The sequence below is a fragment of the Megalops cyprinoides genome, chromosome 2 (assembly GCF_013368585.1).
Source record: "Megalops cyprinoides isolate fMegCyp1 chromosome 2, fMegCyp1.pri, whole genome shotgun sequence".
Classification (NCBI taxonomy): Eukaryota; Metazoa; Chordata; class Actinopteri; order Elopiformes; family Megalopidae; genus Megalops; species Megalops cyprinoides.
The window spans coordinates 22,839,722-22,983,900 of NC_050584.1; the positions used below are offsets into that span (position 1 = coordinate 22,839,722).

General features: G+C 40.2%; 1 protein-coding gene across 1 annotated transcript; it reads right to left on the reverse strand.

Moving 5' to 3' along the window:
• Positions 1-45,585: 45,585 nt before the first annotated feature.
• On the reverse strand, positions 45,586-109,196 carry LOC118772461 (cadherin-2-like). The gene is made up of 16 exons (XM_036520817.1): positions 108,925-109,196; positions 105,962-106,070; positions 67,669-67,889; positions 62,897-63,073; positions 61,972-62,127; positions 60,656-60,800; positions 59,954-60,126; positions 58,611-58,748; positions 57,573-57,758; positions 56,961-57,214; positions 56,427-56,569; positions 54,832-55,065; positions 54,048-54,281; positions 53,508-53,647; positions 50,706-50,870; positions 45,586-46,505 (listed from the first exon to the last, which is right to left on the reverse strand). Exons 1-16 carry the CDS (start codon positions 108,970-108,972, stop codon positions 46,299-46,301), a joined length of 2,730 nt encoding a protein of 909 aa, XP_036376710.1. The 5' UTR covers positions 108,973-109,196; the 3' UTR covers positions 45,586-46,298.
• Positions 109,197-144,179: the final 34,983 nt, after the last annotated feature.

The following is a 144,179-nucleotide window of genomic DNA, read 5'->3' on the forward strand; positions in this document are numbered from 1 at the left end:
GAAATCGGCGTCTAATCTGTAGGTGCCTTCACCAGTTTGATGCCACATTATGCAAAGGGAATCATTGTCTTTAACTATTCCTCTCTCTCTCAAGTCTGTGGCTGAATGCTTTAGGAGTTTCTACACTAAATTAATCTTTGAGGCAATGTTGATGCCGCTAAGTTCTCCACTAGATTCTGGGGGGAGGGACTGCAGAACAATCAAGCCAATAAAGAAATAATCATTTTGCAGTTAAATGATACTGTGATCACATGATGCACTCAAAGACAGTGTGACATACTTAGACATGCAGAAATTAACTGCATCAGTTACCCTGCCAACGTGCTTATTATAGTTTATCGTACATTTTAGCTTTTATACATTTTTTACATTAATAGTATTGAAGAACAGTTAACTGCGATGTAATGGATATTCACCGATATCTTCACATTTCAGAAAATATTCATCCATTTGCCTGAAGCACTATTAAAACCTTACCCTCTACTATATTTATAAACTTGAATCCCAAGTCCACTCTTTCAACCCCACCTTGATAAGGAAAAATGTAGGGATTTTTGTTGCACCTTTCTATCTATGGGCATGCAAGGGAGTTTATTTTCTTTGGAGACCGTTTGATATGTAAATCTATTCAGTTTTGTTACCACAAGTTAAAAGGTAACTAACGTCACGTGATGATTGTAACAGAGATTATAGTGTATGCACAACAGCTCAGTTTATTAGTGCAAACCAAAACCTATGTTCTGCAATTTGCCAGCTAACTAGCTTTACTGAGACTGTATGCTCTTACTATAATCAGTGCTCCAAGTTGTAGCTGCAAGTAAGATCACAGAAAACATTTTAACCAAATGTCATTAACTAAAAAAAAAAAACATAAAATGGCCACCTCATTGCTTTAATAATGATAGGTCAATTTTTTTCTTGGTGAACTGGATATTATAATATGCAATATTTCTTTAACAACATTTCTAGTAAACAAGATGACTCTTAAATAAGAGATAGCTTTTATCTGTTTGAAATGGAGGAGGGAGTAGATACGTACTCCACTGCAGAGTGCTACATCTGGTGCTTCAAAGCAAATTTCAACAGAAAATATTCGCTTGTGCTCTAATGCCAGGTACCACTGTTCCAAATGTTTGCAGCCTAAACTCTAACACTGGAAATGTGCAGCGTGTGCTAATTAGTTTCCGCGTATCGTATCCAGGGCGGACGGAGTTGAACGCTTGCCAATAACCATGCGTAATCCAAGAGAATGGCTTGTTAGCAGGTAAAGCATGCCCTTCTGAAGCGCTCCGTTGTTTAGATTTCTATCAGAAGGTTTCAAGGCCGCATAAACCAGCAGCACCTGGAGGTTACAGTTTTGATCACATCAGCAAATTAGTAGGAAGGCACTGGCTTTGAAACAAATGCTTAATAAACATCTTCTGACAGAAAGATGCAACAAAGAGGGCCATGTGCTATGACTCAAACAAGATGGCTGAACTTCAGAAGGTATTTGATTTTTTGATTTGAGTTTTCCATCCCATGCTGTTTCACAAAGAAACATGTATCCAAGGTTGTCTGAGGAATGAGGTCACCCATTTAATTGGTGTTTTTGATTTTCCATGACACGTCTAACATAATTTTATTTTGTTATCCCTGCCTTGCTTGTGACAGTCTCTCATGGTCATCATCATCTTACTGTGTACATTGTGTGGATAAAATAGCTGTTATGACATATGGTGTGCAACTGAAAAATCCCAGTTGCACCACTTTTTTGGTAATGCATGTACATATCCAAGAGAAAAACAACTGAGGAAGCCTGAGGGTGCAGCATGGAAAGACTGTGGCTGCAGATGCTAACTTTTTGCATAGGCCTACTGCACAGTGAAGACTGTACTGAGTAATATAGCATGCGGGGGTATGAACTCTGAAATATGACAAAACTCTCCCCACCTTGTTGATGTCACATCTATTTCTGTCAATATTTGGTCATTCTAAGGCAAGTTTTTAAAACAGAGCTGATTTAATTACATATCTGTATAATGGAAAGAATGTACAAAGTATGTACAAGTCTTTTTGTTAGCCTGTAGACAAGCCCCCTATGTCTGTTGGAAAATGGGTTTAAAGGTTAGGTTTGAGATTGGAGTTGGGGCTGTTATTGGGGTTGGTCAGGGTTTCAGTCCAGTTGTTGAAATGTTAACACAACAGAAGTCAGCATACAGTAGGTGCATTAAAGACTATGACATTCACACACAAGTCTCCTCTCCTGAGGCCAATAAATACTCAGTAGAGTATACATTCTTCCGCTACCATCTGTTTATCTAAATCACAAGGGCAGTTAGAGGCACACCACAGTACACACAAAAAAAAAAAAAAAAAAAAACGTAACCAAGGACATCAAACTGAAGACAATCCATTTAAGAACATGAATGTTTGCTAATTTGCAGCAGCAAAACATTTCAATGTCATTTGAAAGTAATATTTTACCTTCATAAATAAACGCTGCTGAAGGATAAAGAACAGTGTTTAAAACCTGAATATGATTTCCATATAATGAATGAAATATGTATCCTCATTGAAGGAGCAGAACTAAAGCTTTTGCTTGGGGAAACTGTTTTAACATTACCTTGACAATGTACATCCTACAGCAACAGTGCTCCTGACAGTTTTTATGCACATTGCGTCAAGTTAAGGACTTATTATTGTCATTCAGCTAGGAACAACAGAACCCTTGCTGGAAAACGTTTTCTTGATGTTTATTTCCTGAAGGTAAAAAAAAAAGCTAGGTACAACTGCACACATTTTAATTTGCTCCCCCAGTTTAAAACTTCTCATTTCAAGTAATTTTCAATGAAATATAATAATCCATAAAAAGGTGGCAGTTAAAATGTTCATTTTCAACTAACTGGAACATTGACTAAAGATAACAGTTTCTTTAACGGGCTCCAGTCCTGTTTAGGATTTTAGGTAAATGGCATTGTTTTGACTCCTTCACTCATGCAGAAAACATCAGGGAATTCTGTAACATACTATTATAGCACAGCATAAACATCACAGAACATAACAATTGAAGAAATGTGAGTTATTCCTCAAGGCTTAAATTTCTATCCATCATTTTCTTCTGCTGCTGTGCCAGACCAAAATAGTTATGTGTGGTTTTAAAAGGACAACAACTATTATGATACTATGATTAAATGTAAGTAATTAATGGATAATTATTGATTGAATAATTAATTTCCATGTTGGAAAGTGTAACATTCATTCACATTGATAGCCACAAAAGTCCTTTTCAGATTCAAATGTATTATTATTATTATTATTATTATTATCTATAAATCTCAACAGAGAATCATATAACTTTTCCAATTGCTCTACCACCATCTCCCTCACTAACTTCATTAATATCAACATCTTCACCAGTTTAGCAATTTTTCTTTTTGATTTCATATGTCCAGCAGTTTTGTATGCGACTGTGATAACCTCTCCCTGGTATGATCAGTTGAAAAACGTTTGAGTTATCTGTGTTTTCACTCAGCCAACAGTCAAAATGGTGCTCATTTTCCATTTTTCTGTTCTGCTGAAAGGACACTAATGACGTGTGCGTGTGTGTGCATGTCTGTGCGTGTGTGCGTGTGTGTGTGTGTATTTTAAGTACATGTTTGTGTCAGGGAGGGGGTGTAAATCTTTGATCCCAGTGCTTTTGTCACATCCTAATGCTCACACATTTACAGTAAACTTACTTGTGGCTTTCAGGCAACTCCCCCCTCTCTGGAAGCCTCTAGATGTACACTGACGTTATTTAGATTGAATTTGTTCACTGAAGCATTAAAGATGCTGAAGCATACTGCTGCAATACGCAGAAAGAAAACACCAACATTACTGCCACCAGGAAGGTTGGACCCAAATGGAAACCTTGCAGATACACAGCAAAAAGTAAACCTAAATTACCTGAATTATCTGTTGGTATAGCTGTGTTTTGCCGACCAAGAGAGGTGTTCTTGTAATTCGAGACAAGGGCTAAATTCATTAAAAAAGAAGAACAGCGCATCAGGCACCCCCTCTGTGCTCTTTTTGATTGTGCCCTCACATTGGATAAAAGAGAGGCATTCGCTTCTTCCAAGGGCTAGAGATTTTTACTCCAGTCCTCTTCCCCCAACCTACTGTGGAAATGCTGCTTAAAAACATTCAGACAAAATTATTTTTCTTGCAATCAATAGCAATGGAAACGTGTAAAAATGTAATTTTTGCCAATGTAAAGTCAATAAATATTCCTTAGGCTAAAGAGGCTCAATGAAATTACAGAAACCCACCAATGCAGTATGTTTCAAGAGAAACACTGATATCAAAAATCTGATTATACTTCTGAATAAAACATTTAAATTTCCCACACATAGCTCAGAGATCCATTTATTCAGGGAATGATTTTTTTCCTCCTTTGCAGTTAATCCACGCTTGCGTGCGAGAGAACATTTTGGGCAGCAGTGTGATGTAGTGGTTAAGGAACTCGATTTATAAGTGGAAGATTACAAACTCAAAATCCTGGTGGGACACTGCCGTTGTACTCGAGCAAGGTACTTAACCTGAATAAATGAGCTGGTAGGAATTGGATTGCATGAGAAAATGCAAGCTGTCTGCACCGGGGTAAACACGGAGGGGGAGCGGTGGATAAATTTGCTGTGGGCAGAGATGTTTCTGGAACCAATGAGGCCGTGAGCCATGATTTCTCTCCACTGCCCCACGTCACCTCGCAGGATGCCTGATTACTTTGAAATCAACCGACATCTGATCGCTGGCCCTTTCAAACCTATCTATAACATTCACTAACGTTTTGCCGCTTCATGACAGAGCCGCGGCACTGAACAGCGCGTGTTCCTTGAGCATAGCTGTGCATGTGGCCCCGTTATCCCTCAGCCTTTGATAATGTGAGGCCCTGTGTTAATTCTGTTCATCTCCCTCAACACAAAGTCTGTGCTGTTTGCTTCTCCGCCTAAAGGATTACAGTGTTGCCCGACTTTGACTCGTAAGGTTGATGCGTCTAACAGTCGAGATTATGAGTTGCTGAAGTGTACATTACTCGAGACTGACAAAGTCACAAATTTTGATCTTCCACTAAGCTGAGGCCTGTTTCCCACTAATTTGGAGAAAATGAGGGTGGGTTTGCATAAAACTGTGGTTTTTGTACAAACCTCAGCAATTTACCAAATCTTTTTTGCCAAATGCAAATCTATCTGAGCAATCTGCCACAGCAAAGTTTCTGTGTGAGTTGAGTTAGACACTGGGCTGTAATGGTTTGCATGTTTGCTGCTTGGGGACCTGAAGTACATAGCACATCTCGTGCTATGCTGCATATATGGATAGTTTAAAAATAATGCCCTCAGCTGAACCTGCTTTGCCATATGCAAAATGTATTCATGCTTTGTGACTCCAGCTCTGTATTATATTTACTTGCATGGTCTTCTTAGAGGAGCATGGGTAGTGACTTACCTCAAAGCTTCCTCCAAAGCTGTGAGGTACTATTTCATTAAATATATTCCTACAGTTGGATATTAGTGTGGGGGCGGAAACACATTATTTTGACTGACACAAACAAGAGACAGGAAATAACTTGAGAATGAAAGTTTGCAGCTTGGCCAGGTCATGAAGCTGTGGCTTCAAGCTATGTATAATTTATGGCTTTTCTAAGTGCATATCACTTGGATTGGGGGGTGGGGGGGGATGTAGAACAATGAATTGAAAAGCAGCAATGTTCAAAAAATAAATGCCCTGGAGACAACTTATTTTGAGTATCTTTTCCAGGAAAACAATCAAAGTTGTTGGATTTCTTGTTTCCTTTACTTAAAATGTGATTTTCTTTGGTTCTATTAAAAATAACAGAAAACATGAAAATTGACAACATTTTAACTTACCAGCCTGCTACCATATCTGTCTACTGAGGGAGGCAGATATTTGTACCCTGCGTAAGTCTTTTTTTTCAAGTTTAATGAAATGACAGTGCCAGATATTGGGATGTTGTTCTGAAGCTGGGGGAAATTAATTGTAGCAATACTGTTCCCCATTAACTCTCCTTACATAGCACACAACTGCCCTCACACTAAAACAAACTGTCTTTGAATTGAGTAATGCTCATTACATATAGTATTATTGATTGTGGCCAACTGTGTACAGTAATTTTAAATGAGAAATGAAACACCATTGGCTCATACATAAATTTATTTTTTACCCTGAAACATTAACCTCTGAATCTGTTCATGTTTACATACATAGACACAGATCCCTTCCCCTAAAGCGCTTCTTTAGGGAAGTACCTAGCTACCAGATATGTGAATGTACATGGTTATCCATAAGAAGAGACACTAGATCTTATTTCTCTATGGTGGGAAAAGGAAATAAAAGGCAGGGTGCATGTGAGTATGTGTGTGAGTGTTGGCGTTTGTGCGTGTGCTTGTGTAGCTGTGTGTTTACAAAGAGATTAATCACTGTTCAGACATTAACTACCCCCGCTTGATCCTGATCATGACATTTATATATTGTAACATAATTACAAAGTCCCACTTGAGAATGAGTTATACTACTAAGGTAGGCAGTCTATTTTTGCTCATTATTTCAACACATACATATGTTTTTGGTTGCAATACTGATTTTGTGTTTCTCATATACCTCATTTCTGTGAATATCTTTATTAAATTTAAAAACTTTCAGCTTCTTGGCATTCAGAAAGCAGTTCATTAAAAAAAAAAAAAAACGGGACTAAAGGCCTGATTATGCTAAAAACCCAATGGGCAGTGATTACTATAATTAATATCTACAATTATAATGCTTATGAAAATGATAGCAGTAATGAAACGATCACTTGTACAGAGCAAACTGCTACAAAGCAGCTTGCCATCAGTAGAGCCACAAGGACTGAAACAGACATAACCATCTCCACTGGCAAATTAACTGCTTCTCATGCTGTCATCCCACCGTTGCAGGTAAATTAGATTTTTTAATAATCTGTCGACTAATCACAATTTACGGATATGTGCTGGGGGACATTATATAACACCGCAAGAATGCCGCGGCCTTCTAATTGTGAAATGAAATACGCAGAGACTGTGCAAATAACATGAAGAACCATGTGCGTAATTACATTATTTGTTGATGGGTTACAGTACAGCAAGCACTGTCTAACAAGATGCCCTTGCATAGTACTTTACACATACTGTAACTGATGTAAGGTAGTTAGTGTTAGTGTTTGATTTCTTTCTTCCTAGTCAGCACTGTGTTTGGACTCAGTCGGAGGGTCAGATTTTGGCTTACTCTGATGCAGAATGCGGCAGCATTCTGTGCACACGTTGTCTTTTTAGACATTCTGGGTTGCATGCATTGCTTCCTCAAACAGCCGCGGCAATGAGCCATGGGAATGCGGACGGAGGCTTAAACGGGTCATTTCCGAACGGAACAAACGCTGCCCAGATGGTGGCTCGACGAGAAGCAGAACTCTTATGGTCCCGATACGTGCTGACAAAGACTAACCACGGCTCCCACCTCAGGCCGACGGTGCAAAGAGACTCATCGGACTGTGTGGAGAGAACCTCAATTAATTTGACCTCAGGAATGAAGGCAAATTTCACCTGTGTTTCAATAGACTGAATAGCTGACATGGGTTTTCTTATCAAACAATTATATCTACCGTGGGGTCTGCGCTTCATAATATGGTATAGGACTCGTTAACAGTAATTGCTACTCGATCATTTGAGTGATACTGCATATTTCTCACAAGGCTGTGTGAGCAAACATCATTTAGTATGATTTATGATCTAACTTTGACATGGCTGCATTGTCATTGGAAAAAAATAAAATAAATAAGACTGCCTGACTTTTGATGTCTGGGATTGAATTACTTTGCGTAGTTCTTCAATATTGACACAGTATCAGTTTGAAATGGCAAATCATTGCTCCAGTAAATTGTATTTCCTGTAAAAAACAGAAGATGATTGAGTCAGACTCTATTGTTTGCACAGCCTAATTGGTGCGTGCTATAACTCAGGAGTTTTCGTGCAGAATATTATTAGGTTGTCGACAGAGCTGACATATGATGCTCCTCAGTTATCCTGACTACTTTGTAAATTTTGCGGAAGCTTCAATATATTTCTGATACTCTTATTAGAGTAATACACTTTCATGAATATTTTATTTATATATTGTCTTGGAATATGGGAGCATCTTGAGGAAACAGTGTTTGCACCGTATAGGGTGCACCTCGTCACCAGGCTGTAATTCAACCATCCAGAGTAACAATCAGTCCCAATTACTCCCACAGGATGGCTATTCATACAATAACAGATCCACCACCATGTTTAACAGTTGTGAACATGAAATATGGGCTGATGGCGTCTTTGGCTTTGTCCAAACATGCACCCATCCAGACGTAAGAAAAAGAGTAAAAGATGACTCATTAGACTATATTTCACTGTTCAGAAGTCCAGATTTTGTGCTCATTACATCAGGGTATGCTTGGCCTTGGTTACAAGTGGTTTCTGAGTGGCTCTCTACTATGAATATAAGCTTTGTCAAGCTCATGATGTAATTTAGCAACTATCCTGTAAAATGTCCCTGGATCCCTGTTGGTGAGTGTCAACTTGCAACCACTGTTTTTCTTTCCTGATACAGTTTTGTACTTAAATTAAATGTATGTATGTACTGTATATGAGACTAGTTTTGTGATAAGATGAAAATAACATTCTGGGCTTGAGCAAAGTGTGTATCAGCCAAGCCGTAACAAATATAAACCCAACAAGCAAGAGATAGGATTTACTGCAATTTCTCCATCTAGCACCCACTTTCTTTACCCTGTATGCATATATTCTTTTGTTACTGATCCATGTTTTCTTATAGCATGTGGTGGGTGTTGCTCTTACAGTAAACAGAAGTGTGCATATAGAGAGACAGTCTGTGCCTCCTTTGGTGTGGAGAGTCCCTGAATGCATGTTAGCCAAAGTATGCAGTGTACTCATTCAAATATGAAGCCTTACTCAAATATAATACACAAAAGGTAAAGCAACAAATGTTTGTGTCGATTATATAGGCCTCACAAATACTTATCCATGGAGCTCTAAAAAAAATCTTTATGTAAGAAAATGATTGCCACAGAATTAATGCTAAGGATTATACACTATGTGTCACAAATGAAAAGGGGGGAACTTTAAAGCTTTCATGTGGATGATGTGCTAAGCAGACTAGCGTATCAATTTTATCAGCAAGATAAACTGTAGGGATAAGCCATAGCTGGATTTTCTCTCTCTGCATTTCACATGGCAAGAGCATTTTCATTTTTAATACAAAAATCAATTCCTCACAGCAAAACCATGTAGGCCTACTCATTACAGGCATGACCTCCCATAGGATGGAGCGTTTCAATCGAACCTTAAGTATAGATTTGTCCTTCAGCTAAGCATGATTTAAGCCTTTAATTCACCAGATATGCTGTATGTTGTGTTTGTTTTACATGTTCATCCCAGTAAGCGCATTTAAAGCAATAACAATGTCTGAATTAATAAAAGCAGTAGACACCATTAAATGTAATTTTCAATGTCCCCCCTAGGGCAGATTGTTCAGTTGCTTAGCGATGATCGTGACTTCATGGCAAATGAGGGACAGCTTTCTGGTTGGACAGGAGGCAGGAAAATAATCATTCAGTGCTGATCACCACCCTATTAGACACAAAGACTGTCTGATGTTAGAGTTAACAATTGCTTGAATTGGCCTGGCTAAATTACCTATGTCATATATCTGGAAGGTAACAGTATTGTATAATACTGGGCTTGAAGAACCAAACACTTCAATAGAACAGGGATATAAGGATAGTATACTGGGCCATGGTGGATGAAGGGTTGTATGTTATGGCTTCTGCAGATCAAACATTGCAAATTAATTATGCAGGATCTTAATGAGAAGAAATATAGTACAGCACAGCCTTCTGGCCAGCATCATTAGGTAAGTAACAGTACTTTGGATCCAAAACACAAAAAAGTACATACTGCAGTTTCTCAGGACCTCACAGAAACTCGCATTGAAAGTAAGTCTTTAGTGGCTGTAGGTCAGGAAAACAAAACAACACCAAGAGAAAAAAAAAAACATCATTGTGTCAAAACACAGGAACACACATCCATCAACGCTGACAACCGATTGGCTGAGAGAAAATAGACAAGGGGACACAGCATACACTATGGCCCGAGGGACAGCAACAAAGCAATGATAGCAGGCGGGTTCATCCAGGTCTGGACAGCACGATTAAGTCCATCCACATTCGCAAGATGTGTCAGAACTTTCTTCACAAATGAAAAAAACAAAAACAAAATAAAATCTTACTTCTGGACCGTTGGTAGAGGGGATTGAGGAAAAACTGGGGCTGGAATACAAAATTCTTAGCAATTTTTGTCCCCTCAAAGGTTTAAAAAATTGAGAGGGTTCCTGGATCACCTTGGTGTGCTTGGAGAAACTAATTCTGCAGGACTTTCTACACAGAAGTCAGGGTGAAAAAAAAGTATTAGGCGAGAAACTGAAGGTTACCAAGTGTGACTGAAACAGCTGCATATTTTATGGACTAAATGCACCCAGGCTACCCCCGTTCAAGGGGCAGCAATACATCAGAGACCAAGTTAATGCATCATGGCTCCAACCAAATACAGACTAACAGAGGAAGAGGGCTGTGGGGAGCAGGTGTGAGGCAGTCAGGAATGTGCTGTATAAACAGGCTGACGGGGAATTCAGAGCCCCCCCCCCCCACCCCCCCCAGAATAGATGAGCATAAATGAACGAAGGGACATAATTCAAGGGGGTCAAGTTCCAGGCACAGAAAAGATAACATTAAAGATTTATGATCCTGTAGGTTCAGGGGTTAGTTTCCAACTCTTCATGCAATGCATTAAATCCCATTTACTCTGTCTAACTTTTTTTTTTTTCAAAACATAAAGTTATGAAAGAAAGTCTAAGCACATTTGTAGTTTAAAGTCAAAGTCCATTTGTAGTTTTCACATAACCTTCTCACGCTATGAATTTTTGTTTTTATTTGATCAATGAAATTAAACAAAATTAAAATCATTTGTTTTCTAGGCTATCGGCTGAATTGTGGAAGCTGTAGTGTATCAGCTCATAAATTTCCAAACACTACAATGATTTATGATGATTACTCATCAAAATATATGGCGAGGCCAATGACTAGAATCTATTGCTCAATTGATTTTTGCTTTTGCTAGATTCATAGAGCAAGCAAAGAGGCAAAAAACACATCCTCTTACTCATCCGCTGTTAAGGCTATGACTCATGGCACACTGCATGTATCATTAACTGACTGCTGATTGGCTCATGGAAGAGAGCTTAAGATCTATGTATAAATCACATCTTTGAACTAAACACTCACAAATCACAAACTAGGTGCTTTTGGAGGAAAAAAAAAACAAGCATATCTTTAAGTCCCCTGGACAAATAACAGAATTAACACCTGCACTAGGCTTGTAGTATGCCATTAATGAGTCAACATTTCAGTAAACCCCCAGTCCCAGTTGTGCCGCATTCATAGCCTGAGGGAACTCAGTAACATGGTTCACGTAATTTCCTATTACCGAACAGGTCAAAGGTTGATTACATCCTTGACCTTGTCAGCACACTCAAGCTCGCATTAACATACTTTGATTATTACCTGGAACAAAGCAGCAGAGGCAGTTTTGGTTCCTGCCATATTTTGATATTTGCAAGTAGAAATTCATTTTTTAGGCAGGTATTATTATTGTTTTTCATAATACAGTCATAATCTGTGGTTGAAAAGATAATGCCCCTCTGAATTTAAAGTACACTTTCAAGAGGTTATTGCAGAGAAGGCCATTTTATTGTTTCTGATTTCCACCGTGATGTGTGGGGAATATAAAACAGAGGCTGTTGAGTAAACATTCAATAATTAAATTCATCTTACAGTAAAGAGCAGCTACCATGTACACAACACTGATTGGATATGAAGTTGGAAAATGTTGAAGGCATAGCAGCTGTCACTGGGGGTTCATGCATCTGTGAAGGAAGATGGGAGAGTTTCACATTCACTTTGCATATCCTGTAGTCACCCGCTGAACTTTCTCCAGTCGCCTTCATAGAATCAGATCTTCTCCGCAGCTTATAATGGCTTTGTATATGTAGCATCCAAAGAGATTTATTTTCTCTTAAACTGTTTCACAGCACTATTTGTTTCCTTTGAAATGACAGGGGCTGAGCTTCAGTTTAAAACAAGCATCTCCACCCTCAATGCATTTGACTTGTTTAGAAGGTGCTGCTTAGAAATTATTGTGCGTACCTTACACTGTACAAACATTTCACAAAGACAAAAAATGAACTGAACTGTGAGCCATTCACTGACTGAACGCAGAGATCGTATTACCACAATAGTTCTGGAACATCCTTAGAGCGTACTGCACCTTCATGGCCTTTATCATAAGACAGTTAATAATGAAAGTGGCAAAAAAATGCTAATATGAAGATTCTTGAGTGTTCATTTCTTGAGACAACTCTTCAAACTAAAAGCCTTCTGAAGAGGGTTTTAATATTTGCTCGAGACCCATCTAGGGCAAAAAAAAATGAACTGCATATTTTATTCTGGATAGGCCTTGCACCCCGAGTCACAGTGCTCTGTTAAAGTCGTGAATACAATTAGCTAAAATTTAACACGGATCTCTGTGCTGAATGTATGCATGGAGTGAAGGGGGGGGGTCGTTCATCAGTATTCATCGGGGCAAGAACTCATTTCTGACTCTCTTAATAATGCCCCTGGGTTGGCGATCACTTTATCAAACTGAAGTGTTTGTGTCAGGGGCAGCCCCTCTACCACTGACATGATTTTGAGGAGGGACTGAGGTAAGGGGAGGTTAGGCATCACGGTGCCAAGAGCACAGTCTGCAAATATTCGGAGCAAGGCACAGTCCTTTTCTCACTTGATTAGCAAAGAGGGCTTTATGGCACTTCAAATACATTGACTCATGTTCCACTGTCCTCTTCAGAACGCCTCCCTTGGGAGTTCCCATCTTCAGTGCACCTGGCATAAGATTCACAAATTAAGGGGAATCTGAGCGCTCAAAGACCATGCTCTAGAAGCAGTCATTTATGGATTGATTCTCATCAAATCATGCTTCAAAGCCTATATTAATGCTTTGGGAGAAAGATAATTTGATCTCATGAATAATGAAACCCAAAAGAGCATGGCAGTGGGGCTTAATTTTAGGAAGGCTCCCTGGAATTCAACGAGAGGTCACTGCCAAGTTCCTGAATAAATCAAGAGTCCCTTTCCAATCCCTGAAGAATGCACTCATTATTGCCTAGCCTTTCCCAAGTCCGCGTCTCGAAATCCCCCAAAGAGCCGTGCCTATAATTTGTTTCTAACAGTGAACCTGGGACTTTGAGTGGCTGAGAGTTTTTTTTCCGCACTCTTTTCCATTCCTGCTGCCTGTGTTCCCTCCCAAGGGCCGAGGGGAGATGAACACAGAACATCACGTCAAGAATAACAGTAACAATGACATGCTAATCTTTGCAGCAACAGTTCCTTTTCCTTCTGAATTGTTTATGTATATCTAGCTGTCTGTCTATCTGCCTATCTCTGATCGATACATTATCTGCATTATATCTATATTATGATAGATATCTATTGTTATACAAATATGTATTATTATCTATTATTGTCTATTTACATATGCTTATTGCAAATACATTATTTATCTTACTAAAAATAGAAAATTAAGATATACATATTTTTATATGTATATGTATCTATATATGTATATGTATGTATGTGTGTGTGTGTGCGTATTATTGCATATATCTTGCATTTCCATGCTCAACTATCTTTTTAGTGATCCCATTAAATACCTTAGTGATACCTTTAAAAACAGTATGATGATGTATCAAATTCATGTCAAAGCAATGCTTGACCTGCACTATTCTCCTTACAGCCCAGAAGCATTTTGGTGCAAACACTTCAGGGCCAATCTGTGTTGGTGCTGCATGACATACAATCAGATTCTCATTTGTTGGGACCAAGAGGAAAATTAACCAAGAGGAAGAGTAATAAATTACATTATGGTTGTTTAGCAGATGCTGTTATCCAGAGCATTACACATAGATTACATGCTATCCATTTATACAGCTGGATATTTACTAAGGCAGTCTGGGTAGAAAAACCTACACAAGGTTACAACAGAAGCACTCCATCAGGGAGCCACACCTTGGGATTACAAGACTTGTTTCTTTATTGTGATCAATGTTTTATTTTATCAAACAAGTTTCTTACAGCTTCTTACAGCTATACCACATTGTTGCTAGTTAGAACTGCTTTTGTGGTATTCTCTTCAGCACGAAAAGGGTTTGTGTCTTATATAGGCGCTTAGAAGAACTCACACAGATCATCTTTGTACAGCGCGGTATCGATGTCCAAACTGGTCCGTAATGAACCAGGATGCTGATTGTGTCACTGAAGCCTGCAAGTTTGGAGACAAAGTACAGGGCACAGGGGGGAAGGGGGGGCGGGGGGGGTTGGCAACATGGGGGATGCGGCATGCCTTGAATAAACAGCTGGCCGGGGGCCACATGCGGTGACTCATCTATTCCCAGCACCCACCCCCACCACCCAGCCCTTTGGCAGATACACACACGCCGTGCGCAGACATACCTTGCCTGGTAATTGCAGTTAACACTTCCACATCGACTGATGTGACCACCCCTAGGGAAGCTTGCCGCAGCCATGGCAACATCTGTTCTCCTGTGCTCTAAATCAAAACCTTGTTGATTCCGAGCGTAACGAGGTTAAGAAACGGAGTGTCGCTCACCGTTCACGTGCGAGGCATCAGTCAATAATATACATATTTCTGCTGTGATGAGCCATTTCATTTCCTTGCTCAATTAAGCCAATTATAATGGTAATTCAGCTAATTGCGCGGATGTCTTGTTTGAGAGTGCTCCAGAAGTTGCATTTGCAGATCTGCTGTTCTTCAAATTAATTTTCTGGAGGAATTACATATTTTATTGTGTGTTCATGGATTTTCAAAATGAATATCTTTTTATAAATATTGCATGCTTTGACTGATTTGCTCAGAGATACATGCAAAGAAATGGACCACACTGATGAAAACAACCCCATGTGCTAGCTACCATTCAAAGACCTGTTAACATTTATTTACATTCACATTTATTCATTTGGCAGACACTTTTATCCAAAGCAACTTACAAGTGAGGCAGAGTACAACACAAGGAAAAAAAAAACAAAAAAACATAAGGAGTCAACAATATTAGAAGTGCTGCATGACCAGGGTTCAATAGTTGGCCAGACAAGGTACAAGTTAGCTGGTAGAGATACAAGTACATTAGATTTGAATTAGATAAGATTAGATTTGAAATTTTTTAAGGGAAAACAATTTTCAGGAAGTAAGAAGTTAAGATCACAGCTAAAAGGATTACAATGGTGCATGCCCTCTGTCACAGGAAGACGCAAATAGAGATTTGCCCTCTTCAGCTTGTGGGGGTAATGAGGACAGATGCCAGACTAATTTTCTCATCACTACGTGTCTGGTTTACCGGAACGAGTATTCCAGAAACGTGAGAGAGGTTAAAGAGTACCAGAACCAGCATCCTCTTGGACTGCATCTGTGGGCAAAGTCAACAAAGGATGCAAATCGCATGTGACAACAGCACCTGTGCACGCAGATTATTATAAACATGCTGGGGATTCACAGCCTATGAAAGTGCCTTCTAAGTGGCTCAGACGAGCATCGAAGGGGCCAGAGAGAGGCAGAGAGTCAGTCTGTGTCAGAAAAAAATCATTAAAAAGTTTAGACATGAGGCAGCAGACATCTGTAAACTGGGAGAATTGCTGAGTGACTCATTGTACCTTTCAAGGCTTGACACTGAAGGTTGCCTCAGGTGACCAGAAATTGTTTGGTCCAAAAAAGTAATTAAGATAAATAAGTAAAAATCAAAAGCACTGGCATCCCAGACAGATCTTCTTAAAAATGTCACAACCCTTAAATGAAAATAAATGGTCTTCTCTTATTGTACTATTTGATATTACAATTAATTATTAATGTTTGAACAGATGTCTCTCTATTTCTCCTGACATCATTATGATCATTAAACATATTACGCATTTGCTTAACATGTTTAGATTTAGCTTTTGAATTTTTTGAATGCTACCATCGATACTATGATTTTTACTAGTCAAGGCATGAACATGCAGCACTGATGAGACAACCACAAAGGAAGAGCAGACCAACTATGTCCAGGAGACAGTGTGGGACGCTGACAAGGGATCATTTCCATGCATTTCCCTGAGACAAAGTAACTAATCCCCACCAATGACATCATGGGCTGCATCCCAATCCAAGTAGGCGTGCAAATCATAAGTGAATAAGGCCACACCTTACACAATATCACACTGGTAAATACATGAGGATGGAAAGAAAGGGTCACTCTGTCACTGTCTGTGCCTTGGGTCTGTGATGGAACAAGGGCCACTCCAAAATAATTAATAATTAAAATAAACAGAAACAAAACATAAATCCATGGAACTGGCAAAGGTCCTAGTCTCTGATGTAGAATGTGGAATCATATCATGATACAATGTAGAATATTACTTCTCTTGATGGATTACTCAGAATTTTAGGAATGTATATGGATTATTGTTGATGTGCTAAAATAATGGCATGATTGAATGTACACAGATTTAAAGAAATTCTGACTTTTGCTGTAAATTACACCAAGGATTCTCACTGAATTTAAAGGAAGTTTTATTTGTTAGATTGTTTATGTATTTACTGATTGGTTTTCCAGAGAGGTGGTGAAAAAAACAGTCTGAGAAACCACATAACATAAAGGTCACTCATATCCACTTTTCTTATAAGGAAAACATACAATATTTGTCCATTAATGTTTACATTTGTTTGGTGCTTCATTAAGGAAGAGAAATGTGCTAACCGTTATATATATATATACTAAACAAAAACCAGAAGTTTCCATATGTATTTGCTCATCCTGATCAGCTTGCTGTTGACTTAGGCCATGTACAGTAATACTCAGCATGGTGCAGATCTTTGTAATGTCTGACAAGATTGCTGTAACTCTGTGCTTAACATGACAAATCCTAACTGACACCCATCTGCTTTGTGCATTTTATTGAGGCTGACGCATTCCCATCAGTCCTGTTATCCTTCTCCTCACATTTCTGTGCCTGGACCATCCACAGAATTTCACATCGTCAAAGCAAACTTTGAGGTCTTTTTTTGCCAACAAAGAAATATTGTTGTTTTATCCACTATTATAAAATATGCCTTTCAAAAAGAGATATAACAACGGGTGCGATATATCTTTAACTTGCAGGTCAAAGGACACATTTTCGGCTCTGTTGCAGATTGAAGTATGCCTCCACGTTTATTTTAGGCAACTGTCTCATTTTCCTTGTTCTTGTTTTCTCATCATTCTTTTTTTCCCCAAGAACATTTTTATAAATACTTATGCTACAAGCTGACTAACTAACGCTATTTTTTGATCACAATTCTCTCCTTTTGGTTTCTTTGTTGCAGAAAGTATTTGTAACACTTATTCATGCTAGTAAGGCTGGCTGGCATCTTCTGCATCTCCCCATATTGACGTGAAGCGTCACTCGACCAGCACCTACTGGCTGACATGTTTTACTCAGAATGCAAACATTCAAATTCACTATCATACCCTTGTCATGTGATTATCATATTGTCATTCTAATGTTACATTGTGATCAAGTTGTCTGCCGTAGTCAGCCATAATGTTTGAGTAAATATCATGACACTTCCCTCATTGAATAGCTTTCAGTAATATCTTCAATGGATGTCTTACATTAAATGTGTATTTGACTAGATGCAATTTAAAAACTGACCAGGAAAGATACCTTTCCCTGCTAAAATATTCATGAATATTCATCTTTACTGGCTAAACTCATTTCAATGGAAATGGAATGGCATGGAATATTCATGACCTCCTTGTTAGTTAATTGTTAATTAAACCTGCTATAACAAGAAAGCCATTTGTCTCAAGCATGCATATCTTCAAAGAAAGTTTAAAGTCAGGAAAAAAAAAAACATTCTCTTTCAAGAACACCAAAAGCATATGCTCCCTTAGACTCGATGCTTTTAGCTCTCATATGTATGCTAATGAGCTTTAGCAGTGTTCTGAGGACAGTCACACGGCATCAAGCGGGTCCGTTATTTAAGCAGATAAGGTGTGTGATTATCAGAAGCACTAATCACTTCCTGGTTCATTTGTTTGAGGGCGCCCCAATTAATTCTACCTCACGCTTGCTAAATTTAGAGCAAACACTACTGTGTAGTGTCCAATTTATGTTTTCATGAGTGGAACTAGCCAGTTTTCATGGAAATGCAGGTACATGTGTGATATGGGGAGCTGTGGTAAAGGCCACTGTTTTTAATTAGACCCACCCTACTAAGCTGGTGGTGTTTACGTCTGATGGGCCTCCCCTCTGTTCTCTCAGGAGGAAAGGAAAAAGCATCAGCATGCTGCAGACTCAGAAGTAAGTAATGCTGTTCCTGTTTTTCAGAAAAGGAAAGACACACACACACACACAAACACGCACTCACACATAAGCATCCACACATATTCACTCTTACTACACACACACATACTGTATATACACAACCCCCACTCACACACTCACATACATTTTGGCTACACTGAGACATACCTACAACCCTCAAACTCAAACAGGCACGCACACAAAAGAATTTAGTGGATTGTGCAAGGCTTGGTATTTTGGATATACTGTTCTCCTCGGATACCAACAGCCGGTTGAGAGGTATCCGCATACACGCATGCACGCACACATACACACACACAGACGGGATGAAGATATTGACTCTCAGCTCAGCTGATTTTGGGGAGGTTTCTTTTCAATGTGTTCATCTGAAATGACTCGTAAATTTGCTCTGGCATGGGCACTGATACATCCCTTTTGATCAATGGTATTGCTGGGTGAGTCAGGGCACTGTCATTAGTCACCTGTTATTTGAGGTTTACTCCAACCGGTAGTTAATGGGTCATGATTTCTTAACAAATGATCAACAAATGCGTATGTATGTATGTATGAGTGAATTGTTAATGATGAAGTCAAATGTATGTTTATATTCTTATTTACATGTACATGCATACAGGTACACTAATATATACTACTACTGTTACCATCACTACTACTACAGCTAATAATAATAGAAATAATATTATCCAAAATGACAGGAGGAACAATTTTAGTTACAAGTTGAAAGTCCAGTACAAATCGTAAAATGCCAAGTTCAACTGCTTTAATAAAGATAGATATATAGACTTATACACTACAGTGAATATGACATTAGATGTGAAACTGTGTTTCTTATCCTATTTGCTGGTAGATATTCTTCCACAGAGATCCACAGAAGGAGACAGGGCAACGTGAGAAGGTTGTTTCAGATAACGAGCCATGGAAGAATCGACAAGACAGTGTCTGCAACACCTGAACAAAAGAAAAAACACAATGCTGTTATGCCCGCATAATAGAAGAGATGATAGCAGTCTACAGAGGGCTGAGGGGAAACATCTGTTGTCTTCAGTTTATACAACATAAAACAATTTCATTTGAATGGAATACTACATTGTGGAATATACATTTTTTGGAACTATATAGGTATTAGTAGTTTGGAACCTTTGACAATGTAAACTGACATTTGCATGAATCAGGCTCAAGATTTTAAGCAAAGCTAAAACATATAAGCAGATAATTTGCATGTCTAAACTCTGCAGTGAAATGAAGGCTTGGGTACCAAAGAGAATTTCACAGCAGCAAGATGTACACTTGAATATATTTTCCATTGTTAATTCATGAAAGCTTTTTAAAAGATTGCTATGTTGCGGCATGTGGTTGCCATGGTGTTATTAGAACAAAGACACGAGTTAGAGGCCTGATTTTTTTCTTCATTGTTTCTCATTAAAATGTAAACTAGCACATGGGTTTCACAGCTCTGAAGCATTTTGAAGAGCCCTTTATTTGTCATTATGTCCCCTGGATGAGACAGAACTGAGCTCGGCACTAAAGGTAGATGACCCCTGATGATGGGACTTGTCATGACTTTCTGACTCCCTGTCTCCTCCTGACAACATATTTCCTGGATGACTGTGAACTCGGAGTACAAAAGGTGGATGAGCAATCTATCCGACATGGAGCTTTCTCAGAAGAGGACAAAGAGTAACCTATGAGGAGGGTGACACACTGGCTTCAGGAAGTGAGAATGATACCCCCTTTACACACGCATGCACACACACACAACCTCACCCTGCGCATATTAAATAGCTGTGCTATTTCTGTCACCTCTTTAAATGCAGTACCACTTAAGAGAAACATTATGGTTACATGCCGTATGTCACCGTAACTGGCAGATACATTTAAAAAATGCTTTATGAAAGTTGATGATGATGTTAAAAAGCAACAAGGTTTGGATACTCTCTGCAAATTCCGTTTAAAAAATGTAGGCAGGCTTCAAAAAATGAGACACCGCTGCGTGCCACAGACACAGCAGCTTTGAACAGCGACATTAAAACATCCGCAAGCGGACGTGGAGCCCGAGGTGGGCGGAGACGCGCCTCTCATGCCACCCTAAAACTCCCATTGCACCGAATGACCGGCGCTCGTTTTACCGAGCGGTCGGGGCTAATTACGTTCCAACGGCGGTAACCCTTCTAACGAGGCGACGGAAAGCAGGAGGCTTTGTTCCCGGGAGTGGGACCCCCTCATGAAAAGATCACGCACAGATGACGGGCAGGAGAGGCTTGTGAGAGGCAGCGAGACAGCCAAGCTGTCCTGTCACATTAGACGCGTGGTTGCCCCGTCCGCAAAATCAACATGATCAAAGGCTAACCTGAAAGGATGTACTGTAGATGTTTGGGAAAATTTAAGCGGATTGGGAGACTGAATATATGCCTTCGCTCCCAGGCATGAGGGTGGGAGTTGGGGTGACTAAAATTAAAAATTAAATAAATAAAAACAAATAAAACTACCAAAAAAAGCAACACATTTTTTATCTTTGGCCTTATTTAATTGTCTTTGTTATCAAGCTTTATAGCTCATCTCTTTTGACAAGACACCACTGAGTGTTTTCATGCATGCATGATGCTGATACACCTGGCGTTGCTGTCACGCTCCTGGGAAATCAGATGGAGTATCACAGCCAAAAAATAAATAAATAAATGTTTATTTTAACCACCCAAACACACATTGAATGGCTTCTGCTGATGTCATATTACATTATATCATTCAGGTAAAAAAAAAACTGTTCATTTATTGAAATATATTTAACGCTTACAAATCTCCTCAGGTATTTTCACATTCTCCCCCTGGGCAAATGAACAACACACTTAAGGATATCCATATCTGCAGGACTTCTCAATCAGAAACAGCCTTTATTTTCATCTGACTAATCTTCTCTTTCCTGGCAAATCACCTTCATCCAAAACACTTTCATTTGGTTTCTTTCTTGTCACTAAGGAACTATATAACTTCCTTAAATGTTGCCTCCCTACCTGCTTAAAATTGAGAAAAAGAAAACCAAAAAAGAGAGAGAGAGAATCCACCCAGCTAAAACTGTAGAAGTTAATCCCTTCGGTTGGTTAGAGGGGATATGATGTCAGAATGTTAGAGTGTGGGCATTCGTAGTAATTTAAATGACAAGTTAATGACCTCCTTGTGTGACGGATTCATAGAGCAAGCTGGTAACGTACATAATTACCACATAGCACGTTACATTTGAGAGACACTAATGGTGGAGGCCAGTTTCTTTCAGGGAAGATCTTTGACACTGCACTTGCCGAGCGCTATCATTTGATTTTAAGTGGAGGCATAGTTCAGAAAATGAAGCTTATGGCTTAGGTAATGGGACTTAATAGGCAGGAATAAAAAGGGATAAAAGCAGTAATGAAGCTGAATCATCTGGTGAGGATGGTTTGTTTTAGACGCAAACAAACTCCACTGAAAATGTCAAGGGCGTGAAAATGCGTTCTGAATATCACTTTATAATGTTGTCTCATTCAGACTTCACTAAATATCATGGTGCTTGTGCAACATTGGTTATTATTTTCCAGCCTGTAGCGTTTAGCATGTGGGATGACTGTGGCGTTAATGGTACTGGCAATGCTGTTAGCTGTACTAGTGGTATGTCTGTGACTGAAAAGTATATGGACAAAAATTTGAGCAGTATTTTGTGAGTTTACAGTATACATGTATTGTCAATGAAGTTAGTTCATTCAAAAGTAATTCTGCATAAAATCTGTGCGTGTGAATGTGGCACAGAGCACTTGATATGGTTTACTTCAATGCTTCAGGGAGGTTAACTGTTGAATAAAGGTTAATGTGTTTGATTAAAGCATCGCTCTGGAATGCAAAGACAACAAAAAGGGAGCAGTGTTTCTCGACACGGCTGTGAACTGTTTGGTTTGTATGAAGTGCTGTTCAAGAATGCCCCAGATCTGCAATTGGTCTTCCATTGTGTGTGGCCACTAACTGTATCGAAATAATCATGATCTCATGAAGGAAGAATCTGGAAAGGGTCAGCGCTGCTCAGGCTCCTCCGTCATAAATCTGGAACCTCATGGCATACAGTACCTCCCTTGTGCTAATCCTAAATTGCGCAAATTGATCGGACCACTTCCTACGCTGGATAAGAATGCACAGTGCAGCTCATTTATTAAAGACAGGGCCTGCTGACTTTAAACAAATTGAAACTTTATTGGTAGAAAGGAGTAGAGACTGTGCATATAAACATATTTTGAGAGGACTCTGCATGCCAGATTTTTGTTTTGTTTTGTTTTTGTTTTTTGTTTTTTTTCTCCCTACTGGGAGAACTAGAGCTAGAAGGTCAATATCAACTTCAACGTTTGTATTTTATTCATACTTAATTGTGGTGATTTTAACATTGAGCAATGTGTTTTAAATGGTGTTTGAGGATAATCTGAAAGAAAGAAGAAGAAACAATCGCACATTGTGTATTTTCCTGTGCATATGTCAGTTTTTATATGAATGCAGACAAAGGGAGTTATTGTTTCCCTTTTGTTGGCACTCTGTGCACTGTCTCTGTGAAGTACCCTGTAAGACTGCAGTGCCCGACACCAAACATGATTAATACTCCCTGTCCAAAATGAACATATCCATAATTCTACACAATCTTTCGCTGTAGCCTGATTTTCTTTTAGCCAAGTGGCTATCTTTTTTCCCCATATTGAGTCTGCTGTTGAAAACAGGTGTCTGCTTGTCAGTCAACGTTATAAATGGAGCCTTGGTTTTTGCATCCATCTGGGAGAGAGTATTACTTGAAAGTACATGGGAACTGAGTGGGCTGCTGCTGGGAATCATTGCATTTTTTCAGTGTGTGTGTGTGTGTGTGTGTGTGTGTGTGGATACCTCTCCACCGGCTGCTGGTATCCAAGGAGAACAGTATTTCCAAAATACCAAGCCGTGCACAATCCACTAAATTGTTTTACTACATGCAGTATTTGACTGCAAACTACTGTATGTTACCAGTCCATAAGACCTATATGGCCCCTTTCTTCACATCATCTGGGTGCATGTCAGTGCTTTTTTAATGAAGGAACTCCACTTAAGTGTTCTGTGTGCTTTAATATATTCACCCTCATCATTTCCCATACTGCACCCCTCTCTTAGAAATGGATTTTTTTCCCCCATTTTTCTTTCATTTTATCTGTAATGAAATATGACTGACATGTTAATGCTTGAATATTTTATTTCAAACGTATAGAATGGCCATGTACTAGTGCATGTGAAACATGTTTGGGGATGGATTTTTTTCCCCCTTGCGCGATTAGCGCAATCTGTGACAGTCTGATTTCCATGTAGGATATTTCTAATGGCTTGAGACACTTCAGACACTTCAAACAGGTTTCCATTTCCTTGATTTTACATTTTATATTTCATTTCCTCTGGTAATTGGCAGATTGACATTTGCATTGACTTTATATGGAAGGGATGTGGTTAACTGACCTAACATATGTTGTGAAGTTACTGAAGGTTGTAATCAAGTATACAAATATTTACCCTAATATGATGCACAACTGATTGCATCTAAAAGCATCTCCCTCAGAAACTACTGACAAGGTCTTCCAGGCCTGTGGTGTTGTGACTGACGTTTCACTGCCTTACTGACTGCACTTCCTCACCTGTTTCCGAGTCATGGTTATGCTTATGAGATACAGTGTATATATATATATATATATATATATATATATATATATATATATATATATATATATATATATATATATATATATATTTAAGCAATAAGCCCCAAGAGGCCGTCGGTTACGGGTATTATACAACAGCTAAGGGGCGTTGTTAGGTAGTCCTTGGAGGCGGTGTCCTTCAAGGGGTGTTCTACAAGCGATGCCATATCTGACTTCCTTCTGTGTGAACAGCTCGTGTTATCTTAAAGCTGAGTTACTATTAATGTGGTTTCATAAAATACAGTACAATAGATGGACTTTTCCACTCGGAACGGCTTATTTGATCTCCTTTCTACACCACTTATAGTGCATGAACAATGGAATATGTGCTTTGCATTAATTTTAATATTCTAATGCAGCACAGCTTAATGGAATAGACGAACATTGGCGTGTTTGCGTTCAATTAATTTTATGTGCTATCACATTCATCAGGTTTAAATTGGGAACATCGATACTGCTCAGAAGCTCAATAGACAATTGCAAAAGATGATACAGGGAAGTATAGACTTTATCCTTAATCCCTAAGTAAATGTTTTCCAGATGAGAAGATGCATTAAATTTTACAAAATATCTGTAATGTAAATTACATATGTATAGAAAAATCTGAACCTCAGTACAGTACAGACATCATTGCGATGACATCAAAGATACACATATTGATACATATATCGATTCAGTTGATATTGAACTTTTACAAAATGTGGTATGTTTACAAAAGCAAGCCCAGGTGCAACAGAATAGCAAACATCAACTCCTCTTGTTTGTATAGTTAAGAAGACAAGGAAAAAAAAATCAATTATGAACTGTATTGACAAATCAAGGCCCTGTATTCTGCAGAGGAGCATGGCTGGGGTTTCCATCTGGTCACACGGAGAGCGAGGAACTGGGACGAAACTGATCCCATGCGATTGTCAGCCGGCATCATGTTGTCTCTCAGGCCTCGTGGGTCAGCGAGGTGATGGCGAGCTGGAGGAGATGACATTAAAGCTTAGTGAAACATGCCCACACTGTGCATTTCCCATGGGGCACCAGGGGCTCCTCTCCGGCTCAGCAAGCAGAAATCCCTGTGTGGCCGAGCGAGGTGGAATTACACAGGCCGGCTCACGTGCACAAACACACAGACATACATGTGCAGTACACACACACACACACACAGACATACAAGTATAGTACACACACACACACACACACGTACAGTACACACACTCATACGCACAGGTGCACACACATGTACAATGCACACACATGCACACACAAACATACGCAATTGCACATGACAGACACACATACATATGCATATTATACATACATTCATACATACATACATACACAGACAAACACACAAGAGTGCACAAGAGTGTGAGCACACCTACACAAATACATCTCATTTATATGTCAAAGGAACGTCAAGATGAGCAAAAAAAACACAAAGCACGTAATATGAAAAAATGACAGCGCAGTTGCATCTTCGGTCAAAGAGATAATCAGCAATTTGTTGAAGTTGCTCCATTTTTTCCACTTGTGTGCATTGCTGTCTTTTTTTTTTTTTTTTTTTTTTTGAATGCATGTCCTGTCCCTGGAATGATGGTCTCATCTCTCTCCTCTCCATTTGCATGTGGGCATATTCTAGCAATGCGCCAGAGGGATGTGAGGGAGTCATACTGATGAAGCTTCTGCCGAGGATTACCCCAAGGGACTCATGCTGCTGGGACCCATCATTGCAAAGCTCGGTGCTCTCCTGGATTCTGGCTCCACTCTCCCCCTCCCCACCCCCACTTCAATGAAACACCTCAAAATGGTACAGATGGTATAGATACCGCCCAGTCCATAAGCAGACCATGGAGTGCAGGTTTCAATAGCTGTTCAGGGAATTGAGAATTCTGTTTGTTTATAGGGGGATTAAAGTAGGCTGAGCCAAAACTAAATGGAGGAATTAAAAAAAGACCCTCTCTGGATGGATTACCAGTCATTGGGGGCTAATTCAAACTGCGAGCCACCACGGACTTGTGAGTGCTGCCAAAACATATTGGATGGTCAAACACCAATGAGTAAGCAAGTATCAGTTACCACAGTTACAATGATAATTAGCTTTCTGTGTCGTATTGCACAAGCTGCAAAGTGATAGATTTTTTTTCCAAGTAACACCAACAGCATTTTCAATTGGACTTGATGGGTGTAGTGAAGAGATAATAGCAACTGAACTTCTGAGAAAAAAAATTGCAGAGGAATTGGAAATCACATAGTTTCTAATGACTTAAAAACATTGGGTAAAAATAAGTATGCAGAGAAATGTGTTTACTTATAAGAGAGAGAGAAAAAGGAAAATGAATGAATGATGGAAAAGTCCCTTTGTCTTTGTGTGTCAGAGTACCGGGTAATGCACTTCAGAGTGTGAGTCAGGCGTTAATGTTCTTTACAGAAGACAACCTGGGGGTCACGGAATGCTTGCAGGGTTACAGACAGTTAGAAATTAATAAGGCTGAGGGAGGTGGCCTTCTCTTTGGCCTTTTCATACTGCAGAAAAAATAAGAACAGCTGCAGATTTTAAATCAGCTGCGAAATAATAATTTAAAACAAAGCTCAGAGAAGGGCCAGACTGAGGAGGAGAAAAAAAAATCTTTTTATTTTAGGATAATGGCATCAGAAATGACAAGCACCATTAATTTTGTCTCTTGGTTTCAAGATCATGGCAATAATTTCGTTTATCCATAATAAAACTGTAATAGAACTACAGCGTGCCCGCCTCTGTTATGATAACCTGCTCATATTTAATAGGTAAGGCTGACTGGATTTATTACCATTCACACTCAACCCCCCAGGTTGTCCCATTTTCCAGGCAAAATGAGGACACACCGAGAGGCTGGACACAGCACAGGACACGGTGCTATTTTGCCTAGAAAACCTTAAGTGGGAGATCAGAGGGTATGACAACACTGTAAGACAATAATGAATTGCAGATACTATAGTTGAAATGAATGGAAGCTGATCTCTTCAGTTTTTAATTAATAAAAGTTACTGTTTACAACAAAAAACTGTGACTGATCTTTCTTTCAAGGGCTGCAACAAAACTAAAGTGCATTGTCACGTGCATGGAATCATATACAGGAATATGTTTATTTAAAGACACGGAGGATATGTGTGGTGCCCTTTTTAAGCTCCAGTAACTCCAGTGATAAATTCAATTCCGTTGCTATATGGGAAATCCAGATAACAACGGGAAATGTAGGGGACCTTGAAATTCATGTATAATTTCATCAGATTGAGTATTGAGCGGTAAATTATACATTAGCCTCATAAAACCTGCCATTTTTATTTCACTTCCTTCCAAATCCGAGGGAGGAAAAGCCAGCACAGATGGCACTTAATAATCAACGTCACTCCTCTGCGGTCTTAATCTTGAGAAGGAAAACATGGATTTAAACAAGCCCAGTTGAGATCAAGGTAACAATTTGCTTTGAGAGCCCCCATCGAACGGCATGGGCTTCTAACAGGGTTTCTAAGCTGTTGGGAAACGCAGATCAGTAAACCCCTCTGCTGTAACATCGGCATAACGGTGAGAACGTCTCTATTCAGATACCTAAACTAAACTAAGAAAAAAAAGAAAAAAGACATGAAACTGCCTCACAGGGGGAGTCTGGGATACATCAAACCCTTCAGACTACAGTTCTTAATCCCAGCCGTTATCAGGCATGTATGACAGCCAAGCCATTTACCTTGGAGTGCTGAGAAGGCTGAGCATAGGACACAGACTGTGCAGTGCAATTGTTTGTGTACAACTCTTAGTGCTGGATTTCGTCGCCAACTAGTTTAGTATCACTGCATCATAAAGCTTCAGATTTTACAGTTATTCCTCTCGCTTAACTATTTTGTCAGGATGCACAGAACACCCACTTTAAACACCCACTTTGAAGTGCTTAATAAACTTTGATACATTATACACGGGAGAACCATCCAGTGATTTTGTCCCTTGTTCCTTCTGGATATTGACTGCATGATTTCCTTTTTTGTAACTTTTACCTTCTCATTTACCCTTTGATGCAATGAATAAATGTTCCATCGATTTTATACAATGGGGATGTGTGTTGACAGGGCTCGTCATACAGAGCTGCAGCTAATCAGCTGTGTCAGGAATAGACATGGCATCAGTCATGAAATGTGGCACGGGATCCACAAAGTTCCGGATAGGTCCTTAGGGGACCGCCTCCTGTTTTAATCAATGTTCTCCTGTGAACATGTCACACTCTCTCAGCTTTGCCGTGGCATCATCACAAAATTCGGCATGGAAGTTACAGAAGAGATTTGGGAACATTATAGGTCTAAGCCAGGTCACCATCCAGGCACCAGAAGAAGCCTTGAAACTGCAGTGCCATGAACCTACTCACGACCGACTGACTGAGTAGGAAGCTCTAGATGTAATTTTAATGACCCTTGTACTATAATATTAATTTATCGCTAGAAAATGTAAAGGACAAAAGGGCAGCAAAGTCGCCACAGCCAATAAGAACAGTGCCTGCTCAGTTTTTTCTTCATGCACATGACGTTTTGGACAACAGTGTTTCTCTCAGTCTGAATACTGTGATACATTTGCTCTCATATCATAACAATAAATAGACTGCAAAGAATCAGCAACTTTGATGTTAGTGCTGTCAGGGTGGAAATGCTCAGGTGAAGTGTAGGGGTGGCAGTGTGGCAATAAGGAGGAAGACTCGTAACTGAAAGGTTGCTGGTTCGATTCCCTATTGTGGTACTGCTGCTGTACCCTTGGGTAAGGTACTTAACCCAGAATTACCTCAGTAAATATCCAGCTGTATAAACGAATAAGATGTAAAAAAACTGCAATATATGTAAGTCACTCTGCATGGAAACATCTGCTAAATGTCAATAATGTTACCAAATTTCATCCATCTGAAGTAGGCAAACTGGCGTTTGAAAGGACACACAGTTCCTAGCAAAAAAAAAAAAAAAATGCATGTAATAATCATAAAAAATTCTGAAGAGAGAGTTTCCCCTTTTTCAATTACCCAGATCTCAAAAATTGAAAACAAGTCTTCGCCAGGGAAGGGTTTGTTGAGTCAGCCAATCAACTTCCACTGTGTCATTAGGTGCAGAATTGCTGCTGGGAAGGCAGAGGAAAGCAAGGTGCGGCCTCCTTCTTCATTACAGCCGGGATTTATCTGAGGGCTTGAGCCGGTGATGAAAAATTAGCGGAGAAAAGCTGGAATCGTAAAGGCATGGGGTGATTAATTATCTCAGAGACTCTCTGAATCAGAGGGTCTTGGAGCCTGGTGTTATGATGTTCAGAAGCGCATGTTCTACTTTGGCTGGCATTCTTCCTCTGCGAACAGGTTGAGGCAATTCTGTCCTGAAATGATGTATACTAAAATCATTATGGTTGTTGAAAAGAAGGAAAAAAAAACTGAGAGGGAGCCAGATCCTGACCCAGAGCTAGAATATTTTACTGGAGAAAGGAAAACAGGTTGGCAATGAAGTCACACCCTTAGAAAGTATGTTAAGATGAAATCAATTGTTGAAAACTGATCACTGACCTCTGACCACTCTGAGGCATGCAACAATGAAATTCCATACAAGGACATAAGGCCACATACAAGTTCCTCAAAGAACAAGACAACAACACATCTTGAAATACTATATGTCAACCAACAGTCAGTACAACGCACATTTCAAACTATGAATTTTTTCCTCAAAGCAGTCAATCTTAATGCCGTTCCCAGGCAAAACAATTATGTTATGTTCTAATGCATCAAACTGTCATCAGATCTTCAAATGCTTGACAGAAAAAGGAAGAACTCCACATTAAGCACCACTCCCATATGCATGGCAGCATCTGCCAAAACATTCACCATGCCTCAGTTGAGGTTGAGTAGCAAGGATTAATTTTGCAAATTGAAATAAGGGATCATTAGAGGGAGAGCAAGATATTGAAATTCTGTTTATGAAGACTACAACGGGACAATCAATGACCAATCAGAGGTAGCCAATGCCTATATGTCACTGTTCAATGTCTTCATCAAAGGGATGACACTTCATGCGGCACAGTGTCCCCATCACTTAACTGCAGCATTTTTAATTAATTAATTATTTAATTAATTAATTTATTTATTTATTTGGCCAGGAGGAAATGGGCCCACTTTCTTGTTTCCAACTTCTCCAATATCAGTATGACTCTGAATAGGTTTTGTCATGCTAACATTATGGGGGTTCTACATTAGAATGTGACAAAGCGGCATTGCTTAAATATGCACCACTTATAACTATATTTAATAAAAACAATGAGAAAGGAGAGGGCAATGGCCCTATGACAGTCTAGTTTTGCTATGACGACAAATGCACATGTATGTCAATACTGCTCCATGGCATCGAATTCAAGGGAAGCCTTGAACTTGAAGAGCCAATTCATGTGCAAACACTACTTCCTTTCCAGTTTCCCATGCTATCAAAGAGAATGCAGATAAATGCAAATATCTCAAGCCATGCATAGATTTTTTATTATTAAATTGCACCCTCATTTTGAAAATTTAGATTAATTGTGCCCAACGTAAGAGTAAAGTGAATTTTACATCAAAACTAATATTTATAATTAACGTGCCGCTTCCTTGAGTTTCATCGCTGGAGATAGGTATTTGCGATCCTGCACTGAGAAGACTCACTCCTGCTGAGCCACGGCCATTGGTCCGTTGAGACCAGCGTCCAAACCATGCTCTCAGCTGCCGGTGCCCCTGGAATTTCGCGATTTAGTCTGAATTCAGGCGCGCCGGCAAGCTTTCACATTCAATGCATTTCAAGACATCAAGTGCGCATTATCTCCTGGTTCTTTTGAAGTGCCGGCTCAAATCGCTCTGCCCATTTTCTCTAGTGCCTGGGGCGTTTCGTTTCAAGCGGGTCCGGTGGTGCGGGAGTTTTCGAGAAAGCACTTCAGCATTGTTTTAAATGGCAAGCAACCTCAAATGGCGTGCATTTGTGCACAATCTCAAACATCCTGTCATATTTTTATCCTTACTACAGTAATGAATATTTGAAAAAAAAAATTCAATACAGACTTGGAGTAACAGTTTAAATATGCAGAGGTTTAGGCCATACAGAAAAAACTTGCTTTTCCATCAATTTGAAATATGACATTGAAATGGATTTCGCAGCTGAACAGTGGGACTGAAAACTCTTGTTAATACTCTTATTAATATCTTAATACTGTATCTCTGTCTATGTCGTTGAAAAATGAAGAATTAAAAAAATGAATAAAACAATACATAGAATATGACTGACTATATATGAATATAATGAATATGGATGAATATAAATGAATATGATGACTATATATTCCTGATATTCAACTTTGTTGTACATACACCTCCACTGCAGTCTACACCATGTAAAAGAATGAATGCATTGCTGATGTGTTTTTACCTGTCGGAAGGCAGTCATAAATGTGAGATTCCTGAAAATAACGCTATCTGGTGAAATTCATGCAATAAATTCTATGCATTCATGCTGATTTCAAGTCATTTCAGTTCCAATTCACTTCACTATCCCTCCATGCAAAAGCCTTCTGTTAATTTCAAAATTAACCATACAAATGATGTTGCTGGACAGCAGAAATGAAAAGCAGTGTATGACTTTAAGTTGGTGATCATGGTGTTTTTTGGTGTTAATTAGTTTCAGTCATACTAATCTACAGCTAAGTTTGCTGTTGAACTTTTCTCATTACCTTTCGTCAATAAAGGCATTCATTCTGATACACTTATAGTATGATCTCTCCAGAACATTCTTTCTGAAGGCACATACACACACATGCATGTAAAAACACAAGCGCACGCACACACAATTTGTAAATAACAGAGTTCTTGTTGTTAGCCTTTGCCATGGAATGGCACTGTGTTGACATCATCACAAGATGCAAGATTCAAATGAATGATTTGTGCAATGCTGCTGTCTTCATGTCTGTCTAAATGCATTAAGATTAAAATCCAGTAAGATTAAAGGAATGTTTGAAAATTAAAAACACATTTAACTTTGTACGGCTCCGGTATCTCACTTTACCTTGTGAGGCTAGTGTACTGTTCCCTTTAAATATTATTTATTTTTGATTAATGTATTTAACAAGAGGCAGAAACACATCAAAGTGTATTTTTTTTTTGTTTTATTTTTCAATAAATCATTCTTGTGTCCTGGGGCCTGAATTTAAAATGTAAAACATCCTATGTGAAACTGAAGAAAGACCATGAGGAAGACAGCTGGTGAAATAAAGGTCAATTGTATATCATTAGGATAGCGTTGTCTCTGCTGTTGTGTGGTTATGGAGCTATTTGGAAGGGCCTCTTATCTGTATTCAGAACTATGCAGCCCCTTTGGGATATTTAAATGCACTGACACTAACTATATCAGCCCAAGTGCGCATTTCTTGCTTTTAGGTATGAGAGGGTGAGCCAGAAGATTTTCTTCTTTTTTTAATGGCTTGTTGGATGCACCTGCTAAATTTGCCCTCACATTTTGGCTGACCTAAGTGAAATGTTTTTGGAGCATCTAATTTGTGTCATTTTGGTTCTGTACCAAGTTAAATATCATACACTGGGTCTCTGTGCGTGATAATGTGCATGTGGCTGTCTGTGTGTTTGTGAGAATGTTTGTGCACGTGTATCTGTGCATGTGTTTCTATATTATTGTGTGTGCATATGTTCATGCCTGTGCACATTCTGTATGTACAGTATTTGTGTGTGCATGAGTGAATATTTCTCTGTGTGACTGTGTGTCTGTTTGTATGTCTGTGGGCGTACATATGTATGAGCATGCGTGTCTGCATGTATGTGCTTATAGGTGTGCGTGTGTGTCTGTGTGTGTGTGCGTGTGTGTGTGCGTGTGTGTGTGTGTGTGTCTGTGTGTGTGTATGTGTGTGTGTGCGTGTGTGTGTGTGTGCGTGTGTGTGTGTGTGTGTGTGTGTGTGTGTGTGTGTGTGTGTGTGTGTGTGTGTGTGTGTGTGCATCTGAAGGAAAGTCAGCCTGGTCATCCCTCAGCATGTCACCTCAGCTCCCCCCGTGTGTTCCTCTTGGAGCTTGCTGTCAGGGACACAGCACTGATGACTGCCAGAAGCATCAGATGTGAGGGCTGAATTGCGGTGCGCTGTCCAGATGGCCAGGTACATCTCTGCGGGGTTTCCGAGATCCCATTTGTGCGTGGCGGGCCCGGCTGGAGAGAAGAGTCGGCTGAGCCTCCCGCCCACCCCTCCGTGTGTAGCAACAGGGATTCTGATCGACAGGAGTGATAAATCTCTACGAGGTTGACAATCCGTGTGAATAAATGAGCCACGCTTTAAAAACTTAGCGCCAGATTGGCGTTCCGAATTGGACTTTGATTGACTGTGTAAATTTGAACTTCACACACCTGCCCAACGCGAAGCCCATGCTGTTCTTCATTTCTCAGTATATGTCCAATCTCACAAGATGCTGTAAGTGTTATGTATGTATTATGTATGTCACCTGTTCATGTAAAACGGTTTGAAAGCACACTGAGTAAGCTTGCTTGGGTTTACATAATGATTCATTATGACTTCAAACGAACTAGGCAAGTTTAATCCTAGATATCAAGAGTTAAGACACTTGCAATCAACCGCTTAGCCTTTGAAGCTATTACAAAGCCAGAATTGAGGGCAAAAAGGCTAACTAAAGAAAATCTGTTTATAAAAAACTATGGCCCTCTGACAGATTAGTTTTGATGTGGGTGAAAAGTCATTTAACATCATCCAGCCACCATGAAAATCTGTTTCATACCTTTGATGATTGCCACCATGGCCTCAGACCGCAGTGAAATACAGTTCCGTGTTTTATTAAATCAAGACTTTTACCAATTCGATTTACTTTCAGAAAGGCAATAGAGGATATAATAGGGATTATTGCATCTGTCCGCAACCCAGGAACAGCAGATCTGTGTGTTCCTCCCTAATCCCCCTGTCGAGGAACATCCCTGGATGTTAAATATGGCCTCTGACCAAGTTATTAGTTCTGACATGTTGAGACCTGGGATAGAAATGGACATTCCCACTCCCGAGCAAGCACTCTCCCATTACGCTGGTTTTACAATGAGACAGAGAACCACCAAGCATCAGAAAGACTCAATCAAATAAGATACTCTCTCTTCCTCGTAAGATAACTTATGACTTTGCTGTCGGCAAACGCAGACATTCCCAAATTTCTGTCAGGCACAGCTACTTGATTTAAAAGTTAAAAACTGGGTCTATCCACCCTCAGAAGAAACAATGTTAGTAGTTACTTTAGAATGATGAAATCATAAGCCTGATACAAGCATTTGTGCCTGTGCATGCAACAAATATGCTGACTAACAGCACCACTTGGCCTGGACAATTTGTAGAATTCCTACATGATGTGCCATTTTGTTTGGTTCAGATGTGAGAGACATCTGAACCAAACAAAATGGCATTTCAAAATCTTCTACAATTTTGTTGGGTCCTATCCCAACAAAGCCTCTAAAGGAATTGTTCATTACAATACATTCAACCCTGAGAATCCCAAACAGATTTCATTTTTTCAATATTGTGAATTTAAAGTGACTTATTTGGAAGAAATTTTCCATCAATAGAGAGGAGGAATTCGCTGCATCACTGCTGTCTTGCAGCACAGAGACTTCATTGTTTGCTGACGTTTGGAATGGTGAACTTTGCCGGAGCAACATCTCTCTTAAAATTCAGTGTCTGTCTATTCACTAGCACCTGCAAATACTCATCAGAAGTGAAGATACTATGTCTGCTATGAACTAAAAAATCCATTTATGACATAAGAGACTGTACGTGTACACGTTTTCTCTCAGTAATCTCTGACAAAAAAGAGATGATATTTGTCCTTGACAGCTCTGTGATTGGTTGTGACCAGCTGTCCTAAATGCGGACAGCAGGGGTTGGAGGTCCCAGTGTAATACTACACCCTGACCTCTCACTGGAGGCTGACATGAATGTGTATGCAGAGCATACCATTCCTTTTCAGAAAAATGATTGCCCAAAGATGCAAAAAACCACATCATCTGTTCACATTTGTGTCATTGCAGCTGGTTGTAAAGCCTTATTTTCTGGCAGCCCAAACTGTACCTTGTAATAAAACAATAAAGCAAAAATTAAAACCCATCACCTATCCGAGCCTCTTTCCACCAGCTCCCTGCTAAATACTGTGCACATTTCAAATTCTGCCCCATACATACGTATCATTAGATTGACTATCTCCGTCTTACCTGAGTGAGCTCATTACTCCATATAAGCCTGCTATAGCCTTACAGTCTCAGGCAGCTGGCTACTCGCTCATCTCCACTCTTTGAAAACAGGTGGCAGGGCATTTAGCTACAGGGCGTTGCAATCTTGGAATGACTTGCCTCACTTGTATGGGGGAGTTAGAAAGAATCTTAATTCCAGAAATCCCACTTCTTCAGCCTCACTTATGCTTTCATAAACCTCTTGCTCATATGTGCGCTGTTTTAACCTTGGCGATAATGCTATGGTTCAGTTGCATTTCATATCACCTTGGTGTGGGCTGTATTCACTGTCAAGCTATCACACCTCTATAGCCAACCACTCACTACACAAGGGCCTATGGGCTGCATTTTCTTCTCTTTTTTGTTCTTTGTCCACATGTCCCGCACTGCCGGAAGCTGTCAGGATCCCACATCCACTTCAACACCCAATTAACTGCAGACAAACATGAGGCAACTCAGAGCCAAACTGGCAGAGAGGTCCTGTTCTTCTGTGGTACCTGTGGCTGTTGTCTTCTGTTTAAGTCAGTTACTGATTATGCTCTGAATTATGTGTATCTGTTACTGTAAATTAGTTTCTTTGATTAGTTCAGTTCCGTAATTTATCGAATGGACAATATGGATTTATGCTCAGCATTTACCTTTGGTGTCATGTAAGATGGAGGGAAACATTCAATTTTTTTCTGCTTAGAATGTGGGTCTGATCAGGGCTCCTGGGAAGGCAGTCTTTTCTTATTATTATTGTCAGAGTTTTTTCTGAAACAATTTTTTTCATAGAAGAAAGTTTTTCAGCACAAAGACAATTTCATTTGACATGGATTACGCTCCCCCCAATTTTCCAAGTGTCTAAAATGTAAAAAACATGAAATTCAAAAATGCACGCACAAGTATGTTCTCCTTTCATGATTAAGCCATTAAGCTGGAAAAAAATTAATTTATGCGCAATTCAATAGTATTAACAGTAAACGCTGCCCTTTCTTAGATTAAACAATGATTGCATGATGATCTGTGCAATCAGATCTCACGATTTTGTCAAAGGAAATGAGCCGTGCTCAAATGTTTTCATCGCTGATGGCTTGTTCTTGGTCTCTCTGGTCCTCGCCCATGTTAGCCTGTCAGAGCTAGACAACCATTGTGCCCTGCAGCAATCCATATGAGTGAATGACTTCAGCAGAGGGTAATTGAAAGGCAGTAGACAGGAAAAGTGACCCGGTAGCCTGCTTTTTTTATATAGACAATGCTATCACAATGCCATAGTATAATTAACAGGACGCTGATCCATGACAGTCTTGCCTTTATTTGCGTGGGACCCGGGCTGTGTGCAAGCTCGGAGGGGAGCTGAGCCTCACTCTTGACAAGGCAAGCATGTAATAAAAATGAGGAGTCATTCAACCCCTCTCAAAGCCAAATTCGGCTAAGACTGGGATTAAGCAGGAGGAAACATGAAAGAATATCAAATGAATTTCAAGTGTTTATGCATATCATGGAGATACATAAACACTTGAAACAGATGACATTACACAGATACTTGGCCAAACGGCATTTGAAACTTGCTGCGCTGTGTCCTCACTTTGTTTTGTAAAATTTTCTTCTGAGGGTTCCCATTTGGTTCTATTATGTCTGCATTCCAAACAACTTGAATTCATTGGTGGGTACATTCAGAATTGTAAACAATTCATTTAACCAGCAATTTTTTTTTTCTGGCACAAAGTCTTAACGTGATGATTGTGTTAATGAGGTTTCACGTGCAATATGCTTGTTGTTCACACCAAAAGTTGCAGCCTGTTTACACAATTCAAACATGCAATAGTCTTCAGGGTTTTAAAACAGGCAGGCTCCTTGAAAAACAGTCAATGCCATATTATCTCATACAACCAAAACTGACAATAAAATCATTGCATTTTAAATATTTCCTGATTGTAACATTGTAACATTTGCCTGATTTTCACATCTCTGACAAAACATTTATCCATCTATTTATCTATTTAACCTAGGACCAGGAGGTCCCATTGAAATTGAGCACATTTATCATACATTCTATGAAAATGTGATAATCCAATTAAAATCTAAACAAATGGTAACAATCAGGACAATGGATCGTATTTATAACACACCTTTCAAGGTTTTCAAAGTATTTTACAACAAAGGTGAGACTCAATTCAACCACAGCTAATATGTGACATCCACTTGGATGATGCATTGGCAGCCATTTTTTGTGCCAGAACACGCATCACACATCAGAAAGAGAACTAGATTTTTTCTGTCAGGGGGAATCTGGCATCCAAAAACAGCCTCCCTATAGTGGCTTTATAAATAAATGTTTCACTCTCCTGGTGGTCAAGATGTTCGACGCAGTGATGTGTAAGAAGTCCAGCGTTAAACCCAAGTGCTCTATGATAAAACAGCATGTAGCAGTGTTGAGGTGGAGCCTGATCCTTGCATTTAAACAAACAGCCAAGTGCTGCAACAGATGTCGTTTGTCTTTATTCTTTTCTTATAGTTATAGAAGAATAGGTAGGCAGCCTAGTTTCATTGGCAACTTTTTTTCAGACATCGGGGTTTCAACAGTGGGTTGGAGTATGAAACTCCTAAAGAATAGTTTCAACAGCAAATCATTTTATGGAAATCTCTGTCCACTGTTCACCTGGAAATCAAACCACACAGGTGTGACTATTCAAATAATTTGGTACTGTTGGAGCACTGCTTTTTCCACACTCTGGCACGGTGTGCTAAATCCCACTGTGAACTGGCTAGCATGTGTCAAAGCAGCAAAACTACACAGTGGGTATATACAGCATCCTGAGAAGAAACAAAAAAAAAACTATTTTTGGCCAACACATCAAACTCAGCACCATATCGATGGCACGGAAAACGCTACAGCACAACGATAAAAGCCTCCATCGGCTTTGCAGTGAGGTGACACAGGATATCAGAAACAGGCGGTGGGTATCTCTTCACAGAGCAGCTCGGTGACCGACTGCTCAATCCTGAGGCTGAGACTCTTGACTCTAACAGATAGCTACCTCTCCCCCCTGCTCTACACGGATTGCTTCTGTTTTCCCTCTCAGTTTGTCAGTGGCCCGCCGATCCCAATGGCTCTTTTTGAAGAACTGCTCGAATTAGGCTCAGGGAAGAAAGCCGGCAGGGTGGGATGAAATTGATCCATTCTCTGTGAAATTAACTGCCGGCATTATCTCCGGATCTCCATGGTATTTATTTATTCACCGTGCGGCAGACAGCTGGATGTTCCCCCTGTGAGGGGGTAGGCCCGGAGAGGGTGACAGAGCTTATTTCAATAGTCAAGAGCCTGCATCCATCTTCGCAGGTGCATCAAAGGTCACCGGCTGCATAGTTAACAGCTAGTTTACATTTTACTTAGATAATCACACCGTTCTCTCAGGCGCCCACCATGGTGACGGAGCCAGACCCGAGATGGCACAGAATGGGCCTTCGTGCTGCTGTGTGGCCTCACCTGCAGGCCTTTTCACATCATTACTTTTGGCAGAGTTTTCTTCCTTGCATAGCAAACTTGGAACTGCACCTCTGTAAACAGTCACACGACAAAGGCCTCCCCCGTGTGTTGTGGCTAGATACAGATGTGCGTTTTTCCAAGGGCAGTTCCACTGCTGTCCAAATTCCAGTGTTAATGGCACCTGGATGTTTTAATCCTTGCACTAGAGTATTTTTACTCTGATGATTACATCTGATACATCTTTTTAGCACAGTAAATTCATCATGAGTTATAGTTTGGCCAGTTGGTGTATAGAATACACTGTGCAAGCATGCAGGTACTGGTATGCTCTGGACAGAGGAAATATTTGATTCTGCAGAAGCTGCGAGTGCTGCAGACCTTAGAAGGACGAGAGCGCTTTGCCAGTTCTGTGATTGTCATGCTTGTGCATTTCAGTGAAGGAGTGCACTAGACAAGTCTGCAGAATTAAGATACAGATGACATCCCTTTGGGGATAATCCATATTTGCAAAATTGAAGTGCGAAGTAGGAATATGAATTCTTGGTTATTTTTTACCCCACATTTCAAGATGAAAAAAAACATATAGAAATGTGTTTAAGCGTTTCTATGAGATGGAGTTTACCGCTTCAACAGCAGTCTCTTCCTGGAATGTTCAGGTCCGCAGAAGAAGAAAAAAAGACATGTTCCTGCCATTTTGCCTGCAATAATAATACATAATCCTGCAACGTCTTTAGATCATATGGTATATAGGAAAATTAAACTTAAGAGGAGGAGATTAAAATGTGATTACAGTTGTACTTTTGAAACCAGTGTGATTAACAGAGCTGCTTTACCGTCTGCTGTACAGAGAGCCTAAATGGACATTCATCCCATTTTCAATTATGAACTAATATAAGGTGCTCACAAGACAACCAGGATGTCACATACTATATTAGATATCTTAGGAAATTTGGGGTATTCTCATGTTGTTACTGAGAAGGTATCAAAGATTGAGAAGAAGATGCCAGCTAATCCTGTTTGCCACTATAATGGTCTGAAAATGTCCTTTTGCCGTCGACTTCTTGAGGAGCAATTACCACACGTTTTTACATTTCCAGTGGGGAATTACCCGTTCACAGTCGACTTCAAAAGCTTATTCTTAGTGGACTTCTTAGAGAGGAAAATGTTCCAAAATAGGTCTGGATTTATAACCATCTTTTTGTTGTCCTTGTTCAATTTTTTTTTCTTTGATAGCAAATTTGAATCTTGCTCCAATCTCTCTTTTCTGGAACACAGCTGGGTAATTTAATGAGGCGTGTAAAAAAAAGAAGTATGATCTCTCTACCTCATCAGTGGGCTATTCCACTTAGGGCATTCTGAGAACAGCCAAAGAACATGTTTCACAACCCTCAAGGAGGTTATTTTTTGACAGTAAATGCCATGCTGGCCAAACCAGAACAGATTCCATGGTCAGCGTCCAAAACTTCAGTTTGATAAGGACTCCCACAAGCTGCTTGTAGGACAAGGCATTCAGTGAACCCAGTACGACTCCGTCAGAGAAGTCATCTGAAGACCATGTGCTCTCAAATCTTCTTATCTCACACAAACAGTACATACCAAGTCATCATGAGCACAGATTCAAACTGTATTCAGTTAAAAAACAAAACAAACTTTAGATTAGCGATGTTTTGTGTAACAACAAAATTACTTTTTGTTGACCTGATGGTTTTAAATTAAATCTAGGAGTCTCTGTAATATAATAAGACAACATTATAATCTGGGGAGGTTTGTGTTTTTTCTTATAATAATTAACTTGTGGTTCCCTTAATGTGACTTGGCAGTTTAGATTGAATCAAGGATACACATAGACAATGGTTTAGTGTAGGAATTTCATCCATCTTTAAACTTTCTCTACAGGGCATTGCAAGCAGAACAGTATCATTTCCTACATGAATGCATAAGGTTGCTTCTGTGGCCTTAAATAACCATTAACTTATCCTTTAATGACCCTTATAACCATTAATACATCCTTTAATAACCCTTATGAGCCACAAGTTTCACTGAATAGTTCTGTTTTTAATATCTTGTTCCCTGGGTCTACCTGTCAGTAACAATGAATATTGTGGCAAGATTTTCAGTTGGCCCACATGCAATTAGGGGTTGAGGTTTACTTTCCAAAATGACATACAATTGCTAAGTAGTAACACAACAGTCTATATCACCTATTCAATTTCCACTGGTGGGTTAGCAAAAATTAAATTTTGCAAAAGGATGTCAGAAATCAGTGTGCCGCATGTGGAATTATCTCTAAATTACTTCATGATGAGAGTTATTATCTGAAAATAACAGCCCTGAGACCAGATACACTGAAGACGTATCAGTAGTGTCCAGTATTTCCTTAGGTGGGAGCAATTATAGATTATCCCTGTGGTTGTTTTGGGTATGAATTTAAAATTACCTTGGTGGTTCTGGTTGTGTGACAACTGGATTTGATGAGGGAGTGGTGCCGAGGCGATAAGCTCGATGAGAGCGGGAGCATAATCTTCGCTAAAAGTAAAACTGGAAGGAGGAATTGGGGGGGGTGGGGGGGGGGGGGGGGCGTGGTGGCACAAATGCAAAGCTGACAGAGGAATAGAATCATTATCTTTACTTTTTTTCTTTCTGTAAACAAGGGGGGCAGATTAATCATTAGACAAGAAGCCCCGAAGAGAAGAGCTTTTTAAACGGAGACAAAACGTCTGATTAGCTAACACATTTTGTGGCATGTTCCCTCATGGCCAGGGAACGGCTGATAAATGAATAAGGCATTGTGAAACATGTAAATATTGAAGGGAAATAATACAGAGATAATGCAGCGCCCCGGCTCTGAAGCCGCGGACTGGGGCTGAGAAAGCCAGGAATTAATTAGAGATGGAGAGACTCCCATTGTGGTTTTAAGTCATTTTTTTAGTCATCCTCTGGGGAGAAAGGAAACCTGCTCACCCCCAGCAACCCCACCTTTTGAAAACAAAAAGCACTGTGTACTGTACAGGACAGATTGCCAGCAGATATACTGCTGAGTGCTCACATCTGTGGGTTTGCCATTTCAAACTGGTTACATGGAAAAAAAGGGGGGGGGGGGTGGTGCGCAACAGACCCATATCAGTTGATCAATGTCATTTTCAACCTCCCATGAGCAATTGGGGGAGCCTATATTTAGCGGGTCTGCTACAATGCTTGTATCTCTAATAGGGCAGAAACGGGGGAAAAAAAAGACAGAATCCAGTCTCTGCTGAGTGTGGTACTGAAAAAGGCTTTATGAGCCCACTTGAAGTGTATCAGGATCACGGTCCATTCCTCCATTTTGGTGCACTAAAATTATGTAATTTCTTTTACCTTATACTGCTCCTCAGCAAAGGTTCAGGAACCAGTAATCCCCAGAGAAGCAGCTTCCAGGAATATACATTGCTGCTTGGGCCCAGTGACAGGGATGGAAACACAAAGCTCAGTAATGGCCAGTCATATTTTTGCCCTGGATGCCCCAAGCAGTCAGATATGGACTTTGAGCAAAGCACTTTCACAGGGATAGGCGCTTGTGCTGTCTCTATATTCTACCTGCTATTGAAGTCCCACAACCACCCTTTCACTTATCGATCTATACTGGAGATACTGTTGGAGCAACACCAAACCCTTTTATTTCTGGCTAGAGTCTACATAGAAGTGGATCCAACAAGGCTGCAATAATTTTCAATCCATTTTCAATTCTTTGGGCCTTAAAAGCCTTTGTTGAGAAACCATGTCTTGTCTGACCCATTCATTTAATCACTGTTTTATCTCACCTTACCAACAATACCTTTTGTTGTGAATTAGCATGTTCCTGTAGAGGTTCACTCTGAGGAATTCATGAATTGAAGGGGTTTTCCATACTATAGTCTGGCAACATTTCTTGTACCAAGGGAAAAAAAAATATATGGGAAAGTGCACCCCACCTTCCCACACACACACACACACACACACACACACACACACACACACACACACACACACACACACACACACACACCGATACATACTCACATATATAAAATTTGCTCAACCCATCTGTTGTATGTACTTGGAACAGTCTGTACACACCATCTCTCTCTGAAATGAATCTGTGATGCATTTGGATTTTTACCGTTACTGTTCCAATAGCACTTTTAGAATATCTGGACATTCAATACCAGGCGGGCACAATACTTCTAAACCCATTATTATTATTATTTCTGTAAGAAAGAGTCAGGTATGAGCCTCTTATCTTTGAGTGTAGCACAATCTGTGCCTGTGTAACTCCCAGAGAGTAGAAAGTTGCAGTTCCTGAAAAATGAAAGCAACAAAAAAGTAATTACTACGACTTCAGTTTTCGCATTGGCCCACAGAATTTGAAAGAAGGACTCCAGACTTCTTACCTCCATCCAAGGATGACTGCCAGACCTTTCCAGGATAGAGGACAAATTTTGTTTCCAGTCACTGAGTGTCCTTGGAGGCCCTCAAGCTCTGTTGCTGTCCTTTACCAGGACGTCTGTATAGAGGTATTCAGAATGGGGTAACCCTAAATAGGTGAGCGAGAGATGGATTCCTTTGATTTGTGCTAGGTGGCCTTGGGTTGGGGAAGGAAGACAGAGTGACGGAAACTCTGCTGTAACCCAGATAAGGTGGCGCGAATCTGGGCCTGCTGCTGAGTTGGCAGAAGCGTTGGGGGGACGAGTAGCGATAAGACGCTGGGGACTGCTGTTTGCTACTCGATGCCGAGGCGTGGTTAAATGGGCATTCGGTGCCTGCTATCCTCGAACTTTCATTTAAAATTCCATTAAAGGAAAAAAATGAAATGGCTTCACAAATGTTCTTTGAGAGAACTGAAGGAAAAGTTTTCATTGTTCATTTTCTGTTAGATATGCGTTTTGAAGAAAGCTATTCTCTCTCTCCGTGCACAGACCGGAAGATCAAATGACACACAGACATACACAGACACACAGACACACAGACACACACACACACATACACACACACACACACACACACACACACACACACACAGGCAGGAAGTGGGACTGACCCAGCTAAAAGCATCCAGTGAATAAAGGTACTCCTCAGAGGCTGATGAGGGAAAAAATTATTATGTGCATCTGATCTCTCTGATGGCAGACAACTAATGAAATTATCATGAACCCAGAACAAAAGCAAATTAAGTCTCCCGCAATTACACTATATGCTTGAAAACAATCATGATAGAGATATCATTAAATGAGAAAGGCCACTCAAACCTCATGATGTCACAGATAACAACAGTGCCCATGCACAAGCCTGAAGGTCATACATTTTTTTTTTTTGCATTTTGATATTTTATTATTTGATAATAAAATAAACAGCAAACAGTATTTTATGGTGTTCACCTCACGAATTCAGGAAATAGGTTGCTTTCTATTCCGCTTTACTGATATACTGTTGTGGAGCTTCACTGTCCTATGTTTGTACAACTGTCTCGTGTACAATTTGGATAAAACCCAGTCTGAGCCTTTTAGCACTCTGTATTGGAAATGGTGGTGTTGACTGAATATAAAAAGTTTGAAAGACGGTTTGATTATGACGGCAACAAGCACTGTTTAATTAAAATATATTCTCTGTTGTATACCACAAAGAGCGAGCGGTGAGAAAGAAAAGTCTTCAGTTTTCTGTTCCAGTTAATCCATTTAGTGTAATTGCTTCCAAAGATAATGGGTCTTTCTCATCAGACAACATCACACATAAGCAAACAGGGTTCAAACCTAAGTGTTCACTTCTTTTAAGAGGGAATTACATTTTCCACTACTTTAAGTCTTTTGAAGCTTGTAGCAGTAAGTTAAAAAGCAGCCACACTCACATATTTTTTTCGTTAAAAGAAAACAGAAAGTGCCTACTCTGAATAATTTAATTAGACTATCAAACACTGTCATTCTTCAAACTGTTTGAGGAAAAAAAAAAGGTCCAGGCACACTGATGTGTAAAAAACAATTCAGAAACAGTCACTAGCTCCAAAATTAGCATTTTATTCGGATTGTTGGGGTCAGAGATGTATAATTTGTATTCCGGTACATAATATTATCCGCAAAGCTTCTGACATAAACCTTTCCAGTCTTAAAGCTGTTTCAGTTATTAGTGCCACTGGTGTCAGAACACCCCCCTTTTTTGGTACGAATTCAAACAATTGTGCTGATAAGATTCCTGTCTCTTACTTGCGCCTTCTCTTTTTTACAAAAAAGGTTCTGTCTTACCTTCTTACCTTCTCACGTTACATGTCACCAAGTTGTGTAACTGTATTTGCTTTTTTTTCTTGTAAATAAATTTTGGAAATACCTTTTTTATAATGAAAAGATAAAAACATGCAAAAAACTTTAATCTTGTAGTCCAAATTATACATATACAATTTCTGAACTTTTTGCACTTCTTCATAGACTACGCCAAAAAAAACATTATGTACACGCATTTTCTTTACAGTGAAGTAAAAATCAAAGTACCAGAGGATGACTAAGGCAAACAAAGTGTACATGGATTAGAACAAAATAAACATTTTTGTAAAATACTATACCACTTCAGAGAAACAAAACTTATTCCGCTACAAAATGATGGTTTATGACTCCCTTTATTTGCAACCAGCTGCTTAAGTTTATTTTTTTAGTGAAAAAACTATCTAAAAGTTTAGCGCACTGTACATTGCTGTTTTCATGTGTTCCTGCCCATCCAAGCTAATGAAGACACCTTCATCATTTTTTCTTTTTTGTAATTCACTTAAATAACCCTTTTTTGACAAACAGCAGTATGGTGTAACCAAGAAAAGCATGTAGAAGCATATCATATTTTAACATACTTTCTTAATTTTGAAATCACTCCAAAAGTCAGTACCATTAAAGCCTTGAACATAAAACTAATTATTCAGATCCAAAAATGTACAAAAAGGCACATTTAATCCCAGTGCTTCTGTACTGTGAAATTCAAGTGTAACTGAGCAATCTTCGCATCAACGACCCAAAATGGTGTGAGTTTACCAACGTTCCGTCTGAGCCGGAATTGAACTGCAGCCTATACCAAAGCCTTCAACAAGCACAATTGCTAGTAGACTACATCATTAAGCCTATTTTGTTTTTTTTGTTGGTTGTCGGTGGTGGTGGTTGGTCTTGTCGTTGTCATTTGTTCTCTCCTCGGGAATATTGTTGTTTTTTTTTTTTTTTTAGAAGCTGTCCTTGTCCCGTAAAAAAGTGCCGCTCCAACATATATATTTTTTTTTGACACACCCCCACCTCCCCCGTTAGTCGTCACTTCCACCATACATATCCGCCAGCTTCTTAAACCTTGGTCCCCAGTCGTTGAGGTAATCGTAGTCCTGGTCGCCCCCGCTGCTGGAGGAGTTGAGCGAACTCAAGGAGCCTGCGGTGGAGCCGCTGCCCTCGTAGTCGAACACCAGCAGGGAGTCGTAGGGAGGGGCGGTGGGGTCGTTGTCTGCGGCCTTAAGTCCCTACACAGAAAAGTATTAGAAAGAAAAAAAAATGAAGATTAAGGACACTCCATTGACAGATGCTGTCTGTCCCATGGATAGGATTCCAGCAGGTTATTAAATCTGCAGGGTTATTTTTAATCACTCTTGTATGAGTGAAATAAAGGAGGTTTTTTTTAAATATTATGCATGTGGACATATTTACATGTGACCAAAAAGGCAGACTTAAACATAATTTATGTCCAATAGAAATACAAGATGTAAGTATTTGCTGTGCTTTTGACTGTGAACTGTAACAGAAAATTAATCTTCATTTTCCATTGTCAAGCACTGTCCCTCAGACTATAATGTGCACAGACTGGAGCACAGCCATACTGCATACTTTACTGTGTGCATCCAGAATACACACAAACACTCTGGCACAGATAAACTGCTCAAATCAGGGATAAAAAAATGACCAACTGCATCAACTGTAAGAATACTCAAAACGTTCAACCACTATCTTTTTTTTTTTTTAGCTTCCTTCCAGTCTGCTGTTTTGCACAAGCATCACGGAAGAGCCTTGGGGATTGAGAGAAATGTTCTGCTGACCTACAGTGAACGCTGGCTGGGTTGTGATGTGAAGTGGATCACTGTCTGCTACTTCAGCCTCCCCTGCATGCTGAACAGGCAAAGCTCTCTACCTCTGCGATGCCCAGCTCTTTCCTGCATCTCCTCGCAGGCTGCGAAAACGCCAGCCGAAAAACCTATGCTGGTACAATAAACAGCAGGAAATGTGAACTGCGGAGCAAGGGACAGTGCTGGAGCGTGGCCCCAGGACTAGCGACTGCAGTAAAATCATCTAACCGGCAGTGTGGCGGGAATGAAATGAAGGGGCGTGGGTGCTCCATTGAATGTAGATGTTGAGAAGTGCCATATTTTCATCTGTACAGTACTGCGTTTGTTGCAGGTATGATTTCACACAACTAAAATGCATTCTGGCTGTCATTCAAAATGGCATGAAGAGCTCCTTCAGATGGTTATTGATTTTTTATGGAGACAGGACTTCTCATAATGGATGTCTGAACCCGAAGGCAGACTTCAAATCTAGCTACCGGGAACGAGATCTGATCTGAACGGCGCGCACTGTACATTTAAATGTTCCAATGCTCGAAGGCTGTCTGTCGCCACCATGGAGCAGAACCCTTGCTCTTGCTAATTCCACCACCTGAGACTGGAATTGGAGTACTACAAGATTCAAAGCAAGAACACCATAAAACTCGAGAATGCAGCCTGGATCCAATCAACATTTGTCCTTAACTTTGACTATTTATTATATTATTTAGGTAATGCACTTATGTGACTGCTCTTTAAAAAAATAATGAATGAGGAATCAGACTCTGTAATTTGAAATTATTCTCCCATTGCCATCTTTCGCTAATCACTCGCTCTAGGCGGCGACGCTAATACCTTCATTCACAATGTAACTGACAAATCATTCAGAACAATTCAACTCGTTTGCCATCATTGCAGCTGTGACTGACTCCTCCATTAATCAAGAGTGGTTCAACATCACGGCATTGGTCACACAAAAGCGGTCTCACAGTTGTGCTTAAGTTAACTTTGTAGTGTGAGCAAAACAATTTAAAGCTTCAATCAACACTGACTTCTGTCAATGGGCTCAAGGTTTAATAAAAGCCTTTGTGGTGATAATATTCATGTGGCACACAGCTCCACTGCAATTTAGTCCAATAACAGACACATTGTTCGCGATAATTAAAAGCAAGGGAAGGCTTACATTATTCCAAACAATGGAGCTTGTGTCATTTGGCACAAAGAAAGCCTAAATAATTCAAAGTTCCTTTTCATTGTCTCAAATGGTTAATAAATGATGGAACCCGGCAGGGACGTGTAAACGCTCTCCCCAAACACCTTGGCAGTGAACACAGGGCTGAGAACGGGGCTGCATTTCGCATCGGCTAATTAGGCAGGATGAAGAGCGCTCTTTTAAAGCTACTTGCTCATCAGCTGACCCAGAACTGCAAGTGACCCGATCCACTCTCTGTGTGAGGGCACTGTTTGTGGTGCATAGGCGATCTCTCAGATGTGGGTGTTGCGAGAACATGGTGTCCTCTCGGAAACAAAATCAGAATAATCTGGCCTTGTTCAGTAGCCCGGCATACTCAGAAGGAGGAATTCTCTGTTGTGAGCTGCACTAGTGTACATAAGAAGACTCTAATGAGGGGAACAGACAGTTCAGCCCATCTGGGCTCCTAATTTTGGCTACAGTCTCGTCCCAGGCCTGGTTCCTTGTAAGAAAGAGGCACCATTCATATTTCAAATCCTCACTGTAAAGTCCAGCACTGGCGTCAAAACCTACAAGCTGAATCAATTCCTTCGATTCGATTTCAAACCAGCTCCATCAGCATCAATTTCAGCAAAATTCCAATACATAGAATGTATTAAACATTCAATGTGATACATTCGGTCAGAAAGAAAATTGAAGTTTTATTTAGGGCCCTATTAGGGCCATGATAGGACTTTATTGATTTTTTAATATTCTTTTTCAAACAATTTTCAGCACATTAGCTTAAGCTGCTGCTAAGCCTTCATAGGTGACCATCTCTCCTTATCATTAAAACCAAAAATACAAATCTTATGTATCTCTAATATGCTGTCGAATATGATATGTAACACATTTACAGTATCTAGAAAAAAATCAAACGTTTTTTGCATCACTAATCCAGAGTGCAGTATCAGGCACTATGTTGGAATTACAAGGAATTAGTTTGGGTTCTTTTATATAGCCAAATTCAATTTTGTCCCAATTCCACAGACTCAAAACGTTTATAAGTGATTTCAATAACATTCCCCACAGAACATTTAATCATATTCATATTATAACTGACCACATATTAGAAATTTAATACAAAAACTGACCACAGACTTGCATCTAGTCAACCGCCTAGATTGAATTCGAAATGTAAGAACCTCTGCTTGAGTGTTGCTATGTTTTTAGTAATGACATCAAGCAAAACTAATAAGAATGTCTTTCTCTTCACTGGCTCTGCTACACTATTTAATGTTCTAGTTCCTCTGAAAAATTTTTCGAGATCACATTACAGTAACCCTTTCAACGTGACCAAAAATGCTAACTGAACAGTACTGGCCAATTTCACACCTGACAGCAGCCAGGATAAAATCCAAAAATATGGAAAGCTTGCTGATAATAAGAGATTGCACAGACCCCTAATATGATACCAGGAAACAAGGCACTCATGTCTGGTGGAGCTTGGTAAAGATGCAAGGCAGATCATTTTTTATAATACTCGTCATTTACAGTCCAGCAGGAGCTGATAACAGGTGTAGGCAGCTATTACATGTTTAAAAGAAGCCTTCTATGAGAACCCAGTAATGCATTGATTACAGTGTTTTCAGTAGACATACAACAATACTCCTATTTCTACTAATACAAGTCAAATACTGACCCGGCATGATTCAAACAGTGCATACTACATCAAACCCCTTAATATTTATTTAATATATTCTAGTATTTCTGAGGGAAAATATATAAAGTGTACAATGAACTGTAAGATTCCTAGTTCCTTCAACTGAAAAATAAAACAACAATTTATTAGCAACAAATATGCAGGGTGTATAACAAGCAAAAAATAAAAAAAACTGAATTTGGTAAATAAACCCAATAAACTCAGGAAATGCAATCACATATGGAGGGTTAGATCAGAGATAATGTGCAGTTTAAATCAAGGATAATTACTTTAAGTTTTCCTGACAAGGATAGTGGTTAATTCATTACCAATTTAATTTAACTGTGTTCCTCGCTAATCTCATTTGAGCAGAGTTCAGTGTGGCCCTATTTAAGATATTAAATTCCCCCGTCTATGGTCTTAACCAGACGGGAAGAAGGAAATGAGTGGAAAGAATCCATTGTGGAATGCATGCAAGATGACAAATTAAACCAATTAAATACAAAAACAAAACAAATTCATGTGTTCTTACTGTATAGTTATGTAGCGTGAATTAGCGAATCAATTTTACACACATTCACACTTTTTTCAAAAATTTTCACTGCTCTCATTTCAATTGTAGAATTCCACAGATGTGGTGGGCTTTACCTTTTTTCTCTCTCCTTTTTAATCTATTCAGGAGAAGAGAGGCCCAACAAACTTTTTATCAAAGGTTTTGATAATGTTTTTTTAACTCCGTTGTGTTATCGTTTACCTCATTGATGAAGTCGCCGATGTCCCCGGGGTGAGGGGCGGCCGACCGGACGGGGTACTGCGGCTCGGGGTGGATGGGCCTCTCATCGAGACGCCTAATTCCGACGGGCTTGATGGTGTCCGGCTCCACCGTATCAGGCTGCTGAAGCTGGCTCAGGTCGTAATCCTGCCAAAAACAGATGGGGAATCAGCGCGGAGCCACCTGGCCACGGCAGACAGGACAACACCGTGCAGGGGGGAGCCCGTCGGTGAACAGCTCAGGGAAGCGCTCAGCCACCACCACTGCTGCAATGAGCACCGGTTCAGACGGTGACAAAACACCCATTTCCGAGGACTCCACAATAGAACCGGAATACAATTAATTGACTCGCCATGAGCCCTGTGATAATTAATATAGGTAACTAATGAAATGGTTTGGGGAAGCAATGCCAGTGGATCATAACAATGACTTGGATATGACAAAGTAAAGATAATAAAAGAGCCCTTTGCAACAATGAGGCTGCTCCAGTCCTTTTGTTTGTTAAAGTCAAAGGACAATTTCATCCAACAAAGCACTTGCCAATTCAGGGACCGGATTCTTTATAACCAAAGGTTTGTAACACTGAAAAAAGGCTGTAGCAAAGGCTGCATTGTTCAGAGACAGTAAAGCCCTCAACATGCAATGGTGGATATAGGAAAGCTGACTGAATCCTATTTACATTTTCAAGGCAACCTGTAATTCGTGTGTATTCTGCAACATGACAGCTTCAAAATGAAAGCCATGGGTTGGATGTGGCTCGTCTCTAAATGCTTAGTCTGAACACAAGAAAAAAAAGGGGTGACAATGGATTTGAAAACAGAAATATAATCTCAGAACAAAGACATGTTAGGCAGCGGCACGGAATCGTTGCTGTTCATAACAATGTGTGATTTATTGGTCTTTTTTATGAGATCTCCCCGCATAACACCCTGCTCCCCCTCCCCCAACCACACTGAAACACACACACACACACACACACATGCACACTCTCAGACACACACACACACACACACACACACACACACACACACACACACACACACACACATGCATGCACACATAATGCAGAATTGTCTATTGCTATTCAGCTCGGCAGAGCAATGTTACCCCCAGGCTGGTCGGAGATGGACAAAAGGAGTCATACATCCTTCGGAGCACCATGGGCCTTCTACTGCGTTATTCATTGTGAGCTAATAAGGCCATGCAGTTTAGACATGATGCCATACAGGCTTGCAGACAGTCAGAGCAGGCAGTAGAGCACCCACAAAGCCACAGGACTCACGGGCCAGCAGAGAGCCCAATATTTTCCAGCTCAAGTGCAGCCACTCAGCTGCGGCAGCAGTTGCCTGAACACTCAGACCAAAGACTGGTCTAACTGCTATGGAGCAGAATGAATTTAGGCAAACATTGACACAATTTTGATTCATACCTAGTTTGTACCATTAATTTAGGTGATCTCTGATATGCAATTAAAAAAAAACAGTGACAAAGAAACACCTCACTTGCTTACATTTGTTAGTCAATGCTATTGAAAAGGCAATGAAGCAGTTCAGCTGAATACTCCACCGAAACTCCCAAATTGTAACACTCCTCGCAGTGACCTCGCCTTGACAACACCTGCCACCTCCACACACGCGCACACCCTCGAGGTTGGTGTTGTTCAGTGAACCTCGAAATCATACCAATCTCAGCTTTTGCATAGGCGAGCCCTGTTACCTTGACGCTTGCAAATAAAAACCCTTTCCAATTTATGCAAACTGTATCATGACCTGTGGAGAAAATGCCCGACAGAGCCAGCAGTGCCCCAGCGCAGATTTACATATTAACTGATGCTTGCTGCCTTTTGTACTGATATTTCCACTGCTAGACCCCTTCAGCTTCTGAATAGAGAAACCTGACCTGCTTAACCAATAACTATAAACACGCAGCGCTTAGGAGAGAACGGGTCTACGGTCTTCCTTGAATGTGGGAATAATGAATTCAGCTTTTTTTGGGAGTAAATATTACCATAAGGTGATACCTGCAATATGGCCATTGCGTGACTTTAATTTACGGAACATCGAGATTATGACCCCATTAAAAAAAAAAAAAAAATTTGGATGTGGGTAGCAATGCAAACAGAAGAAGGATGAGGTACTGTGTAGTCTGTGTGACTCTATGACTTTGCATTTGTGTTCACTTCTATGCACACTGACTCTGGAATCCAGAATCCCAGACGGGACAATTTCCTGGAACAGCATGAATGCAATCCGTCCAAAATGAAAGGCCTGTTTCTGGCCCGTAAATCTCTCCCCGTGTCGACGCCTATTGATGATAAACGGTTATCACAGGCTCTTACGGCTCCATTTGAAATCACCGCAGTGCGAAGGAAACTCCCCAACCCCTCCTCCCCTGGCGAATAAGCAATAACCGCCTGGGTTCTGTCACACCATTACACTGGAAAAACCAAACCGGCTACGAGACCTCATTTCCATCCTCTTTTATGCTCCGCGAAATGTCCATCTAAATCAAAATGTAATTGGTAAACGGCAACATTTGGATTGCATTAGCTGTGCAATTAACAGCATTACAGGCTAATTTAAGACTATAAAGAGGAGTCATCCCAGCTTGCTACACTGCAATGCTCGATCAACACTCAGGCCTCTGGCAAGAAAAGTCAATTTGCAATATTACTTTGCCTTGCTTTGCAAAATGATTCCTTGATATTAACTCCTGAGCAGATGAAAGCGCTTGATTAGAACAACTCTGGAGCGAGGAGGCCAGGGGAGGCGGGGCGCTGTGTACCTGGTCCTCTTCTCCGCCCCCCTCCTCGTCGTATTTCAGGATGTTGTCCCTGACGTCGTCCTCGGGGTCGATCAGCAGCTGCTTGGCCTGACGCTCCTTGTCACGGCGCTTCATCCACACCACAAAGAGCAGCACCAGAACTGTGGGGGGATGGGGGGGGTGAGAAAGAGAGATGCTTTTTTTTAACTTTAAATACCTTTTATTTGACCTTAATTACTAAACAAAGAGTACGGGGAGGTGTACAAGCACATTTTTATATATAAGGCTAACTGAATTCCATAAACCAAATTGAGAGAGACAGAGACTCAGAAAAAATAAGACACAAAAAGTAAGACAGATGTCAACTTGTTAAATCAAATGCATGCGGTTTCGATTTAAATTCAGACATTTTTTCATATAAGAGGATCTGAGAGAAGCCTTAGAGAAGCCTTGTGCACAAGCTTGATCAGTGATTCGGTTTTTTATCCATATAATCTGTGCGGATTTCCCTGGCATTTTGGATCACACCGTGTGCAGAGAGTGCGTGATCGGCTCTCTTACTCAGGAGGATGATGATGCAGAGGAGGATGGAGATGATGGCGCCGGTGCCCAGCCCGGCGGCGATGATGCGCTCCACGTCGGTGCAGTCCCCATTGCGGTCGCACTGGCACACCTTCACCCGCAGGTAGGACGTGTTGAACATGGGCAGGTTGCCCGAGTCCATGATGGTGATGGGGATCTCGTATATGCCGCTCTCCAGAAAGCCGATCTTCAGGCTCAGCTGGGCGTAATCGCCTAGGGAGACAGAGTTGAAACACAGCCATTAGGAATTCATCAATTGGGGGAGAATACAGAGCCCTTATAAGGATCACACTTATGAAACATATGGCATAACTGGCTAGGGAGTCTTTCAAGATGTTAAAACAGGTAACACATTACTATGAACGGGTCATACTGCAACATGAATGACTAAAAAATAACAGACTTAATGGATACTTTACCCCTAACCACTCTTGAATCCAAATACGTAGACAGTATTTGGGTTTCCAAACAGCCAGCAAACAATTATCAATAATGCATAATTACACGATAAGGTAACTCCAGTTCCCCCAAAAAGAAAATAATTTCGTAAGTCATTTTTTCCCCCTGCAGCATTTCACCCATACAGCAATGAACACATCAATTCATTAACATAATCAATTCACCATTGCATCAGTAAACAAGAAAGCCTCGACTCACTGGCATGACTCACAAATGTATGCAAATCGTTAAATCTATTCTAATCCGTTTGACATTTTTTTCTCCTTGGCACAGAGCATTGCTTCTAAGGAGCCCCTGAATGTACCGCTGAGCCTAGTGATGGTCCAGTTCTTCTTGACGTCTGCAGGCTTGTTGGCCAGCTCGAAGGAGAAGGGCCCGGCATTGGGGTTGATGTCCCAGTCCACGGCAGTGATGTTGATGGCGTTGGGCTCGGGTTTCTCGCAGACCTCGGCCTCCTGGGGGTACACGTGAGGGGCGTTGTCGTTGATGTCCAATAGGTAGATCTGCAGTGTACCGGTCCCGCTTGCTGGTGGGACACCTGTTGGATGGGGGGGTGGGGTGTCCCCAAAACATAGGGGTGAGTGTACTGTTCGTGTCAATCAAGGCACACATTTGTAATCTAAGCACTACGTTTGGTACTGCCTCTTGTTCATGTGTGGTTAGTGGTGTCCTGATTCTGCAAATTTGCATGCCACTCTATTAGATGCACCGGATAAGAGCATCTGCCAAATGACAACAGTGTAATGCAATGTACTGCTTGCACAAGGAAACCTCACCACAAAGGGTGCAGAAATCACCTCCGACAGTTCTCGGGAGCCTGTCATTGACTTTGCATCAGAGAGAAGGGAACAGAATCGGGTCATTACCTTTGCATTATGTATTTTAAAATCAGACTCCTCATTTAGCCCGTGTTTCTAAAAATGTACCACTCAGAAGCGTTCTTAATGAGCTGTCAGTACGCCGTGATTACTTCCACTGTAACACGGGAGGAAAGTTTTGGGCAAAAGAAAAAAAAGAAAGAAAAACTGTTTAAAAAACTGTTCCTATCCTACATAAGCCACACCTAAAATGTGCTGCCAGAGAAAATGGGTCACCGACTTTTTCGCGGCAGGATGTGACGCATCCCAATCTAATAACAAATCTGACGAGCACGTCTTGAGAAAAGTAGACGGATGCGAAGGCGTGCGCTTTTCACGATAGGGCTGCACAACACGAATACTAAACCGAGTTCAAATAAAGCCCGCTGACGCACAGCCGGACCTCTATGCATTCATCGGAGAGGCGTTTTTTCAAGTGAACTGCGACTCAAAGGAGGTAGTCATCCGATTCTGACCAATTAATGAGTTTAAACTCCCTATTGGAAATTTAACCTATTGCTCATACACAATGCCCACAAACAAGGCAAAGCTGTCACGAGATAATGCCCCAAGTATTGGAAAAATTTAGCAGGTCAGTGAACTCATCAAGAGGCCTACTGCATTGTAAATACTAAGCACAAAAAAAAACAACTTAACAGCAGTGAAGACTTTTTCAGGGTTCAAGTTACCCAAGATATCCTACAGTGCTTCATTAACTGAATCTTTATAATATGTAAATAACATATTCAAAAGTACTACATGAGAATGGCATAACAGCTGCATAAAGTATTTATTGTGCATTGTTACATGGTTGGCAGCCCATAGGACAGCACATATCACAAATAATCTGAAGCTCTGTGAAACACGTAATTATATGCGATGAATACTTAATGTGGCTGTTATGTTACAGTAATGTACAGTTAATGTAACATGTAGCCAAATACAGTATATACATGGTGTAATCCTCCTTGAATTTCTCTTTGCAAGACATTAGAGAGAGAGAGAGAGAGAGAAAGAGAGAGAAATAGAGAGGGAAACATACCATTGTCAGAGGCCAGGAATGTAACGTTGTACAAGTTATTTTTCACGTAAGGTGACTCCCTGTCCAGAACGGCAATTGTCGAAATCCGCCCATTGGCAGGGTTAATTTTCAACCAGTTCGCAGGATCGGAAAGCTTAGAGTACCTTCAGATAAACAGTGGCAGGAAACAAAACAGGACCATTTTGGTTTCGTGTCAGAACGGATTGTTTAAGTTAATAATAAAATACTCCATAACTCTATGTGAATATATGGAAAGATTCCATTTCAACATTGCTAGCTGGCAGACTCCATCATTACTCCTTATAGAATGGGAATTCTCATAATGAATAATAATGAAAAAGGAAACAAGTAATAACTAAGAAAAATATCTTACAGTATTCTGCAAAACTCAGTGTAGATACAACACACTATCATAAAACAGAAGTCCACAGGTACCTTGATTAAAACTGTATTGCCTATACCCTGTCCAAAACTACTGAAGGTGTTCAGACATTGGAGACAGATATTTTTGATGTTTTTTGTGGTTTGGTTTACCTTATTGTCTGCTGCATGAAGCGGTCTGGATCTTGGGCAGTGTAGGTTGTTAACATTGATTCTGCCGGCAAGCCCTCCTCCAATTTGATGAGCTTGGGGTTTGGTTCGAAATAAGGGCTCTCGTTCACATCAATAACTTTAATGGTGACTGTTGCAGTCGACTGACGAGTAAGATGAATATTATTGTCCAGGGGCACCTCATTTTCCGCCACCACAGTTAGCACAAATGTCCTACTGATCTCATAGTCAATAGGCTGTAAAAAGAGAGGAAAAGGAACAATATCATGCTTCATAAGGGGAACAAATCGGTCAATGGCCACATGTTATAACCGTCTGCCAAACAGATCCACCACAGTCTGATACGGAAGTGTAATGATTCGGTGAAAGAAAGTAGTGCAAGACCATACTTTAGTGGAAAAAGTATTAAGTAGGTAATTATTAAGAGCAAACTTAACATTGCACTCTTCCACCACCTTAATAACCACCATTGAGCAGAAAAGAAAAAACAGACACCCCATAAAAAAAAGGAAAAAAAAACAACATTTTCAGTTTCAGAAAACAGAGTGAAAGGGGTAACTCAAGGTATGGTATTTTCAGGGAAAGCAGCCTTACCTTGACGACAGTAACTAGGCCCTCGTTAGTGGTGGGGTCGGTAGGGACAGAGAATCTGCCTGTGGCATCCCCTCCAGTGATCTTGTACACTGCGTTCCAGGCAGCGGTGTTGGGCTGGTCCTTATCAGTCACCGTCAAGTTGGCAACAATAACATTCACCCTATTCTCTGGCACTTCCCCGTAGAACTGCATGAATAAAATATGGAAGGGAAAAAAAAAAAAAAAAAATATATATATATATATATATATATATATATATATATATATATATATATATATATATATATATATATAATTAGAAACCATGACAGCTAGAAGATCGCCTTGTTGAATATTTCTTTCTAATTTGAAAAATTTGCAACAATTCCATGACAGCCTATTACACTACAGGTAATAGCATTTTTAAAATAGCAGCGAGATATTCTGGTCTGCCTTCAGGCCTGGGACACAAGAAGGAAGGATAGACCGAACAGTATCCTGAATAACTGACTCTGCATAGACTGCGGTACACCGAGTGTGACCCCGTGGAGACCTTATCTGAAACCATTCAAGCTACACTTGAATAAATGGAAAATGTGTTACATGCTAATTGGTTCACTGTATTGTCGCTGTAAGTATTACCATATTGTAATACATTTGGACCATGATATGATGAATAAATCTAATAACAGAGCAAGTCTGCACAATCCTGTTGACCGCATGACTGAAATTCTCAATATCTCTCTCAGTAATGTATCCATTAAATCAGCGATTAAGTACAAGTACAGTATGTATTTTTACTGAGGCAGAGCTGATAGACTGCTAGCAGAATCCCTTGGAGTTAACAACTGCCCTGTGGAGGCACAAAACACCTTTAACAAGCCATCAATAACAGACAACTTTTATCTCTCAAAGTGACTGTTTTCACAGTGAAATTTCAGAGCGAATTTTGTGAGAATGTGGATCTCTCTACAAAGTAGGAAGGCGCTGATTCTCAAGTACCCTGGAGTATCATTAATATAAATAAATAAAAAATCTATTTCTGAAAGCTTCACTTACAGTGTCAGCAGTGAACTCAGGAGGGTTGTCATTGACATCTGTGACTTTGATAACGGCAGTCGCTGTGTTAGAGAGTCCATATGTTGGGTTTCCCTCCATGTCGGTCGCCTGAATTATTAACGTGTACTGCTGTACTTTCTGAGGGATAGAAAAATAAACCAACGCATCCACATCAACAGAAATATTCCAGAGTTAGGAAAACAGTTCAGACATTTGATACATTTGAAAAACGACAGCACATGCTCAACCCATCCTATTCGCATCCACACACACTTCAGTCGATATTGAATCGCTTGGATGTCACACGAAATGACATATTCATATTATCAAGACCAACAAATGAACCGTATTTCTGTTTAATAACAGCTCTGTCTCTTTGCCGCTGCAGTTGTTGAGCCTTATACAAAGTAGCTTTTCCACTGGCAGACAAATGCTTGCAATCTCCTCATTAGTTCCCATTATGAACAAAGCAGAGATGTGAGAGTGTGGAGGAATGCCGGGTCTCTTGCTTAATACCCTGGGACCCACTGGGAGGCCCGGTACTCAGAGATGCCTCGCTTTCTGTTAAAAAGTCATTCAGGTACCGGTTGCCAGGTAATAGGAGGCAGGCGAATTATTTTCACGGTGGCAACCTCCCCCCGGTGCTGGCTCAAGTAACAGAACCCTGGGGCGTAATTACCAGAACAGGAGCTCGTCACGCGAAGCGCCCTCGCCCAAATTACCCCAACTGATCATCCATTTTAACATTTCAGTCAGCAAGGCGGACAAATTAAAAGAGAAACTCTGGCCATTTGTTGGAGGGGAGAGAGAGTGAGAGAGAGAGAGAGAGAGAGAGAAAAAACCCATTCAATTATTCAACCATCCGTTCTCCCCCCCCCAATCTAGAAGTAAATAAATATGAACTTGTAGGTCAATTGCTGCACTGGTTTCGAGATATTAATCGGGGAAGCCATCCGAACAGCACCATACAGCCTGGCGCAGATCGAACACAGAATGCACAAAATAAACACAATTATTTCTGATTCCTATAGAAGGCTTAAAGCCTTTATGAAAAATGATTCATGTTTCCTCAGTCTGTTCAGGGGGCCAGGAACGATAAATAAATCATGAAAGAGAAATTTTCCCTTTCATGCAAATACAAATACACCGACTATAAAAAAAAAATAAAGGAAGAGCCCTCCCTGGTTCATTACAACCAACTGCTTCCATTATGAGTCATTAGAGAAATGCCGTAGAAGGCTGGATTCACACTAACAGGGCTATGTAAAACTAAAAAAAAATAAAAAACAGAAAGAAGTGAAATCCCATTCCTCCTGGCCTGCATTAATTAACAGCAGCGTTACCTCTCTGTCGAGTCCAGCTGCCACGGTGATGATGCCTCCAGTCTTATTATTTATGGTAAACATGTTGGACGAGGGGATCTCAGGATTCTGGGACAGGATCTTGTATCGTAAAATTCCATTTGCCGTGCCTGGGTCATCCTTGTCCACTGATGTGACAGTCATTACATATGTTCCTAAAGGTTGAGGGGGGGGGGGGGGGGGGGAGCAAGTGTTACAAATACAGTTTCACCTTAAACTCCCAGGTGGGACACGACTGTTGTGCCCTTGAGTGAGGTACTTGACCTGGATTTCCACAGAAATTATCCATGTATATGGATGGATTAAATTTAAAAATGCTAGCTATGGATCATGGTCCTTGCTAAGCAAAATATGTAAAAAAAATATATTACCTACAGTTAAAAAATGACTAATTGTAACCTGGGTTAAACACTCCACTAAACTGCCGGATTTTCCATCACTTACCCAACGGATCACATTTATTTTGTCTATTAATCAGTAACAGGAGGAGATGGGCCAAGAAGAATCCCATCAATTTAATTGACAAAGACGAGGCTTCCAGCACTTCCTCATAGGTTCGCCACCATATGGTGGATACTGAGTCGATATGAGACAAATGGAAGCCAATAATATGCAATACATTATTCAAGTGACATTTAAAGGGCATCAGTTAACGCACCGAGCGGAGATGCCTTTTTTTTTTACCTGGCTTCCTTCCCTCAGCGACCGTCCCGTTCCAGATCTGATGGATGAACTCGGGCCGGTTGTCATTCATGTCGATCACGTTGACCACGATGTCGATGGGGTTCTCCACCTGGTTGCCATTCAGATCCACAGCATGCGCCCTTAGCTGCAATGGGCAAAAAGGACGAGATCCCCAACACTCAATTAAGGTCCAATCCCATCAGAACGCGATATTCCATAAAGGTCCAATTCCACGAGATGGCCACAGCACAGTAAAGGTACTTTGGCAAAGCTACTGGTTTAGAGTCTCTGTCGCTCTTCTGAAGTGCTCCGGGCATAAACAAGGATATTACAGTCATTTTGTCTCATAGCTATTTTCAAGTCTGCCTTTCAGGCCTTCATCACTGGAGGCTTTTGGGAAATATTCTCTCCGTTATACAAAATACCTTCAATTTTCTCTCCCAGAGGTCAAAACATTCAAAGTCATGTGGAATTCAGGCTCTCTTCTGCAGTAATAAAGAACAAATATGACAGAAGAAAGACTCAGGAAAAACAAAAGCTCCTGAAAAATGTATTACAGTTTTATGCCGTAATGTTTTATTACAGTTCGTCAGTGTGATGGGTATTATGTAATTTGTCACTGTATTTATCAAGTTGGATGACATTTTCAGTTTTAAATCAGTTAGAGACAAAAACATTAATACTGTACATGCTATTCAGTGTCAATATTTGTTTGAATATCTATATGATGTAAATACTTACTGATACACTGAACTGACCCCTCAGGTGTTACCATCCTTCATATGGTCAAAATATGGAGATAATTATTAACAGTAAAAGATGGATTTTTTCTGGTCAAGCAAATTTATGCCTCTCTAATGGGGGTATGTGAGTTTCTTCACAATAAGGCACAGAGGTGCAAAGCATCATTTCCAAAGGTTTTTTATTTACGGTTTTGTGTTGCACAGACTACAGAGGAGTGCCAGTGGGAAGGAATGGGGGGGAAGATTGAAAAGGTAAGCATGGATATAGAGTATTTGAAACACACACACACACACACGCACACACACACACATGCATGCACACACGTAGACATATGCACATGCACCGAGAAACACACACAACATCCACGTAGACCCACACACTCTAACACCCATTCACACACGCACACATGCACACACATAGAAATACACACACATACACAAGACACAGACACATGAACATACCCAGAAACACACACACAACATGCATGCAGACACACACACACACACACACACACAAACACACGCAGACAAAGTCAGCAAGGTGCACTCCTGTAGACCAGTTATTCCACTTACATGGAAGTTGGATATTTGCTCCCGATCCAGCGGCTTAGTCACAGACAGCTGTCCTGAAATTGGATTAATGATGAAGATCCCGGTAGGAGGCTGGTCGGCGCCGGGCCCCGTGACGCTGTAACGCAAGAGGCGGTTCTTATCGCGGTCCGACCTGATCTGATAACGAGGAGAGAAGAGGGGGAGAATGTGAGCGGCGGGGGGAAGGCTGTGTTACATGAATGCCAGAATGCATTATTTTCAAATTAATCTGCTAGAATGTAAAACTAAAAAAGAGGGGGAAGATAAAACAAAATGAAAAAAAAGTCATCAGTCAATCTATTAATTACTTATGCCATGGCGCATTAGGAATAACAAATCTTTCAGACTCTGCTGTAGGCTCTCTCTTGCTCAGCGGGCAGCTCCACTTTCAATATGGGGGAGGGATGCTTTCCCTCTGAGGGGGTTAATTGTGTTCTTTTTTTACTCTCTTCTTCACTATGGTAATCGGGACAAGCTATCGCTGGGCCATTTCCAGACCGCGCAGGCCATTATTATCTCCATCCAAAGCCACCCATTAAACCACTATCATCTCCCATAATTCAATGGATTAAATATTATGTATACAGATGGTATACAGATGACTCTGACACACACAGACACAAAAGCTTTTAATGAAAATTATCTTCCTTGTAACCCACTGACTGAGTGACTGGCTGGAGCGTCCAGTCTGGAGGGACATCTGGCCCTCCCCCTTCACTCCCACAGCTCAACAAGAAATGAAGGCAGAGGATGAAGTGGAAGGCTAAATTTCAGGGAGGTGGTGCTCTTCTCGACAGTGGCGACAAAGCAAAGACAATCCTCAGAGCGTGTCTCTGGGGAACACGCTGCTGTTTCAGGCCACTGCTGACTAAGGAGTGGGAAAACAAAAAAGCGAAGGCGTCCTTACTCTGACCAGCTCCTGAGGGAAGGGGCCTCTGGAGTTTTCGGGCACGTTGATGGCAGGGATGACCCAGTCTCTCCTCGTACGTTTAAGGAGACCATCTCCGCCCGCCACGTGCGGAAGCGGGAACACAATCTCCCGCACCTGCTGGGGTGTGTCTGGGGCACCAGAGCCCCTTCCACGCTGTTAAAAAAACATTTATATTGAGGTTATATTTCATGAGTGATCAAACACACACACACACACACACAAACGCAACAGACCCATACACACCTTGAAGAATGACAATGATGGCTATTAATATCAAATTTGAGGGGAAAAAAGTCACTTAATCTCAGTGAGACAGCCCTTTTCATTCCTCCATCATAACTGGCTGATCAGCTGCCTTCTACCAATAGTGTGACTAGCTTAATTACATTCAAAACGGTATTTACTCCAGTCTCGGTTCTGCATGGGAGGAAAGTACACCACTGAGATAAATATGCTAACATAATCAAGATCAGGGCAAATCTTTCCACGGTTATTATTCACTGCATAGTATTCCATGCCTGCCTTCACACGGCTTCGAAAGCCTTTGTACTCCTAGTCCTGAGAAGAAGACATCGGAAAGTGCTAGGCTGGAAGTCATGGGTTTTGCTCCCTCCTCATCCGATACTCTCAAACCTGGCTCTTCCGAAGAGGGCCTTTATGCTCTGCTGGACACAATGAGTATAATTCTAAACAAAGAGACCAGTACCTGCAAGGCAAACATAAAACACGCAGATGGCTCCAACATTTTTTTTGCCTTGTACTTTGTACAGGGAAATTGAAGTTAAGCCAGAAAAGTCAGAGTAACCTTGAGGATGTTTTTTTTTTAAAAAAAAAAAAAAAAGGATATATCCTGCTGCCAAGAAAGTGATGGATGACAGCTGCAATTTGAGCAGAGCAACTATCCATTTGTTTGGGACATATTTTTTTTAGCTTTGTTTTTGTCTTCGTTTGTTTCCACCACTCCTCAACTTTATGAATTGCGGATTTGTAGAACCGTAGTCGCTCGTTTGAATAAATAAATAAATAAATAAATTAAATAAATAAACGAAAATCTGAAAACAAACCAGAAATTCATTACCGCCTTGCTTTCCCACCCACCGCCCACCCACTCAGCCACCCTCACGATCACAACTCCAGAATTGTTGGACCGCTAACGCTAATCACGTTTGAAATCCGATTATAAATTTAATACATTTAAATTCAGAGAAGCAGGTCCAACAGCTACCAGGAACATGACTCAGATATATTTATTACCCTATTAAAATGGGGAGAATTAATGCAGTAATTATTTGGGACCTGTGTCGGGGAGTGATGAATGCTTGCAGAAAGCTTCCTTAGGAGGATGGGCATTCATCTGGTGGGGAGGTGGGAAGTGGGTGTAGCTCTCCTTTCCATCCCACCCCCCGGCATTCCACCCTGGTGAGGGTCCTGCTGACATCCCTGGCAGACTCTCTCTCAGTCTTCCCCCCCTTCCTCCTCCTCGTGATTTGGCTCTGTGCATTTTACAGTACTGTAATGCCAAATTTATTAGCGGATTTTTGTTTCACTGGGTTTCAACGTTGAAATAATAGCTAATTCCCATAAACGTTGAGATACGAGAGAATTACTGCCACTATTATGCAAAAGAAAAAACCTGAGTGAAACCCCTTGAGGTGTGATATAATTGTTAAAAACAACACTGATTCCATCTGCCTGGATAATACTATATTTTGAATGGCAAATATAGGTTTGTAAAACAGTGAACACCTGAGACTGAAATGCTGGGCAAGTCGAATGCAGACAAACAGATATTACAGAAGCGACACACCCATTTGAGTTGGAAGGGTATGCATTTCAAAATGTGTAAGTCTGGCCTTCTTAATGACAAACAGCAGGAGACATTCACATAAACCACTGAAATTAGACCAGGCATGCAATTACCCCTCCAAGCTGGAGGACAGCTACTAAACAGAAACCTTTTTTCCTGCATGACCCCTATAGTTGTTATGAAGAAGTGAAACTTTCTAAAACCAAATGTGACTATAGAGAACTGTAAAACAAACTTTGGAAACCTGCATACCTTTTGGCAATTAAACAGCTTGCTGTCAATTCAAGACCACTGGCAGTGTTGATGTAAGAATGTAGTCAATATCCCCTCCTTTAAGGAGGCACATTTTCTGAAGCTTTTAGAATAACGCCTGCTGGTGCATGAACAATCCAGACTGCAGACTTCAAGATTTACTGTACCATAACAGATATGAGGTGACGTTTGACTTCTTCATTATGGAGACAGGCACTAAGTCACGGACTTGGGCCTCTTTCGTTGCATTGTATTTTTATTACTGCAGGCTTTACTCCGACCTCCAAGAAACTCTTCCTCGGAAAGAGAAATATTTATCTCTGAAAACATGGCTGTTTAAATGGGAAATCTATGGCGCTGGTCCATATCGGTGGGATTCAGAGTATCCGGTTACACAGTCATTTAGAGACAGGGACCGCTCACCGCCCATGGATTTTACAGCAGTACTTGTGGACTCCAGCTGGTATCTAAACTTATCTCTTCTCTTCACACTTTCAGTCCAATTTCAATTTTTTTTATGAACACTTACATTTTTAGTGACACTTTTTTTTTTACTTTCTCTACTGGGTAATGGAAAATAAGAATCAATTTTAACCTTCATAGCTTTACAGCCTACAAACTGAAGCATGTTTAGATTCACATGGCAATAATATCTTATATTGCTATCCACTGATTATCATAGTCTCTGATCAACTAAATCTTTCAATCCAATAGTTACACAGGTAGTTGGTTTTTAAGTCAGCCATATTGGAAATACTGAATGACATTGTTAGAATTCAAAGCTTTTTGTCAGAATTCATTTCAATGGCTAAGACCTGCTAGGTTCCCCTGCTGGAATGAGTTGCAGTTACTCCACCCTCCTGCCCTTGGCTCACTGCCCAATACCAATGATAAGGGTCAGAGCTGTTCCTCCTGTGCAGGGGTGGAGCCAAAGGGGTGGGAACAAATATGAATGGAGTTTTTGTGCTGTTAAAAAAGATTCAAAATGCAAATTCATATTTGTAGTCATTTCCCTTTCTTAAGTTGCAGCATTTTTGTCAAATTTAACAGTTGAAAGAGACACTTTTCAAAAACAGTTATTGAAATAAAAAACCAACACAGTTAATAAATAAATCAATACCCAGAACTGATCTGAGACAGATGGTTATGTGCATTTAGCATGTTGCCTAATGATAAGGAGATGGCAAATGATGTCTGTGTTTGAATTTAAAAATTACAACAACCAAAACTAAAATGGAAAAACTAAGATTGTGTGGTGACATACATTTCACTTCAGCATGTCTCATATGCCAGCCATCCATCCATTCATCATCTGTGTTTCAGCAGACTGTCTTAATAATCATATGCTCCACACAGCACATCAATATCAGTAGCAGTTACCTCCGTCCAGACACAGCAGGCGACACACAGCATAAACCCTCAGATATGGACGTTAACATGGAACATGACAGACCCAGCAGAGTTTCACTCACATCAGCAACACTGAAAATTCTGATGTACTCTCTGTCGCCAACAGTTCAAATATTCATGATAATAGCCCCGCATGATTGTCTTGTATAAATGCGCCCACTGTCTGCCACACATTTTTGGCAAGTGGCAGGTCCTTCTTTGGAATATTACGACGGTGATGAATGCTCTCATTAAAATCACATATCTAGCATAGACAGAAGAGTGAAGGAGAGGAAAGAGCCAGCAAACCTCTTTTCTGCAGTGCCTAGCACATCATCTTTTCAGAACCCTTTGTATTTAAGTTGACTGATGGTCGACTCATGTGCCACTTGTTATACATAACTAGCCTCAAAGCCTTTTTATTTCCATTTTTAAGCAATTTTACTGGAAAGAGGGCAGTCGGTCTTAATGGGGTAGTACAAGGCTACTTCAATGCTTATATGGACTGAGAAAAGTCAAATAAAGAACGTTGCTTATTATTACTTATATGATTACTGACATAAACATGATTTCACAGGACAATAAAAGCTACAAATTGGTTAAGGCTCTCAGCATGTCCTCTTGATATGTACATACTGGTGTATGTATGTAGGCACACAAATACATAAGACTTTGTGAGAAAAATGAACTACACATCCTCTGAGTACACTGGCAACTGGGGAACTGTTCTTACAACCAGACAGGCGCCGGTTTGAATCTCAAGTGGAATACTAAAGCTGATCCCTTGAGCTGAGCACTTAACCTGTACTGCTTCACAGTTGGAGAGCCTGCCGTACACAAGGTCTTGACATTTAACTGAGGAATATTTACATTTTATGTAAAATGAACCACCGCCCCGCACGAGTCACGTCTGTTCAAACTCACAATCAGGTTGTGCCGACAGTGCCACCACTGGAGCACTAACTGCACAGAATACAGGCGCAGTTATCTCTTCTGTAACGAGCTGCCCTGTAACCAGAATCTGCCCGCACTGTGCACCTCACAGAACACGCTACAGTTTCAGCTAATGGACACACTGAGTTTTAATTACAGTGCCATGATAACACATCCATTAGTACAGCATCGAGGGGGAACGCGCCTCCCATTGCAGAGAACGAGCCATTTCTAAAGCCCACACAAAACAAAACAGATGGACAAACAGGAAACCAAACAAAAACCGACACGTCACGTGAATCCAGCAAAGGGTGGTAAAACACACAAGCCACACAGGCAGCTCGACAGGGTGGAGTGTGCGGCCTACCTGTGCAGCTCCGTTGGGTGTGGGGGTCAGCTTGACGCGCGTCTGCCACCGCTCCTGAGTGTCCGGGTCCCGCGCCCCGACCACCAGCAACACCGCCTGCACGGTGGAGGCACGGAAGCTTCTCGCGGCATAGAGCACTCCATCATCCCCTATCCTGAAGTCTGCCGGGTCACTGCTCTCGTACCGCAGTCGTCCGCTTCTGCCGCAGTCAACAAATCTCACTGGTGGGGAGGAGAAAAAAAGAGACGGACAAAGTGGAATTGATTCAGAGCGAGCAGAGGGAGACCGAGAGGCAGAAACGAGGCCTTCGCAAAAGGCACCTGGCGGGCCACTGCAAAGGCTGTCCTTCGCTTTGCAAGCCCGTACGCTCTCTAAATATCTCATGCATTATTCATTTCAGAATGTTCCCAGAGGACATTTAAGCAGGTGTGGTCTGCGGGAAGAAAATGAAGAAAAATGCTAAAAATCAAATGTACAGCCCTCAAGGGCAAATGATGATATACATCTTTTTATTAATTGCCCTTACACACACAAAGATGACTTCCATTTTGAGTTATCGTGTATTGATTGGGAAAAAGAGTAAGGCAATTGATAAGGTATTTACTGCAAAACTGGCAACAACTTGCAACACTATTCACAGGTTTAGTACCAGGGCCTCAGAGCAGCTGAATGGACTGTCATCTGTACCCACATAAGCATATGATACCCCACCTTTTTAATCAAATGCTGTTTTTAGATTAGCATTTAGACTTTACTTGATCACATACTGCATACTTATCATACTGAAACAACGGTTGTGTATCAGAGCATTACACATTGAAGATTCACTGATCTTTATGGTTTATGGATTAGTTAATAGGCATGGTGAATGGAATGAGCCGTCTGGATGATTTAAAGATCAATGAAAATCTGCTAAATTTCATGCAGCACAATGGTCTTCAACACAGATGAAAACTGAGTCTAGCACAAGGTGGCCCCACATAATTACAAAATAAACACATTATTAATTATTAATGTGACATTTTAACATGAGAAGAATGAATTTGTTAAGCCAACCCAACTGATATTATGTAATAATTGTTATGACTGAATGATGCTGCTGCATCTTTCTGCGTTCACAGAATGCAGTCTGACGCAAAGCAGAATGAATCAGGCTGATGCGCATCATGTGTTGTCTGCAATGTCTATTAAGTTTCAGCTCTGCAACGATAAAGGTTTAACCTGAGGATTTCTGTCCCTTGTGCTGAGGGTTCACAGGAAATCAGAAGAGCTCACTATGAACACACAGCGCAAACATAACATTTTAATCTACTTTGCCTCGAACATGCTGGGGCTTCAGCTATTCATAGCGTACAAAAACAGTTCCTTTTTTTCTACAGCAAACACCGAAAAAAACAAGTGTCAAAAGCTCACCTGGATATGCACCATGAAAAGAAATCCAAAAAGCTCAGATAGGCAATGAAAAAGTAAAATCAAATCAGGGATCAAGGAAGCAAAATTACCAGCGAGCTATCTGTCGAAGATGTTTTGAGTTGACACAAATACACCCAGCTGGGCGTTGAAGTATTTTCTGAAGAAAAGAGCGGCACTTTTTTAAAATATTGAACAAAGAAAGAAAAGGGAACAATCACAGGATACAGACCTGTTTCTAAGGCAATCACTGCCAACTCGAAACAAGCCTTTAACTCCAATGAAATTAATTGTATTCACTTGGTACTGAAAGCAATGAATGGAAATCTAATTTCAGTTTTAAGGTACATATCCCTCTTATCACAGTGGCTCACAAAAGGCCTGAAAGCTGTCTCTTGCATCTTATTAAAAAATTCTCACTCAGATAAAAATGGGAAAGCAACCTTCTGGTCTACTTCGTGGCACAAGGTTTCACCCATCTACACTTCCAGTCAAACATTTGGACACACCTGATTAAGATATTGGGAAACATGCATTCAAAGACATTTTGATCCAAAGACTTAAATGTTTGAAATTTAATTCTTAGACAAATGCCTATGCATGAATTTCCTTCCAAAATTATTTCATTTAAAATGGCTATTTTGAAAAATCTACTATGTAAGACAGTTTTGATTTGTTTATAACACTTTTTTGGCTACCGATTTTACTATTATTCTAAAAGGTGGAAATAGTAAAAATAGTACATAGTTCAAAAGAAACTGTATGTCTCATGTTTTTTTCATCAAGCCAGTGAAGAAATATATTACAAATACACACCCACAGTGGCTTTGCAAGTGCTTGGTCTTAATGCATAACAGCATGAATTAAGTGTATGTGCAGTCTGTTACTGACTTCCACAGGATGGCCTGTACAATGCTTGAATGGATAAAGTCATGTGGTAGTTGTTATATGAAAGTTAAACAATAAATAATGTCCATCTTTGAATAATAACAATAACAATAATAATAATAATAATAATAATAATTATTATTATTATTATTATAACAATAATAACAATAATTATGTTTCATTATTGTTCTGTTCTACTGAAAATTATACTGACAAAGAAAAACGAGACCCTATTAAGATGCAGATTAAGACTGCTGGAAGCAATGTGCAGGTGAGGCGCTGAATATTTGTTTCTTAATTAAACAGATAACTTTTAATTACCGCTGTCCATTCAATTAAAAGACTCCTTGATGCAGCACCTTTTTTCCCCCGAATAAAATTACACTTATGATTACTGAGATGCTCTTCTGTGTTTGAGGTTAAGTGAAGTGTTTCATTATTACATCTTAGTTAATTATAAAACAGTTTGTCATTGCTGTGTTAAGTGTTCAATACAACCTGTAGAAAAGATATACTGTTCATTGCATTTTTTTTCCCCATCAATGTGAGGTTTCTCTTTGTTTTTCATTTCTTCTAATTATTTAATTTGTGCTTTCAAAACCATGTATAATTGCTTACTTTACCAGAGATGACTTACTGTCCCATTTCAGTCCTGATTTCATGCAAACACTTACTTTATGTTGAGTTCACTTCAAAATGAAATGAAAGCTCTTCAGAATGGCCTCTCCCCACTGTCTGCAATTTACGAAAGACTGGCCATGATTTAGTGCCATTCAAACGATTCAAGGTACAAAGCTGTTTAATAACAGGGCCATACAAACATTCCCTGACTTCACTGCAGGATTTCTTGTACTATAATATAGTAGAGTTTAATCTGGGGCACAGTCTTCATTTAATCCAACCCTTGTTCTGCAAGGAATGTACTCTGTAATTCAATATGGCTCCAAGCAAAAGGCAGTAAAGAGCCATGCATTTTCTGCACACTGACAAATCAAATGAAAGAATAAACGATTGTTTGTGCCGTAAGTCCGACACATCATCCACATACCGCACAAATGACAGTGGACATCTAATTTATTGCGGTGAATATAAATACTGTGTTGTAAGTCAAAGGCTTACAAAACAAAGCTTGGGGCTAAATCATCAGCTTCAGAAATGAACAGAATCTGAAATAATTTTTTATCACCGATAACTGCCTTTAAATTTGTCAGAATTATGTATTGAACTTCTGCTAAAAGCTTTAACTTTATGTGTTTTAATATATGCTGCTATTTATTAGCTTACTGGGAGAGTGAATAATGATTCAGTTTAGAAATAAAACAAAATAAACACAATATTACAATATGCATGATCTCTAATGGGATATGCCATGTGGATTTTTAATGTGAAAAAAAAATACAGAAATATTATCTAAGAAATGGGAATTATTCCATCACAAAGGTGGGCAAAGTCTCTACTAGTGACTTGCTGAAAAACTTGTTTTCATCGTGGTTCTGAAATAGCACAATGTGACCCAACCTGAACTGCTATGACTCTCTTTCCTTGAGTGACAGTGGGCATGCCCAAGTCCCTCATCAACAGTCATACAGTACCCACACTGTTTTATTACACAGATCCTGATGTGTCCCAGTCTAGGTAAAGGCCATTGATTTGTGCATCATTACTGTTAGTAACAACAGCCTGCCATCTTTTTAATGTGAAACTTAAATGCAGATACAACCACTTGTGGTGCCTATTGCCCATGTCCCCAACACCTCCCCATTATCACAGCCATCTGAAAAATCTGTGGGTTGCAGGCCCTTAACAGTTTGGGAGGAAACAGCGTAATGACTTTAGTATGTGCACTCCGTCATACATCATTGCACTGTTTTCCTGCTCTCAAGGAAGTGTCAATTGAAAAGGCCTTCTCCTCTTCGCCTCTGTGGGTTAGTCCCGCAGCTGAGATTGAGCACTCTGCATTCCCCCGTTTTGGCAAATCGCGAGGCCTTAACACCTCCAGGAGAAGCCTCGGCGGTTAATGCAATGGCAGCGCGTGCATAAATTCCAACCGAGCGGCACAAATTCCAATAAGGATAAATGGGTCTGTTCGAAGTGTGCTAATTTAATTCTGACACATACTCACCGCACAAGGCCAAGAGCAGCTCAAGGTAAAGCTCAAAATAATAATACAAAAATAATAATAAAAAGCCAGCCTCTGTGGGCGCTCCAATTTTTTATTCTGAAAGACATCCGAATCAGGACTTCCAAGATACCTCTGTCTTTTTAGTTGTCTTATTCTATTTTGTGTTACAGAGCAATGCCACTTTACACATGTCATAATAGACATGGAGATAAAGGTCTTTGGGGTGGGGCAGAAACGCCTATGCAGCAGTGCAAAACAGAAATATGGCCGGTCAGCAGAAAAGGAGATTAGATGCCCAGAGCAGAGCCAAAATTACCTCCGATCCAGCGATCACATTCACAGTTAACCCCCTGCAGCTTGCGAACACAAAACTTCACTAACCTCTCAAGTGCCCTCTATCCACAGCATCACGTGATGATGCCGCAAACACGGAGAGCAGAGGGAGAGAAGGGGAAGGCAAAAAAAAACATTTGCTTAATTTGCAGCCACCAACCGAACACCAACAAGCGCTTCCTCCTTTTAAAAGAGAATGGCGATAAGAGCAAGTCTGTTTAATTGGTTGTAATGTAAAGGGAAAACATAGCCCACACACTGTGTGTTTGTGCACCAGCGCTTAGAAAAGGAGGTGAGCTCTTTGAATATAAAAAAGCACTCTGTGAAGTAGGTCCTTTCTGCCCGACTTAATTGTCTCCAACTATTGAAAACAGTTGATAGTTAAAAAGAGGGGGGGGGGGGGGTCTGTGGGCAGCCGGCATATATCTGAAAATGACTGATACAGCAGGAGTACGTTACTTGTAGAAGCAAACAAATTACACTGCTTACCATTTGACTTAAGTATAAAAAGGGAAACCACAGGCAACTATAAAATATTCAGTATGGATGTTTCATCTACATTGCGTGAGAAAGTCAAAAGACCAAAAATACATTTCCTTTATACAGTATGATCGGGAACAGGTACAATTCATGCTCTTACAAAAAGAAAATAATCACTTCCCATTTCCTTCTCCAAGAAACTCATGTGGAAGGATGTGAAATAAGGCATTTGGGACTGTTCTTTTCTAATTGGAAATGAAGCTCCATGGGTGTGTATATTTGTTTAAAGGTTTTAATGTTTGAGAGTGGTTCAGCGTGTCCCCTTAAAAGGCTTACAGCAAAGGCCAGAAAGAGAGAGAGAGAGAGAGAGAGAGAGAGGGAGAGAGAGAGAGAGAGAATTCTTGCAGCTGCCATCCAGCTGTTAGTTGACCATTCTTTTACCAGCACTTCACCTACTGATGTCAGCAAACAGGCCTTTCCACTGGAATGATAGCACTCTAGATATCACATTTTCTTGTAATCTCTAGGTACTTTCAACAATGGGAACAGTTCAGCAACAGCCCTGTGTATAGGCAAGAACTTCCATTACCGATGATGTCTTCCTTCGACTCCTCCCCTGCCTGCCTGTCCCCTGTCCCCAACAATGCCTGCTTTCAAATCATAAAATGAATGTTGCTGAGGGTGAACAAAAAAAGAAAACCTTCAAGACTATTTTTTGAACCCATAATTTTATATTTTGATTGGACTATCTTAACTATAAGGGTGCCTGTTTTGTCTCTGGCTGGCTTCGTGATTAAGCAAGAACTTTTTACCAGGACCTGTAAGTGGCTAGCACAATGTGAGCTGTAAGACCTGGAGACCTATAATAGCATTCATTATATCATGCAAAGCTATTACAACACCAGGCCAGGGAGTTGAAGGGGAAGAGCACTACTTTAGTCTTGCCTTATCTTGGCTAATCTGACAGTCCATTTATTTTGAATAGAGTAACCCACACAGAAAAGGAGGATATATCAAATTATGGACTTCAAAGGACAGCCCAAGAGACATCCACAAATGACAGTGCATATACTCTATGGCATAGCCACTTATTCTATGGATGGCCAAAAAGGTTGTATTACCCTGTAAAAGCCATATAATAGTACCACTGAAACAACTTCATTTCTTTTCCCCAAGGGCAAAAATTCCCTCTTCAGTCATGTATGAATATTTATGAATTATATATTTATTTCTATTGAAGGCTACAAAGAGCAAGAACAAGCGAAAGTCAACCTCCCCTCCCCTCATAAATATTTTTCCGCTTCTCCACCTGAGGAATATTTGGAATGATAAATAAACCCCTTACTGATTAATACAGATTTAAGACCATATCAAAATAATGAACATGTTGCAGTAACATTCCTGGCACCACAAAGAGCGAACTCTTAACACAGTGTAAACTGTTTACAGTTAGCGTAGGGACTCTGGGACTCTGCAGCTCTCTTTTAAAAGACACAATCCTTCAAGGCATTTACTAATGCGCACTACTTCAAATGCAACAGCAAGCAGCTGTACTTAAGTATGCACCTTAGCTGCGGACGAGGTTTCACATGCACTTGAAAACAACCTCTGCAGCAATGACTTTTTTTTTTGGCGTGTATAATTTCTCAAAATACAATATGTGCAGCTGGGAAGTGAGGTGTCTTTCAGTCGGAGAGAAAAAGCAGTCAACATCCTGTTTACCAGATGTAAACTCACATCTCTCCCACGCAAGCACCAACCCTAATCTCAATACAGCAGTACATGGAACAAAAAACATAAATGTGCATGCTCCATTACAAGTACCGAGTGGTCCAAAAAGCCCACAATTTCTTATTAAAAGCAGGCAATTATTTCTGAAAGATATCTCTATTTTACAAGTAAAAGTTACTGTAAACCCACACACATACAGATATAAACAGACACAAGCTATCTTGCGCACACACTACCACTAATGCACATCTGTGAGTTTGCTGTGATGTTTTTGTGGTTGAAATGATGCAAAATAAAAAACATCCAACATAATCCAGATTTTAACCAATAGTCCTAATATTCATCTGTATGCTAGAAATTCAGCCATTGAATATGAAACTGTCCAACTATACTCCTTCTGGGAAATGGTTCAAAGCACTGCCATGGTGACATGGTAATGTTACCAGCCCCCTGAGTGTGATCTATTCTGCAATTTTTAATTGTCATCCTGGGCATGTGTCCATTTGCTTTTCCGAGAATGCTTTCCATTGGTAGACATCGATAAATGAGGTAAGAAGATCAACCGGCTGCCGGTTAGTGGTACAGAGGCACTGACTCCATTCCCAGGAGAGTATCTCTCTGTCTGTTCTCTTCAACCAGGCTGAGATCAATTCTGAGTTTTACCGAGAAGGCTTCCTGAAATTAGTCCAGCGTTTTTCTTTTTAAAGTCGCGTTAGTGCGCCTCACTCACTGTATTTTAGCAGTCTGAAACGAAACACCTGACAATTTACCCACATCCCTGCTTGTAAGTGCATTGCGCACATAACATTGTTTGATGCGTACACACAGGAAGCCTGCAAATATACGTCTTAAGGAAGCACTGTTACAGTGACAGTGGAAAAAGGCTGGTCACCGAATGTTAAGGCAGGCGCTAGCAAGTGATTCATCTTTTTCACTTCAGAGAACTGACCAAGCTGCACAGAATTACATGTTATGGGTCATCATGTGACTGTATGTAAAAAAAGATTGTAAGTTCTAACAGACCGATTATGTTAAATCAACTTTTTTTCTGAGAAAACAGGAATTAAGAAAACAACGCCATGCAGAGGTGGAGGAAAAAGCAGTTTCAGCTGCAGCTGGTTTCAGCTCTTGTGAACAGACGTCCACACAACCATTTACAGTCAGCAGGATTACAATATCAGTGGATCATGACCACAAGACCCCAGGCAGATAAGACTAAGCTACAGCAGTCCTGTTGTTATCAACAGAAATTCTGTGGGATTCAGCTTTTCCCGGCAATTATGACAAAGCTAGACGCTTGGGCCCAGACATTCATTAAACTCCCAACATTCCAGAGTTTCTGGAGTGTGTTTCTCCTGTCACTTCTTATCACTCCATTACATACCCACTCCAAACTATAATGGCGTAGGCGGGGAGTAGCTGGAAACGTATTGGACTTTGACTGCAGATGCATTAAGAAATGGCGTCTCGACGTAGACAACAGCTTTCAACCACGTCTGCTCTCATTTGACCCCCCCAGTCACTGGCGGTGCATTACATTTTAGATGTGGAATACATCTGCAGCCTAATCACACTATCACACGAATGCCATGCATACCTTTTTCAAAGGCCTCTTTCACTTACTGGATTGATGTCTGGAATGGGCACGAGTATTTTAAATATTTCTTTTTCCTGTTTTTTTTTAAAACAAATGGGTTAAAGTAGCCTTTGTCTCAGTGAATCAAAGCTAATCATATCTTTCAGACTTAAATCAAAGCCATTAAAAATCCAACTCCATGACTCTAAGTGCAAAACCATTCTGCCCCCTTTATAAAGGCCTCTAATTTCTAATTGCACCACCCCAGTTTCAGTGTTTAATTAATAGGTGACATATCTCATCCTGCTAGTCTACACTGCCTCTCATGAGGCATTCGAAAAAAAAAAAAAAACTGTATAATGCTAAAAGCCTCCAGGGGCAAGACCCAAAGTATCTTTTAAAACTGAATGGCAGATAATAAGCTACTTCACATGCACAAATTCAACTCTCACCTTAATGCACTGTACAAAAAAGGCCTCTCACAAGGACCTCCATTTGTGAGAGAGGTGGAAAGCCAGACCCTCCCCCCTTGAGATGAGCATCATTTTCCCACGTGTCGTTACCTGGAGGCAGTTCAGCCTCCCGGATCCATGGAGACTGAGCAAGTGAGAATCACATTAGTACTACCTCAACTAAAAAGCAGACCTGCTGCAAGACAGCCAAATAAGACACCGCCTTCATTTCCAGCAAATGCGAAGAAAAGATTTGCTCAAAAGCTCGGGCTCCGCAGGTAGTGAAACCCTCGCTCATTTCCTAACCTCAGCTTCCTAACCTTCATCAGACATGCTTTACTGTTGAAAGAGTGTTTCTTTTTCCCCTCCTGCAATTTCAACAGATTGTTTTGGGTAGTATCATACGGATGCATGTGAAGGTTATGTGAGAGTCAGTTTTTATCGCAACAAAAAAGAAAAAAAAACACACACACATATAACTTTATGATATGAAGGAGACAAGCTGTATAGTAAATCGTCGACAATGCAGATAGGTTATGGTCAGGCAAGAAACCTCCCTCAAGGACAGGGACCTGTAGCCATAACAATTTACAAACCCACGGAAGGGCAAATGCAAGCAAATCAGTTTAGCAAACACCAGCTAATCAAAGAGGCTCTGTAATGGAAAGTTACTACATCCTTTACATAATCCACAATACCAGTACCAGTGTGTAGCCTAACACTGCAGTCAACATGGTACTCGTGGTTTAAGTTACCATGCAAGTACAGCACAATGGTAGCTCAGATCATTTTGTACATTTCCATGGGGCAAGGCCTCATGATTGAACAAAGCCAAGAAACCCTAATTATAGTCACATGATTTGCAGAGGCTGAGCTGTAATTCCCTGTTGTATTCCAGGGAGATTTATGGTTCAGCTCTTTCCTTCACTAAGGCCGCCGGTAGGGCTACATTGGCTCAGACTGCAGTCTGTCTTCTTTCTGATCCCCCAGAGGAAGGATTGGGTTTTTTTCTTTCTTTCTTTTTGATTGATGACTTTCAGACAAGGCCATCAGCCTTTGTTTAGCGTGTCGAGCGGTGCCTCCCATTTCTTTTCTCTCATACTCTGAGGGAGGAGAGAACATCACCTAACAAACGGCGGCACCTTAACCTAGCCAATATCCATCGACTACTTTTAACCCAATCCATAACATCTGATATATTTTGTTTTCTGGACTCACACCACACAAGAGAGATATTAAACTGCTGTTCGTGTAATTCAAAACGAGAATTAACAGAGGCTTTGATCTGAAAATGCCAGCTTATAGCCATTTTATTTTGTGCCCTTGATAAATTCTATCAAATCTGTCTTCTAAAAGCCAGAGAGGATAAGAAATGTTGCTAGGTTCACTGAAAGAGCATGCGTGTCACTGGAGTCCGTCGGATTAGTTCCAATGTAGATCTCAGAGGATGGCCACATAACGTGGGCATCACCACAGCTACCTGGACACGCTTGTTGAAATGCAAAGCAACCTTGGTAAATTGCAACTTGCTGTTACACTCCCCCTGGGAGAATAGTGCACTTTCCACGGTTTCATAACAAGGCTGAACATGAGACAGAAGTACAGTAGGTTTTACCCCACATCGACACGTCAGGGTCAAGCCTGGGACTCTTACAAGGGGCAGGGCTTTGGGGCGATGCTTTCAGTCTTTTATTTTCAGTAAACACCAGCCCTCAAATCCATTTAAATGGGCTTATTTAAGAACTAAACCAGAGACACCACTTTTGCTGCTTGAATGAATTTTTAAGGCTATAGATATACAAAAACACATACCACCACACTGCCTTATTAAAGCTTTGGCCGTTTATTAACAAGTCAAATTACCAATGTCATGTACAGAAATCATTCACCGTGTACAGAAATGATATGATACAACAGTGATTTTTAACCTTGTGTAAGTTACACAGACATATGATCTGTCATACATCATAACCCAGAGACAGAAACATAAAGCCTTCTGACCAATTCCTGCACTATCCAGTGATAGCCTTTAAAAGAATACCAGTGCCAGCATTTTCCCCTGAAACTCAGACACACAACTATGGCTTTGCTTAATCAATTTAAAACAAATTGTATTCAATTCCCTTTTTCATTTCCTTGAATATACTCCTAGACAGGGCACAGGGAGTGTGAAAATTGTTTTAATTTGTCCTCAGGAACAAAGAAAATTCTATATGAACACACAAACACACACATACACACAATGGTAAATGAACTGCATTTCAAGTGTTAAAAAGTCAAAAAGCCTCTGCCAAAATTCATGCAGTGTACCAGTTTGGCAGAGAGGCAGCGTTTTACAGAAGGTGGCCTTATTTACGGCAAAGAATGGGCTCCTTTGACAGTGTATCAGTGGAGTTTACTTTTGTTTTTCAGTGCCTGCAGAACAACAGTATATCATGTTTGTCATCAAACTCACTTACTGTGGCAGCATTTGAAAGATGCATATGAAAACATGCTGTGATGAAAAAGTGGTGAAATGATTTTTAAACGATCCCCCCGCAGCCCCCCCCCGCACTGCCCTTCCAAAAACCTGCCATGAGGTTATACCAATGCCAAACGAGAACGCAGAGCCTAGTGTTCAATACCCTCTAAGCCCAGCAGTCTCCCCAGAGCCAAATTTCCATCTGAATGGCAGTTCATAAAACAGTAAACTGTAGTGAACTGTAAACTGTGACAGCTGTTGACACACTTAACAAACACATGAAAGTGTTGATCATGAAAAAAGAAATCGATCAACAAGTTCTTCTTATTATGTTTGAAATGTACACTGTTAATGTACATTTTTCTGGCATGCTGCTTTGAAAATATGCATTGTGAAATCACACACAGGCACAGTCATACATGTAATATCATAAACGCATGTGTGCGTGCACACACACACAGAAATGTGCAAGACAATTTTTTTGTCTTGACCAAATTCTCAGACTGGCCCTCTCAATCTAATCATCCTCCTGTTTAATTAATAGCCTTTTTAAACTCTCCCCAACTGATGTGAGATATGCGCTCTAACCAAAAAATGGCTGCCATATATTGCATGTGGGTGAGCATTAGTCAATGGATTAAAAAGGCACTACATGTGAAAATATGAAACATAAATGCAATATGTTGTTGTTGAATGCACCACACCAACACACCATAGCAATGTTCCCCTACAAGACTGTTAAATGCTTGGCACATTATGCCGTTTTACTCCAGAGAACCCCCAGGCACCTTCTAAGAAATGCCAGGGGAACAACTTCTCCAACATGTGCTTGATGGGTAAGGCATGGGCAGAAACAGCTGTCAAAGAAACAGAAAAATTTGGAGGTGAGGGTGTGGGAGTGTTGAATCTAGGTGTCCTAACACTCAACACAGCGCGCATAACTCCACTCCCACCCATCAGTATCCATCAAGCCCTGATGAACCAGACAGAATCAAAGGGGGAGATTGGAATTACCAGAAGACAAAAGCGATCCCTGGAGAAACACCCCCTCCTTATCACCACCACCAGCAGAAGCCCATTTGTCAGATTTTAATGTAGATCAAATGAAGATACTGTACATCAGTCGCTATTAAATTGTCAGAATGTTCCATTGTCACACATATGCTTCCCATGTAGTTCATTCTCTTCTGTTGTATAGCCCACTTCCTTCACTGGCAATGATTATAGTAATAACGTATTCAGAAGGCGTGGAGCAAGATTATTCCCTGTTATAGATATCTGATCTTAATATGCAGGCAGTATTACCCCAGAAGTCTGAACTGTATGCGTTGTCCATACCCCTTTTTAAATCTGGTGTTCAGCAATATTCATTTTCTCAAGAGCACTGCATTCCATTAGGAACAAGCACATTTTCCCATTGATTCATCTTACTTCAAATGAATAGATTCAGCATTCTGAAGCTCATGTGTTCTCTATTCTAAACACATGTTTATGCATTTCCAATCTGATTGTGAGTGTAATCTGTAATCTGATTGTGAGTGCTGCCATATTGTTTCAGACAGAAGTGGAAACTGACTGAATTAAGTCATAACTGGGGCGCTATAAATAAATAAACGGAATATTCCCAAAGTCACAAACTAGCTGCCAATATTCAGATGGTGAGGAGGACAGAATTATCAGGAGCAAGTTAAAACAAATGTCAAAACAATTAAATCTATGACACTTGGGCACATATTGTAGGCTAGCAAGAGACACACTATCAGACTTCGGCACTTGTTTTACATGTTTTTCAGTACTATGTGACTCATACATTTGATCAATGTTGCCTCAACAGAGACTGATTAGATTTACATCATCAAATTACAAAAGTAATCACTGGGGTCCCAACTGTCAGGATGGAGATTGTGTGTGTGTGTGTGTGTGTCAGTCACCAGACATGTTTAAACTTTTGACCTGATGGTTTTGTAAGATAAACCAGCTAAAAGAACTCCAGAGTTGGAGGGTATACAATTCACCCAATATTGCACACACACACAGACACACACACACACAAACACACACACACACAACATGTTGCAGGAGCCCAGAAGAGGCTGAATACATTCCAACCAATACAATGCTTGGAATGCTTCATTTTTGCTTTAGCAAAACCAATTTATTTCAAAACTCAGACAGACCACTTCTCTCATCCCTGCAGTATATCAGTCTATTAGGAGCCAAACATTCAGAAACCATGCTGAAATAGAAAAGCTTCAATGTAATGAACCCACAAAGCATTGGATACAATTTTACAAATGGATAATGCCGTCAAATTAGACCTGTAATGCACAATAAATGTACATTTCGATAAAGAAAGTGTATTTAAATATAAACAAAGAAACTCAGAAGAATAAACCAAGTGGAAGATGAATGAAAGATAAGTCTAGTCCTCCAGAGGGGACTTAAAAAGACAGAATCATAACTGGAACTGTTCTTTAATAGTTTGTTTTCTGGGGACAAAGCCATGGCTAACAATGAAGAACAACAGGAGTTACATTAAAAGTAATCCTCAGAAAAGAAAATGCTGTTTTGAAAAATGTGCCCCTGTCACTTGTTTGAAATGAAGTGATGAATGAAAAATACATTCAAGATGTTTTGCTAGATGGACCTATTTTTCATGTTGTTTGATCAAAAGGGCAATAAAGCGTCAACAAGGGTAATGGTGACAACAGTTTATCATGTCCGCCTGCGTCAGAAATCTTGACTCCTGTCCTCATTACCTTGCAAAACACTGCATGGCGTTAAAGAAGACTTCACTCACACCTCAAACCCTTTTTAAAGTTGGAGTAGCCTGACCAGTCTTGAGTATGTGAACCTCTCAAAACAGTAATAATCATTAAAAGGAGGGGGATATCTTCTAAGGAGGGATTAAATCACCTGCCTATAAACACACCACACAGGAGCCAAGGCTCATTCAAATCAATGGGAATCAAATGCGGGTCTGAACCGCAATTAGCGAAAAATATCCACTGCTGCTGGATTAAACACAGGCTGGAGAACAAGCACTTCAATCAACATGTGCACACACACACACTTACTATCAGGCACAACATCATTTAACTCAGGAAAGGAGGAAATGGAATTGCTAGTGACGATATAAAGCATCACATGGCAGCTGCCAGTAGAGGACAGATGAATAAATAAAACGTGTACATTCAGGAGCCATTTTAAATTCGTATTGCTCTTCAAGATCCATTTGTTTCACATCACATAACCATGTTAACTACAACTCGGCTGCAGCTACTAACCTATTTTGAACTGAAGTCCCCTCCCCCCGCAGTATTCTGAAAGGATCAACTGGGCACAACGAAATACAGACGGGGGGAGGGGAGGATCCATCTGTGCTAGCAATTAATGTCTGTATCTGCAGGCAGAGTGAATCACATTCTTTCAAATCAATGTCATTAACTTCTGTAATTGTCCTCGTGGTCCGAGACGAACTAGGTAAATAAATATATAAATAAATAAACAATCGGACAAAAGACGTTTCATGTCGGGCGAACAGGCATTCGCTGTTAATAATACGCCGGTCGCAAAACGACTCGGTGTCTCGGGAACGAGAGCGAAAATCCTGGCACGGTGGCGTTTGTTGTCCGCGCACTCTCCCTCCTGAAATGCCGGACACCTCTGAAGTTGAGCGAGCCATAAATTAGAGCCAGGCTGACGGGTATATCTTTCCATTAGACGGCTCGCCATGCATGACTTGCTTTGCTTAAGAACTGAAGCAATTTGACGCATCTCAGCCGAGGAAATTTACACAACGGAGTGGACTGAATTTTCTTTAAAAAAAAAAAAAAAGAAAGACTCCCAGGGGATCCTACACCACAGCTGAATACGAGGTCGACAGTAATATTATCGTGGGACATCTCTGTTATTATAATTTGTTATTTTTAAAGTATCCAATGGATTTTAGCCAAACCATAACTCTAAGGAAAAATAATTCGTTTGAAATATTATTCTGTGTCATTTATGTTTCACGTATTCTGGTAATTCAAACTGTGCAGTACATTGGCCGATAAACTTCTTAAGTATAATTCCGTATAATAATGATACCTCGTTAATGTGCGCATGGGGCAGTCAACAGCACATGGTTCCAGTTAAGTGTATATGCTAAGTGTTATTGTATGCTACAGAGTTAACGCAACTACTAGTTTGCAAAACAAGGAGTCTTTTTCATTCATACGTCACATGTCGTTCTGTATAGCCGTTTTCTCATATTGCCATTTCACACATGTAGCACACAACAGGAGATTGTTCGTGTCAGATGCATTCTCACCTACTGGAAATACTCCGGTTTGGTTTAGGTGAGGGGCGGCGCCTGGGTAGAGCGTGCAGGAGACAGGACATGACGCAAAAAGTACGCTGCGGAAATCGCAGTGTTTTGTTTACAGCATATCGGAGATAGCGGACGAGGCTACCGACTCATCCGTAATGATGACCGTTTTTGCGTTCATATCAACACTACATGTATTTGGACGAAAGACTGGAAAGCAATATACAAGCAAGCAGGCGTCTTCGTGTAAATGACCCTTCTTCTTTACCCTCGGATGTTCGTATTCTTCCAGTTTCGCGCTGGTCGCATGATAGAAACGTCATCAACACGCCCACTTGCTCGCTGTGAATTCTCCGGGAGTGACCTGCTCTATTTACACATGGACTCAATCGGACGTTACTCGGACTTTGTACTAAGGAACTGGCAGGGTAAAGTCCATTTAATGTCCGGTGGAACTGATTCGGACATTTGCGCTCTCACATACAGCTCCTCTGGGTAATGTCTAGATAAGTTCGAGGTTGCAGTGCATGTCTAAAAGGGGCTTATGTCATTGGTACAGGTAGCGGGGTTACCTGAGCAAATGAGGTGAAGCAGCTTGCCCGAAGGCACAACTGCCGTGTCCCACTGATGATTTGAATCCCCAACCTTATGTCCACCATGCAGTGAGCTAGCCTTGTGCAGCATAGAGTAACTGTACGTCAAATGATCGTGCAGTAAGTACATTCAAGCCTACATTTTAACAGAAACATTATACATCACTTCAGTATAGGAGGTATGAAACTGCAGATAAATTGTGCCGTTGGCCTGTTTGTCTTGCTGCTGATCTGTCATTGTGACGCTCTGTACGACAGCCTTGTTAATGATATGCTTCATGGCATCCCTTACGATGCGGTTTAGGACAATCTATAGTAAATACTTTAAAATCTCCTCATTCAATCTGATTGAGGAGGGAGTTCAGCACAAGAGCCAAGCAGCTCTGGTTTATCACAGACACAATGAAAAACAGAATTGTGAGAGTTTTGTGTGTGTGTTTAGGGAGGGGGAGAGTTGGCTTGACCACATCTACCTTCAATTTGTTATAAGCAAAACACAAATCACAGGCATTAACAAGTTAAAAATCTCAGTCCGCACATGTTACACATGCACATGATGTTAGATGTTAGAGAAAAAAAGTATCAGACCTGGTGAATTTTCCATTACCTCAAACAGACCAGAAACCAACCAAAAACTGTTGAAACATATGCCTTCATGATTCTAATTCAAAATCTAAAGCTACCTCCATTTTTTCAAAGATCAAGATTAAACTACTCACTGTAAAATCTTACAACAAATTCCCACAAAAATCCCAATATTGATCCTTTTTTCAGTTAAATAGTAACCTTACGCTGCTGACTTAGCAATTTGATGCAGTGTTGTTAAGCTGCCACAGTATGTACAAATCCCTTTGTACCCACAAGAGTGCAATCAGTCTTGACCAACGTGTCACTCACACGGCAAATTTGCACCTGGTGCTCTCTTTCACATTTCCATGAATTTAGGGTAACAAGGAATCATCACAGGACTAAATTCCTCTGTTAATTATATTAATTTTCTCAAATCTTGATATTACTTCTGCTGTCATACATACAGCATTAATTTCATATTCATTTTATTATGATTACAAAGATGAGAGTGGAAGGGTTCTCTGGCAAATGTTGCATGCAGTAGGAGGTAGTTATTACACTAACTTACAAAAAAAACTTTGAAAGGCACAAGTAGAGAGGATTATTTCAAGTGAAAGCTAGCTGTGTTTGCTCTACACATATACTGTGTTTTTCTTTTTTTTTTTTGGCAATCCTCATGTGACACACACACAAAGGAACCAGTTCAAAGTTGTGTCACACCCATGCTGGGAGACTCAAAAGGGAGATATCCTGATGCCATTAGAGAAGGATAATATTTATTCAGAGGGGCTCTTCAGCAGGCTTGATGAAAGATCTGAGAGCCAACCACAGGTGCAGAGATCCACTGCCTGCTTCCCTTGGCCACCAGGCAGAAGGAAGAATAAGACAAAACCCCTGCCTGTGCATGCACCAGTGACTGGGAGGAAAACAGACAAGAGGATTACAAGTGTGTCAGGTGGCGTCCCATTTTCATAGTCCCCCCGCTAGGCCCGCTGATATAAGAATAGCAATTTGGCGCTCAAGTAGACATCATTCCTTCACAGATGAGGGGCCGCCTAACCCATCCGTTGGAGAGGTGGGGATGAGGCTCACCGACTTGAGTGCATGAGTTCAATTACATTTGCTGATCAGTCTGAGTTTTAACGACTCAGGCGTTCCTTCCCCAGTAAAGGGCATGTTCTAGTTCTAAATGACGACGTGTGAGTCACTGCTCTCCAGTTTTTTTTTATCCTGTTGGATGTTGAATCTCTTACTGCTCTACTCTAAAATATAATTCTGTCACTTACAGACTTTTTTGTGCTGATGTTTTTTCCCCCTCCTCTATTGTCCAGTAGAAGAATTTGTTTTTAAATTCTAAGGTTTTCCTAATTTAGCTTCCCTGATTTCCTGACTGAATGTCCATATCCCTTTTCAGCTTGTGCTCCAAATAGAACACACCGGCCAGATAATGAGTTAATGGGATTATGATGTTCATGTTTCCAAAAGTAAATACACTGACATAATGACACGTCTACCTCTTGCTGCCCTTTGCCAATATCCTCCAATAACTTTGCTTGCATATGAAGATGAAAAAAGAGGTATAGTTAGAATATAGCCTTATAATCTGTATGACCATATTTCAGTAACTCATTATTTACCATTTGTGCATGCTGGTATAACATTTTATGAAAAAAAAAAAAGATTTCTTTAGTTTTCTTGCCTTTTTGATTTCAGTGCCCATAGAAATCATGTCAGAATTTCAAACCATATTTCAAATGTGGCTGCAAGACATTTGTAGCAATGTAATTTTTGATCTGCTTGAGTGGAATAAAATATTGTTTGGGTAATGTATTTATTTCAGCATGTCCTTCCATTGTTGCAATTTTCTGGCAGTAATCTACTTCAATAAAATATTTTTTAGCTTCTTTCAACTCTATGACAACCTAAGTACATTAGGTTCAAAAGTGCCCCCAAAATAAAGACATGGAGGCCAGATTCTCTTGGTTTCTTCCCGGCTTCCACGTCAGACTGTCTGGTCATATACAATAATTAATATTGTGATGAAAAGCTGGATTTCCAGGGCAGAAAGCAGAGGAGGAAACTGATATTTAAACATGGAGTTTTTAAAAAAATAGTTTTTCCTGTCTTTGCTACCTTTCCCATAACTACCTGATGGGTAGAAATATTTCTTTCTTCAGGAAGAAAAAGCCTTATTTTTTAAATATAACCAAGGCCTTTCAAAGGTGTTCTGCCAGCACATGGAACAATATTCCATTGACATGAACTGAATAGCATATCATAGGACTGAAAATGTAGACTCATTGGATAAACTATTGATTTCTGTGGCTATTCTCTCCTAAAAAAATGTGCGCAACTAGAGTGATCCACAGTCATTCTTTTTTCCCAACATTTGCCTTTCAGCAAATGTTTAGATCATGTTGGAAAACAAAGGCCTCCACAGCTGCACCACACAGTCCATTTAAAACAAGGAAAGTTAATACAAATCCAAGTAAATGCCATCCTTTTAAAGCCTCAGCAAGCAGTGGGATTCTCAGCATAGCTTAATAACCACACTTTATTGCTTCATTGAAAATGACCAATTCCACAAGATCAGACTAGATGGCATGTAAAATGCCAGAGTGATTCAAAAGAAAATGTTTTGTCAGTTTATTTTTTTTTTGCCGCTACTCCCAATCAGTGTAAGCAGTCATGTGAAAGTCATTGCTGAACAATGATTGCGTGACAGCTTGGCTCGCATTTTCTTGCAGGCAGAACCTTCAGGAAATTAAACAGGTTTTTGAATGTCTTAAGTTAGTTTTTTCCATCATCTGGTCTTGTGCACTGTGCTGTGAAATGCCAGGGAGTTTAAAAAATACAAGATGGTAGGAAAGAACAGAGGACTCCTTCATGATACCACCCAGAAAACATCCACTTACTTCCTGAGTGTAAACAGCCCAGACACATTGTCTCGTAATACTGTTGGCCTCTACATTTGGGAAGGCACCCACACAACCTCTCCAGCTTCCCTAAACATGCTGAAGGTAATGTTTACTTGCTTTTGTATAGGCCACCCAAAGCTACTGAATTTCTAAAGTGAAAGCTTATACCTGCAAATGGATGGGGTGATATATGTTCTGGAAGAGGGCGGTGCCCTTGCACCACCCAGCAGTTCCCCACATCTCATTACACTCACAGCTCCCACAGCTCTGCAGACAATAACAGCTTTCGGGGGGCCGTGGGGATCTCTGGTTACTTTCTTTACAAACGCCTAAATAGCACACCGAAAGTTAAGTTTCCCTTAACAAGCACCACAGCTAGGTTTTGTGGTAGGAGTGTCTCTGTTGGCTGCCTGCAGGCGAAATAAATAAATAAAGAGACAGATAAATGAAATGATAGTTCCTCTCCTCTCTCATTTGCATATTGTGGGAGTGAAGGCCAAAGGTTATCCACATGGTGCAATCCTTTTGAGGGCCTCGACAAAAGGGGTGTAGCGGTGTGCCTGTGGCTTTGCCAACCGGGATGTAAAAAAACTCCAGCCACACAGCGCTTGAAGACAGGCCGTTTCGCCCCCTACCTCCCCCTCCACCCCTCCTCTTCATAGCTCCACTGTTATGCTGTTCTCATTTCACCTTTTGAAAAACTATCTTTTGGTCAGCGCCGAAACCTGATGCAGCCTCCTGGTATCGGATTTCAGGCAGAGGAGACAAAGGGAGGAGAAGCATGAGAAGAGTCCCGGCTCGCACAAAAGGCCCTCGGAATCAATGTTTATAAAAAAAAAGTTAAAAAAGGCAGGAGAGAAAAAGAATCTCTATGGAGAAAAAGGCATATAATCAGGGGGACCGCTGAACCTGACAGAGAAAGAAGGCCCACATTCAAATAAAAACAATTATTTTCTGTTCCGCAGAAGGTAGGCATTTGAACCGACCAAAGTTTAATGGTCACATAAAAATCAGCACGTTGTATTTTTGAAAGGGAAAGGAAAACAGACCGTGGCGTTACCCACAGTGTGACCTCTCTGTAGCACGTTTCCACTGCCGCAGCAACACTTATAATAAGATTTCCAGTGATAGAGTTGTTGACCCACATAATAGAAACCATAAAACCTTCCACAAAAGCAGGGCCATGGCAAATGTGTATAAAATGCCAGAGAGGTTGAGGGCTCTTGTGTTTTTTGTTTTTTCACCAGACACAATACAGAGTACCTTCCTTATATCACATTTTAATTTCCAGTTTTTCACAATATTTAGGCTGCATAAAGTTCATGATGGTGGGAACACTGTGGAATTGTGAAATTTTGTTACCGTCACCAGCCTTGATCATGTACATGGTCTCGTCTTTGTGTGTGCGTGAGTGTGCCTGTGCATGTGCTTGTGTGTCTGTGTTCGTGTCTGCGATGATGGCAAACTCATCTGTCTGTGTATGCATGTTTCCGTGTGTGTGTGTGTGTGCAAACACTTTTTTGTCTGTGTGTCTGTTTTTGTGTCTGCAACGACGGCAAAATCGTCCGTCTCACCAAAGGTGTTTGTGCAGCATGTTCATTGATTAACAACACGGGCCGCACTGAGATATTAGTGGGTTGAGGCGCATTAGGAGGAGGAAGTGACAGCTGTGGTGGCAGCGGATAACAGAAGATGCTGGGCCGCGAGCGTATGAGCCTGCTTCAGTGGAATCCTCCGCCATCCAACTACGTAACTAAACTCCGCAGCAGATGTGCCTGGATTTACCGCTAGACGTACAGCTTTGGGGAGGGGGCGTGACCGATACTTCAACCACCAGACAGTGCAGCACAAGAGTCCGGGGTAATAAATTGTCCTTGGACGCGCCCGTTTGCTTGAAATTCAAGTGGATGAGACATGCTCCCTCTCAATCACACAGCGCGGCCCACCTGAAATCCGATAATCTAAAGTAACGTGGCGATCGTTCAGTCAAGATGAAGATTCCAGGTGAAATCACAATTCTCTCTCTAAAAAGAGGCTGCTTAATGCAAACACGGTGTGTCCAGCTGAACATCCCCTGGATAAACTGGCAGTCCATAGCAGATGCAAGTGATACAGCCCCTGAAACAAAAGCCTGTGCTTATTTCTCCTCAACGCCAAATACAGCAGAGACTCTGCATTTAATAACAAACACACATGGTGGGAGACTGAAATGTCTGCAGACTTTTGGTCCTCAGAGTAAAACGATACGCGAGCCCCACAGACTTCAGTGAAATCCCCACCGTTATGATCCTCATTGAGCACCCCCTGTTATAAACATTACGGGCCTTTATGGCCTCCCAAGACACCAGTCCTTAATGATAGCCAGTGTCCTGCACACACTGTATTATCTCTCCCACATGGCAAAAAACCCCTGGAGACAATGAGATCATGCAGCTTTCAAATTTGGTAACCGAGTTTGCAATCAGGAGGTCACTCAAAAAAAATATTCTTACAGTCATCGTTCAGTTTACTGTTACCAAAATGTTCAGTCCGCTGAGGCCCACATCACAAATACAATCAATCATTAATATTACTAGGTCAGGAGGCTATTAACCTCAATGCACACTTACAAGATAATGGCGGGTGAATTAAATATACATAATTTTTGCAGCATCTTTACAGTAAAAATTCAGATTAAGGCACGCACGCTTTGTCAGGATGCATTAATTGTGTTTACGTTCGATTGCCCAGCCTTGGGGCGGAAGAGTCTCGTCTCTGAAATAAAACAGGGAGGGATAAAAAGATAGCAGAGTCCTTTGTGAAGTGAGCGGTGTGCTCAGTGCTTATGAGCTTTTCCCTGTTTATTCTGTTTGAAAAACCCCCAAACACCAGTTTGCTTCTTCTGCCTCAACAGAGGCACTGGTGGAGAGTAACAACAACAACAACAACGGAAAAAAAACAGTTGCTGAGAGCAAGCCTGGTTGCCCAGGACAACCCACGGCTCACAAATGTGTGCTCTTCTCCTCTTTGGCTGAGGAGGTCGCGCCCCGCCCCACCCCACCCCCCACCCCTTTCAGGACAAACACAACAATGTTAACTGTGTCAAATCCATCGGCAACGCCCAGGGGAGTCAATATGGAGCCAGAACTCCCCCACCACCACCACCACCAGCAACTCTAAACTCCCACAGGCAGCAAAAACTGATATGCCAACTTTCCTATTATACAGATCCAACCCCACGGATCTGGCCCAACTAGCACACACAGCTTTAAATAATTTACACTGACCTGAAATGTATAGTAATGTGGGCAGCAGACATGCTACCTCCCTCCACTGAAGCGTTGCCAACAGCAGAAGACGACAGCTCCATTATCCTTGGCACATACTTAAAGGCAGATAATATATGTTTTCACTAACTTCAAAAGAAAGGAGGAGGAAAGAAGACAAAAAGAGAAAAGAGGAAAAAAAACAAAACAAAACACAGTTATATGTATAGTGTTGAGAGCATGAGATGGGTTTTGAGTGGTCCTAGGTAAGCCCTTGGCCACAGAAAAGAGAAGTCTGTATAAACATGTTAATCTCCAAACTGTATGGGCGAGCTTAAGAGACGGCAGTGCCGAAATTCCAGTAGAAGAAGTCAGAGCAGAGTGAACAATGGCACCCCGCACACTTAATCCCCTTTAATGTAACAAACTGGAGAAAATTCAATCTTCGAGTCTGACTAGAAAAAAACAATTAATGTTAATGGTTAGACTAGAAGGCACTTGCAAACTCCAAAGCATTCGAGAATCTTCTGTTATGCATTTCGGTTCACTGATGGCTTGAAACAGGAGGGCTTCTGACAATTAGCACCTGCTATTCCAAGTGCTGGTCGGTCTAACGCCACACAGTAAAACAAAAGGAGTGTGAACTTGCTGGTGCTAAAAGCATGACTCCCTTTTCTCACAGGCAAGGCGGTTTAAACAGCTTCAGTCAGATTTAACTATCCAAAGTATGAACATTTTATACAGCTAAGGAAATCAAGAAAATAAACCTAGCACCTTAGTTCTGCCTAAAATTAAACCACACAAACAAAGGTCTGATATCAAGACTTCTGTATCCTGAAATACCCCACGCAGCGCATTTCAATAAAACCTGCATTACTTACAGACAAAGAATGTAGCTTAATATTAGTGTGGATGAGTAACAGCTGAAGCAATAAATTTGGAGGTTGACTGGTTTCAGTATGACAGTGTGGTAATATTTTGCCAGCAGCTAGCTCTTCTGAACAAGGGACGCTTCATACTTCCTGTGAACTGTGACACAGGGAGCCCTCACAGCTGGGGACAGCTCCTCCCAAGGGTTCCCTCTGCACTTTAATGACTTTATTTCACATTACCATGCTTATTTACATTAAAATGTTAAAAAGGGAACAGTAGCCCTTCACATCTGTAAAACATTATAAGGTTTTAAGGTTATGTTACACTAATTCTTAACATATGCCCTCATTAGCTTCGCCTGAATCCGAACTCCCGAGTGCCAGGAATTTTTTTTTTTTTACCACACCACCCCGTCACCACAAAGGAAGGGTTACAGAGTGACTTTGGGGGAGTCCGAAAAAAAAACAGGTCCAGCTGTCGCGTTTCTGAACAGATGAAACATACTTTAACAGGAGGGATGTGCTCCTGTCTTGGGTTATCCCGGTAGGACGGTGCTAAGGTTTACTGCACAGCTGCCGTGGGACAGGCCGAGTCCCCCCTCAGTGCACGAGGTAAGCGCCGCCGTGCCATTCCAACACACGGGAAAACCCATTCATCTGTCCTCCACCACATGGGCAGGCTTAGCCACAGAGCTACATCTTAGAGACCCCCCCCCCCCCGTTCCCCGTCCCCCTCCTTCCTCCTCCCAATCCCCCACACCCTGATGGCCATGACATAAATAAATAATTAAAACCACTGAGCAGTGTCTGTCTGTTGCCACCCCTAACACACACACACACACCAACGAGCACATATCGGTGATACGATTACACTTTTAAAGGCTTCGCCCCAATAAAATGCCACGGATAATGACAGGCAGATTAGAGTAGAGGCAGCACCGAGGCCCAGGCTGCGGAGTGTGCGGGGCTTGTGGGAGAATGGCATGAAACGCTATTACAGACGCTGGCGATGTCGCCCGTGTAATGCCTCACGTTTCGGCCTCCCTTTATTACCTCATTGTTTGGTTTCTGAAAGGCAAGCGAGGCTGCCATAAGAGATTAAGGAAACTCCCTGATCCCTTTCAACAGCAGCAGCAATCTTCTCTTCCCTCAAGGTTATATCATATATATAAACGGGGAGGAGGAGAAGGCAGGAGTAGTCACGGCCCCCACTTTCTGTCCTTATTAGCGCACATCTAAAGTGTGCAGCGCCATGTACCGGCCCTGTTTAACGTGCCGCTCGCCGTGATCCTGCATAGCACTGAGGCCCATCCTCAAGTTTGGCATGCCGTGTCGAGGGGGGGGAGGAAAAAAAAAACAGCTCGCTGGCCGACACAGTTGTTGATCCGAAAAATTAGCGGGATGGTTCTGGTCAGGCAGATGACAAGCATTTTACAACCTGTTCAACTGCCTTGTGAGAAGAGACACGTGCGAGATAAAAGTTTTTCTGGGTATACCATCACGTTTAAGATTGCTGCACTCTCAAATGGTGTGGAAGGAAATACGGGAAAAAAAAAACTGAGCAGAGTGGCACTTGGTACAGTGCCCACCTTCGCAGCTCTCACTGCAGCTCTGAACTCAAATCACTTTTACTTTGTCCCACACTCAAGAATCTTTCTAAATCCATCCACATTGTTGGCAGGGGTAATGAACATGTAATATAAACAGAACGATAAGCACAATAATTGTATGTTTGCATTAAATCTATCTATATTGTCTGCTTAACTTATCTATTTAAATTGAATTTTAACTCAGTTCTGTAGCTGTAAATAAGAGGCACTGGGGTGTATGCATTCCAGCCACAAAAGTCATTCTTTCCATCTCTTTAAAAATAAGCTGTTCATAAAAATCTTTCTCAGCCTTACCATGAATGGTTGGCAGGGTATCTCACAGTCAATTTAAAATGACATTACTCCATGGTTGTTCCAAGACCATTAGTTCACAGCATCCTCTATGCTGATACACTAGTCTTGTCTTTGGATTCATCGCTACTTTGCCATGCTAACTATTATCTTGGTGGATAGCAATATGAGGATTGCTATAATCCATTTATAATCATTTCCCAGTTGAGTGTAAAAATCAGACAGTCAGACAAACAGACATTTTCATGTATTAAACTGCAGTAGTAACACTGTGGTGATACACATTTTCACAACAATTTGTTGATATGTATATCAGAAACAAAGGCTTTTTGTTGGTTTTACTATGTTTGATGGCAAATGGAAGCCGTGCTCAGTATACATGTTCATGTGCATGGCAGCGCCTGCATTTCTGTCAGATTTATCGTCATGTTGCACTTTTATGCAAGCATGCCATTTTGTTTATGTTTTAAATAGAAAATGAATCCCTCTGACGCATTCTCGCAAGTGTATTTCAACAGCACCCATCAATCTATCAACAAAAGCATCCTTCTTTGTATCTGTAAAAGGCAAAATATACACTTGAGTAATAGCAGCCATAAAAATAAATTCTATTCACTCAAACCCTGCCTGCTTCTTCAAGTGTAGCAGGGGCAAATTCTCTTGTATTCACCCAGCCAAGGCCACATCCAAGTGCTCTGTAACCATTCAAAAACATTTCCCAACATAATAAGCTTTTAGAGGTCAATACAAGCAGGGAAGAGCCAATAACCACAAAACAGCACTGGTAATGTAACGTCTTCCCTAATGCGTGTAGTCCTTCTTTATGCATATTCAATGTTTAAAACAGCAATAACCGCATAACCTTTTAAAAGGAGGGGGAAAAATCAAATTGATGCCATATGCTTCTTTAGCTATGCTATTTTAGTATTAGTGTGCACAGGAGGTATTTGAGACATGTAGTCAAGTCTTATCTCAGCTGACAGTATTCCATCAACTTGCTCCCACTTCCAAACACATGGCTCAGAACGTCTGTTTAATATCAGGGTTTTGCAGTTGTGTGGCTCCAGAGAGGCTCAGCAGACTAAAATAAACTGTGAATACCTCCTTACTTCACAGTCCTGCTCCTCGCTTTGGTCATGAATGGCTGAAAAATTCAACAGGCCCCCACTAAATGAGCTCGGGAGCAATCCTACCCGGACATGGGCGGAGCACCAGGCTGGCCTGACTGTTGCACACCACATCTACGACATATGTAAGAAATTCCTCAGCCGTTAACGGGATGGTGACAGATCTGTTGCGTCCCCCTCTGAAGAGTGCATGTTCTGTCCACTCAGGGGAAAATGATTTCTAAAATATCTACAAGGTCTGGCTCACTGAACTGGTTCACATAACTGTGATAATATCACAATGTTCATTATATATTTTTTTCACATACTGTATAACAATTTTTCAGGGAGAAAACTACATATTGTAAGCATTCTTTTGATTTATTTTTCTGTGGGTAAAGGGGTCTTCATATAAGAACATCAGCAGAGCAAGTTCCAATGTCACAATGTAAACTGCCTCTATACCCAAACGTGCAGTACATCAAAGGCAAAACATACACAGCTAACACCAGCTGTGAGCCGTGCAGTAATAATGGACCACCGCATGGGCCCGTGCGAGAGCAAAAGGACCTTTCCTGCTACATGAAAGAGACGTTTATATGGCAAACTTCATCAGAACAGGCAGCAAAGCCCATTCACAGACTAAACAGATTCCTCAGCACTTTTCATCCCTGCCTGACATTCCTTAAATAGTTTGTAAGATTGAGTGGCACTGGCATTTGTCTTCCCCCCCTTTTTTTTAATCATTGCTGTAATTAAATACAGACCTTGTAAAAATGTTCCCAGTCTATCCGCCTCTCCAGCAGAGAGCTCCGGAGCAGCATAGGGCCTGAACTTTGCCTGCCTTCGGTCTGTGGTCATGAACAAGCCAAATTTTATTTCACTAGAGTCTCGTTCCACGCGCCAGTATATCATTTAAAACAGGATCACAGACAGTCTGTGACCTCAAAGCCGTTTTACTTTATGCAGCTTGGTAAGCCATAAATTGAGGGCAAGGCACTCTTTTCACCAATTTTGGTCAGACGGGGTATCTAAACAGCAAACCTAAAGAATAAAAACTGAATTGATGAGTGAAAATAACACTCATGGAGGAAAAAAAGGAAAGGACAATTCAGGCAGCGTGATAATAAACCTACATAGCACAGACAGACAAAGCTATTCCTTTCAATACTACTAAGGTTTGTATTTTTTTTATTTTGCTGAACAAACACAGACTTAAACAGCTAAGTTCAACAAAATAAAAAAATGCATCCCCCATTTACCTCAATCACCTTACTGCTATTGATGCAATGCTAGCTGTATGCTGCGATGAGATTGTGTGTGAGGCAGGGACATTACAAATCTCAAATGAAAAAGAGATGCCCAATTTAAGATGACTCAATTTATCGAGCTGCTCACAATCTTTTTCCACAGTAACACCTAACATTTATGAGGCAAACGCCATTTTCATTCACAGGAATCTTTGATGCTTAATTTGTCCATAAAATGTTTGCTTGAGTTATGGTAAGTGGTGGAAACTAAAACCACAGTCCAGCCCTGCTACCTTTATACAGTAAATAAGATTCCTATATTCTGCTGAGTCCACAATAATATATGTAGATGATTTATATAGCACATGCCTTTCAATACAGTAGTAAATATCAATGTACTCTGAAATGATATAGGTCTACATGAATAATGCATGTGCACAAAATAGTTACATGAAATTTTATAGGATGGAACTCACATCTAAATTAGCAGTATGACATAAACCAGAAAGAGTATCTTCAGGCGAGCACTATCTGTAATATATTAAACAGGAAACTCCACAGACAACATGGCTTTTGCTGTTGTACGACATAGCCTGAATATAAGGATGCTGCAGAGATGTGGCTCATATTACTCTTATGAAAGCAGTGCCGGTTTTTTAGCTGGGCGACTAAACATTAATAACTTCTGTAGCTGAAATTGGAAACTCAATTACACCCCAGCATCATGAATAGTCTGAGGTTTGAGCTTCCTACACCAACTTCAAACACATCCAGGGTCTAGGAAAACTACAGGGCCCAGCTGTATCTGCAGATATAGAGCTTGTTGAGGAAGATCAAAGATGTTGCGCGGTAATCTGGAACACGGCGCGATGCGATTTTGCTAAATCTGTGTCGGCGGTTCATTAAAGAACCGTAAAACACCGACAACGTCAACAGAAAACAGGGCGATCCTTCCACGAGATGTGAAAACCTGGCACCAAATGATTAAACATCGGTGTCTGGATCTGATCAGCGGCCAGTGGTTGCAAATGAATCACTTCATTTGTTACAATATATTTTGCAGCACAAAATCTGAAACCTGTATGGTGCCACTGAGAGTTTGTGTGCATTTGCTCATTCTCGCAATAGGTTTTGTAGGCCTCATCTGGTTGACAGCACAAATTACAGGGGCAAAAAAAAATGTCAGTGTGTTTATGAGGTCATAGAGATTCCCTGACCTCAACAATACTGAAACCCCATAGGTGGAACAGACGGTTGCCATGGCTGCCAGGAAGCCCATTAAATCTGAATGATCTCGGAGGTGCTCAGACTGAGGAATAAGGTAGGTCTTCAGAGAGCTGATGCCGACAAACCGCTGCTGTCTTGTAATAGGAGCCCAGAGGAGATGTGATACTCCAGGTATCGAGACGGTGCGAGGTCTTCTGTATATATGGGGTATCAGTTAGGTTGAAATATCTGGTACAAATTGCAAAATGGCCCCACATTTTCTACTGTTGTTTTGACAGATCAAACCTATGTCATTTACCATACCGTTGAATATACAGGGTACTGTACTTTTGTACACCACATTCAAATGATTACTCCCTGAGATTTTCTTTTTTTTATTCTTTTTCAGCTCTGGCAGGCCTACCTCATTAAAGTACCCTTCCTGGCAGCAAATGGTTCTTTTTGAAAAAAATGTGCAATTTGTTACCATAGTGCAAATAGTAATACTTGCTGTGAGTGGTCCCTGCATCTGAGCAGTTCTGATATAAAGATATAAATAAAAGCCATTTCTGAATGAGCTGAAAAAAAGAGCATGAAACATTCGAGAAATATCCCAGCATAGGCTGTGTGTCCGTGCTCTGCCTGCCTTCATTCTCCTGTCGCTTAATGATACCAGAGACACAGGACGCCAGCTGAAATCTGAGGTTTAGTCAAAGTCAGAGAGAGAGAGAGAGAGAGAGAGAAAGAGCAGCTAGCATAATGAGAAAAACAACCAGGAGAAATAATGCGCTGGGTACACAATAACGGCTTTGAACGCAGCTCAGCTCACCGCCCGGCCCACGGTGAACAAGGCCCTCTTTGTAGAGGAGGAATCCCGAGAAGAAATATGAAGTTCTTCCACACACTGACCAAACAACACCCCCCCCCCCAAAAAAAAAAACAATCCCCTCCATCCAACCCCCTACCCATGGCATATGCATCACTGTCCGGAATATGCCAGCCCGTTGTTTAATGAAATAAACATTTCAATCCACAATGCCGATCCATTGTCTGTTGGCCCCGTGCCATCCGTAGCAATGCACGATGCCGTTGTTCTGCCAGGTCCCAGATCGGAACAGACAGCAAGGCAGGCCGTAATGAACTGAAGCTTGGGTCAGAGCTGCCATCCATATAAATTTACACTTTATGTTCATGTGACTCTTTTCATTCTGCCTTTCACACTACCTAAACTGCATGCAGCACATTCTGAAATCTAAATTCACCTGACAGTGCTCAGAATTACTCAAGAGCAGCGCATACGGCAACAGATATGACCTGTTTCCCACCATATCCCAATCATGGACATCCCACCAGCTGTGTAACTCTCTCAGTACTTATATAGCAATGTATATTTTCCTTTGCAAGTCTTCATGTGTTTCTGTTCCACTGTTTATTTTTTTTCCCATTGTTTTCCATAATTGTTTCTCAACTTCCTTTTACATGGGCAGAGGGCATAATTTTCCAGTTTTCCACTCATCTGGCCTGAGAATTATCTATAATATATTTTGATTGATTTTTGGTTGGTTTGTTTGATTGGTTTATGGTTTTTTTTATTATCAGAGAGAGAGAGATTCTCTTTCCTTTCAATCTTTTATTTAGCAAAGATGCCCCGGGGCTTGGCTGCTCCACTGTGCTTCCACCTATTAGTCAAAAACAAAGCAGTAATATCAACAGCCTACATGCAGATGCGTGATACACCTTGCAGACACTGACGTGTGTGTGTGTGTGTGTGTGTGTGTGTGTGTGAGAGTGTGTGTGTGTGTGCGTGCGTGCGTGCGTGCGTGTGTGTGTGTGTGTGTGTGGGTGGGGGGGGGGGGGGGGGGGGGGGCTGTTTTTATTGCCAAAACTCAGGAGATTCAGAAGTTAATAAACTCAAAAGTGTGAAGAGATAAAAAAGGGTAGAGTGCGAGGGACGTAGCTGCTCCCTAACCATCAGTTGAAGAGCGAAATGAAGGGTGATGTGAGTACAGTCTCTCTGAAACAGGAGGCCTCCTGGCACCAGCTGTCCGATCCCGCCACTTGCCGCCAGGTTCTGCCCACGGGTACTGTGGCTGTCTGTGTCTAATGGGCTAATTATGTGTCAAGGACACACACACATACACACACATACACAAATCCATGAAAACCACCACCACCAAACAACAACATCCACTCTCTAACTCAGCAGTGATTAACTTCAACTCCCTACCACTGCCTCCACATCCCCCCACAACCCACATGGAGAGGGAGGCAAATAGATGGGAGCAAAACACTTACCTCCCTATCTGCTGCACATTCCAGCCATCTCCCTGTCTCTAAAATGCACTAAAACTATGTGTGTCGCAATGGAGTCAATCAGGAAGTGATGTTGAAAGGTCAAGCACGAATTAAATATGCCCCGCCCGTATCACAACATGATGGTAGCCAAAGGAAGCGGGCTCAGCTAGGAATTAACGACAGATGCATGGGTGCATTCTAGTACTTTACTAGAGTTGCAACTACCCTGTCATTAATGATACGTCCACCACAGAGAGAGCCACGAAATTACAATCAAAGCCACATGTTCAGGTACACATTGCAAGTTTCAATAGTTCCTGATAAATCATAGTTCATGTGACTGATAGTTTTGAGTGAACTGCTGCCATGCGTTATGGCAGTATCAACAACAATGACCAAAAAGAAGATCTCACAGGTGATTCATCAAACAACAGTTTCAGGTTCGTGATCATTCCCCAAGAAAGCCAGCGTGATCCCAGCTCCTAAGTTATACTCCCCATCCAATGACCAAAATGCAACTCATGTTTCAATTTCCTACATTGAAAAACAGGATATTCCATTCTAAGATGCTGTTTGGGTGTGGGCACTTTGAGCTCAAAGTCGAGATCTTTCCGGAAAAGAAAACAAACTGATGCTGACATCCTGCAATAAAATTTACTGTGCTTCATAACAATAAAAGATGGCCCAATCCCTCAATTCCCTACAGCAATGCTTAGCTGGGAATTGGAGCACAGACTTCATTACACAGTATTGATCAGGCCAAACAAAGACCCTGAATTTATTGATCAGCTCGAAAAAAAACCCTTGGCTACGACCCAAAGGCTGGTAAAGAGCACCATACTGGTTTAACAAACAGGATCAAACGGAAAATGTTGCCACATTAAAAAAAGGAAAAGAGGGATTTACAATCCTATGGATAGGACAAATCCTAAGATCCTCTAAGCTACAGCTCGTTGTCTGCATCAAACTTTTAGCGGATATGTTCCTCCTTCTCATGCTGCCTAACAATGCTGTTCATTCAAACACCAGGGCCAGGCAATGTATCTGGCTACCACATTCAATTTGTAACACTGTGGCTTGCTTAATTTTAATTATGGAACTCATTTAATCCAAGTCTTTAATTATTCAATTAATTCCTGCTGCTTCAATTAAATAATTAAGAACCCATGTGTAAATATGTCCTTATTTATTTATTTTTTAGGACAAGAGTCAAATGCATCACATCTTCATGACAAAACCAGTGGCACTGTAATTTTTTGAAAGAAAATTACTAAATTGTAACAACAGAGTGTGAATATCTCACTGTGAACTAAATTAATATTTATTTCTCTTTTCTCTAGGCTTTGGGAGTCCTTTATATAGTAAGACTTCAATTTATTGCATGCTAGGTCCAAGAATTCCGCTCCATAAGCTTCTTTAAAGCTACTTTAAAGCCCCTTTACTTTTTATGAAAATGTTAGTAGGGTAAAGACTACAGGAAGCTTGGCAAGTCTCTTTATCTTGCCCAACATGCCTGCCTTTGGGCAAGTAGCTGTGCTCATACAGACTTTTGCCAAGTTACCGTTTATACTGATAAAACAAGACAAAGAGGAAAAACTTCTGAGGCCCTTAGCGGTGAAGCTGTCTTTCAGAATCCTCTCAGTGGAGTAGCACACAGCAACTGGAACCGTGTACATGACAACATCTCCGCACGGCTTCTCAACCGTGTTGACCGCGCTCCTTTAACTGGGGCGTGAAACCACTTAACTATGGATGGCCATCGGTGACATAATTCAAACTATCTCTTACACACATGTGTGCGCTCACTACTGAAACTATTCATGAGCACATGCATGTGAAATACATTATGTCAAACCCACTCAAACACAGCTCAAACCGCTCCTGCATACTTGAATTAGGTCAGATGCATACGACAATACTGCATACACACACACACACACACACACACATGCACACTGAGAACGCTCACATCCAGAGTAAAAATGGTTCACACAATTTGATGTAAGAATGTATGCTGTGTACATACACACATACATGGTACAGTATAGAGATGTTAAAGCATAATATTATAACATTATATTACATATAATATTATACTATAATATTATATTTCATACACTGTTCAATAGTCATTGCACAATAAGCACAAATTTAACCAGTAATTAACTTACCAAATACCATAAACTAATAAGTCAACTAGATGTTTGATTTCCATTTGGTGTTTTTACTGAAACAGTTTTGTCACTGTAATACCTTTTTGTGCACAAAACAACATTCACACGACCAAGACTCCATATCGTTGCAAAGGTTAGCTTTGTCTGATCTGATTTATAACAAAAGTAACTGAGATATATCCATACTTGTTTTCTTTGTGTGTGTATGTGTGTGTGTACAAACTGAGTTTGTATCAGAGTCCCTAGCGGCACCTGAACAGACAGCTGCGTCACAGTCCCAAGTGGAGAGGTGACCCCAGTCAAGATGACAAAGCAGTCAAGCTGTGGCTAAAATAGAATATCACTATGGCTTTTTCTTATCAACTCAGAAAGCTTAATTAGCAAAAAAAAAAAAAAAAAAAAAAAGTTGAAAAAGTGTAATGGAGAAGGCTGCAGTGAACAAAACTGCTTTAAGTTCATTCAGGCATTTGGGTTTTTCATTAACCCAGTTTCATGGAACATAGCTTTCACGCCCCAGCGTTCAGGTGGAAATGTAATAGGCCTGCAACTGCTGCTACAAAACCCAAATAGAAAACACTCTACTTTGGAAAACAACTATTTCGCAGATAGTAAATGCTGAAATTCTGTTTAAAGTGTGACTATATTAATAATGGGGTTGAATCCTGATTGTATCATATTACACAACACAGGCGGCCAATGAATTCATGATGTTTACAACTATCTGCATTTACAACATTCATGGCCTCCTATATTGCTGGCTGTTGATTTAATCCAATTCTAAAAAGATAGCGAAGTCTTCTCACAGTATGTGTGAGAAACAAGCCAGCAAGTGATTTTCCACTAACAAAACAATGATCCCAAATACAGACCTCTATTTCCCCATTTTAACATTTTCAGCTGCCAGAAACAACTGTGGGGTTTTAAATTGGTCTACAAAACTTGTTAACACTTTCACAATAACACCATCATGTATTCTGCCAGACATATTGTCCCTAATATGACTGAACTCCATTCTACCATCCCATTTACCTATGGCCAGCTACATATTCAGCCATACTGAAAGGAGGCACCAGTTTTACAAACAAAACTATATCAATAGCAGTTGAGGCTACAGGTGTGGTAATTGGGGTTTTCAAATAACCAGATAGGCTGTAGAATAATAAACAATGAAGACTTTATTCAAGTCAAAGTCCCTCACTGGAGGGTTAATGCCCTCTAGGACAGCTTCTCCCAGGTACATGACTAAAGCCACTATATCAACAAAGGACTGTGTGAATGTCAAACTGGAGCATGCGCTATAACCTCAAGGTCTACAGGTGGATTCCCACTGACAAAGAACATAGCTTCCTAGCATTTAGTGTAACATGCTTTCCACACCAAGGGGTGGAACATACATACATATCTATGTATATATATGTATATACATATCTATACCTCTGCCCAAAAGGCAGCCCAAATTAGAAGCCAGCCTAAGCTGAGTGATCATGAAATGGGAATAAAGTGGGTTAAAAGGAGTGGTCATTAGTAGTTATTGATGATAGTGGAACGTGACTTCATATATTCCACTATCATCAGTAACAACTAATGACAACCCCTTTTGACCCACTTTATCCCCATGTCATGATCACTCAGCTTAGGCTGGCTTCCAATTTCCTCACCTGGGTCAAAATCTATTTTGTACAAATGGAACAACCCCCAGACTCAGCACACACATGCTTGAGGTATGTGAGTCTGGTATGGACATGGAATGTAATAATCATGGCTATCATAAGCTGATTGTTACAGATAGAGCTCTGTCATGCCTGTATGCTCCACAGATAGATGTCTGTTCTCTATACTCATTTTCAAAAGATTTTTTAAAAAAGTGAGTCTCTTCCCAGAGACTGAGCTCCCACTGAATGCACAGCATGTCATTCACAAAAAATACTCTCTTTGTAAAAAGACCAATATTGTTTTGTTCTGTTTTCACAAGGCATTCCGAATGAATAGAGTTTTCAGAAAGGACTGTTTCTCCTTGGTGCACAAATTTTTTTTTTCTTTTTTTCTGGTCTCATAAGGGTCAGTTTTCGAAAACTCTGCACAGCTTACAGTGTGTGAGATGAGAAGAGACCTTGAATTGAGCCCTCCACAAAAAAAATAACAGTGAGCAGAAATCCCTCTTCCTGAAGCCAGTTCATATTTCAATCAACAATTTATTAACTGCCAAAACCCAAATGAGGTAAACCCAAATGGCTACTGACATTAAAAAAATAACATGCCAAGTGCATGACCCTCTAATGTTGTTCTTTCATTATTTACTGGCCAAGCACACACCTCGATCCAAGAGGGACACGTACATAGCTCATATTTTTACACATTATCCATGTACACAGCTGGGGGTGCACTGCAGCAATTCAGGCTAAGCACCTTGCTCAAGGCTAAAACAGCAGTACCCCACTTGGGAACTCAACCTGCCACCACTGGGTTACGAACCTAGTTCCTTAATTTTCCAGACCATGTCTAGTTTTCCAGCTCTCTGTGAAGCCATGAGAAAAAAATGTGAGCCCCACAGCTAAAGGAGGAAGGCTGCTGAAGACCATATGGCTCAAAGTGCTTTTCTGACCTACCCAGAAGTGACACATGCTGTACTTGTAAATCTTCTGTATTCATGACCTGAAGTAAGACAGCAAGCCACAAAGGGCTAGTTAGTATCTATTCATTTTCCAGCACCTAGAGCTCAATGGAATTTTTAAAAACTGTTAGAAACAAACAGTAATGCTTACAAGAAAGTACAGTGCAACTCTGTAGGAACCATTAAAACAAAGATTTCACACAAGCAGTGTTTGACAATGGAGACTGAAAATAATCATTGTCTTTGAGGACATGGATTGCATTCATTAACTGATGAGATTTTATTAACATTATCACAAACACACACACTGCATGGCAGAGCACCCCCTAACAGGGCCAATACAAAACATGAGGAATGTCTCCTGAGGGTCACAATAGCAGGGTGAAACAAAAGGAGCTCCATCTCCCAAAAGCAACGGCCCAAACCACCAACTCAAAAGGAAGAGGGAAATGAATCACTGAGGGGATCAAAAGGTGCTGCACACAGGTAGCTATCAAGTGAAAGGCTCCCCACTCTGTGACTCAGGGTCTTGTCAAACTGTGAAATTTAGGCACCCAGTGTAAAATTCAATGCCTGCGCTTATCTTTTTGTTCAAATTGCTCAAGGCTTCAGTCGAAACCCTATTCTGAATGGCAGCGATAGCTTTGTTTCAGCCATGGCAACAAAGGGTTGCAGGAAGTAGGGCTTTGTCACACCTAACCATCACCTCGGGAGAGGGGATAATGGCAGTGTCTATAAATCCACTGGGAGTGGCACACAGCTCGATGGCTGCAATCACCGTTTTAAGTTTTGTCTGTTTCATCTATTTTTTCTGGCTCACTCCTTGCCAGGTAATTGCGAGCTTGTTGAACTCCCTTTCATCTGCTTTTAAGGATAAAAGGCAGGGGAAAAATGAAATGTGCAATTATGCAATCATTATGCCGCATAATTACATTTATTTAACTGGATACCCACAACACATAAAGGCACTTCTTTGTTTGCACCGGCATTCATATGTATATGAAGACAAGTACACAAACTCGTGGTCAAGTCTCCCAGACTCGCTGCAGAGTTGAAACTCTGTTTGTTACGTTTTGCTTCCCTATGAATAACAGCCCCTCGTCCACTAAAACGTAGCACTCATAATGTGTGAATGGACCATTTCCCCCAACACGTGTTTTGCCCTAAGACAGCGCAATTTGAAGCAAACATAAGATGGCCATTAAACCTAGGCATCCCTGGACAGTGAGCCTGTGGTTAACAGCAGGACAGGCACGCAGCCTCCTGGCAGGCGAGCGCCTCACTCACATTTCATGAGTCACAGTTTCAGAAAAGTGAGTCAACAAAAAAAAAAAAAAGGTTGATAATATGAAAGCTGTTGCAACAAACATTCATTTTAAATGGAATGCTCCCTCTTTCCACGCACAACATGAATATTTAAAGTGGCTTCAACGCAGTAATACGACATTTCTCTTTCAACAATCAGACAGCAAAAGCAAACAAACAGAGGGTCCGAAAGCCTCCAAAATTCTTAATCATTTTTTGTTCATAAGCCTGCTAAATAAAAACATCTGGTTTGAAAACTAATCATTCCAATGTGCTTGCGTGCAAGCAGCTGGTTTTACGTAGCGTCATTTGATTGAATCCATTGAAATTAATGAGAGAATTTTACACAGGCATATAATTCGGGATTCACTTGTTAAAGCAGCTTGTTGTTTTACTTTTGAGACCCCCCACCCCCCACCCCACATAACAGCAAGGGACCCTACAGCACAGGTAGCATCAAAAAGGCTGGAAAAGACTTTTACCGTTAAGAAGAGGCTGCCCCTCAATCAGATTCTCCGAGACTGCTGCATGATACACATCTTCTGAAAATCCAGGTTTGCACAATTGAGTTCCTCGACCCTCTGTGGAGATCTGGAGAAATAATCAGACATAAATTATTTTTTCCCCTCAAATGCACTTCAGTGTGCCCCCTTTACCATCCCTGGGTCAGTCCTGAACTCCCCACGGTTGCACAAAAGCATCTGTTGTTTTTAAGTGGGCTGCAATTAGTATAATGAGGCCAAAGGGTTAAGCATTTGCCAAGGAGCATGGATAAGCAAGAACAGACCCTGTTTGTTCACAGAGGACAGACTGTAACGCTCGCTCGGGCCTTCTGGTCATTGGGTATTCTCCGTAAAAAAACATCCCTTTGAAGTCAAGAGGAATGGAAAAACAACGGAAAGAGTCCACTGATGGCACCTGTGTGACTAACGTAATTAACCCATCCCATCTTCAGTGATAACATTAACCCACTCTTTCTATTCCTTTCCTTTATCTCTATTCCTCTGTTCAACATGTGCTGACACTTGACAGACAGCTGACGTTTGACTGATGATCTATAAAATTCACATACATTCTAAAATGTATATGTTGACCCTTGCTATTAAAGGTAACTATTTCTTTGGTTCCATACACAAGAACGTAAATGCCTTAAACAGCATTTACGTGATTCTACAACTTCGAGAACCACTTCACAGCAGAATGCTTTAGAAAGAAACATTCGATCTCTAAATATTGAGATAATGTGATCTACTCGCCTGGACAAAGAAAGCCCCACCCATTCACAATCAATAAACGATTTGACCATTTAACATGTTCACGTATGAAAACTGTTTAAACAATCAAGTCTCATCATATTTGCCACTGCATAACGTAACAAGACAAGACATCCTATGGTCCCTCTACGTACCATTGTTCATTGCAACTTTATTCGATGCACTATGTTCTCTTTCTCTATAGACTACTTCACATAAAATCGTCTGCTAAATGACAATATGTAAACGTACTAAAAGCAGCGATGCATTTCAAGCATGTATTTTCAGCCCAGACGTACATACTACACGTAGATTTAGCCAAAGTGTGTTGTTTTAATCAAAGCAATAGCTGATTTGTTAAAGCAGCTGAAAGTGTAAGCAAAAAGAATTAGTACCTTCAGGCAAATGGGTAAACTAGTAAAATAACCTGGGTTTAATACAAGGTTACTGCTGCTATACCGAATTATATCGCCGTACGCCTAATTGTTGTATGAAAAACATGTACCAGTTATACAAATTCTCAGACGTGAGGGGAGGGCAAATACAACGTACATTAAAAGCATATTCACGGAACTGGGCTAGGCTGGCCAGACTCACGAGCAGCTATAAGTCAGATCACAAATACAAAGAGATCCATTAGCATGCAACCCCACCTCCGAACCCTTAATCGCATTTTCTTTTGCGGGACCCTGAAAGAATGTGGTCTGAGTTCCAGCGCAATATTGCATTGTGGGTATCAGTGTCACTTGTCCATTTCACTCAGTGGAACGTAAACTGGGAGAAACAGGGTTCATTGCTGAATGCACTGGGATGCACAAAAACGGCAGGAAAAGGATAAGAACTGAATGCGACACGCTGTGCTTCTAAAATCTGCATATGCAGCAAAACAAATGCACATGATATATGCAAACAATATATGATAACAACGGAATAAACACACGAAAACTGAGGGAAGGGGATTCTGTCAAATAAGCTCCACGATCATTATGGATTCAGAGTGTGCCAGAATACCAGCTAGCTGCATCATACCTAAATCAAATAAATACATTACGCATTTAGATGTTGACAGTTTTTTCATCTTGTGCTGTGCAATAACTCACGAAACACGTCGATAAATAAAATAATGACGCAGGCAATGTTCTCTATAATTTAGTACCTGTCCCATTCGTAGACGATGAAACTAGCAGGCGTCCTAATAAAGCTGGGATATAGGCTGTGTAGGTTTTCAGCGTTAAATGCTTTCGGAATATATTGGCATTTTCCTTTACCTCTGTGGCGATTACACTGTTTTAAAATTGATCGGTGTTTATTCTCCTGAACAGTTCCCCACCAGGTCCACGCGCTCTGTTTATCGCTCTAACAAAACCGACGGGAGAAACAGCAGGCGATATACGCGATTTTCTGGGTTTACTTCAAGAAAAGGAAAAAGGCATATGCCCGCCGGCTCATTTTGGCATCCTGAAGAGAGGAATTAATTCATCGTTTATTTAAAGCTCACAGCAACTGTGTCTGAATAAAAAAAATATATACAACTTGCGCAGATCCAACAACTTTTGATACGTCTGTACGCTGAGAATTAGAAACTCAATTTCTGGAGCACCCACAATCATCAAAACACTAGGTACTTAACTAACCACCCGGGACGCTTGAAACACGACTAATGGCTCATTTGTAGCTACCATGGACAGTAACTCTTTGCGTTATATCTTCACCAACATGATCTTGTCCATGAATCTACACGGACGAGTATCCTACTTGAAAGAAATATACAACATATTTGACTTTAACGATATATTGAATATTCTTGTTAAGAGTCTAAAACAAAAAATGGTTACAGCCCACGCATCCACTGCATGGAAAATCCACCAGCAACGGATAAGGAAAGTAAAGCCAACCTTAACGCACTTATAGCCACTGGTTTGTATGGTTTGCTTTTCATTGCAGATTGTGTTTAAATATATCGCGCAATAACCAAGTGGTGTATTTTAGGTCTTCGGTAAACTTCGTAAACGAACGCGATTCGTCCGCACATTTTAAAACCATTGAATTTCTAACGGTACTCCATACGGGAGTCAAACGGATTGCCTGGGCATTTAACCCGACAATTTTCAGCAGTGGCGTCACCGCAAACATGCACTAATATAGCCCAGAGCAACTCCAACGTTCTACAAAGCCGCAAAGACAAATATTACCTGGAAAGCTGCTAGGAGCGTCAGCAGTACGCCTCCTTTAAAGTACATGATTTTAGTTTCCCCCCTTTTGCAGTCGGTGATGAATTTCTCCTGTCCCTCAGCAGACCGATGTGTAACAATGTTCCTTAAAACAAAGGCGGCACCGGCAGCAACATGAAGCAGCCTCTTCGCTCCACTCTCTGCGCTGTAGTGAGGATTGCAATATGGTACTGAGGCTGCAACTCCTTTCCCAGGCTAACCAATACCAAATGTCGTTCACAGACACCTCAGTGTCTCTCCCTGCTGGTCACATCTTCTATAACGCTTAATTCAAAATAATGGACCCCCCTCTCTTCAAACCTCCGGAAGCTTGCCTGAAATGACAAACCCCTCCTCCTTCGCTACAACAAAAGGCAAATCTCCATTCTTTATCCCCAGCCAACCCCCCCTCATGCCCAGGGTTAAACTAAGTAGGGGCAGGGCGGATTTGAAAACACGCCTAAGCCCTTGTGTGCTTTTGAAAACTGGGTGCTGTTATTTTGAGCAGTTTCTTGACGAGTAAAATGTTAGCACTCCTTACTTATAACTAAAATAATACTAAAATAAAAACTACAAATAATAGTCTAGTCAATACTCAATAGTCATGTGGCATAAAATTAAAGGGCAACTATTTGCATATATTGTATAAATATACGTATATCTGTGTATCCACCTTTGACAATGGAAATGAAAAATTAAGCCCCCCCCCCCCCCCCCCCCCCCCCCAACTTAATGGAGAATATCTGTTGTCAGTATCAAAAGAAGGGGGAACAGATTTAGGTTTTGTGTAAACATGGCAAATTCTGTAAAGTCTAATAGAGGTTAATTCTCACTTGATCCGGAAGATCCAGGATATGGGGAATTATAAATCGGATGATAGAGATCCTGTCTATGGTACAAATATCTGGTAACTTTGAGAAAGTGGGTAGACACTGAACAATGTATAGCATCCATCTGTCCATCATCACTGAAACATTAATACTGGCTCCCACCCTATGGTGCAGCTGAAAGGCACTGGGTTCTTGTGAAATCAGAATACATTAAATTGGATGGGCACTGGCTTTAGCATGGAGGAGTACATCAAGTGGACTCTTGTGCTGGAGACAACTCGTCAGGCCTCCGTCCCTAGATAAGGGTAAGTGGACAATCACTCAAAGACCACAAAGGCAGCCATTTTGCCCCCAAATCAGACAAAGTGCTGATACATCTGGTAAGGTGCACATGGGTGGTCTAGGTCCAAAAGGACGATTAATGGTTTTTAACGACACTGCTAGCATCAGCAGAGGAAGATTGAAAGGCAAATGGAGTTGAGTATGTTAACCAGAAAAAAAAATCTTACATCAAACTAGGCATTTACTCTCTGCGTAAGCTGATTTAAATAACTGTTTTCTTCTTTTTGGAAGGAGCTCTGTGTCCATTGTTTCCCAGTGTCTCACTGAGCCGGGGAGCTTTCAGCAGTGTTGCTAAGTGGGGTCAGCTCTGCCGCTGATCGGTTTGCATCACCTTGGTATCTCAGGGCAATCTGGGGATGCAGTGGCTTTCACTCTGCCCGCCTCGTCTCTCTCCTGTATCCTTGAGCTACAACTGTCTAATTACATGTCAATTAGGGACCTTCCCAAATGAGGCAGAGGTGTGCACTGTCTTTGAAAGAGAAAAGATTTGGGGTTTCAAGGACTCACTGGATGAGAGCCAGCCTTCACACCACATTTGAGTCAGTACCTTGGGGCAATACTAGTAGCTCTGAGACGGTAATTATCCTTAAAAAAACCCTCCATGCTCACTTCCCAGTTGCATACCTCAGAAACTTCCTGTTCCACTAATTATCAACGCTACTGTCATGTATGGAAAGAGGAAAAAAAATACAGTCACAAAGCCTCTTAATTGTTTCTTGATGTAATGTATCAACAATTGTGGGTTCATTTCAAGTTTTTTTTTTGAAATATTCACTTGAAGACTATTCAGACTACACTGACTGTGTCCAAATCTGAATGTGTGTATAAAATACATGACATTTTCTGGGCAACACAGAAACAATAACTTTAAAGTTGGGCCTGTTTAATACTGATATGGATGTTAGGTTTTCAGTAGGGTATAAAGAATGTTCCATAGGCTCATATTTTAAGTTGCTAGCTTCTCTAATTAAATTGGCTTGGTTTTCCAAATAGCCACAAGGCCTTGGAGTTGTCAAGGATGTAGTCAACAGAACCTATTGAGCAGAGGTGATATGTTTGAAGTGATTAGCATTATGTTGTGGACAGATGTGCTTTTAATGGAGTCTGAGGTGAACTTGGATAGAAAGGCATCCTCACCGTCTGCACTTCCAGTCCAACTGCAAGACCTAGTCAAGGGCTTTTTTAGCAGTCTGATGAGCAAACACACACATTGCAAAAACAAGCCATTTCTTAGAAAATTGCCAGTGAAGAGGCAAGGAACACTTGAAGCACAGCTGAAATATACAGCTTGATGTTGGAGCAAAGTAATGTTACAGGCCCAGTCCTTGTAAATGTTAGTGACACAAAGATTGCCTTGGTACAGCGGGGAATTATTATTTTTCTTTGAATGCATTGGCCCTTTGTCCCATTTTGCATTTTCTCTGGCATAGTGAAACGTGATGCTTCTTCGTTGACCATTTTGTCAGTTGGAGAATAGGCACTATTCTGCTGTCAGTCATCACTCAAAACTGTGATACCATCATGAAAATTCTTGGCTTTTAGTTTGTCCACATGCTGTGCAAACTATGCTTTCTACATTGTACCTCTAAATTCAGTTTAACATTCTCACAGAAACAATGCTGTAATAGTTCTACTTAAATATTACACAATATTCAGCTTTTTTCTAATCCCCTAAATCCCCCTGTACAAGACAAACAAACAAAAGGTAGTCGTCATCTCTTTTAGATTTGAATAATTGTTCACTGGACTTATCCAAATAAGTTTTAACTTACCAAGTTCTACATTTTTCTTGTTTTGAAGTTCTGTCGTTTCATGCTTCATTTGACATGCACAGACTAATCATCATAAAAACACAAGCAAAACAGCCGTCCTTTTCTCTTAGACTGGAGTTAAATAAAACTCTTTGATGTTATTAAAAGACATATCAAACTCGTGGGCAACAAAATACCCCTCATGGAAAATTTAGTGAAATAATTGCTCGGCCTCGCCGGTCCAGCCAACCGCTGTTTTCAAGTCTAGACCAAAATAAACAAAAAACAAACGAGATTAAATACTGCACAGATGTGTAATTTAAGCATGCTAGATGGTGTTTCCAATGGAATGTTACCCATTGCACAAAATATTCAAATTTATGGGTTTTGTAGCCTCAAACCAAGCACAGGGCCTTGATAACATTTGCGACTTGCCAGACTCGAGGAGGATTCTCATCCTACTCACACTGCCTTAGTGTTATTCCGGCCTACTCATCTCGTCTCATCATTAGGCCACCCCTTCTGTGTATCCCATTTCCCAAAGGATTACCAACGCATTGTACTTGGCCTATTGGTCTCTCAAGGACATATGCTAGAGATATATTCCTGCTTGGTGACTGGGTGAGGATGGATCCTTGGTCCTTGTACATTTCTGTTTGTGTTGTTAGATAGTGGTAACAGTACATGCATAGTGGTACATTCATATAAGGCGGTGGTACATTTGCACTGGAACTTCACAGGATCTGGGTAAATAGATACAGAACAGGAATCAAATAATGTGTCCCTGCAGATTGTTTGATGCTCCCAAAAGTGTTCAATATACAAAAACGTTGTCTCAACCCAGTAAAGACACAATTTTTGTTATTGCTCATTAAACACTGTAAGCATCAAACAGTATGTGCAGGCAGCCCTCTCCATTTCCAGCTGGAAATTGTCCGCTCACAGAGTGCCAGTCGTTTCCTCTCTCAGTTTGTGTGCTGGCCCCACAGCTCTGTTTCCTTCTGTGTGGCTGCTCGACTGGCCGCACTGTTGTTCTGCGCCAAGTTTGTTGACTTTTACATGACACGAGACACGGGTCGTCTGCAGTCGAGTCCCAGTGTTTTTATTTATTTAATTATTTATTTTTGGGCGGGACGGAATGACAGATAACTGAGCTCCAGCACTACCTCTCCTCCCCTGTTCTGCACTCGACATAATCAATCAGTTAGGAAAAAAAAAAATCTGAAGTGACAGTCAGCAGCCTGGCGTACCTTCACCCTGAACTTGGTGGGTGTCAGTTGGCTCTGCATTGTGAGTGATGTGACAAGGAGCTACTGCTCCACTGTTGGAATGGTGCCTGGTTGCAAACAACAGCACTGTTATCAATATCAGGGAGGAATGAACGCACAGCGTCAAATCCTGTGAAGAGCCCCAAGTGTAGTCACATTCTTACGTCTGTCCTCTGTGCGGCGGTGATGACGTGAAACGACTGCAAGCTGGCAGCGACACATCCTAAAATAATACCAGAAAAGCAGGTTGTTTGCACCACTTCAGTTGCTGAGAACTCCAAATATTGAGGGTTTAATGCTCTTAAGGTTTATGTTTCCTCATTACGGTAATTGTATGATTTAAGTTATGACTCTGGACAGAGTCACCACAGTTGGTGTATCAGGTGTAAATCATTTGCTAATTCAAAGATAGTGGTTGCTGTAGTATAAGACACACAGCTTTTTTTTGTGGTCGTACTTTGAACCTATGCCCTTGTTTTCTAAATAGTAGGCAGGCTTTGGTAAGTGTTGTTTCTCTAGAAGTCAGAGACACATACTGGCCAGCATTCTCTCAATGTTTCCTATTTGTGGTGTATGAATATGCAATTTGTATTGAGGGCACTTCATTTTGAAAGTTTTCAAAACCACGCCATGGTCCAGCTTTCTTAGTCATTTCACCTCTGCCAAGGTTAATTACATGCATGAGAAAGTGTGAGTGTCTGTGCGGGCACTGGGCAATTGTTTAATTAGATAGTTGGCCACACCTCCTAAGTGCAAAAACCATGTTGCATGCGAGTGGAGAACAGTTAGAAGGGAGTGCAAGGACAGAACAGGGAGGCTTGTGTGGTAATTTTATACCCCTTGATTTTAAACAATTCTGTATTTTTTTACTTGTGACTTATTTCATTTTTTTCCTTGTGACTTTTTTATACTGTCTTATTTGTTTAAAATAAATGGCATGCTTTCGACATTCTGAGTTCTTGTGTTTTTAAACCTTTTATGTCTAAAGTTATTGTACAGTTGCTCACACAAGTGAATAGACAAAACTGACAAAGTAAGTAACAGTACATTTTGTGATAATGGCAGTTTTCCATTGTGTCCACACCAGAAACATGCAACACAAATCGATTTTAGGATGCAGTCAATCATTGGGATGTTCATCCTGTCTGATCAATTTTTTTTTCATCAGCTGGCTATGTGAATGTGTTAGGTGTTTGGTTCCAGACTGCTGCCAGGTGTATGCTGATGATTCAATATACAGTAAATATTGGAAAGTATCGGAAAAAGATTTCAAATCAACATTGTTGCTCAGTTATCTGGCTAGCTATGATAATAGACTCCAGTTGGCGATTTCCTACATTTGTGATGTCTCTGTTCTGATGAGGCATGCAAAGTGCCACATTTTCTTTTTCTTTCACAATAATTCTAATTCCAAAAAACAGCATCAGTTCTTTACCATCTTTCTTTCCTTATTATCTTTAGTAGCTCCTGAGCATCTCAGTGGTGAAGGCAACCACTTTGAGCACAAACCGAGCTCTACGGCCCAGATTTGACTTCAGCTGTGTCCACAGCTGGGGTAGGGGTGAATAGGTTGGGCAGGGTTACCTCATCTCACCACTCTCAGGCACCCTGCAACATGACAGACACCTACGAGTTTCTCAGAGCACAGCAGCGGAGTAGCCCCTATTCTCCAATGAGCACCCACTCTGCTGTAGCGCGTTGTAACTTTTAGTGCAGGAAAACATGCTAAGTGCAAGTAATTTGGAACATTGCATTTGTCCCTCCTCAGCATTACAAGGACCATTCCAAAACAGGGTTGCATAAAGAGGAAAAAAGCATCATCTTTGAAAAAGCAATACACAGATGACATAGGCCATGGTTGCCATATTACACTGCAGTGCTGTTCGAAATTCTCCTGATGTCAGATAACATTAGCTGTTTACAGCCAACCTAGGTTGCTGTGCTACCTGGATTTGTCCATAAGCTGTGCAATGACTGATACTGAATGGTAGTCAGCAGGAACGTGCTAAGGATAATTATTCAAAGAGAATCAAATTTACTTTATGTGTAGTCAAAGGCACGCCCCAGTAACGCCATGCAAAAATGTCTTGCAAAAATGCATTAACACATTAAAATGCATTTTGACTGTTTTATCATCAAAAATTGAGAGGGATTTTTCCCAAACTTGGATAAAAAAAACTGTCTGTGACCCAAAAAAAAGATATGCACCAAATTTTAGCCAATTTCATCTATAGAACCACAGGGAAAGTATACTTCCAAAATAATGTTAGACATAGAATGCATGCCACCCTGTGATGTGCTGCTGCACACCATATGCTTTATACTGTGTACATGCAACATGTGCAAATTAATATCATTATCCATAGAACGTTGGTGTATATTTCTTCACAAGGTAAGGTGTTGAGTTACGTATCATCAATGAGCTGTATCACAATCCTCTTTACAGTAAGCGGTAATCCTCTTTCCTGTGTGGTTTCGGCCAGGCCCCCGTGTGATGTCACAACAGTGGCTTTATTTGTTGCTTACAGGCCATGGTCTGCGCTCCGTCCAGGTTCATCTCCTAGCCGACAGCCTTTTCGTGCGTCACGCAGAGAAGCCCCACGTCTCATCCATTACCCACAAGCCCCATGGTGAATGCTTCCCACCACCCCTTTGTGCTGAGTCTTCCATGTCCTTATGCTGCTGAAGTATCTGTTTTCGTCTTACTTTTTTTTCCCATACACAAGAACACAACAAGCCTGATGACTGAAATATTATATATGCGTGTGTGTGTGTTTTTTACTCTTGATTGTTTAACATTGATTGGTGTGGGAATGCAGTTTAAACATATCACTTATCTATTGAACTTGTCCTTTATGTTTTATGCTCATTATTTTTTCATCGGTCAAACCGTGTTTCTCAGAGTTAAAGGAAAGCACATATTCGTACGACTGAGGCTGTAATAATTTTATCAGCCACCATGTCGACATCAACAGAGAAGGAGGGCAAATCTAATTTAAACACAGTAAATCTAATCAACAAATACACACGACCTGAGAGGCCTGGCTTTTCATATTGCTAAGATCACCTTTGAGGAGTCCCATCCACGCATCCAGTAAATCCCACACAGAAAGAATTTATTAAACTGTTACAGATGCGTCCCTCTGTGCTCTCTGTTCTTCTATGATTCTATGAGGTTGGGTGATCTGGTGGGTCACATCTGGAGGAGGGGAGATCACCCGCTCAGCCTTTCTCTCTACTAGGGCGGACCCCTCTCATCTTCTCTAATAGGCTGGAGTTTTACGAGAAGACGTGGTGTGCAAACACTGTCAAGGAAGACATGGAATGAACAATGCTGCCCTGACGGTTCAGTCCGCAGTCTTTAGGGCAAGCTGCACTGCTGATGGAAAATCCTCCGAGGCACAGCTGTTCCATGAGGAGAAAAAGGCGGTACTATCGGTTGCTCTTTATGATGGGTGGAAATGGAGCCTTCTCACGCAGGAGGGCCGCAGTGACCTTGAGCTATAGAGAGGGTAACCGTCAACCGAAATCAATACTCATTTTAACGCCTTTCCCTACATCCGCCACACTTGTTTTGGTGCACCACCTTGCAACAAACACAAAATGCTTTTTCGTAATCGAGACAAAAAAGCCCTAGCTGGACCTAGCTTTCCGTAAATGTAAATAAATCAATGAGTAGCCCCTTCATTAGGGCTGTGTTGGTCCAGTGGACAGCCCTAAGTGCTGCCCTGTAATAATACCACAGGCCTCATATTTGCTAAACACAAACCGCAACCGTGTTAACATCATACTCACACTCAAATCCATTCTAATGTGGATAATTGCCTCATAATCTATTCACATGTTCAGGCGTGTCAAAGGACACGTAATAATAAATTAGTCAATTGAGAACAATATTCTGGCATTCACACTTCCCATTAATTCCGGGCACAGCACATTGTAATGTATTCAATGGTGTCCTTTGAGGCTGATGTAGTTCAGTGATTATTTGCTTCTTGTGCCAAAACGGTTCTCATGGAATCTGTGGAATTGAACAACAGAGGCATAGTTTCATTTTTTTCCCCTCTCCCCTTGCAGAGGAAATCCTGTGACATCCGCCTTGTTTTCACGTTATAGTACAGTGCATGCAGTTGTACACATTTTCTTCATTCTGTTTGGCTCAATAGCAGCGTCTTCCTTAAAAGTAACAGCACTTGCGGTCCCTTTTTGTAGTATTGTTAAAAATGTATTTACTTTTCAATTGTCAAAATGATGAATCTGAATGAAATTACAGATTAATTACTCATTTAAGTAAATAATCAACACTAGCACCTAACTGATTGCTGTTGAGTCCAGGCCAGGCCAACTGTTTTTTTCAGCCAAGTAATATATTGTTGAAAGTGATACTAACATTTTAAGGTTACTAATTTACTTTCATCAAGAGAACGATACTCAGATATTGTGCATAGACCCACATCACAAAAGAGATCAGAAGTACAAGTCAGCAGTAAACAGCTAAACGGTGCACAACAGTATCACATTACAGTGTCACACGGCAAGAATACTAGTAGATTTGTTTGGTAAAGATGGCTGTGAAACTGCATGCATATATTCTCAGTGAAGCATCACTCAACAAAGCACAACACAAGAAAAACATGACAATACTGTCTTAAATAGCCCTTCAGCTGCCAGCCTCTATCACCAGTTTCCTGTTCCCACTGCTGCTGTTCAACACAATTACGCAAAATAGTCTTTACTGAAAAATGAACTGTTAATACAAAATGATGTTTCAAAATGAAAACCTGCCTGCCATTTTTCTGTTCATTACCAGGAACCATCAGTAAAGGAGTCTTAATTGAACAGTTCAGATGTTCCGAGGACCTCCTTTTCCTGCTATAGAACTTGGCTATAATGGGGATTGATAGCTTGATTAAGCCAGGCGGAAGTGAATTGTTGAGAGCTCAGAAATAAGCATGAGGTTATTTCACAACTTCTGCGTGGGTGTCCGTAAAAAAAGGGCAGAAACATGCAGAATGTACCTTTTATTGTTTCCATGCTGATTATTGATGGGATTCCTTTTTAATTCTCAGATAAAAAAAAGAATAATGAAGGTCGATGATGATCCCTTTGTTTGGAACTGATAGCGATTTCCTGATTATGAGCTGTTTATTGCAATTCAGTGAGTGGCTATATTACTCAAAATTCTGCAGAACATTTTGTGCATCAAGTGACACTGGTTGAGGAGTAGAGTCCAGTGAGTTTATGTTCGTCCCTGCCACAATGTAAAAATTACCCAAAATTCAACTGTGCCAAGATATTTCTCCATGGGTTTCACAGGTGGTTCTAGAATCCCATCTCATATAACGGGCTGTAATTGGAATATATGATATAAATTGTATGATCCGCTCAGCAACACAGAATGGCATCCAGTTGCAAACTGAATGCATAAGGGCCAATCCAAGGACAGACAAATGTAATTACACATATTAACCTCATACCACCAATTGCATTTTAGTATTGGTAACAACATTCTAACTGAGAGTCATGTCTGCCAAACATGTCATTTTCTCTTTAACTTACAGTCATTTATAGTAGTGAACTAACTTTCTGTGCCTTTCCTTTATGGTTGTACTTCTGTGAGTAAACCCACAGTTCCTAAGACTTGTTTTTACCTTCAAATTACCAGTGGGTGACCAAAAATAAAAAGGAAAAATATCTTGACAATTTTTCCACTTCTGTTATACACCTGGGGATCATTGGTTCAGCAGCTGTGTTTTGGATAAACAAAGATGTCTCCACACCCAGCTCAATGGATTACAGCCAGTAACCCTGCAAGCCCCAAGTGATACGCCAAAAAAAAAAATCTTTTACCATCTACCGTAATTCACCTCATAAACAAACAGTCACATAGTATAAGGATCAGGATTTTTTGTTGTGAAAGAAATAAAAGAAATAGAAAAAAGGGCTCAATAAGGTTCTGAAAGTCAGGACCTTGTTGAGGGACTCTTAGTTTCTTTCTTATTGTTCTGCTTGCCACCATTGCCCTTGGCTTGCGTTGTGTGCGCTCTGAGATTGTCTCTGAGGTTTACCTTTCATTGTTCTGTCAGTCTTGTTGAATCAATTCATTCTCTGATACTCTCATACAATTCCCTGATCTTTCCTGTCATATGTTGCCTTGATCACTGATTGACTGTTTGGTCCTCTGCTTGAAATGTATTTGTTTTTCTTTTAGCAAGGTGAAGTGCTCAGTGTCTAATTGCCTATGGAGATGTGGTATATGATATAATATTTGATAGATATATCTATTGATGTAATGTGTCCTATGCATTTGACCACAAGAATAAGGTCATGTGTATAGTTTTTCCTTGTGAAAATGAATGACCCTTTTATAGTGAGCGTCTCTTTGTGTATGACCACCAATCTAGCCCTTTCATTCAATGTCCAAATGTCATTCAGTCAGTATTCCGTGGGAAATCAATGACTTCATATGCTGAGTAGTCTCAAACTCCCTGTCGGCTCATTGTTGGAGAAAAGAAAATGGCAACCCTGCTGCTGAAGTGCCATAATCTCACATATTTTCTCTCATTAAATTGCATTGAAACCTGGGTTCAATGAGCTACATGATTAAACCAATTACATCACTGAGAGTACTGATGGGAAAGAAATAACTTCTGTAGGAATGCCTATCCCTCTTGAGGAGAACTTATAGAGGTCCCCATGGTGACCAGTAGCAGTAGAATTTTATATCATTATATAAAATCATTATATGTACCTCATAATATGTATTTCTGTACCTCCAAGTGGTTACAGCTTTGGCAGCAGGAGAAACCACTATACAAAAAGTGTACTTGCGCCTTCAGATTCAAAACAGCTTCATCAATGTCTCAGTCATCCTGATTAGGCTGACGGGCCCAAACGTGGCTATCCTATACACCATGACTCCTCCCCACTCCTCCCCATCTGAAATAACCAAGCTCTGTCCTTGTCAAACCAAATTAACCTCACTAAACAATTTAGCAGGCATTAGAGGTCCAGTGATTCTCCATAACCTGATGGTATGCATCCCAAACTCAGTTCCATTACCCAGAGTTTTCTTTTTTCGTACTCCAGTTTCAAGCTTGGTTGGAACTGAAAAACCAAAGAAAAAAGACCACTATCAGAATTACCTACGATAATGTTCTTTGATTATAGTATCTCCTACACAGCACATCCTTCTACTCAGCTAATCCTTATGGTTCGCTCTTCATCACTGTAACTTTCTTGCAATATGTCATCATTATTACATCACAGAGACAGCTGCAAGATTAATATATGTTAAAAGGGTGGTTGATCCTTCAGCTCCAATGTTCAGTAAACCGTTCATTTGGTCCAGTTTTACATCAGATAAAAAGGAGAACTTTCCACTAGTATTATATATACACAAGTTAAGCAAGTCATTTATATTACTTAAATAAATTGCAGTGCAGTGGATATCTTTTTTCCTGAACATGGACCTTACATCATATAATTGCTTTTCCCATAGTGAGAGAAAGCAAGAACAAAGCTTGGAAAATTTAGACTGAAAAGAAGTAGCATTTAAAAAAAGGTGGACTTTTTGCCAGATGTATGCTTCTACACTTCATTTCATGTGAAGCGTATAAACAATGATGAGTATTTGCAGAAATGATTCAGATTCTGAAAATAACTGTTTTAATGGCAATGCAAACATGGAAGAATGCAAGAATTGAGCCATATCCCTCAAGGGTGTCTCAAGTCTGAATCAGGAATGTGAAATATTTCCTCATTCACTTTTGGTATTCATGGTCTTTAAACATGGATTCTTGAAATATTGATACTTGTATAATAATGCAGATATATGGTCAAATATTATTGCAAATTGAGTCCTGGTAAAACTGTGCCAACTTGACCTAAACAACGTATTGGACTGCTGTTTTTGATGGCCCATGTACATCAATCATCATTTTGTGAATCACATTGATCTGCTTATGCCCATATAGATGCATGAGCAGAATCACTTTGCAAAATTATATTTCCAGGTAAAAGCAGAGACTGTGAGTGAAAATCCATAGCAGGATTTACAAGAACTGTGAATAAAGACATTTTGGCTTTTTTGGGAAACAGCTGGGTAGACAATGTTGTTATTCTGCTTCATGCACAGTGATACAAAGACTTTCATGTAAAAGGAGAGATCTTATAATAGAAAGAGTTTACAGGAACACAAGCATGATGGCAGCAGGAAAGGAAAAGTTCCCAGAATGACCTTCCTTTTTATAAAGTCAGATGGTGAAATAGGTGGCACTATATTAAATGTCTGAAACCTTTTCAACACCAAATCTTTAATGCCAAATAAATATCACTCAAAACAATTACAAATGTAAGCCAAGAGAAGTTAAGGGTTTTTACAAGCAAGTTACTGTTGTCTTTTCTGTGCTTCTGTAGTCTACAGAACATGGTTTGCAATACCACCCTGGTGTCAGAGTCCAGAGGTTGTGAGAGTAGCTGATAAATCAAATGTGAATAATGGTTCATTTTGACTGCAAATATATGAATCCCTATATTTGGTGATAGTGGAAGATGTCTAATGTGTGATCTGTGTGTGTCAAGGTATGACACACAAGGAATTTACACAACACATCCACACTGTATTAAGCAGCCTACACAATACAATTCATTTGCATAACCTTCTATTAAATAGGAGACATTGCAAATGTCAGAAACATGTTCATATTGGCTCAATAATCAAATCAAACAAGACTGAGGTTCTTTGAAAGGTTTTTGTTCTTAAAGTGAAATGAAGTTTTTTCCTAATTGTAATTCCGAAAGATGTATGGCACTAGCAGCAATGATAATCAGAGCCAGCAATTTCATCTTGGCCTTCCTGTATCTCAAAATAAGCTTCTTTCATAAAAAATCTTTTTTTCTGCAACATTTCTATGAAAATGTCAACTTGTGGAACAAAAACATAAAAATATAGTTTGGCATAGCATTTAGAAGTTGTTCCAGTCTTTAGGCAATCAATTCAGACGTCTGGGACAGTTTGAATTGGAAGATTTATCATCCTTACATAACAATCAATACAGAGTGTGAATATGTCTGTCAGTTTTACAGGTTTTCTGTATACAGATGGACCATTTAAAGACCATTTAAAATAAATCAAAATGTATTTGTTTTCATAAATGCTACTGAATTTCTAATTCACAGTGGCACACATTTCACTGCAACCTCATGGGACTCTATTGATAATTGAAAGTATTGTTATGCAAATGAATTTCCTCAAAGCATCTGATAATTTTCCCATCTCAGAATATAACAGATAATATTACATTGTTGTGACAGACTTTGCTTTATGATGGGATAATGCTGTGTGGTGGCTGACCTTCTAACATAAAGTTAGGTTCAAATTCCCATTTTAGGCACTGTCACTGTGCCCCTGAGCACTCAACCTTAATTGCTTCCATCCATATCCAGCTATCTAAAGTGATAAAAATAAATGTAATTTCCCTTGGATTAAGTTGTTTGTTTTGCATAGAAAGGATGCAACATCATTGAAGGGCACTATATCTTTGCAGTTTTCTTGAAAAAGGAAACCAAAATAAATTATACTGCAAATTTCAAGAAATAAAAAATAAGAGGTAATAGCTTACATAAATGAGACATGCAAGGCTATGCCACAAACAAATTAAAATCTCTTATAACACCTGTATAAATGTCTTAATATAAATGCTTACAGTAAAATACACTAAAGTGTCATGTAGCGGTTTATTTGCCTGATGTTTACAAAGGGGATCTATAGGTTCCTGAATCTTCATCAATGGTTTACATTCATACATCTGGTGATTTTAATTATAGTAATTAATAGAAAACCTGGGTTATGTATTATTAACATAGTTTTCATGTTGTTAGCCTCAGAGTTTTTCAACTCTGAGGGCTAGTTGTCCTGTAACCAAAAGCAGGCTTTTGATCCCTGTTCCAAAGGAAATATATGGAATTCTGTAGTTTAGTTATTTATGTTGTTTTTTTTTCTTTCACACAATTTGTGAAAAAAAAGACCATAGACATGATCACATATGGGTTCTCTCAGCAGCTAAAGGAAGCAGTAGTCTGTCTGACATGATCCCTTAATGCTTTATTTCCTGTTTTTTTTTTTTTTTTTCTTGCTTTGTTAGCTTTAGAGAGATATGGTTGCTTTGACTTTAGTCATGGTTGTCAAATCAATATGTTGCGCAATTAGAAATACAAGCATTAACACTTTATGTGAAAAGTTAATGTGGAGAGATAATTAGCTTGCTCTGTTGAGTTATCTCTTGAGTCTTATTGCAAGCATTCAGTCAAAAATGTTAACGTACTGGAGAACCAATTGAGGCCATATGGAGTATCCATCATTGCACATGTTCACAGTGTTGCTATTCTATATTAATTCAACACAAATCCTACTTTGCCTCATAACTATGACATCCATAGGAAGCCGGTCAAACTTCTGCTGTAAAAATCTGTGTGTCTGTGAGCATGTATATGACGTTTTTCTGTTTGTTTGCTTGTTTGTGACATTTTTTTTTAAGTTATCAAGAGTGAATATGTTGACAATGGTCATAGCATTCATTCTACAAAGGCTATGGTGTCAGGTGGGAATGTTCTCTCTGTAGTTAACACTAGCCCAAAGCCATGTAAGTCTAATTAAGTTTACACGGTTTCCACATTCCTCTTGCTTGAAAACATTGCTCTAAAGCACACAAAATTAAATAAACATTCACTGAGTACCTTGCTGAGGATTTCACCAAATATCACTTTAATCTTTTGAAAGATAATTGCTAAGTGGTGTGAAGGTACAGGAATAATTAGTTTAAATTCTGCTAACCTGTATAAGGAGAGTGGGAAGGTCTTTTCTGTTTGCAGCACATTTGCCTGCAGGTTGCTTAGAGCTTTGGGTTCAGTTGGCAGCTTCAAAAGCGGTAGTAGCTCTGTATGTGCCTTTATGTTCAGAATGAAGGAGAGCAAATGATGAATTTTGCAAGGGATGGTAATTCTATCACATCAATGTACATTTTTCTGCTACTTCATGTACACTTCATGTTACTATGTGTAGTATTGTGGTAACATTAAATTCTTCATATTAAATTATTGTACACACACACACACACACACACACACATACACACACAGGAAGTAACAGGAAGTTACTTGAGTACTTTGAAACTGGGTCCAGGGCTGCCTATCTCTGGTATTTAGAGTCCATTTTGGTTCCAATGGCTTTAATGAATTACATTTACATTTATTCATTTAGCAGACGCTTTTATCCAAAGCGACTTACATAGGTTACAGTTCTTTACAATGTTATCCATTTATACAGCTGGATATTTACTGAGGCAATTGTGGGTTAAGTACCTTGCCCAAGGGTACAGCAGCAGTGTCCCAGCGGGGATTGAACCGGCAACCTTTCGGGTACAAGTCCTGCTCCTTAACCACTATGCTACACTGCCACCCATGCTACACTGCCACTTACATTTTTGAAAGTTACAGTAATACCTAAATGAAACTGCATACTTGGCAAATATCTGCTTTTATATTATATTATATCCTGAGATTCTTGTTAAATATGTTTGGCATTCAAAAAGGTGTTTAATTTTCTTTAATTAATAGCAATAAGTATTTACATTTAAACACTCAAACACAAAAACATGCTCCTTCACTATTGAGTCAAACAAATTCACAGTTATTCACAAGTAGTCTACTGATTGCTGTAGCTTGAAGCTCAGGCTTCAACAGTATTACCAGGTTTTGTGTTTGTTTATAAAATTAGAAATATTTTCAAAAACACATTCTTGAACTTTGACCCTTATAGCATAAAATGTCTGCATCTTCTCTGTACTGGAACAAGAAATGCCACATTGGGCATTATCATTTTCCATGCATTGCTGCCCACTATTATTATTGTATTTTATATTATTAAAGTATTAAATGCTTCAAAGACGTATGTGCTGTGGCCTACTTCATAGCTGCCCTGCTGGTTTGACCTGCATTGTGTGGGACATAATGGTGCACAATGGTAGACTCGTTCAATATAAAACATGCTCATACCACACAATGGTAGTATACACCGCTAGAAAGATCTGTGTTCATATCTTTTTTCTGTGAAATGTAGCAAAACACTCATGTGAGTAAAGGAAGTTTTATCCTACATCCTTTCAATTTAATGCCAACCAGTTTTCATTCTTTGGAGCAAAGTGCACATTTGATCAGTACAGACTGCATGCAGTACATTAGAGACAACTAGACACAAACGTATGGTCATGCATTCTTTTTAACATAAGCTATGTAGCACAAGTGGTTGAAATAATGTCACAAAATAATGAAAGGTTCTTGCATTGTACTCTGTGCTTCCTGGCTGGCATTGCACATGGGGCATTTGCAAGGGCGTAACTTTGGGTTGAACATTGGGGGGGTTGAGGTCTGCATGAATATGATTATTTGGGGGGGCTGTATTGGTCAGTTTTGATTATTGGGGGGGTTATAACCCCCCCATCCCCTCCCGTAATTTATGCCCATGGGCATTTGTCATGGTGAACTGGAGTCTGGACATACCAAGGTCCTCCTGGTCTGTGGACAGAGACTGCTAGAATAGAGGGAATGATGTCAGAGAAGTAAGTTTTTCTCACTCCTATATTCCCCATAGCATTGTCTATACAGCAATTACTGAAGAGACACAACAAATAGCCTCCAGTATGAGGGAAGCATCAATTTACAAATGCAGTTGTTTTCATTCACATCATTACATGTATTACCTCATGTCCCATTTTGACACGAATGAGTAAGTTCATTTTAAATGCATTAAACTGTTGAAATGAGTCCTTTTTAATTATGTACATGCTGCAAGTTGCTGTATTGTGGCACCACTATCTTGTTATTAGAAGGGATTATGTTGATGAAATTTATATTTGAAATTTACAAATATGTGATTAACTTCACTCTTTTGATTCAATCGTGACAGTTCAATACAGCTGTAGCAATGGCCTAATTATCATCCACAAACTCATGAATATCCTTGTTTTACCTACCTCTCTGTGGAAAAACCCACAAATCCACAGACTGGGGAATGCATTATCCTTGCCCACACAAAGATGTCTTAATTAAGGAATACCTTTGTCATTTCTGTGGCAATCTGTTAAATGAAGTGTGCAGTGAGTGAGAGATAGGGGAGCACAAGAACTTACCTTAAAAGTGATGATTGTCAAGCAACCTGTTTGTTGATTGTTTTTCATGATTAGTGAGCTTGAGATAATAAGAATTACTCCCCCATTAGCAGCTGATTCCTTTTATTTAATTTTGTCTAACTCATACACATACATTTTTCAAAATACTCACAAAATTGTAGTTTATCTTTTTTGCTGGAATTAATTCCCTTAAGTGTTTTTCTTTTACCTTATTTAGTTAATTGAGTTAATAAATCCATGCCTATTTTTCATACATTTTCATAATGCAAGTCTGCCTCTGAAGGTTGTGGCTGAAAAAAGGTGAAATTAGCATAGTAATGCATATGTCAGGACAGCATACAAAATACAGCCTCATTGAACACAAAAAACATAAACTATGTTTGTGAAATAAAGAAATGTTGGGGGACAAATAGAAATCAAAGGGTTTTAGGTTCATGAAAATAAGACTATTACTAAGACCAGCACAAAATGTGTGCACTGCACTTGAGGGCTAACATGGTAGCATTGTGTTTACAAGGAGTGCCTGGAGAAAGAAGAGTTTTAGGTAAAATATTAATCTCTGATCTGTTTATTATCATCAGTAATTTCCCTGTTACGTGATACCACTGTGATTAATTGCTCAATGTGAAATGCACAGAGGTTCTGTAATGCAACAATGACATGATTAAGTGAATGGAATTAGCTGCTGTTGGGTGGTCCCCTGCTGAACCTAGCTACCTTGTTAGCAACAACAAAAACTGACTGATACGGGACAATTTAAAGACAATTGACATTTCAAAGTAAGTTCTGATCCTTCCAGATTTTTTGCTCCCCAGCCTCCGTTGGTAAAGTATAGAAAGATGTTTATGCAATATTTATTTACTGAATGAACCTGTCCTGAGTCCTGTGGTTGATTTAAGCCTACATCACAGATCGGCCATGCCACCTGTTCTAAAACATACAGTACCAGTCCAAAGTTTGGACACACATACTCATAGAAGGGTTTTTCTTTATTTTTACTATTTTCCACATTTTAGAATAATAGTGACGACATCAAAACTATGAAATAACACATGTGATTATACAGTGACCAAAAAAAGTGTTAAACAAATCAAAACAACCTCATATTTGAGATTCTTCTAAGTAGCCAAAAATGTTTTTTAAAATTAATTTTTTTTGGAAAATGTTTAATACATAGCATCACTATTTATATTTGTCTAAGAAACACATTTCAAGACTTTAAGATCAAAATGTCTTGAATCCATGTTTCTCATTAGCTTAATCAGGTGTATCCATACTTTTGACTGCTACTGTATACTGCTCTTCTGTTCCACTGGTTATTTGTTATTTTGTTTGGTTTTCACCCCTCTGGTTTCCCTCTGTCTAATCGGGTATCTTTGATTTATCTGGCCTGGCACAATGCTGGACTGGGTTCTGCTGACCCTGCAGAAATGCATGTTTGCTGCCTAACTACACTTCGCCTCTCCTGCTGGCCGTAACGCTCCTGATAAATTGAGCTGAAAATGCATGTCAATCTGATGCATTGGTTAACTCATTGCTTTTTCTCACAGACTCCGAGCAGAGTCTGCAGGCGTACAATTTTTTTCTCAAAATACTGTTGCAACTGACCGCAGCTCATCATAGCACTGTGTCGGTGCACACACACACGCGCACACACACACACACAGACACACACACACAGACACACGCACGCGCACGCACGCACACACACACAGACACACACACGCACGCACGCACGCACGTGCACACGCACACACACACACACACACACACACACACACACACACACACACACACACACACACACACACACAGAAACAGACACAGACACGCACATGCACAATTTTTATCTCAAAATACTGTTGCAACTGACCGCAGCTCATCATAGCACTGTGTCGGTGCACGCACACGCACACGCACATGCACACGCACACACACACACACACGTCTACAGTATTGAGCACACCTCCTGTCTTGGGCCTTGTGCACACTATTGTAAACAGTTTTAGGTTGAACTGAGGTCAAAATCACCCTTTCCCATCTACTGTATCTTGCTCCTTAAGACAATGTTGTCCAAACCTACTACCACATCAGCTGTGCACCCTATTAAGCTACTTACGTTCAGAGCAAGTATTGAACACCCTTGTTAATACCGCTCAATGCATATCGATGCACAATATGATTCAATGCACAGCACAGTCAACTCAGTCTGACTTAAGATGCACAGCACTGAACTGAACAAGGATGTAACACCGGTGAACTGACTTTGCCACCTTTCTGAAAATACAGAAGAGACAGAGAAAAAAAGTAACAAATGCACCCTCCTCCATGAAGACCACTCCATTGTCAGTGATGGCTTCTGATAGCAGGGTGACCTGGGCCTGTGATGGCATGCAAGCTATTATTGAAGTATGGAAACACCCAGCTGCTGTCCACCGGCCACAGTGAGGTTACAAGGGTCACACGTCCCTTGTGAACACCATTTCAGGGGGTGACTATAGTCTGATTTGGGTATATTCGATACTGTAATTACCAACACGAAGCCACAGTGAACACAGTTAGATAAAGACACAATTCAACTCATATACTCAAATATAAATAACACAATGTAAACAAATAGATGTAAACAAAACAGAACTTGCTCGGTTTTAGATTCACCAAAGCAACACATAAGGACTTCTATCAATTTAGCTACTTTTAAATTTGCGGTTATGTAACACACCCAAGTAGGAAACAGCTAGACACTGAACATACACCATTACTTCAATACCTCACATAAACACACTTAAACTCTTGGTTAAATGGTCTGTCCTTTATTCAAGGAGAATGTCATGTGTTTGCTATCAGTAGTTTACAGTCAAGTTTTTCAACGACTTGCTTAAAGTATGAACTAAGTCAAGTTGTCAAGTGTAGAAATGACTCCCATACAAGTGTGGAAGGTGTGGAAATTTATCACTATAAAGTGTGAAGAAAGTACAGACCATATAAAGTGGGCTTAGTGTGCACAATACCAAAGATGAAAATGGTCTCCTGCCCAATGAGCCTCTCACTACAAATAAGGCCACATTAAAAGGAGCAATGGCCAACTGGACAGTGATAAAACCCTCTGAGTCCATCACTAAAGGCTCCCAGTGCATTCTGGGAGCGATGCCTCAGGATGCACCTCCCACTGGGTAAGCGGTAAGAAAGGGCATGACCTGACTGTCTCTAGAGGAGGTGTCTGGAAACCCAGCCCACCGGGAGAGTGCCGAGGGAGGGGAGGGAGGACAAAAATGCCAGCTGCAACATGCCACAAGGGGCAATGACAAAAACACGGAGACAAGAGATGTGAGCATGCGTGTGTGTGTGTGTGTGTGTGTGTGTGTGTGTGTGTGTGTTAAGGGGGGAGGGGTGGCTGGGGGATGTAGGGGGATGAAGGGAATGTCACCTTCACCATATAATGCAAGGCAAACAAAAAACAAAAGACTGACCCTGAAATTCCTTGTCTTTCCTTATTAATTATGAATGGCTGGCCGGTACATTGTTTATGTCTTTTAATATACCCACTTAGCTATTCTGCCGTCCTGTGCAGGCGCAGGCCCCCGATGCTGGGGAGATGGGCTTGTCACAGAGGTGCTTTCCTCACACCCCCCGCATTGGCACAGCTGCACTATCAGCAGGGGCACAGGGACGGAGGGAAGGCTGTTTCATCAAACCTGAGGAGAGTTTTTATAAACCTGTCAGAGATGCTTGTTATTGCTTTCTTAATGACTGCGTGGTACATAACACCTTACATCTGATCTCCTTGTTTTTTTCTTCTGTGGGCAAATGCCAAGGAATCTATTTTAAAAAGCGACAGAACGGTGCATTCTTCACATTAAAATAAAAACTAATTTAATTAGTAAAAAGTAAAATTTCTCTATTTGTGACAACTGCAGCAAATACCCTGGGGTGAAAAGGGAGAAAAGCACATGCAAGGTTGACACAATATATTCTACATGTGCCATGTGTTTACTGAAATGCATGTTCCTGGGGTCATAGCCTTAATTTTCTCAAGCTGTCTTATCCATTCTAGCATGTAAATGGAGCCAATTTGCTAGAAAAAAAGTATTATTGTTGGCCCTACTGAAACCTGTGCTGTTGATGCTGGAAAAAAAGAAGAAAAATTAAACAGTGGATTTTTTGTGTAAAAATAGAAACAACAATTATATGCTGGAGAAGTAAAGGATAAATAAAGTAAAAAGGATAAATAATATAAATAATAATAATAAACTCAAAGGATAGAAAACAAGCGTGGAATTATGTTCATTTTTAAAGGGTTTGATTTTTTTCCCTGATTAAGCAGTTTTTCAGGTGTCAGTAAATGCATGCATTGTTGAGAATGTAAGGTATGAATGTAGAATGTAGGTACTGTCATGACATTACCATGAATTATGAAGGCCTTTACAATATAAGACTGCAACCACCTTTAATGTAACATAGTATGCATAATTACACCTGAAACAGGAAATGAGTCAGTGTTGTTTAAAGAAATTTTAAGGCATGAGGGTAGGAGCACAAAAACAATTAGTCTTTTTTTCTAATATTATGATTTTATTTTTCCACATGTAATTTTTAGAAAGTCAACAGTGACATTCAACATAAATTCATTAAGTCCCATATTTAAAATTCACCTTAGGGCAAAATTTGCATAATGTCACCTCCATGGTAATAATGCTACAAGTGCACATGTGCTCCTATAGGCATGTAATCCAATAATATGATCTACAATAGCTGTCCCTTTCTTAAATGTTTCCATGCTTAGATGGAGAGTGTTGCAGGAAAGCGGAGGTGGGGAGGGGGGATGGAGAGTGGGTGTAGAAAGCATCACAAAAAGCCTTAAAAATCCATAATGACAGAAAGCTGCTTGTGAGTGTCATAACCTAAGGATTTCAGTGCCAGGGCTGACAATGAGTGACTTTGAACTTGTGTCAGCTTCCATTAGCAGGTTACCTGGGAAGAAAAGTGTCCTCTGGAAAATGAGGTGACAGTCAAGCTTTCCTCTTGAGTGGAAGAAATATTACTCCATTCTGATCCATTGAACACACTGTGTGAGTTTAAAGGAATTCGCTGTACCATACCTCACAGTACACGGAGTCACGAATAGGGTCATTCCTCTCCTCCATGTCTCGTTGCCCAGGGTAATTAACTTTGTATGCAACTGCTACGTCCCCCCACCCTGCTATCCCAAGGTAGACACAGTTACCCTATCTAAATGATTATATTTCAAACAAAGGACCAGGCAGTGACAGCATAAGCATGAGTCTCTAACACAAGAACAATAGTCAAGCACAGGGCATAAGAGGTAAGGCCCATTTTTTTAGAATTTGACCAATTTGCCAGATTATTTCAGTTCATGCAGAAGATGGAATTAATTAGACAACGCTACACTGGTTGGAGATTGAAGTAAATTTTTTTAACTTTCTCTTGTTTTTTTTTTCCCCAAACAAATGTTCACAGTTATTATCTTAATGAAACACCAGTGTTCAGAAGCAGATTACTTTCCTTTTTTCTCCAATAGTTTACCATTCTTTTCAGTCAAATGCCCCTGTCACATGTTTATGGCAGATACAGCACTGGGCTTCAGATGCTTCTCAAGTGGCCCCAAAGGAAGGGCATAAAGGCCTACTGCATGTGGTCTAAAAAACACACAAAACCAAGTCCAACCACACACCATCACCCTCCTAACCCGGGTAAGGGGCACTATCAAGGTGAACAATGCAATCTTGGTGGTGTTGGCATTTTTTTCCTGACTGTGCTGACTTCAAATCAGGGGAAAAAAAAAAAGAAGAAAGTGCACTGACTGTGTTGGCTGCCCGTGCCAAGTTTCAGCAGTGTAATAATCGGGTCCATAATCTGTCTGACAAACAGGACTACAATATGGTTTACACTGTACTACTTCTGTACTGTTTGGGAATCATCAAATGACTTCAACTTCCCATTGAGCTGAAGCATTGTCTGATCATGTTGTTTTCCATTTATTAAATAAATGTGCACTGAAGCCAGAATTATAAGTTATAAATAATTTCTTCGAGTAGGAAGTGAAAGGAGTGGATATGGTTTAAACAGAATACATTGTCAGGTATTGATTTGAATTTAATTTTATGAGCTATATGAAGATGAATGTCAGCAGTAGTAACTGTATGAAACGTTTCTGTTCAAAAGCACTCTTGATATTTAATTATTATTGACACATTCTTTTACCGTTCCTGCTTTGTACGACGTGTGATGATGTGTGATTCTGCAATAATATTGGATCTGGAAGGTAAATCGCAAATTTACCAAAACAGCATCTGGAAGGTAAATTGTAAATTTATCAAAACAAAAAAAAGCCATTTTGAAAATTGCAAACTGGCAAAAGCTATGCTCTAAAAACATTTTGTACGGCCAAGACATTTTGTTCTCACAGAAATAAAAAATAAGCTAACCTTGTTCAAATGATTATTTTATAATAGCATTTTTGTCTTCAGCTACAGAGAACAATAAATATTTGTGTCTGCTGAAATGAATCATTGAACTGAGGCGAGTTAAAAGACCCTGCTTTCAAGGGCTAGTGGAATAGATATGTTATGCATGCCCTTGAACATTAATTGCCTTTTCGATGCTAACATTTGCAGTTCAGGTGGCCAGTCATTAATGCTAATATAAGTGACTGTCCACTTGGATTTGTGTGAGCTGACATCTGTTAACTTTAAGCAACAGAAATTAGTGTCTTGGCAGCTTTAGCCTGAGAAATTAGAATGCATCGTTGGATGTGAGGGATAAAAACGATATGGCCGCAAATGCCATGAGGGTCGTATCAAGGGCAGCCACTGAGTGGGAAGGGTAGAAGGGTTGCCTGGATGTCAGATCCAGGTCAGCGTGTGTGTAGCGTACGCTGGTCCCATATGTAGCAACCTGAGTGCTATATGAAGAGCAGAGACTTCATATCATTGGTAAGTACCTCTTCAGTGGACCTTATTTACATCCAAATAGTATCACAACCTTGTGTGCCCATTTCAAACATTCAAATGCATCTTGTTAAAAAAATACAATGGAAACTCTCATATTTTGACTTAAGACCAGCATTTAGTCATAATCTTATTCACCTACCTACCTGAACTCACTGCTGCAACCCTATGTTCCCTCCTGGCCGCTACGCTCTGCCACTGAACGGCGCCTGGTGGTCCTGACGCATCATGGCATAAAAGCACTATCCAGGACTTTCTCCGCCATTGTCCCCTGATGGTGTCCCCCCTAAAGGAACTTCTCATGACTAAAACTATCTACTAAACTATAAAATAAAAAAAATGTAAAAAAAAAAAAGAAAATCTAATGGTTTAACCTACTCATTAGCTTGTTGGTACCTTGCCTGGCCAACCTTTGGAACTTTGTCATGCAGTGCTTCTAACATTGTTGACTCTGTATGGTTGTTACATGTTGACTATGTATGTTTTGCTTGTGTTGTATTGTACCTCACTTGTAAGTCGCTTTGGATAAAGAGTCTGCCAAATGAATAAGTGTAAATGTAAATGTAGTCAACACTTGCTGAAGTTACAAGTGACACAAGGCTACCCTCTGATCTAGTTCTGCTTTGTCTTACTTATCTGACAATGATCAGTATGTTCAAGTTGAAATAGACTCTTCAGATCCTTCTAGTTAAGTGCAATGTACTGTACTACAAGATTTGGTTCTCAGGCCCATGCACCTTTCACTTCACGTCCTTCTGCTTCAAGTAATAAAATATTTTGGTGTTGTAATGGATGTAAAGTGCATATTAAGACATTTCTAGAGTGACTCTTTCCACTTGCGAAATATAGGCAGAAATCAACACTCCCTGCCTTTGACCTCAAATCACAAGATGGGGCTGACCCAGAAAACCTGTAATGGAAGACATCCCAGTCCACTATAACATTCCAAGATCCCCCAGACATAGATGTCCTTCAATTTTGAAAACTGCAAGACAGAAAAAGCAAGGCTCATTTTTTTGAGATTCATAGCCTGAGGCACAGAGGAACTGAAGAATGACTCGGTCCACTTTGTAGAGGAATCAGACTCTGCTCTAATATTTAAATGTAAATTGAAATCTTATCCCTTTAGCCTGTCCTATTGTTAGAATTGCCGATGAGTGGGCAGGATTTTGTGGCACCTCACTGAGGCCACAACCGATGTGATCTGATGCGAACCATTCCTTTTTTCCATCCAGCATCACTGCTCTGCATGAGAGTGTTTTTGAATGAAGGAGGCACAAGAGTGCATTAGTATAAGTTCTGCTGTTAACACTGAAGGTTCCTGAATTTATCAGAAGTTCAAGTTTTCTACCATGGCATTTCACACTCATCAGAAAGTGGAAAAGGCTTCTTATCATACCCAGTGATAAAATTATCAGCTAGAGCTTGCATTATGAAGGGAAGCATGGAGGAAAGCTAATGGCACACTTAAGATTTTCAAAACTCTCCACTGTCATGCCTTCAACTGCAAGTTTTCCCCTGTATAGGAGAAACTCGTTCAATGATTTTTTTTTTCCTGCATCAAAACAAAACCTGTGCAGTATTTGTCAAACTGACAAAGGGGTGCTTGTGATGCTATCACAGATGTATGCATCACTTCTGGAAAATTACAATTCTAATTCAATATGTTCTTTAAAAATTTGATTCAGACCTGTAAATAGATGTAAGAGAGTAACAGAACAGCAAAAATAAATAAGCAAATAAATAAAAGTAAAGAGGGCTCTGAATTCTTCAAGACTTTATTTATCAGATATGAACAATGAATCAGACTTGTTAGAGTGTACCTAACACACACACAATTTGCTATGATCAAAGTGTGAGTACAAACTATTATATCAAGGCAGGTGAAACATCTACTGAATCAAACACAGAATAACATGCCCTAGAATCAGAAAACATCATGTGAAACAATTCTAGCTGTGATATTACAGAATACGTATTTAGTGTAGTTTAGATTTTTAGGGTTAGAATGCAATGGATAGATCATCAGTACCAAAACCATATATACACTCTCTTTGCAATGACTGTTACAACTGAACAGCTGAAGTAAGCAATTGCTTTATCATTTCATGTCATAGGTGGTAATCTATTTATGTCTAAATATTTATGTCTCTAAATCTGAAATAAGTGAAAATCACTGTGGGAAAACATCCAGAAATGTAAAAAAAAAAAGTATAAGGCTTTACTGAGACTGCAAATTAAGAGGACTTAATTTTGCCAAATTTCAGTGCTTAGGACACATCCACGTACTTGTCTATATTGCATTTTTAATGACATAAAGCATAATTTATTTGAAAACTTTGAAAATGCATTCAATGTGGGCCACTGCCTTCTGCTATTTAATTCCTTTTTTTCAAATTTAGGCCAAGATTCTCACTTTCATCAAAATCAAAATGTAATGGCCTATATCCTTTGAGAAACAAATTTAATCTGTATTTAAATTTATTCATTAGAATATCTATTGTGTTCTTACAGTTACACCAGTTCCTGGAGCCACCTATTCCAGAGTGTTGCATGAGTATTAAAAAAGTAACATTTGCATAAATTCATCTCTCAAAGTTAAGAACAACATGCTTTGCAGTTGGATCAAATCTTGGCCTTAACCCTTGAGGCTAGGTGTTTTAATGAACTCTGTATGAGATCTTTTTTTCTCAGAGACACTTCTGACAAGAAATGTAATGTATCCTCAGTATTTTTCATATTCATTTTGTTATAATTGTATTAAATGAATGAACACAGGAAGTAAGATTTTCAGTCCTGTTTGTTAAAGTGTAAGTGATTTTGACAAGCTAGAAATTGTGGGAACAAGTGGAGAAGTTCCTATACATAAAGGTTGACAGGGAAAGCTTGCCCAGAAAGATTTGTGCTGTTAGCCATAAATTGAATGTCTATCGATTCCTCTTTTCCTTTGTTATTCTTGTTTTGTTTCACAAGTAATCCTCAGTTTGGTGTATTGTGACCCTGCCATTTTTTGTTTACAATGTATCACACATTTTGGGCATTTGTTGTTTTCTTCCTCATTTGGCATTTGTATAAGTAAATTGGAGACAAATGTAAGCTGACTTGCAGTGATTGTGCTTGAGAAATTTGTTGCTGAATCATAATCATAATCATAATCAGAAGCCATTGTGGGACAATGCCAATCTGTCAGTGTAGATGCTGTCAATGGCATTCCTTGCACAGCTTTGGTCCACGGATCTCCTACTGTACAATTGCCTGTTTGTGTCCACGTAAAGTAACACAATGCAAATGGGAGTACTAGCCTGCTTTGTGCAAAATGTTGCGGGGACACAATTTTGCACCATGCTGGCAAACTTGGCCTGACTTCGTGTTGGCTGCACAGTGACCCTACACCATAATGCAAAATAGGTATGTCTTTGACAACGTCTTTGATAGAGTGCTATGCGCCCCTTCAACAGATTGAAAGCCTGTGACGGAACGCAGCGCGTCCGTCACAGGGATCGGCGGCTTTTCCGCCTCCGTATGAACAATGACATGATGAAACCGCAAATAATGCTTTACCGTCGGTTTCTATGATGTTAATGTGTTTGTTGGTAGGTCTGGGGTTTAGTTAGAGTCTGAGATAACAATTAAAAGTTTAATGTAACATAATCAAGGAAAGACGCAAAACACGGTACATTAATTTAGAATCGCATGTAAGATTTCTTTTAGTGCGCACATTGAACATCAGAACACTTGCTAGTTGGCTGTTATTTATGCTGGTTCTAAATGTGTGTATCTACTTACTGGTGGTTCCTGTACTCCTGTTGTCTTCTGGGTGGGAGCGAGCAAACTGGGGTGCAGGACGGGGAAGCTTTTTCTGCGCTCTTTTCGCACTCCGATAAGGAAGCGCTCATTGGTGCAGGGGTGCTCCGTGCAAATTTATTTTAATCATTAAAGAAGTGTCTAAGGGCATTGATAAAATAAACACCTGATTGTCTGTAAGGAAGATGTTTTGCCTAGGTGCTGTTATCAATGAAATATTGTGTGTAGTAGTTAATTGATTTATGTCTGTGCAATGGATGAGACTGGGGTTTTACATGGCTGCTGTGTAGCTCAGACGAGGAGATGCCTCTGAAGTGAGAAGTCATGCCATGGGACCTTTGTAATAGGGCCTAGTTAGAATATGGGCATTGTCTCAGTGCTCTTTTCCTTTTCTTTGCCAAAGTGTTTTGTTTGTTTGTCATTAGTGTTTGCATGCTTGTAACCCTGCCGGTAGCCTAAAGTAAAATAAAAAAGTTTTCAAATTGGAAACTTTTGTCTGCAGTTGTCCCTCCTTCAGTCTTGACCACTTCTCCGCTCGGGCACACTCCGTTACAAAGCCCCTCAGCACTTTTAACCTTTCTGTCCCAAGAAGGTTCCAAGTGCACACTTGTGGGCAGTTCCACCCACATTTAGAACAACTAATTTAAACAAGTCTCTCTTAAATTGTACACTTACATGCATTTTGATGTCAGAGTTGATGTTAGAGCCTATGTAAGAGTTTATATTAGTTTTAAATGTTTAAAGATTTAGTTTGAAACTTTAGTTTAATGTTTTAAAGGTTATTCATTTATCTTTTCCCATTGTGGATTTGAACTAAATGTTTCAACATGTTGCCATTGTACTGTGGAAATACAATACAAAATTCATCATTTTACAAAATATGGTGTATAAAACCACCAAACATTTTAACATGCATTTCATTTTGATATTTTTAATTAGATCCATTAAACTACTGGTGGTGAAAAAATAGCATTTCCCCAAACATAGCGTCACCGGCTATGGCTGTGCAAAACAGCATTCATCTAGCCTACATATTATCCTCCACTAAACCTAGATGGGACTGAAAAAAAAGAAAGAAGGAATTATTTTGCATAGTTACATCAGTGCCAAAAGATATCCTTGAAACTCCCTAAATGTATTGTACACACACATCATGCAGTGAACTGTCGATAATGATCATGAACCTTTTAATGTTTCTAAATCAGAATAATAGTTGTAATGATATTTCCTGTGTGCCATTGACACATTTCTGCCCTCAGTGAGAGGAGTAATAACATTGTGTTAAGCAAATGGTATATGGGTGTTCTACTGAAGTAGGACACAACATCACTTCCTCATCCATGTTTTTGAAAAGTGCTTGAATGGATGACTGAGATTTAGCAGCACTATATATCTGACAATGATATCACATCTGAGGAGAGGAATCTTGCATACATTTTTTTTTCTGTAACAGCTTATCATTGGTCAGCATCAAAAATGAGAATGACATTTTTTGATTGTAATTATTTGTTACCCGTTTAGATGTTTGCACTGTGGTCCATCAATATACAGTACATATGTATTAAAAGGCACACTTTCTCACATAGGTAATATGAAAGACCCTCAAATACCTGTCAAACATTGTGTGAGAGGTAGAATATGATTCATTTACACCCAAAATTATATTTGGATTGCCTCTCAGCGAAATAATAAATCAATCTGCAAATTCACCTCTGAAAGTTAATGAATTATTCATCAGCTATAAAGAAAAAAAAAAAGTTTAAATCATGTGCTTTGTGCATGAGCTGAAGTTGGCCTCTTTTTCACTTAACTTCCTGAGCGAAAAGTTGAAGCTGAAGTGTGTGATTTTGTGTAATTGCTGAGCTCCATTGTTCTCTCTGCCGAGAGGCGCCACATGAAACTCCCCTCCAGGCCACAAAAAATGTCTCCGTTCCAAAATTTTGCTGTTATGCATACCTGCTATTACACATAATCACTTTGTCAGGGCCCGCTGAGGTTTCCCCAGTGGGGTGAATCTCACCGTTGACACCGAAGCAAAAGCCGGTGAAGATGAGTGGCAGGGCCAGTGCTGGCAAGGTAGGGTGAGGTGAGGTGGTTGGTGACAGAGAGCACCTTTAATCTGAGAAATATGATCTAAATTTTTTGTTCAGAACAAACTGAGAAAAATTCAAATAGACAAAATAGGACAAATAGACAAAAAAACAAAACAGACTGTACATTCACAAATTTAAATAATAAAATGCACACATTTAAAAATTCATTTGAATAAACACACATTTTTTTGTACTGTTGACTTCGCTGTCATTGACTGTGGCCTTGTCTCACCCAGCAAGACAGAAGGGTTTATTGGGTGAGAAGAGGAGGCTTGTAGTAATTATGTGCTTAGTGCAGCTCAAACTACTTCTCACCCTCCAACTCATCCATTCAGAATGAAAATTTGCATTTTTTTTGTACATTAAGCTCCATTATTCTGGCCATTATGAGATGCTCTGTACACTCTATTTCTGTTGAAAGGTAGATATGCCCATTATACATTTTAGTAACACACACACACACACACACAGGTATGTGTGTGTATATATATATATATATATATATATAATATAATATAAAGCCAGCCTCCTTCTTCACATGACACACACACATTGGGAAATAACTGCAGTATGATCAATACCTGGATTAGTTATTCTGAACAGGGGCAGTGTCGCCCCCTAGAGGCTGTATGTATGTCTGCCAATTAACTGTTAACAACACAATATTGGAGGAAGTAGGGAAGATATTTGGACAGTTATTCCTGTGATTTCTGTGGAGGAGGAAATCAAAGCAACATTTTAATAATACATACGCATCGTCTTTAAAACCATCATGCATTCCATTATTATTGATTTACAGATTTGCATACATACATACATATATATATATATATAGTGGTTGGAACAAATGTCTGATCCAATCATAGCAAATTGCACTCAACAGACTAAATAAATAAATAAATACAAATAATAATAACAATAATTTATGATATTTGAAATCCAGCGCTGCTGACTCAGAGGCCTTCCTCTCCCCTTGGCAGCTGTGTACGCTGCCTGCCTGCCTAATTAAACTCATTCTCAAATAGATTGAAAACACAGACAAACACATGGAGCGTTTGTGTATGCTACCATTACGGACAGGGCTATTACTGTGTCCCACCTCATTCACCATGTCACTTCCTCTCTGCTCTTTAATGCGTATTGCCCTGTCCCACAGGCAGAAATCTATGACTAGTTTTGCATTTTTGTATATTTATAGGGCCTTTAAAATGTTGATAGTGATAGAAGAGTGCATCCAAGAGCGTGTCACAAAATGGATGGTGCTAATTTGTTTTGTCAGTGACTCACCGATTTAAAGCAATCATATTGTTTTGTTACGGAGAGGCTTTGTGAATTGTGAATGTTTTCACTGTGTTTCATGCTTACGGGGGTCATCAAGTGGAGAATAAAGTCAAGATTATACTGCATCATCTTTCAGATCTAGAGAGGTATTTCAGAACTTTTTAAAGCACTTACAAACACTCGCTCTTACCCGCTCCATAACCTACAAAAGTAACCCCTAATGGAATTTGTAAGTGAAATATGCATCCATTTCAGGGGTTGTATCACCTCTAAATGCTACTGAAATGTTGATCCCAGCAGTGCTGTCTAACATAAGGAAAAAGATCAGAGCATATACTATTGGCTTCAATTTATGGTTTGTTTATATTAAATTGGTTCATCTGTTTAAAAAGTTCAGACCTGAAAGACAGGATATGTAGTTTAACCACACCTAACATGTTTGGCAGTAGCTGAAATAAATACAAGATGTGTCCAATATGACAAAATGCAGCACTTTCTTAAATGCGTGACACAACATTTAGAGCAAAGCAATCTGCGGTTTGGTTGAATCTGGGCTGCAGTTCCCATTGAGCACTGAAGCGTTTGTGCCTATTTATGGATACAATCCAGCAGCCAATATATTCAATTTGCTTTGTTTAACAAGGGAATTATTTATGAGACAAGCACCTTCTGAAGTGTGCTTTTATAAGACACGTCTCTTCTCAGTTTCACATGTCATTAGTGAGATAAAATTCCCATAATCCTGTCTGTCAGTGATTTTATGGTGTGTTTCAACATTCAGAACGTCCTATTTATTAACAACATTAAATTACTCTTGTTCAGTCTTTGCAAATTAAGGAGATATTTATGTTATTGGAAAGCTAATTGGGTCATTGCTAGCCATTTCAAAAAAAAAACAAAAAAACAAAGTACTGTACTGCCTTCCCGGTTATTCATCGTCAAATACGATTATACATTTTAAATAATTTGATTCGGTAACAGCCAGTGAGTGGGTTTTGCATTTGGCAGAAAATGAACTGGTCTCTTATGCAAAGGCCTAATACTGCTGAGCAGGTGGTTGAAAATATGACCATGTGACGCTAAGTGAATAATTGAGTTCTGCTGTGAAAATGATTGATGCCAGGCAGGCATAAGTAAAATCAGGGAAGTAACTCACCATGAGAGAGAGAACTCAACGGGGTCTTTCTAGGTTAAACACTTCTCCGAGAACTGTATTCAGAAATAATATTAATAAGACACAACTGCCACAGACAGATGAAGACAGACTTTGGACATGGAACAGAAATTTCAGCCACACATATTTAAACATGAAGAGTCAAATGTTTAATGTGTTCTTTCCTAAAAACTGATACTGACTGAAAAAGTATACCATATCTGTGAGTGTACAGCTGGCCCGAGGAGCGTATTTCTGTAAACAGCTGTATTTACAATGTGTTTTGTCTTCTAGAGTGCATAGAGATTTTTGATGTTTGTCATTTTGAAAGCAGTGCACACACAGACACACACAGGCACACAGACGAGCACAGGTACAAATACAAGGTATCTTACGTAGCTTCTAATCATCCTAATCTCTGTTTAGGTTATTCTGTCAGGGCTGATAATTCTCACATCTTCACTGTGACTGTGAAGTCTGTCCTCTCAGTTTCAGTACGTGAGGGTCATAATGAATTTGTGGATTTGATTTGGAAATCCTGTTGTTTGTACTGCATCTGACCCTCTAAATTGTCTAGAATTAGGTGTCTTCCTGGTTAGCTGTTTTTCCATCCACACATATGTGCATCCAATGTCCAGACAATCATCTTATGATTTGGATAAGATTCACTTGCTATATGTGTACCAATGACGATATGTGTTCAGACCGATTCAAAACCTACATTGTTTTCATATCAAAATCAATATTTGATAAGAGCACATAGTAATTAGCATACGCTTAACCATTGTCATCACTGTAATTTCCAATGACATGGCTTTAAATTGCTCCCTGATGTCATTGTTAATAAAGCCATGGTATCATTTACTCTTCATAATCGTTTGATGAGTAAATTGTATTTCTTTAATAAGATTAATTAAAACATGCTTTGGACAATTAGGGGCTTTATTTGAGTAATCGGAATACATCTGTTTCCAATTTTGCTATTAGAAATATGGAACATAGCCTGTTATCATTTTATATAATGTTATAGTTGCATATGCTTTTTTTCTGAGCCCATTCAGAGGTTGTTCAGTGGCTCGGTAAAGGCTTTTTGCAGTCATTGAACTGATTTACATGGCTATGTTATGCCCAATGTGAGGCAGTGTCCTTCATGCACTGATCTCTGAAGTAAAGGACTGTGAAATGGATTTGCACTCATGTGAAGGGGGCTCTTTGACCAGTTTCTCTGCCCCTGCTCCTTCAGCAACAGAGCACCAGGACTACATTGGTTGCATTTTGTTTGTTGTCCCAGTTGGCGTTATTTTTTCATAAAGATATTTCACCTTTTAATTAACAAGATGTTCCTCTGTCATGGTAAGGTGGAGAGATATTTGTAGAATGAAAACCCCATATAATAATTTACTTTCAAACTACCACAGTTCAGCACAATATTACCATTTCCGTCAGTAATGTAACAGCCTTGGGAACATCAGAGTATGGAATGAAAATGTATTCTCAATTATTTCATGTTTTGTATGTGACCATGAGGAAATAATATGGACTTGTGTTTAAATTGCCACATAATAACAACTGTAGTTTCAGCACACTCTTAGGAGCAGAGTTGAGGGGCCTAGAGATAATAAATAATATATGAATTTAATTACCCAATTAGGCATTGTTTTTTTCTGAAAGGGTAATTAAGACGCAGACTACAATCCTTCCCATTTGTCTCTATGTGATATAATACAAAGCATCCATTAATGGAATTTGCCAACTGTCAAACACAATTCCACTTAGCAACTCTTTTTTACTGCTAAAGAGATTATATTCAAATATCGTGCTGCTGTTGTTTGATCTATTATAGCACACAAGACAGACGTCCTGGAGTAAAGCAGTATTAATCATATGTACTATTACTATTATTTTCCTACAGGGTCGTTTCGAAGGTCATACTGTGTTTGAGCTATACAGGCTAAAAAGCAACAGTAATCAATGTTTTGGGAGCTGCTGATTTTTTGCCATCTGAGATTTGTGTTGCAGAAAACATGATCTACCGTGCAGTCACATTCCAGCCAATGAGGGAGGACGTCAAAATGCATCAGGTAAATTAGCAGATACATTTTCAGTGAAATTGATTTCCTGTGTCTCTGAAATCCTTGGCACTGCTAAGAGTGCTCGCTGCTCCGCGGCGCCATCATTAATCTTGTTTTGTTCGGAGAGAGCATGAGGAGAGGGGTCGACGAGCTGAGTGGAGTCTGAGGTTCAGCCGATTTTCCAACTAACTGGCGAAAGCCCCCATCGGAAAAAAAGAAAGAAAGAATGAAAGAAAAAAACACAGAGAGCTTATGCTGTGAATGATTCATCGGCATAGCAAAGACGATTTAGTTAGATCAATAACCTCCCCGCTGCTGCATTACCTTAGTTACTGTCGAGACCGCCGGACGTGTGAATCAGCAAATAAATCCAACATGTTCTACTGGCCCATTGCACATCATTAGTTTTGACCATTTCCTTTGGCTTGCTCACCCTCAAGGGTCTTAATTCTGGCTACGAGTTTCAGCTCTCCCACCGCCCAGGAGTG

Excerpts from the sequence above, each read along its gene's own strand:
- LOC118772461 (XM_036520817.1), bottom strand. The coding sequence starts at position 108,972 with ATGTACTTTAAAGGAGGCGTACTGCTGACGCTCCTAGCAGCTTTCCAG. Across the intron at positions 63,074-67,668 it reads CACCCAACGGAGCTGCACAG|CGTGGAAGGGGCTCTGGTGC; the intron begins GTAGGCCGCACA and ends TTTTTTTAACAG. Across the intron at positions 57,215-57,572 it reads GCCTAGTTACTGTCGTCAAG|CCTATTGACTATGAGATCAG; the intron begins GTAAGGCTGCTT and ends CTCTTTTTACAG.